The 135,000-nt window shown below is 40.1% G+C and overlaps 4 protein-coding genes across 7 annotated transcripts in view; 2 read left to right on the forward strand and 2 right to left on the reverse strand.

Annotated features, from left to right (window-relative positions):
- Window positions 1-14,809, forward strand: part of LOC115223568 (zinc finger C2HC domain-containing protein 1A) — a 58,811-nt gene extending 44,002 nt beyond the window's left edge. For both annotated transcript variants that reach the window (XM_036512654.1, XM_029794204.2), the window contains 5 exons: window positions 221-351; window positions 6,829-6,943; window positions 8,422-8,507; window positions 9,982-10,178; window positions 14,250-14,809. In XM_036512654.1, the coding sequence (XP_036368547.1) occupies window positions 221-351; window positions 6,829-6,943; window positions 8,422-8,507; window positions 9,982-10,178; window positions 14,250-14,421 (701 nt within the window). In that variant the 3' untranslated portion in view covers window positions 14,422-14,809. The remainder of the gene's footprint in view (window positions 1-220; window positions 352-6,828; window positions 6,944-8,421; window positions 8,508-9,981; window positions 10,179-14,249) is intronic.
- Window positions 14,810-22,820: 8,011 nt separating this feature from the next.
- Window positions 22,821-57,190, reverse strand: LOC115223594 (cytochrome b-c1 complex subunit 7). 2 transcript variants are annotated; one of them, XM_036512655.1, is made up of 6 exons: window positions 57,185-57,190; window positions 47,110-47,116; window positions 34,469-34,514; window positions 30,417-30,479; window positions 26,746-26,912; window positions 22,821-22,965 (listed from the first exon to the last, which is right to left on the reverse strand). In XM_036512655.1, the coding sequence occupies exons 2-6, from the start codon at window positions 47,113-47,115 to the stop codon at window positions 22,888-22,890; spliced, it is 360 nt and encodes a 119-aa protein (XP_036368548.1). In that variant the 5' UTR covers window position 47,116; window positions 57,185-57,190; the 3' UTR covers window positions 22,821-22,887. The 2 variants fall into 2 exon arrangements, with proteins under 2 accessions (XP_036368548.1, XP_029650104.1); XM_029794244.2 differs by lacking the exons at window positions 47,110-47,116; window positions 57,185-57,190 and adding an exon at window positions 35,323-35,328.
- LOC115223598 (HCLS1-binding protein 3) lies at window positions 34,709-79,502 on the forward strand. Its single transcript, XM_029794250.2, has 7 exons — window positions 34,709-34,846; window positions 60,313-60,475; window positions 67,000-67,207; window positions 68,887-68,995; window positions 73,007-73,131; window positions 76,020-76,152; window positions 78,164-79,502. Exons 1-7 carry the CDS (start codon window positions 34,821-34,823, stop codon window positions 78,369-78,371), a joined length of 972 nt encoding a protein of 323 aa, XP_029650110.1. The 5' UTR covers window positions 34,709-34,820; the 3' UTR covers window positions 78,372-79,502.
- Window positions 79,503-83,543: 4,041 nt separating this feature from the next.
- LOC115223500 (transmembrane protein 205) lies at window positions 83,544-108,372 on the reverse strand. Of its 2 annotated transcripts, none has more exons than XM_029794114.2 (4): window positions 108,223-108,372; window positions 87,420-87,586; window positions 85,448-85,611; window positions 83,544-83,947 (listed from the first exon to the last, which is right to left on the reverse strand). In XM_029794114.2, the coding sequence occupies exons 1-4, from the start codon at window positions 108,228-108,230 to the stop codon at window positions 83,663-83,665; spliced, it is 624 nt and encodes a 207-aa protein (XP_029649974.1). In that variant the 5' UTR covers window positions 108,231-108,372; the 3' UTR covers window positions 83,544-83,662. The 2 variants fall into 2 exon arrangements, with proteins under 2 accessions (XP_029649974.1, XP_029649975.1); XM_029794115.2 differs by lacking the exon at window positions 108,223-108,372 and adding an exon at window positions 99,136-99,304.
- Between the last annotated feature and the right edge of the window lie 26,628 nt (window positions 108,373-135,000).

Raw genomic sequence — 135,000 nt, forward strand, 5'->3', positions numbered from 1 at the left:
GCTGATTAAATGTTTCTGTATTTATTTATTGCTGTGACCAATGATCCCCTGGGTGTATGATGGGAGAGGCAGAGTGACTGGCTTTCAGGGACTATTACAGCCTCTGGCAAATTTCTATAAGGGAGTCAGTTTGAATGAATGGATTTTAAGAACCAAGGAAATGAGAGGAAACGAAAAGATGGAAGATGTGAAATGAGTTTACTTTTTTATTTGCTTCTAGATTATATCCAATGTGAATTTTGTGAGAGAAGGTTCAACAAGGCTGCTGCTGAAAGACACATCAATTTCTGCAGAGAACAACACCAAAGAATAAAATCTAAACCTGCTCCTAAGAATAAAATTAAATCACAGGTGAGAAAATCTCTCTATATATAAACGGCAAAATGTCTGTGTGTGTGTGTGTGTGTCCTTTATACAAATCCACAATTTTTCAGTTAGAGAGCTCACACTTTCTATGGTCATTCTAAACCATCCAAGGGTGATTGTGAAGATCTTTTCATTTCCCAGTTACCCCTGAAAGCCATTTTAAAAAAATCGATAAACTGATGACCCCTTATGTTTCAGGTAACAACAGTCTTATATCTATAAATGGCAAAATATCTGTTTTTTGATTGGACGGAGATAATTTTACACCTGACAGTTGGATGCAAGTGCGCATTTGCAGACAGTCTCTATGACTCTGCACATTTTGGTGTTTTGCGAAGACATGTCATGTATTTTGGCTTTCAAACGTGCACGCTTTTTTGATTTGAGAAATGCAGGAAATAATTAACGAGTTAGATAAAGTAGATGGCAAGAGAGAGGGATTTTCATGAAAGACCAAATATGCTGGACTAGCACTAGGCCCGACAACGCCGGGTCATAGTGCCAGTAAATAATAATCAACGACTGCCGGGTGCCAGTCATAGGATTGGTTCAAAATCGGAATCGAAATTGAACCAATCCTATGACTGGCACCCGGCAGATGCCAGGACCCCTGGACTGGAGATACGTAAAAAGCACTATCCGAATTGTGGCTGATGCCAGCGCCGCCTCAACTGGCTTCCGTGTCGGTGGCATGTAAAAAGCACCATCCGAATCGTGGCCAAAGCCAGTGCCGCCTCGACTAGCTTCCGCGCCGGTGGCACGTAAAATGCACCAATCTGACCGTGACCGATGCCAGCCTCGCCTGGCACCAGTGCAGGTGGCACGTAAAAAGCACCCACTACACTCACGGAGTGGTTGGCATTAGGAAGGGCATCCAGCTGTAGAAACATTGCCAGATAAGACCGGAGCCTGGTGTAGCCTCCTGGCTTCCCAGATCCCCGGTCGAACCGTCCAACCCATGCTAGCATGGAGAACGGACGTTAAACGATGATGATGATGATGATGATAATGATGGTTTCATGTAGCTCAATGCACTGTCAAGGTGTATTATCACCATCACCATCATTATCGTGGTCGTTGCCAGAGCGGCTAACTGGCGTTTGTGCCGGTGGCACATAAAAAGCACCATTCAAGTGGGATCGTTACCAGCGTCACCTTACTGGCGTTTGTGCTGGTGTGCAAGTGACACGTAAAAAAAAAAACACGATTTTTTTTTCCGTGGCCGTTGCCAGTACCGCATGTAAAAGCACCCACTACACTCTCGGAAGTGGTTGGCGTTAGGAAGGGCATCCAGCTGTAGAAACTCTGCCAGATCACAAAATCTCCATTTGGGTGATTCTCTGAGTCACCATCTCACTCTTTATATCCTATCTCAGTGCTTTTCAAACTTTTTGCTGGAGCGGAACCCCTGGACTGTACTGGCGGAACCCTGGTTGAAAACCATTGTTCTATCTTTTACTTGTTTCAGGCATTTGACCGGTGTCATCCTGGGGCACTGCCTTAGTTGAAGGCATCGAACTCCAGTACTTATTTTTGTTTTTGGTGCTTGTTCTATTGGTCTCTTTTGCTGAACTGCTAAGTTACAGGGACATAAACACTCCAGCACTCATTGTCAAGCAGTTGTGGGTGGGTGGGGGCAAGCACGGACACACACACACGTTCTTTCAGTTTCTGTCTACCATCTTTATATTTGCTTATCTTATTTTAAGATGGCAGTATAAGATTTTTAAGAAAATTTGGCTGCTCTTTCTAGCACTTCGAGTGACCGTATGGAGACTCTCTCATTGGCTTGTAGATGTTGGTGACCTTGTGTTAGGTTAGAAGCAGCCAATCAATGATGTTTTCTTTTCTTTTTTTAGTATGTATTCAATAAGTATCGCTTGTTGGTTGATTAGTAAGGCTTTGGTCATCAGCCTGAAGCTAAAGTAGAAGACACTTGCCCAAGGTGCCACGCAGTAGGAGTGAAACCCCGATCCATGTGATAGCCACACCCACGCCTATCTGTTGTAAGGTTAACCATTTACAGCTGAGTGGTGGCACGTAAAAAGCACCATCCGAATGTGGCCGATGCCAGCGCCACCTTGACTGGCTTCTGTGCCGGTGGCACATAAAAAGCACCATCTGAATGTGGCCGGTGCCAGGCTGCCCTGGCACCTGTGCCGGTGGCATGTAAAAAGTACCAACTGATTGTGGCTGCTTCCAGCCTCCCCAGGCACCTGTGACGGTGGCACGTAAAAAGCACCCACTACACTCATGGAGTGGTTGGCGTTAGGAAGGGCATCCAGCTGTAGAAACTCTGCCAGATCAGACTGGAGCCTGGTGCAGCCTCCTGGCTTCCCAGACCCCAGTCGAACCATCCAACCCATGCTAGCACGGAAAACGGACGTTATACGATGATGATGATGATGATGGCCTGGGGACAATGTGAAATGAAGTGTTTTGCTCAAGCACACAATGCACTACCTAGCCTGGGAATTGAAACCATGATCTTATAATTATGAGTATAACACCTCTAACCACCTGGTCATACACCTTCTGCAGTGCACTAATGATTCAGCTAATTAAGTGTCCACAAGAGAAAAAAATGGGAAATATCGATTCCTTTATGGTTTACATGGAAAATATCTCTGCAAGTAGGGAGTGGCTTTGTTTAACGCTTGTTAAGGTGACCTGCATTAGTTATGATTTCATATCGTATTTGCAAATGAATATTGATCTCTGGGCCAATAAACAATAAAACAGTGATCGGTGACAAAAATAAAACAAGTGTCCGGTAATTCCAGTTTGTTGTGTTCGAATAATAAACATGTTCTCCTGTAAGGAAGGAAGCAAGTAGTAGTGTTTCATTAAAATATTAACGACATCTCCCAGCCAGAGCTAGAAGGCATTGTCTCAAGGTAGCTATTGTCGTTCTGTCCCAGGTCTGTCCTGATTGGGAAGAGCTATGATCAAAGGCTTTCCAGCCATGACCATCATCATCATCATCATCATCCTGTTTCTTTATTAGCCACAAGGGCCCAATCACAGAGTGGGGGGGACAATACAGCCTGATTGGGGGGGGGTCAGACACACAATGATTATATGACTTTTAAAATTTTACGAAATATAATGAAATCGAATGAGATACAACAGGGACGAAATACAAACATGAGATGAAGCAGAGAGATGGCTTACGCTCCGACCCCACGAGCCCCATTCCCCTGCTGGAACCTTTATATACAGACATCTTTTGTATGTATGTATATATGGATGGATGGATAGATGAATGGATGGGTATGGTTGGATGGATGGATGGATGGATTCTTGGGTTTCATTGTCTGATTTGCTTATCTTATTTTTAAGAAGGCAGTGTGAGGTTTTTAGGAAGATTTGGCTGCTATTTCTAGCACTTCGAGTGACTACATGGAGACTCTCTCATTGGCTTGTAGATGTTGGTGACCTTGTGTTAGGTTAGAAGCAGTCAATCAATGATGTTTTCTTTTCTTCCTTTTTAGTATGTTTTCAATAAGTATCGCTTCTTGGTTCATTAGTAAGATTCATATTGATTTCTTTCTTAGTTTATTGACACCCAGGTGGGTGGGTTGTGACGATAAAATGGACAGGACATTCAGAACGTGATTTCAGTAGGGTTTGAACTTACATTTGTAAAGGCATAAATAATTCTTTCTATTCTAGGCACAAAATCTTAAAAGTTTGGTGGTGGAAGGAAGAGTCAACCACCTCAGCCCCAGTGCTCAACTGGTATTTATTTTATTGCCTTACTGGCACTCGAGCCCCGTACTAGTAGGGTATTAAGAGCACCATCCGAGCGTGATCGTTGCCAGAGTGGCTATCTGGCCTCCATGCCTGTGGCACGTAAAAGACACCATTCAACGGTGATCGTTACCAGCGTCGCCTTACTGGCATGTGTAGAAGATTCGAGCAAAGTTGTTGCCAGTACCGCCTGACTGGCCCCGTGCCAGTGGCACGTAAAGGCACCCACTACACTCTCTGAGTGGTTGGCGTTAGGAAGGGCATCCAGCTGTAGAAACTCTGCCAGATCAAGATTGAAGCCTGGTGCAGCCATCTGGTTTGCCAGCCCTCAGTCATACGTCCAATCCATGCCAGCATGGAAAGAGGACTTTAAAGAAAATGAATGAACGAATGACCCCAAAAGGATGGAAGGCAAAGTTAACCTTGGCTATACTATATATACACATATACACATAAACACACATGTACATATATATATATATATATATATATATAATGTGAAATAGAAAGATGAATAATCTTGTAGTAGATTAATCAAAAGTTTAACCGATACCTTGGTAGCAAAAATCACAGCAGTAAACAGCACGGTTGGAGGTACAACCATATGGTGTTGCAACCGTGCGTTGGTGCGGATAATTGAAATTAAAATATTATTGGTGAATTGAAGAAATGGAGCTGAACGCAGATTGAACAGAAATCGTTTTATTTCATTCTACACGTGTTTCGAAAGGCACAATTTACCAAAATCCGATTGAATAATGGGACCATATTGTGTCTTTCTCTTCAGGAAGAAAATAGGAAATCCGTTGGGAAAAACAAAAACAGAACAGAGGCGGAGCAAAACCAAATCGAACTATGCTCCTAAGAGCCCTGGCGAAACTGTTTATCAGTGTATGCTGAGAACCGGGCTGAGGAATTCTACAGGTCAGGCATCGGTCAATCATGTGGGTAAGGGTGTGTAGATGTTCTTTGTGACCGAGAATAAAGTTCTGACTATTTAAGGAATATTGGATGTTTTATAAGGGCGAGAAAAAATCTACTTAGAGACGTGTGTGTGTCTACTGTTCTATATATGTGTGTGTTGCGTAGGGGTAGAAAACATTTTTGTGTACGTGTGTGCGTTTGATCGTTCGGCTGTCAGTGGCTACTGCAGTGAGACGGTTCTCACTGCAGTAGCCACTGACAGCCGAACGATCAAACGCACACACGTACACAAAAAATGTTTTCTACCCCTACGCCAGCACACACATATATAGAACAGTAGACACACACACGTCTCTAAGTAGATTTTTTCTCGCCCCTTATAAAACATCCAATATTCCTTAAATAGTCAGAACTTTATTCTCGGTCACAAAGAACATCTACACACCCTTACCCACATGATTGACCGATGCCTGACCCGTTAAATTCTTCAGCCACCGGTTCTCAACATACACTGATAAACAGTTTCGCCATGGGCTCTTAGGAGCCTAGTTCGATTTGTTTTTGCTCCGCCTCTGTTCTGTTTTTGTTTTTTCCAACGGATTTCCTATTTTCTTCCTGAAGAGAAAGACACAATATGGTCCCATTATTCAATCGGATTTTGGTAAATTGTGCCTTTCGAAACACGTGTAGAATGAAATAAAACGATTTCTGTTCAATCTGCGTTCAGCTCCATTTCTTCAATTCACCAATAATATTTTATATATATATATATATATATATATATATAGGACAGGCTTCTTTTCTGTTTCCGTCTACCAAATCCACTCACAAGGCTTTGGTTGGCCCAAGGTTATAGTAGAAGACAGTTGCCCAAGGTGTCATGCAGTGGGAATGAACCTGGAACCATGTAGTTGGTAAGCAAGCTACTTACCATACAGTCACTCCTGTGCCTATATATATATATCTGTTTATTTTCTCTTATACCTTTCTGTTGAAGAGCATTGGCTTGAAATATAAAAGACTTTTCCATTCTTCCTGAGTGTCAAACTATTACACATACTTGTTGTTCATACACCAGTCTTTGTCTTTTGTTTTTCTGCAAATTTCAACTATATATATGTATGTATGGATGGATGGATGGATGGGTGGGTTTATGGATGGATGGATGTGTGGGTGGGTGGGTGGATGGATGGATGGGTGGGTGGGTGAGTTTATGGATGGATGGATGGATTCTTTTTATGTGGCACCTGCACTGACAGGGTCACCAAGTAACTTGCAAGACAAGGAATTTTGAGAGGAGAGGAGGCGATCTTGTGTTAGATGATGAAAGGTTAGCTGAAAGCGGCGAGCTGGCAGAACTGTTAGCATGCCGGGCGAAATGCTTAGCGGTATTTCGTCTGTCGTTATGTTCTGAGTTCAAATTCCGCCGATGTCAACTTTGCCCTTCATTCTTTCGGGGTCAAAAAATTAAGTACCAGTTACGCACTGGGGTCAATGTAATTGACTTAATCCCTTTGTCTGTCCTTGTTTGTCTCCTCTATGTTTAGCCCCCTGTGGGCAGTAAAGAAATAAGAGAGACAGTAAGGCAGAAACAGCTGTTTTGCTGAACCCGGCCAGAGAGAGAGAGCTTTTCTTTTCAGTTTCTGTCTTTGCACAAAGTGCCATGTAGTGGGACTGAACTCAAGACCACGTGGTTGGGAAGCAAACTTCTTAACCCCACACCTGCACCTATTCACTTGTTGTAATAGAATTTGATGACATGCTTCTTTTTCTCTTCAATTTCAGCATGAAATCGGTAAACCGAAGTCTAGGTTTGACTCTTCGGTGCTTAATTTCAAATCAAATTCCTCTGCTACAACTAATTCTTCAGCAAAACTAATTAATTCTAAATCACAACAAGGTAACACACGTTTTTCCTTTCAACTATATAATATGTTTTTAAACTAATCTTCCATTGAATTAACTCAATTTTGAAGCATTTTAATACTTCAGAGATATTTTGTTTTGGGATTTGGTTTGCAAGATTCTTTATTTGAGTTTGTGTGTTGAAGCATATTCTGTTGTGTCTGGGGAGAGTCATTTTCTTTTTGTGCCTTATAATGTAACACACTCCCCAGTAAAATTTCCACTTATTTCTTATTTTTATTTTCCTAAAATTTTTGTTGAGTCTTACAACATTTTCAATAGTCTTGACTTCAGAGATGTTATCCTTATGGAAAAAAAAAAACCAACCAAAAACAAAAAGTCACAAACGAATTAGTTTAGCATATTTGATGAAGTGGTCATTAAAAAAAAACGCTAATCAGAATTATGCAGAGAGAAGAAAAAAAACAAACAAATAGTAGTTATTGATTAATAAAGATGGTGGTGGTGGTGGCAGGGGGAGGAGGAGGAGGAAATAGGCATAAAAAAACTAGTTGATTGCAACCCTAGAAAACGGTATTATTAGAGACAGTTAAGATACTTTGGAAGGTTCTTGGTATCGAAGGTTATTTATTGTAGGTCAGTGTTAGGAAAATTTTTTTCCAGTAGTTTCGTCTGTTGTGTGTATGAATGAAATAATAATAATAATAATAATAATTATAATAATAATAATTCCTATCATAGTAGGTGTATTAGGTATGGTAAAAAAAAATATTCAGACAAATACATAACAAAAACACAAGGACTTACAAATATATATATAACATACCGAAAATTGCACTACTGTGCACTGCACACATCCTACGCAAAACACTTTCAATACAGTAGCCATAAGAGTATCACAGCAAACCACAGCACATACCCAAGGCACACAGAACTGCGCTCGGAAGTGCAGTGAAAGCATGCTATAAAAATAAAACTACTGAATAGTAATAATAATAATAATAATAATAATAATAATAATAATAATAATAATAATAATAATAATCCTTTCTACTATAGGCACAAGGCCTAGAATTTGGTGGAAGGGAATAGTCAGTTACATCGACCCCAGTATTCAGCTGGTACTTATTTCATCAACCTCAAAAGGATGAAAGGCAAAGTCGACCGCGGCAAAATTTGAACTTAGAATGTGAAAATGGACTACATGCCACTAAGCATTCTTACAAGTTGTGCTAATAATTCTGCCTGGTCACTGCCTTGCTACCTTATATCTATTGAGAAATATATATATATGTCTTAGGATCAAGATCATGCTACCTATGTATCAATGAGAAATACTTCATTTTAACATCTCTTGTCAATTTGATGAATTCAAGGAATGAGTTTTCTTGAAATGTCATCACCAATCTTCTAAGTTCATTTATTGAAATCAATAAACTTCTCCTCTTCCATGATCTTATATATTTCTTATAATACTTATCTCCTTAAAATATGTCTGTTCTTTCTATTCAGAGCGTTCCGGATTACGTCGTCCAGGTTTCACATCTCGTATGCCATCAGCACCGTCTAATGATTACAATGGGAAAATTATGCAACAGGTAAAAGAAAAATACCAAAATTCTTTGGCTTCTGATACTTCAGGCTTTTTTTTTTCCTTCAATTAAAAGCTGTTAATTGGCTATAAAACATTTGTAGTCATTATCAGCATCATCAGCATTATTATCATCACCATTGTATTATTATCTACCATCATCACCATCTTCTTCATCATCATCATCATCATCATCATCATCAACTGCTGAATGTCTTTTTGGTGTAAAACTTCCAGTAATGTTAAAAATAACCATCTTTAATAAGACTAGTATACACACGCACACACACACACTCTAATCACATTTAGTGTCAATTATAATTCTCCTTTTTTGTGAAACACTGCAACCTATTCATCATAATAATAATAATAATGAAATTATTGTATACAGTGCTCAGGTGCACCACAACTTGTCAGAAAGTGCATATAAAGTACATGCAGTAATGTAGAAATGTGTGGAAAGTGAACAATGTATGAGTCAGATACATGCTTGTGTGTGTATGGAGGGGAGAAAATCAAGTGTAGTGTTGGCGAATCTCAGGAAGCATGGAAGTTTTGAAGGATGCAGTGCTCCGACAACTAACAACTGATGCCGGCAGTTTGTTCCATGCTTCAGCAACTCTCAGCGTGAAAAAATGTTTCCTGAAGTCATGGGAGCTGTGCTGTTTTCTTACTTTGTAAATATGTCCACGGGTGTTAGATGGGTGGAGTTTGAAAAGGTGCTCAGAGTTATTGTTTGTACGATGGTTGATAATTTTATGGGTGTCTGCCAAGTCAGCTGCCAGACGTCCGAGTTTCAATGTGTCCATGCCCAGGGAAGTAAGGCGTTCATCATCATCATCATCATCGTTTAACGTCCGCTTTCCATGCTGGCATGTGTTGGATGATTTGACTGAAGGCTGGCGAACCAGATGGTTGCACCAGGTGCCAATCTTGATCTGGTAGAGTTTCTAAAGCTAGGTGCCCTTCCTAACGCCAATGTTTATATATATATATATATATATATATATAAAGGAAAAATTTACGAAAATAAACAAAAGACGAAGGCAGGTGGAGTACAAACAAACAAATGTATTAGTATAACGCTCAGGAATAGAAAAAGTCTTTTACGTTTCGAGCCTACGCTCTTCGACAGAAAGATACACAGAAATATATATATATATGAGAGGGTGCTAAAAAGTTCCTGGCTTTGGGTAAATGAAAATACAGGAGGATCAGTTAATTATGATTTTATTCAACATATTCCCCTCCCAGATTCACGCACTTATTGCAGCAGTCCTTCAGTTTTTCTAAGCCCTGTAAAAGAACTCGGAAAGGTTGGGTCTCCGAACGAGCTTTCGTGATACCCATATAGTCAGGAACTCTTTCGCACCCCTCATATATAATTCACTACTGTTACTGTTCTTATTTGTAACCACTACACCTTTATTCATTCCCTCAAGTTTGTTTCTGCGTCTGTCTTTTGTTAATTCTTTTCATAGAGAACTGATGAGTTGGACAGCAATGGAGTTAACTATGCTGCAACAGGACCCGCTTTAAGAACAGGACGGACTGGTAAAAATTATACAGATGCCAAACGTGACGCCAAAGCTGGAAACGGATGTATAAAGGTCATGAGTGGACTGTCAATGGGGAGATCAGCTCCTGGGCAGAGGGCATTACCGAATTCTCTGAACAGGTAATAGGCTTTTGTTGTTTGCTCCTGCAAGAATTGAACTTGTGATATGTAATTTTAAACTGTCACGGAAAATTGTACACATATTTATACACACACCACAAATACACATGCACATACATGTACACACACAACCACATATATATATATATAGACAGACGGATGGCAAAATGTTTTGCTCCGTGCCAGTGGCCGTAAAAAGCACCATCCGATCGTGGCCGTTGCCAGCCTCGCCTGGCTTCCGTGCCGGTGGCACGTAAAAAGCACCATCCGACCGTGGCCGTTGCCAGCCCCGTCTGGCACCTGTGCTGGTGGCACGTAAAAACCACCCACTACACTCACGGAGTGGTTGGCGTTAGGAAGGGCATCCAGCCGTAGAAACACTGCCAGATCAGACTGGAGCCTGGTGCAGCCTTCTGGCTTCCTAGACCCTGGTCAAACCGTCCAACCCATGCTAGCATGGAAAGCGGACGCTAAATGATGATGATGATGATGATGATGTCATCTAGAATGGTATTAATTCTGATAACAGATAAGTTCACCACAGGGAAAGTTCTCCGCCATCAATTCACCGGGAAGAAAGTTCACAGCGAGAAAAGTTTACCGAGAAAATATATCCATAGTATCTCACTATTAATAGTTAATAACAATTTTATTAGGAAAAATTACTAGAACAAAAAACCGGTGAATTGACTTAATTCCTATCATGTTCACAACTTTACTGTGATGGGGAGGCAACTCATTGATCATACGTCGGTTATCTCCCATGAATATACCAAGCGTCGTCTGTACTGTATTTTCTATTTCTTTACTACCCACAAGGGGCTAAACACAGAGAGGACAAACAAGGACAGATAAACGGATTACGTCGATTATATCGACCCCAGTGCGTAACTGGTACTTATTTAATCGACCCCGAAAGGATGAAAGGCAAAGTCGACCTTGGCAGAATTTGAACTCAGAACGTAGCGGCAGACAAAATACCTCTTTCTTTACTACCCACAAGGGGCTAACCACAGAGAGGACAAACAAGGACAGACAAACGGATTAAGTCGATTATATCGACCCTAGTCCGTAACTGGTACTTATTTAATCGACCCCGAAAGGATGAAAGGCAAAGTCGACTTTGGCGGAATTTGAACTCAGAACGTAGCGGCAGACAAAATACCTATTTCTGTACTACCCACAAGGGGCTAAACGCAGAGAGGACAAACAAGGACAGACAAACGGATTAAGTCGATTATATCTACCCCAGTGCGTAACTGTACTTATTTAATCGACCCCGAAAGGATGAAAGGCAAAGTCGAATTCGGCGGAATTTGAACTCAGAACGTAGCAGCAGACGAAATACTGCTAAGCATTTCGCCCGGCGTGCTAACGTTTCTACCAGCTCGCCGCCTTTCCCCTCTCCTATACAGTATTTTCTTTAAATAAGATGACAGAATCAATAGCACGCCGAATACAATGCTTAACATTTTGTCTGGCTTTACATTCTGAGTTCAAATTCCACCGAGGTCGATATTGCCTTTCGTGGCTTGGTTTCTATGGCTGGATGCCCTTCCTAATGCCAACCACTTTATGTGTACTGGCTGTTTTTTGTTTTCATACTATCGGCACTTGTGAGGTCAACATGCAACCCGCAAGACTATAGTCACCAACAGTAGCAGGGCCATCATCTTGATGCTAGGATCTTGTTGCTACAGTGGCTTGCAAAAGTCTACACCCTCTCTCTCTTTTTTTTCTCTTTTTACTTGTTTCAGTCATTTTGACTGCGGCCATGCTGGAGCACCGCCTTTAATCAAGCAACTCGACCCCGGGACTCATTCTTTGTAAGCCCAGTACTTATTCTATCGGTCTCTTTTGCCGAACTGTTAAGTGACGGGGACATAAACACACCAGCATCGGTTGTCAAGCAATGCTAGGGGGACAAACACAGACACACGCACATACATATATATACATATATATACGACGGGCCTCTTTCAATTTCCGTCTACCAAATCCACTCACAAGGCTTTGGTCGGCCCGAGGCTATAGTAGAAGACACTTGCCCAAGGTGCCACGCAGTGGAACTGAACCCGGAACCATGTGGTTGGTAAACAAGCTACTTACCACACAGCCACTCCTGTGCCATTTGAAAAATTATATATTTTGTATTTTTTAACAGGGAACAGCACATTTTTTCAATTCCAATGATTGTTAAATAATAAGCAGATCCATCACAGTTTTGGAGTGGCCCAGCCAGTCTCCAGACCTCAATCCTATAGAACATCTATGGCGAGATCTAATGCTGGCTGTGCACTCACGTTCCACATCCAATCCGACACAGCTCAAGACGTTCTGCCATGAAGAATGGCGAAAACTGTCAGCAAACCACTGCAGCAAGCTCCTGGAAAGCTATCCGAGGCATCGGCAGACTATAATTGACGCAGCAGGATCCTCCACAAAGTATTAGCTGAAGTCATTCCAAAGTGGGTGGTGTAGACTTTTGAAAAGACATTTTTCAAAATTATCTTTATTTAACCCTTTAGCACAGTGCTTTTCAAACTTTTTGCTGGAGTGGAACCCCAAGGAAACATTCCACTGGCTTGAGGAACCCCTGTGCAATAATTTAATTGTCTTATGCACACATATCTGCACAGGAGAATTAAAAATTACTGTCGATTTTAGCATTTTTGTAACTTCTTGCGGAACCCCTGGACTGTACTGGTGGAACCCTAAGGTTCCGCGGAACCCTGGTTGAAAACCACTGCTTTAGCATTTAAACCGGCCATATCCGGCCAAAAATATTCTACCTGTTTTATGTTCAAACTAGCCCTATCTGGTCTCTCACACCAACCCTACAATATTGTTTTAAAATTAACAGCTACCTCATCAGAATCTCATGGCTACAAGATAATGCATGATTAGTTCAAAACAATGTGGATGAAGAAGCATTAATTTTGGCAGAATAATGTGAACACTAAAGGGTTAAGAAACAGTTTAAAATTTTTCAAATGTATTTTGTGTATTAAATAAAAATGTGATAGATCTGGTTATTAAAACAAATTATTGGAGTTTAGAATATTAATTGTTCCTATCAAAATAAACAAAAACAAAAACTCCGACGTCTGGCAGCTGACTTGGCCGACACCCATAAAATTATTAGCCATCTTACAAACAATAACTCTGAGCACCTTTTCAAACTCCACCCGTCTAACACCCGTGGACATATTTACGAAGTCAGAAAACAGCACAGCTCCCATGACTTCAGGAAACATTTTTTCACGCTGAGAGTTGCTGAAGCATGGAACAAACTGCCGGCAGTTGTTAGTTGTCAGAGCACTGCATCCTTCAAAACTTCCATGCTTTCTGAGATTCGCCAACACTACACCTGATTTTCTCCCCTCCATACACACACAAGCATGTATCTGACTCATACATTGTTCGCTTTCCAGACATTTGTACATTACTGCATATACTCTGACAAGTTGTGGAGCACCTGAGCACTCTTTACTCTTTACTCTTTTACTTGTTTCAGTCACTTGACTGCGGCCATGCTGGAGCACCGCCTTTAGTCGAGTAACTCGACCCCAGGACTTATTCTTTTTGTAAGCCCAGTACTTATTCTATCGGTCTCTTTTTGCCGAACCGCTAAGTGACGGGGACGTAAACACACCAGCATCAGTTGTCAAGCAATGCTAGGGGAACAAACACAGACACACAAACACACACACATACATACATATATATATATACACATATATACGACAGGCTTCTTTCAGTTTCCGTCTACCAAATCCACTCACAAGGCATTGGTAGGCCCGGGGCTATAGCAGAAGACACTTGCCCAAGATGCCACGCAGTGGGACTGAACCCGGAAACATGTGGTTGGTTAGCAAGCTACTTACCACACAGCCACTCCTGCGCCTGTATACAATAATTTCATTATTATTATTTATTATTATTATTATTATTATTATTTAAAATACATCCAGTTTCCAAGGGTGGGGGCATAGACTTTTGCAAGGCACTGTATTTAGAATGTCTAAGAATCCAGCTAATAAAGCCATCTTTATCTTGCTTGTCTTTCAGAACTGTGACCAATCGATACTTACTGAACAAGGCCTCCGATTCCAGCAACAACACCAACTCTTCCAATATGAACAGCAGTCGATTCATGTGTCACCATTGCGACAGTGAATACCCCATAAGTACGGCCAAATATTGTTGTGAATGTGGCGTGAAAAGACTTACTCTCACTTAGTATTCCCTGCTGGGACGGACAGACAGACAGACAGAAAAGAGACAAGCGTTGTCGATTAATGAAATGGTTGTGTTTATATCCTTTAAGCCATCCGGAAACGAGAGATGGAAACTCAAAGTGGGTCCCAGAGCCAAAGACCGAAATAATTCCTGTTGTTATATCAAGAAAATGCCTCACCTCCCACCTTTTTGCTGTTTAGCAATCAGCTTTTGATATGATAATGAGATGGCATAACAAGGGAAAGAAAGAGAGGACGAAAGAATGACAGGCAGACAGACAATGAAGACTCTCAATGTATCAAGCACTCTATGTATTTTCCACTCAGTCTATTCCATTCAGGAAATATATATAGAGGAATATTTATGGTTTTATATAGTTATAGTTTATATTTGTGTATTTCTTTCTTTATTTTACACACACACACTTCCTTTCTGAACAAATAGTGAATTTCTTAATCTGTAGGCTTGTTAGGCGTTTCTCTACATAATTCATGTCATGTAGCAAAAAATGTAGGATTTCTCAGCCAAGTAGAGCATATCCTTCTGGAACCTATATAAATAAATAAATATATATATCATAAATATATATTATATTTTATTGAAAATATATATATACATATATAGATAAAACTTACTTGGAAAAGGATGCGTGGCGTTCAATCATATAATATAGATAATATATAAATATATGCATATATACATACATATATGTACATATATACATCTATATGTATATATGTATATATACATGCATATATGGGTACAGGACATAAAAAAAACGTTGAACGCAATGAGAAACGAAAACATAAAAACAAAAACATGGAAACGAACTTCTTTTTCAAACAACGAAAAAACAGAGTACGTGGAGTAGACGAAACCGGGACAACTGAAGAAGGGGAATATTCCTTGTGTTGTATGTCTTGTACTCTGTTCTTTTGTTGTTTGAAAAAAAGTTTTTTTGATGGCCTGTACCCATACATGCATGTATATATACATGTAGATGTAGGTATGTACATATACGTATGTATGTATATATGCATATATCTATATATTATTTATGTTATACTCTTTTACTTGTTTCAGTCATTTTGACAGCGGCCATGCTGGAGCACCGCCTTTAGTCGAGCAAATCGACCCCAGGACTTATTCTTTGTAAGCCCAGTACTTATTCTATCGGTCTCTTTTGCCAAACCGCTAAGTAACGGGGACATAAACACACCAGCATCGGTTGTCAAGCAATGCTAGGGGGACAAACATAGACACACAAACATACACATATATATATATATATATATACATATATACGACAGGCTTCTTTCAGTTTCCATCTACCAAATCCACTCACAAGGCATTGGTCGGCCCGGGGCTATAGCAGAAGACACTTGCCCAAGATGCCACGCAGTGGGACTGAACCCTGAACCACGTGGTTGGTTAGCAAGCTACTTACCACACAGCCACTCCTGCGCCTATATATATATATAAATACATTAAAAGGCTTCTAAATAAAGAAGCAAGTGCTACATACACAGAAAGGGGATAAATTCATGAAATGGAATGAAAATCAAAAACTTTTACCATCTCAGCTAATCCTGTACTGCAGTTTCATCTTCTTTTTAGCAAATGAATAGAATTCATCTGCCAACGCCAGAATCGTCAGCGGCAAGCCTTTGTAATCCGAGCTGTACATACCGTTGGAAGCACGTGCAAATCCAACGATCTGTATGCCCTAACTTTTCAGACAAGTGCGCAGACGCAAATTTATCCCCTTTTTGTGTATCTAGCTCCCGCTTCTTTATTTGGAAGCCTTTTAATGTATTTATATATGAATAACGTACAGTCTAATGACTAATTCGTCTTTTGTGCTAGGTCACTGGTAATAATAATTTATTTTATTACCCTATTTACTATGTTTATATATATATATATATATATATATCTTACTTTGATTACTTTGACCGAAGTAATATATATATATATATATAAACATAGTAAATAGGGTAATATATATAAGAAAAAAGGGACAGGCAACAGGTTGCTTGACCGCATACCGAAAAAGCAGTCAAGAATGCTTATTTCTATTTTCCACAAGTTCCTACCGTTAATTGGCTATATTTACATACCGAATTCTACTAGTAAATAATTGTAGTCTTTTTTTTAAAAACCATTATAGAAATTGTTTACTCTTATTATTATATTATATATATATAGATATATATATATATATATATGATAAATATATATTATTGAAATTCTGTTGCTGTCTATATGTGAGCCAGGTTGACAGGATTACAATGACATTGCACTGCCTCATAGCCAGTGCCTATGAAGACTAGTGATTATAATTATGTTAAGTTCTAATGACCAGTTGTTTGTCCTGTTTTGGCAAATCAGAATTATGAAGCCTGTTTGTGTGCGTGTGTGTGAGAGAGAGAGTCTGTATGTATGTGTGTGTATAATATATATATATATATATATATATATTATATTATATAGAGAGTACTATTATTCATAGGTACCGCACACTAGGAGGGACCTTTGCAGTCAAAACTACTAAAATAAAAAAATTTTAAATTTATATTTTTCACCGGAATATTTCAATACTGAATTTTTGTTCCGAATAGGCAAATTGTTACCGAAATGCATTGCGAATAAGCCCGCCATTTTCATAGATATGTAAAGATAAACATTCGTACATGCTACGACGAATTCTTACGGTTGACTGTCGGGTATGCTATCTTGTGTTTTTTCTTACATTCTTGAGTTCGTTGCACTGAAGAGCATAGAATGCATATTCTGCATTGATTGCGAAATCACAGTGATATGTAACTAAATTCTGTTTTTAAATGACTTGCTTTGAAGTTTTGCATTCGGTAAAATTTGTTTTTTTAGTAGTTTTGACTGCAAAGGTCCCTCCTAGCGTGCGGTACCTATGAATATAGTACCCTCATATATATAAATAAATATTTTCAAAGTGGAAAAATTTACAGATTTTTTCTCTTACGAGGTTTTTCACGCTAACTACTGATAATTTCTTATAAGAGTTTATCCTTAATTTTAAATTTATATATATATATATATATATATATATATATATATATAGTTGAGATGTTAAGAATTATTATTATTATAAAGTCACTTAATGTAACAGATACAAAATACTTATCCTGTCCAATTAAAGAAAAGAAGTAAAAAGAATCTTTAAACCTAATTCTGTGCTCTTTCCACTTTTACTTTTTACCTATGTATGTATATGAATATACACATGTATATATACACTTATGTACATACATTATGTGTGTGTGTGTATTCACGTATATTATATATATATATATATATTTATCTTTGGTTAATGAGAGATGGAAGATACGAGAATTTTTATTAATCACTACAATTGTTTTGATGCACCTGGCATCAATTCCATGAGATTACGGAGGTGCTTCAGCATGGCCACGGTCAAACAACTGAAACAAGTAAAAGATAAAAGAAATGTGTATACATATATATATATATATAAGAAATACTAAATTTCTAAATCTCTCGTAGAGACATGTACGGTGGTGGGGCGATAGAATGGTTGTATACTGTCAATCTAACACAAACGTGACAGTAGGGGGTACACCACCGCTGTATAGACCTAGGAAGCATCAACGCCTCCTGATGGCTTTGACACATTTTTCCCTGTGTCCTTATATACATTTAAATGTATATAAGGACACAGGGAAAAATGTGTCAAAGCGTCGATGCTTCCTAGGGCTATACAGCGGTGGTGTACCCCCCTACTGTCACGTTCGTGTTAGATTGACAGTATACAACCATTCTATATATATATATACCAGAGTAAACACATAAATGTGAAACAAGGTGGAAAAAAGAGTACTCAAATACCAGTGGTAGAGTAATATGCTTTATTTAAAGCAGCAGAAAATTCAACAAAACCTGTTACTCTGAGTTTCACGTTGCCGTTCGTCGGACAGTTTTTGCTAGAACCGTGAAACTCAGAGTAACAGGTTTTGTTGAATTTTCTGCTGCTTTAAATAAAGTATATATATAATATGTGTGTGTGTGCGGTGTATATATATAATATAGGTAATATATAGAGGTAATGGTGTCATTGAGACCCAAAGGTGTCAGTTAATGCTGAATTAGTGCTATAGATAGACCATAGTTTAGTTCCAGGTTCGGTGATTTTGCGAATAAGGGGTTCAACGTTGGTCATATGTCAGCGTGTGTATATAAACATTTTTTTTCATAACGTGATAAAAAAAACCAAGGCTGTGTAGATTTTAGAACATTTAAATCTACACAGCCTTGGTTTTTTTAACAAATTACGAAAAAAAAATTTATATATATATATACAATATATATATATATATATATACATATATCTATATATATATATATACATATATATATGTAAAAGCATATGTGGTATATGTATATATATGTGTATTTGTGTCTGTGTAAATATATATATATATATTTGTTTTATTCATACATATAAGCACATGGACACATAGACATACTTACAGTCTGAGGAAGCTGATCCTTGGCAAAACTTTGAAGTCCTTCTCAACTTTTTGTTTTTAAAAATAAATATTATTCTCTACTTAATATCTTAAGTGGTCTTTCAATTAATGCCTGACTTTTTTGCATGACTATACATTAAACACACACACATTTTATATATATATATATATATAATAGAAATATTAAAATTACTAAGTCTTATTTTTAAGAATGCCATATTAGTATGGCGATAACTATATATATATATATAATCAATAATAAAAGGGTAAAATTAATTGATTATTAATTAATCAATTTTACCAAGTAGTGTTCAGTATGTAAAAAGACCATTTATGGTATATCTAAAACATTACGTTATATAATTAGGGTTCAGTAAAAAAATTTACTTTACCACACACTGAACTTTTAGAAATAGCAGCCAAAAAATCTTAGCTATTTCTTCTACTATTGTTTGGGAGATTTTTCTTATAGTAGAAGAAATAGCTAAGATTTTTTGGCTGCTATTTCTAAAAGTTTGGTGTGTGGTAAAGTAAATTATTTTACTGAACCCTAATTATATACCGTATATATATATATATATATATACCCACACACATATACATGTATAATGTTGTTTGTGTGCATATGAAATCTGTATATATATGAAGAAGAGGAACACAGTTAACCCAGGCAGGACATGTTTATCAGTTGCTAATTTTTTAGCTACAAATCTCTCATGGAAGCGCCATCCAACCAAAATGCAAATATATGGGAAACTACCACCTGTGTCATCTCTTTTGAAAGGTAGGAGAGTCCAGTTTGCTGGACATTGTTGTAGAGCTGAAAAAGAGGTAATTTCTACTCTTCTCCTCTGGAAGCCATCTACTCGCAATACCAGAGGGCACACACTCTCCTACCCTGATGTAACTCTCCGGATACAGGCATCCAGCAACAGGACCTCCGTAATGCCATGATGGACCATGAAGTCTGGCGTAGCATGGTAAATTCCATTGCCTCGACCACGGTCGAACAATGAATGATGATGATGATGATTTTCAGTTGCATTTAAATTAGCTTAATGCTGAAGCGAAATAAGTAAAAATAATAGTGTCTTAGAGATAAAATAGAAAATTTCTATCTGTAAATCTCTCAACGAGACATTCAATAACAGTACTCTGGAGTAAAGATTATTTGCCAATATAATGTGGCAGTTGAATGTTACTGCTATTTAGCCCCAGGAAACATCGTCTCCTGCTGGCTATATGATACACTCTGTGTCCTTATATTTTTGAACAAGGGAGTTTAGCATCCCCACTTAGCACAAAGCAATATCTGTGTATCGCAATTTCTGAATTATTTCCCTTCATCAGCCTAGAATAACTTTGGCTAGAGGTTGTGCTCCTAAATTCTTCATCATCATCATCGTTTTGTTTGTAATATATAGTTTTCAAAGTGACACATTGTTACTGATCTGATAAAAAGAAGATTTCTCTTTGTAAAAATCTCAACGAGATACATTCAGTAACAGTACTTCAGAGTAAAGATTATTTGCCAACATAATGTGGGAGTCAAATGTTACTGTTATTTAATCCCAGGAAACATGTCTCTAGCTTGTTTGAAGTGATCACTAGTGATGGCAATGTTATGCCTCTATTCACCTTCCCACACGACCTCAGACCCATCACGGAGATCTACATCAAGTGCCTGGATGAGGTAGTGCTGTCCTGGGTCAAGAGGGTGGCTGCCAGAAGACCTGATATCTGGTAACAGGACTCTGCACCATGCCACACAAGCAGGATGTATATATATGATATGTATGTGTGTGTGTGTGTATATATATATATATATATAGTTAATCCAAACAAGAAAACACAAAAAAACACAACGCGAGGATGTGGAACAATTATAGTATTATTGGACGCTCAGGAAAGAAGGGAAGAAGGAGGGTTTAACGTTTCGAGCGGAGCTCTTCGTCGGAAACATAGGAGAAGGAAAGATCCCGAGAAGGGAAGACAAGAAAAAAAAATCGCCAACGGTACACACGAGGTCACTATATATATATATATATATATATATATATATATAGGTTGTATTGTTGGGCAATCTGAGGCTGATCTTAGCCAGCGAAAAAATGGCCAAAAATCTTCAAATTCCTCTTGCTTACTATTAATAGAATTTTAGTGCAGTTCAAAAGCCAAGGAAAAGAATCCGCAGATTCTTGTCCCAGCTGACCTGGGCCCTTGGAAAGGAAGCTCTGCTGTTTGAAGAAAATTGTGGAAAATGAACCCCGTTCCAAGGCCTCAGACATTGCAAAACAGCTAGAAGTTAGTCCAAGAACGTGTGTTACATATCTGCATAAGCTTGGGTATTATGGACGAGCAGCTAGAAGAAAACCTCTCCTCAACCAATTAATATCAAATAAAAGATTTTGAAAATTAACGGTGTCTATTTACTTCCTGCATGTCTGTGTATATAAAACAGTGCATGACCTAGTGGTTAGGGAAGTCGACTCGTGTTCATGAGATCGTGGTTTCAATTTCTAGATCAAGTGGTAAACACTTCATCTCATATTACTCTGCAGTCACTTTATGTTGCACACAGTACACTCGTTCAGATGACGTTGACTTGATGGAGAGAGCGAGCACGAACATTTGATCACTATAAACAAATCGTTTATACAAGTTGTTCAACAAAAGCTGAACGCTCATACATTGAGTCCATCGTATATATTGGGTTGTCCGGAAAGTTTGTGCCGATTTTTAAAGGAAAGAAAAAGGTCAATAAATAATTGCCATTACATATTTAATCAACCAAATATGAACCATTTTGTTGCACAATGCATCTCCATCTTTCCTTTAACTTGAAAATACCCCCTTCCCAGAATTGAGGTGGTTTCATGGCAAGACTATTCTGCAGAGATCTGAATATGTGGAAATCCGAAGGAGCAATATTTGGTGAATATGGAGGATGGAGTAACACATCTCAGCCGAGCTGCAGCAATTTTTGTCTGGTTCCCAAAGCATCAAGTGCCGAAAATGAACTTTCTTATCTTCCATTTTAAAGGGTTACAGAATTAACACGGGTCATAGGAACATAAATCTTCTTCCACGAAAAGATAGCTTAAACTGTGCTCTAAATGGAGGTGTAGTCAAATCCTATTTTATGGACTCAACCATGTTCTAAAAGCCATATGAGTTGATTTGGTAGACAGAAACTGAAAGAAGCCCTTCACATATATACATATATATAGGCACAGATGTAAATGTGTGGTAAGAAGTTTGTTTCCCAATCACATGGTTCTGGGTTGTCCCACTGCGTGGCACCTTGGGTGTCTTCTACTATAGCCTCAGTCTGACCAAAGCCTTGTGAGTAGATTTGGTAGACGGAAACTGAAAGAAGCCTGTTGTATATATATATGTATGTATGTATTTGTGTATCTGTTTGTCCCTCCACCATCGCTTGACAACATGACAACCGATGCTGGTGTGTTTACGTCCCCGAAACTCAGCGGTTTGCCAAAAGAGACCGATAGAATAAGTACTAGGCTTACAAAGAATAAGTCCTGGGGTCGATTTGTTCGACTAAAGGTGATGCTCCAGCATGGCTGCAGTCAAAATGACTGAAATACGTAAAAGAGTAAGCATGACTGGCATATATGCATTGTTGTTCATTTCCAGTCTGCCACGGAAGATATTGCCTTGCTTGGAAACAGGAGTGTTGGTGACAGGAAGGGCATCCACCTATAGAAAATCTGTCAGAACAAATTCTGCCCGACTCATACAATCATAAAATGAAAGTTAGACGAAACTGATGAGATCAACTCAATCTGAGTTAGCCTGGGGCTAAACCCACACACAAATATAATAAAAAAGAAAAAGAAGCGAATACAGGAAATAATAGTTGGTATTACTTTATTCTGTACAATTTTTCCTAAATATTCAATAGCTAGAAGTTGATGCCATTATTTACTGTTCCATAGCTGACGTTCTTTCCTCTCTTTAATCACTTCTTCAATATAGGGTTTCAAATACTGGACATCCTGTAAAGAAATAAACCTTGCCAATTAGTGAAGTTTTAAATACTTAGGATATATATATATATATATACATATATATAGAAAATAGTAAACAATGAAAAAACTACAGAAGGCTTGTTTTAAAAGGTTAAAAAATATATATTTGAGTCAATATGTCTGAAGAATATTATAAATTTTTTTCTTACAATGACATAGTTTAGAAGAAATGACCGGTTTCGCGTTCAGCTTTTCAAATTTCTTACATAAACATAACGATGTAAGAAATTTGAAAAGCTGAACGCGAAACGGTCATTTCTTCTAAACTATGTCATTGTAAGAAAAAAATTTATAATATTCTTCAGACATATTGACTCAAATATATATTTTTTAACCTTTTAAAACAAGCCTCCTGTAGTTTTTTCACTTTTTACTATTTTCTATATATTCAACCACGTGCTTTCACAAACCAACTTTCTCACACATATATATATATACATATATATATATATATATATATACATACATATATACATGCACATACATACATACATTGCATCAGCATGGCCGTAGCTCTGAGCTGAAACGAGAGAGAAAAAAGAAATACACACACACACATACATATATACACACATACATACATATACACACACATATACATACATACATACATATATATACACACACATATAATGATCTTTAACATGCTAAATGGATTCACATGCTAAAGACCATTAGTTAAAAGGGCCAATGAAACAAAACCATTTTCAAACGTGTATCCTATTTCTTTACTACCCACAAGGGGCTAAACACAGAGAGGACAAACAAGGACAGACAAACGGATTAAGTCGATTGCATCGACCTCAGTGCGTAACTGGTACTTATTTAATCGACCCCGAAAGAATGAAAGGCAAAGTCGACCTTGGCAGAATTTGAACTCAAAACGTAGCGACAGACGAAATACCTATTTCTTTACTACCCACAAGGGGCTAAACACAGAGAGGACAAACAAGGACAGACAGACGGATTAAGTCGATTGCATCGACCCCAGTGCGTAACTGGTACTTATTTAATCGACCCCGAAAGAATGAAAGGCAAAGTCGACCTCGGCGGAATTTGAACTCACAACGTAGCGGTAGACGAAATACCACAAAGCATTTCGCCTGGCGTGCTAACGTTTCTGCCAGCTCACCACGTGTATCCATTAAACTAATTGTATATGTTTGCTTATAACCTTATTTCTGTTCCATTCTAAACAAAACTGTTTGATCGAACGGGAACGTGAAACTCTGAGTAACAGTTTTTGTGATTTTTTGCTGCTTTTCAATAAAGTATATATCATCATCATCATCATCATCTAATGTCCGTTTTCCATGCTAGCATGGGTTGGACGGTTCAACTGGGGTCTGGGAAGCCAGAAGGCTGCGCCAGGCTCCAGTCTAATCTGGCAGTGTTTCTACAGCTGGATGCCCTTCCTAACGCCAACCACTCCGAGAGTGTAGTGGGTGCTTTTTATGTGCCACCTGCACAGGTGCCAGACAAGGCTGGCAAACGGCCACGATCGAATGGTGCTTTTTACGTGCCACTGGCACGGGGGCCAGACGAGGCTGGCAATGGCCACAATCGGATGGTGCTTTTTATGTGCCACCGGCACGGAGGCCAGTCGGGGCGGCGCTGGCAACGGCCACGTTTGGACGGTTCTCTTACGTGCCACCGGCTCTGGTATCTCAGCTACAATTTCCATTGATGTTGAAAGATTTCGATTTCGATTTTCACTTGCCTCAACAGGTCTTCACAAGAAGGAAAGGTATGCATAAGTGGGCTGGCTACGTCCCAGGTAGAGGCCATGGGTTATGGTCTCACTTGTCCTGCCGGGTCTTCCCACGCACAGCATACTTCCATAGGTCTCGGTCTCTGGTCATTTCCTCGGTGAGACCTAAAGTTTGAAGGTCGTTCTTCACCACCTCATCCCAGGTTTTCCTGGGTCTACCTCTTCCACAGGTTCCCTCAACTGCCAGGGTGTGGCACTTTTTCACACAACTATCTTCATCCATTCTCGCTACATGACCATACCAGCGCAAACGTCTCTCTTGCACACCACAACTGATGCTTCTTAGGTCCAACTTTTCTCTCGAGGCACTTACACTCTGTCGATCATGAACACTGACATTACACATCCATCGGTGCATACTGGCTTCATTTCTCACGAGCTTACGCATATCCTCAGCAGTCACAGTCCAAGTTTCACTGCCATGTAGCATGGCTATTCGTACACGTGTCATACAGTCTGCCTTTTATTCTGAGCGAGAGGCCTTTTGTCACCAGCAGAGGTAAGAGCTCTCTAAACTTTGCCCAGGCTATTCTTACTCTAGCAGTTACACTTTCAGCACACCCGCCCCCGCTACAGACTTGGTCACCTAGGTAACAGAAGCTATCAACTACTTCTAGTTTTTCTCCCTAGAATGTGGCAGAAGTTGGTCTCTGAGCATTTTCAGTGTCTATTGCTCCTGAGCATCTGCCACATACAAAAACTATCTTCCCAGTTAGCCTTCCTTTGACATTGCTGCACCTCTTATGTGTCCATAGCTTACACTTGGTGCATCTTATAGAGTTTCTACCTATGCCTTTTCTACGGATCGAGCAGGGCCATCTACCTGAAGGCGTTTGTGATTTGCCTGCCTTCCTACATATTAGGACTTTGGTTTTAGCTAGGTTGATTTTAAGGCCCTTCGATTCTAATCCTTGTCTCCACACTTGAAACTTTGCCTCTAGTTCTGATAGTGACTCAGCAATTAGAGCAAGGTCATCAGCATATAGGAGCTCCCAGGGGCATCCTGTCTTGAATTCCTCCGTTATTGCCTGGAGGACTATGATAAATAGGAGGGGGCTGAGGACTGAACCTTGGTGGACCCCTACCTCTACTCTGAATTCTTTAGTGTACTCGTTGCCAACCCTCACCTTACTTACAGCGTCTCTGTACATGGCTTGCACAGCTCTCACTAACCATTCATCTATCCCTATTTTCCTCATTGACCACCAGATAAGGTATCGGGGGACCCTGTCAAAGGCTTTCTCCATGTCAACGAAAGCCAGGTACAGGGGCTTATCCTTGGCTAGGTATTTCTCCTGCAGCTGTCTCACCAGAAATATGGCATCAGTGGTGCTTTTTCCTGGCACGAAACCAAACTGCATCTCATCCAAGCTGACTCTCTCCCTAATCAGTTGGGCTATGATCGTCTCCGTAACCTTCATTACCTGATCCAACAGCTTGATACCTGTGTAATTATTTGTATCTAAAGCGTCACCCTTACCTTTGTAGCAGTTTTGACTATTATGCTGCTACACCAGTCATTGGGTATGACTCCTTCGTGTATCACCTGGTTAACTATACGGGTGACTAGGCTGCTCCAACATGGCCACAGCTGCATGACTAAAAAGATATATATATATATATTAGGAAGGGCATCCAGCTGTAGAAACACTGCCAGATCTGACTGGCCTGGTGCAGCCTTCGGGCTCCCTAGACCCCAGTTGAACCGTCCAACCCATGCTAGCATGGAAAGCGGACGTTAAATGATGATGATGATATACACACACACATGACAAACTGATTTCAGTTTGCATCTACCAATTTCACTCACAAGGCTTCGGTTGGCCTGTGGCTATAGAAGAAGACATCTGCCAAAAGTGCCACTTAGTGGGATTGAACCCAGAACCATGTGGTTGGGAAGCAAACTTCTTACCACACAGCCAAACCTGCAACCTTCTGTTAAATATATCTATAGAGAAAATGTCTTCATAACTTACATCTTGAAGCTGTGTCCACTCCTCTTTCGGCAACACGATTTTCTTGTTACTAAGATTCAATGCACGAATAAGACGAAAGTTCCGTGCATCGTAGATGTCCTTGGGCAGGCGCCGGATGGCCTCCTTCACATCCTCACTTTCTCGTCGCACGTCATCTCGCATCAAACCTAAAGACGAAAAAACAATTCAGGTTGATTAAGCAACACAAATATTTTTTGAATTGAACATTTTATGTACTGCTAAACGTTAAACATTAACTAAACCCTTTAGCATTCAGGTTATTCTGTCAAAAAGGCGGCGAGCTGGTAGAAACGTCAGCACGCCGGGCGAAATGCTTAGCGGTATTTCGTCTGTCAAAAAGGCGGCGAGTTGGCTGAAGCGTTAGCACGCCAGGCGAAATGCTTAGCGGTATTTTGTCTGCCGTTACGTTCCGAGTTCAAATTCCGCCGAGGTTGACTTTACCTTTCATCCTTTCGGGGTCGATAAATTAAGTACCAGTTACGCACTGGGGTCGATGTAATCGACTTAATACCTATGTCTGTCCTTGTTTGTCTGCTCTGTGTTTAGCCCCTTGTGGGTAATAAAGAAATAGGTATTTCGTCTGCTGTTATGTTCTGAGTTCAAATTCCGCTGCGGTCAACTTTGCCTTTCATCTTTTGGGGTTGATAAATTAAGTACCTAATATTTCTTTATTACCCACAAGGGGCTAAACATAGAGGGGACAAACAAGGACAGACATAGGTATTAAGTCAATTACATCGACCCCAGTGCGTAACTGGTACTTAATTTATCGACCCCGAAAGGATGAAAGGCAAAGTCGACCTCGGCGGAATTTGAACTCACAACGTAATGCAGACGAAATACCGCTAAGCATTTCGCCCGGCGTGCTAACGTTTCGGCCAGCTTGCCGCCTTTGATAAATTAAGTACCAGTTACGCTTTGGGGTCAATCTACTCGACTTAATCCCTTTGTCCTTGTTTGTCCCCTTGTGGACAATAAAGAAATAAGATTATTCTGTCAATTACAATACATATTCATTCACATTCATCTGAATTAATCATGCATTATCCTGTAGTCTTGAAATTCCAATGACGTGATTGTTGATTTTTATGACATTGTTGAGTAGGTGTGAGAGGTCAGATATGGCCAGTTTGAACATAAAATAAGTAAAAAAATTCTGGGTTGGATATGGCTGGTTTAACCTTTTAAGCATTTAAACTGGCCATAGCTGGCCAAAATATTCTGTTTTATTATCAAACTGGCAAGATCTGGCCTCTTACACCAATCCTACAATATCATTCTAAAAGTTAACAGTTACCTCTTCAAAACCTCAAAGCTACAATGTTAATTAATTACACAATTAATTCAAAACAATGTGAGTAAATAAGGATTACATTTGAGAGAGTAATTTGAATGCTTAAGGGTTAACTCGTTAGCATTTTAAATTGGACATATCTTATCAAAAATATTCTACCTATTTTATGTTAAAGCTGACCAGATCTGGCCTGTCACACCTACCCTATGATGTCACTCTAAAAATATACAATCACATCACTGAAATCTCAAAGCTATCTGGTAATGCATGATTAATTCAAAACTATGTGAATAAATAAGCATTACTTTTGACAATATGAATGCTAAAGAGTTAAATGCTAGAAGCCAACAAACAAGCTTCTATGTAATCAATCAATTTGCCAGATATAGCAGCTAAATTCACCCAACTCATCATCATCATTTAATGTTCAATCTTTCCTGCTTACATGGGCCAGACAGAATTTGTGGTGGAAAGATTTTCTACAGCCAGATGTCTGCTCTATTGGCAACCTTCACCTCTTTCCAAGCAAGGTAATATTTCCCCAAGGCGGCGATGGCAGAATCGTTAACACTGGTGGAATGCTAAGCAGTATTTCGTCTGCCACTGTTGTGAGTTCAGCCGAGGTGACTTTGCTTTCATCCTTTTGGGTCGATTAAATAAGTACCATGCACTGGGGTCGATATAATCGACTATACCTATTTGTCCTTGTTTGCCCCTCTATGTAGCCCCTTGTGGGTAATAAAGAAATAGGTAATATTTCCCCATGGATAGACATGTTTTTTTCATGAAAGACTGAAAACAAACACTGTTGCTTGTATAACGAGGATGAGGCTTATTTACATCCATTACATGACGTCAAGACATAGGTACACACAAATATACAGACACACGTGTGTGCCATCATCATCATCATTTAGCATCTGCTTTCCATGCTGGCATAGGTTAGACGTTTGATTGAAAACTGAAGCTGGAGAGCTGCACCAGGTTCCATTTGATTTGGCATTGGTTCCTATGGTTGGATGCCTTTTCTAACACCAGCCACTCAAAGAGAATATTGGGTGTTTTTTATGTGACACTGGCATGCGTACCAGTTATGTGACACCAGCATCGGCCACAACTATGCACCCACTTGGCTTGATGAGTCTTCTCAAGCATGGCATATAGCCAAAAGTCTTGGTCACTTATTGTCTCCGTGAGGCACCATGTTACATTTGAAGGGTGTATTTTATGCGTCATTGACACCGGCATTGGCCACAACTATATATATATGTGTGAAGGCGGCGAGCTGGCAGAAACGTTAGCACACCGGGCGAAATGCGTAGCCGTATTTCAACTGCTGTTACGTTCTGGGTTCAAATTCCGCCAAGGTCGACTTTGCCTTTCATCCCTTTCGGGGTCGATAAATTAAGTACCAGTTACGCACTGGGGTCGATGTAATCGACTTAATCCCTTTGTCTGTCCTTGTTTGTCCCCTCAATGTTTAGCCCCTTGTGGGTAGTAAAGAAATATATATATATGTGTGTGTATATATTGCTGAAAGATCAAAATTAATCAAAGGGCATACTAAGTATATCTACATACTGGAAATAACAGTCAAAACTCTTATTTAAATTGCTGATGGGCTGGTAATATTTCACTGTGACAGACACGTTTCAGCAGGAGATTGGAAACAAGGGATACCATTTGAATGATGGTAACACCTGTTTACAACCACTGCACTATGCCAAGGAAGCACAAACACACACAGAATCCCACCTCCTATTTTACATGGTCAGTGGGCCTCACGGAGGCAATGACAAATGACCGTGACCTTTGGTAATATGCTGCGCTTGAATAGAAGACCCATCAAGTCAAGTGAAATCGCAGTCATAGCAGATACTGGTGTCATGTAACTGACCAAACTATATCAAATCAGACTGGAGTCAGCTTGCCAACCCTGGTCAAACCATCTAACCCATGCCAGCATGGATAATGGATGTTAAATGATGATGATGGTAATTGGTGTGATACAAGTAGTTGGAAACAGTGACTCGATGCAGCTACATTTATCATCAAGGTTTAGACATTTGTACACCGTGAAATATGTTCTCAAAACATTTATCTATACCATTTCAAATGCAGTATGGGAATGGTTCCATTCAAAATGGTATTATTCCATTTTGAATGTGAAATGGTACAGACTGGAGAACCTACAGAAATGTTTTTTCTATATCCCATACACATATATGCATAGGTGTGGCTGTGTGATAACGTCAGCGTAAATAAATTTTGGAGTAATTGGTTAAAAACGTTAGGAAAATAACAGTTTTATTGTATAGCCAACTAACTGAGTTGAATTGAAAGATAAGTGACTTACCAAGTTGGTTAAAATAAGACCGATTGTAAAACCACTGCTGGAGAACTCTATACCAGGCTGGAGCTAAAAGAGATATTTTCAAATTATCAGATGTACAGGAGATAGAAAAAAATATATGAAAAAATATCAAATTATATTCAATTAAAAATATTAATCGTTAGTCAGGGTTAACGTATAATACTAAAATCTGACTAGAAAATAATAATGATGTGGTGAGGAAGAATAACATTAGTCAATAACTATTATTAAATTATTTCAGCATGTAAAGGGGGGGGAACTTAGGACATGTTTCAGTCTTACTGTCTTTTATCAGCAAAACAAACTTTACTGTACTAACTGAAGTAGCATTAATTATTAAGCATTAAATAATAAATGCATAATAATTAATGTCTACTGGTTAGCACAGAAAAAAAAATGCGGATAATTTAGGCAAAGGAGTGGCTGTGTGGTAAGTAGCTTGCTTACCAACCACATGGTTCCGGGTTCAGTCCCACTGCGTGGCACCTTGGGCAAGTGTCTTCTGCTATAGCCTCGGGCCGACCAATGCCTTGTGAGTGGATTTAGTAGACGGAAACTGAAAGAAGCCCATCATATATATGTATATATGTGTGTGTATGTTTGTGTGTATGTGTTTGTCCCCCTAGCATTGCTTGACAACCGATGCTGGTGTGTTTACGTTCCCGTCACTTAGCGGTTCGGCAAAAGAGACCGATAGAATAAGTACTGGGCTTACAAAGAATAAGTCCCGGGGTCGATTTGCTCGACTAAAGGCGGTGCTCCAGCATGGCCGCAGTCAAATGACTGAAACAAGTAAAAGAGTAAAGTTTTAAATATCAGAACACTTCCACCTGGGCTCCATTGGTGGCACACAATTGCTAAGTTATTTTTGTTTTTTTACAATACCACCATGACTGATATCCAAACTACAGTGGAGAAGGCTAGCCACTGGATTTGGTTAAAAAGAGACGATGAGCGATGGCTAGAAGAATATTGAGCTTTATTTGATAACCAGTTGATCTAGCAAGCGGGGCCTCATATCAGTGAGGAGGACCGGTGCACATTGATGCCGTCGAGAGGTAGGCCCCGAAACGGCGCGCATTCTCTCCTGATGACCCCATACACTTGCTGGCTTCTGGTATACTCTCTCTTTTGCTCTTTTATTTGTTTCAGTCATTTGACTGCGGCCATGCTGGAGCACCGCCTTTTTTAGTCAAGCAATTTGACCCCAGGACTTATTCTTTGTAAGCCTAGTACTTATTCTATCGGTCTCTTTTGCCGAACCGCTAAGTAACGGGGACGTAAACACACCAGCATCGGTTGTCAAGCGATGTTGGGGTGGGGGTGGGGGACAAACACAGACACACAAACATACACACACATATATACGACGGGCTTCTTTCAGTTTCCGTCTATCAAATCCACTCACAAGGCTTTGGTCGGCCCGAGGCTATAGTAGAAGACACTTGCCCAAGGTGCCACGCAATGGGACTGAACCCGGAACCGTGTGGTTGGTAAGCAAGCTACTTACCACACAGCCACTCTGCGGAGTTTTTGACTGGTAGCACTTGCATGTGCAAGTTGTTTGCAAGACATCTGAAATTTTAAAATTGTAAACGGTAATTTATGGACACCCCTGTATATTTATTTGTTTCAGTCATGAGATTAGACTGCAGCCATGCTGGAGTACTTGCCTTGAATTTTAGTCAAACAAACTGACTCCAGTACTTATTTTTTTAAAGCTGGGTATTTATTCTGTGGACAGCGAGGCTCACCAATGGAGAAGTTCTTAAGCAGATAGGGCCGAAAATGTCGCTAGAAGCTGGGATCACCAAGCGTAGATTGACATATTTCGGTCATATTATGCGGAGAGAATCCCTGGAGAAGGACATCATGCTTGGAATGGTCAGTGACAAGAGAGGAAGAGGCCAACCAAGAACCTGCTGGTTTGACACCATCAGGAGTGATACCGGAATGGACATGGCCAGTCTGAAGGAAGCGGCCTAGGATAGAACTGACTGGAGGACACTGATCCAAAGAGTGACTGAGAGTTGACTTCGACTGAGCGGTTAGAGAGATATTTATTCTACTGGTTTCTTTTGCTGAACTGGTAAGTTACAAGGACATAAACACATCGACACCGGTTGACAAGCAGTAACAAGGGAAAAACATAAAGACACATACAGAGATATATATCTTCTCTCAGTTTCCTTCGATCAAATCAACTACCTCGCCCCCAAAACATCAGCCCCTCTGCCTATAGTAGAACTCTCTCTTACTCTTTTTACTCTTTTACTTGTTTTAGTCATTTGACTGTGGTCATGCTGGAGCACCGCCTTTAATTGAGCAACTTGACACCGGCACTTATTCTATCGGATCTCTTTTGCCGAACCGCTAAGTGACGGGGACATAAACACACCAGCATCGGTTGTCAAGCAATGCTAGGGGGACAAACACAGACACACACACATACATATATATATATACATACATATATATATATACATACATATATACGACAGGCTTCTTTCAGTTTCCGTCTACCAAATCCACTCACAAGGCTTTGGTCGGCCTGAGGCTAAAGTAGAAGACACTTGCCCAAGGTGCCACGCAGTGGGACTGAACCCGGAACCATGTGGTTGGAAAACAAGCTACTTACCACACAGCCACTCCTGTGCCTAAATAGATTGTAAAAAATAAAGAGTGTGTCTTCTATCCTATAAATACGATGAACAGTAGCTACTGGAAAACCTGTGTAACTCTGCCTGACTTTCCTTATAACTTTCAGAAAAATGGGTAATTTTTACTGAAATTTTCTACAAATATCTTTCAGGTGTAGATTTCGATTATATCGGAATCTCCTATGCAAAAATTTTTCGGAGGGGAAGGGGGCAGAGTTTCGACTTTGTTTCCTCCTAACTTTCAGAAAAACGGGTAGTTTTTCAAGAAAATTTGTACAAATATCTTTCAGAAGGTGTATATTACGATTATGTCGGGATTAAATGTTTAAAAAAAAAAAGGAAGGAAACGTTGGTTGCATACACATACAAATTACACACAACACATTTTGTTTTTCAATATTCCAAGTTTAACGTAGATTAAACCCAAAAGAAATTACTGGTGGAGGGGGAAAACAGTTACACACACACAAAAAAAAAAAAAACCTTAATATTTAAGTGGTTGCCAGGATATTCGATGTAGAAAGAAATTTAGAAGACAGGAGCACGTTAGTGATTATTATGTGCACTGTCATTTCTTCACAGATTTTCGATAGGTAAAAAGTTGGGGAGGACAAATTGTTTAAACTTAGGTCAGACGTGACAGAACAGACTTCTTTCCAACCACGACTGCACAGTCTTTTTTAATTTATATACAAATTGGATCATATAGTCCCAAATTATTCATCATAAAACGACAGGTGTGTGATATGAATCAAATCTGGATCTTATTTCTAACAGGTAAAAATAGAGAAGGTGAATTAACTCAGGTCGGAAGTGACCGAGTAGATCTATGATTAAAGACCTTCCAACCACGACCATAACGTTTTTCAGTTTTTTATACGTCGTGGAGCAGGTAGTTTAATGTATCCATCGCCTCGTAAGACGACAGGTGTGTGTGATTGGAAGTAAATTTCGAAGCTAGATCAAACAGATCGCGTGGACATTCCTTCGATGGTTCGCAATAACAAAGGTACAAATGCTGAGGTGTTTGTTCAAAAGGACAACTAGAAAAGACATAAGGTATATTCAGCCATATACTGGGGTCGATTTATGTTCCTTTAACATAATACTAGATGTAAAAGGAATCATAAAGAAGACCAGGTGAGACGATAAACAAAAAATTGTCCTCCAAAATATCAGAAGAGACACAGAAGGTGAATGTCCTTGGATAACATTGTTGACATAGGAAAGGGTGTTGGTCGAAGGTCAAAGAAGTGTTTGATTGTTATATAATTTTTGGGAAAAGCTGGAGGAGTATTATTTCTTGCACGGTAAAAATTAAATGAAAGAATAATTAATCAGTTAATTAAATAGAAAGGCTAATTATTTACTCACCTTCTTTGATTGCTTGACGTGCGGCCATGGTTGTTCTGACGGAGGACTTCACAAGAGGATCATGGGTATATCGCTTTCAATAACACTTATTTTTTTTTAGAAGAATTAAAAATAATCCTCTATAATATTTAGAATTCAAATACTTATATTAAACATTATGTATATCTAAAATATCAAAGTCGAAGAAAATTCCGAAAAAATTTTTCTCGGGAATTGGAAAGAGGAAAAACACAAAGAAAAAGTAGTAAACAATTTCGTAATCTCGTGGTAACGAGAACTCATGGTAAAGTGCAAGTGGATGATGATAACGTGATTCGGTAGGTGGATCAGACTATCGTCTGCTATTTCCAAGATGCTGGCAGCTACAGTTACCGTCAGGTTGGTTCCTTTTTATTTCTTAAGATTCACTGAAAAATGTTGCTCGAACCGTAAGGCATAAGGAGCGACAAAAAAAGGCGACGATTTAATGAAAAAATGTCCTGTTTCTACGTCGCCTTTTTTTTCTCTCCTCCCCACCATTCGCGCGTACTGATCGTATTTTCATTATCTTACCAACACCTTATGTGTGATACGTTGCTTCTTTGTCGCCTCTGCTTGCTTTGCTTTCCTTTTTTCTTGCTTGCTTTGCTTTGCTCTAATTTCAAGCAACAGGTTTTTAAATGTAACAGTTGTGAAATTTAAAAAAATCTCGGCCCTTTTTTTTGGGGGGGGGGCGTGGTCGATGACTAACAATGCATTGAGATGAGTGAAATAAGGTCTTAAAAGCATTCTTCATATACAGCAGAAGCCGCTTATTGTGATCTAATTAGAGGGTGATGAGCCTCTTAAACGATAATAATAATAATAATAATAACGATCGGCTGATATAACATTAGCAAGAAGACAGTATGGAGATACCCCCGATCGTGTTTGGTACCTATTGGTGTTTTATCACAGTAACCGTTTGCTAACGTTGTCTGTAATTACAATAAGCGGATTCTACCCATTGTAGTTGAAAGCATTCTTTCTTCGAATGCAGTTACAAGCTGCTTATTTTGATCAAATTAGAAATGATCCTTTTAAATGATAATAATAATAGTAATAGTGTTTCCTTTATTAGCCACATGGGCCTACGTAGAGCATACAAGGACACAAAATACAAATAATTGCACAAAACGGAGGGATTTACAGAGTAAAAATATAAAATAATAACAAAAATAATGATAATAATAATAATAATAATATTAATAATAATAATAATAATGATGATAATAATAATAATTATGATAATAATAATAATAATAGTGATAATAATAATGATAATGATAATAATAATAATAATGATAATAATAATTGGCTGATAACATTAAACGGAGTGTGACAATATCCTGAGCGTATTCGGTGCTCATCAGTATCGATCACGATATAACCCGTTCGATAACACTGTGATTATAATAAGCGGCTTCCACTGCATTTAATGTTATATATATATATATATATTTGCAAAGAAATTAGCGCTATTTTACTTTTTAAAGTCCTCGTATGTGGTTCAGATATATTTATGCCTGGGAAGAATAATAATAATAAAGAGGCATTGTGAGTGGTCTTGATGCTAAAAAAAGAACATAGCCACGTTTGATAATGTGGTTCTGGTGTCACGCTGTGGCCTTGCAGCTTAAAACGATGGGATTGCCACGACTGGAGTGTCTTTTTAATCATAGGTCTGTACGATCGAAGATAACCTGGTGGAGCTAAAAACCACGGTTAATATAACGGTTAAAACCACGACCACGGGTTTCGAAACCCCTCGCTTCATTTCTTTAATAATAATAATAATAATAATAATGATAATAATAATAACAATGATAATGATAATAATAATAATGATAATAATAATAATGATAATGATAATAATGATGATGATAATAACCACTTGTTTAGCCCCAGGTCAGCACTGACTAAGCAGACGTATGTATGATCAAAGCTATTCCAACCGTGACCATCGTACCATTCTTTTTCTTTCTTTTCTTTTATACTTTTTTTTTCAAGCATAGTATAATATCTGGACCGAGGTGCCTTTGTTTATTTATTATAAGATAGGTCTGAGGGAGATTTGGCTGTTATTTCTGTCTGATAGACCAACCACTTTCGATCTGTTCGAAGTCGATTCATTTGTCTAAAAACCATTCCTTGGCAAATATCGGTTCTCTGTGTCATCATAACGGGGAATATTTAAAAAAAAAAAAAAAAAAAAAAAAAAATAATAATAATAATAATAATAATAATAATGATAATAATAATAATAAGAAGAAGAATGTACCCTTATCAAACGGGTAGTCACGAGGGGTATATTGGGCTTCGTATATTTTACCCCAGTGTCTCTTCGATGTCATGCACTGCTCTCTCACTTAATAATGATAATAATAATAATAATAATAATAATAATAATAATAATAATAATGTACCCTTATCAGACGGGTAGCCAATAATAATAATAATGTACCCTTATCAGACGGGTAGCCAATAATAATAATAATGTACCCTTATCAGACGGGTAGTCAATAATAATAATAATGTACCCTTATCAGACGGGTAGTCATGAGGGGTATATTGGGCTTCGTATATTTTACCCCAGTGTCTCTTTGATGGCATGCACTGCTCTCTCACTCAATAATAATAATAATAATAATAACAATAATAATAATAATAATATAATAATAATGTACCCTTATCAGACGGGTAGTCATGAGGGGTATATTGGGCTTCGTATATTTTACCCCAGTGTCTCTTCGATGTCATGCACTGCTCTCTCACTTAATAATGATAATAATAATAATAATAATGATAATAATAATAGTTCTTTCTAGTTTTGGCACCAAGCCAGCAATTTTGAAGGGAAGGTGATGTCGGTTACAGAGACCCCCAGTGCACAACCGTTGCTTGTTTCATCGACCACGAAGGGACGAAAGGCTAAAGTCGACCTCGATGGAATATAATGATAATAAACCCCACAGAATGTGCTTTCCACGAATTGAGTTCGTGAAATCTATTTTCGTGACATCATGATATTATATATATATAACAACTCTGCAAAGCCAATAAAGCAGTCTCCGCCTACAAGGTTGCTCGGTCTGCTAGAAACAGCAGTCAAATCTCATTCGAATCTCTACGGTGAACATAGTGGGACACAATGAAGCATGTACTTCCTGTTATACTAAAAAAGTGAAAAAGTGAAAAAAGAGAGAATGGATGGTCACGACTAGAACGCCTTTGATTATATAGGTCTGCTCGATCAAGGTGTGACTTGGGGTTAAACAACATCTGATTGTGGATTGACACGAGTCACACGAGCACACGAGTCAACAAAGCAGCCTCCGTCTGCGCGTGTTTGCTCAACCTGCTAGAAATGATAGCCAGATATTCCTCATGTCACGTTCTTCAAATGTGACGGAACATCTCTCGTCATAGGCAGCTCGATCGAAGCTGACATGGGGGTTGAAGAACATCGACAACAATAATAAATATAGAATTGGGGTAACGTTGCTGGGATATGTTTTTTCCCCTCAATAATGTAGTCCTGTGCATTTTTCACTTAGACATATTCTATGAGTCAGAGTAAGACTCGTTTAGCCCCAGGCCTGCTCTGATCGAGCAAACCTATGATCAAAACCACTTTAGCGGTGAATATTCCGCCTTTTATTCAAACGATATGTATACTCTCTCTCTCTTTTACTCTTTTACTTGTTTCAGTCACATTTTGACTGCGGCCATGCTGGAGCACCGCCTTTAGTCGACCAAATTAAAGAATTTTAGTCAAAGAAATTGACCTCAGGACTTATTCCTTTGTAAGCCCAGTACTTATTCTATCGGTCTGTTTTGCCGAACCGCTAAGTTACGCGGACGTAAACACACCAGCATCTGTTGTCAAGCGATGTTGCGGGGACAAACACAGACACACAAACATACGAACTACACACACACACACACACGCATCACACACACGCACCACATACACACGCACCACACACACACATACACATATATACGACAGGCTTCTTTCAGTTTCCGTCTATCAAATCCACTCACAAAGCTTTGGTCGGCCCGAGGCTATAGTAGAAGACACTTGCCCAAGGTGCTACGCAGTGGGAATGAACACGGAACCATGTGGTTGGTAAGCAAGCTACTTACCCACACAGCCACTCCTGCGCCTGTATCTGTAATTATATAATAAAAAATATGTCCTTTATTTAAAAAAGATTTAGCAGCTATTTCTGACAGATTAAGCAACCACGGAGATTAGTTCGTGGCTACCTTATTAAACCCGAGGTCACCATTGACTGAGAAAAGTTGTGAATAAAATCATTCTTCCGGTGACAAAACAGTTTTTAAAATTTCTCATTTATTTCCCTGTGTATCTAGGACGATATTATTTTAATGTAACCACTTGCTTAAGAAGATTACGGGTGGTTAATCTGAGGGGAGACGTGACTGCTATTTCTTGCAGGTCAAACGACCAGAGGACTCACTTAAAGCCTGGTTGTAGATTAGTTTTGATTGTAAAACTATTATCAATGACATTCCTGTCATGACCATTCCACCTTTTCTTTTCTTGACATAGAACTTACATTATCCAATGTATTTAGAACAAAAGAAAAAAAGAGAAAGAAAAAGAAAAACACAGATAGAAACTCTTATAGGCGCAGGAGTGGCTGTGTGGTAAGTAGCTTGCTAACCAACCACATGGTTCCGAGTTCAGGCCCACTGCGTGGCATCTTGGGCAAGTGTCTTCTGCTATAGCCCCGGGCCAACCAATGCCTTGTGAGTGGATTTGGTAGACGGAAACTGAAAGAAGCCTGTCGTATATATGTATATATATATATATATGTGTATATGTGTTTGTGTGTCTGTGTTTGTCCCCCTAGCATTGCTTGACAACCGATGCTGGTGTGTTTATGTTCCCGTCACTTAGTGGTTCGGCAAAAAAGACCGATAGAATAAGTACTGGGCTTACAAAAGAATAAGTCCCAGGGTCGAGTTGCTCGACTAAAGGCGGTGCTCCAGCATGGCCGCAGTCAAATGACTGAAACAAGTAAAAAAGTAAAGAGTAAGCGTGATTTGAGGAAGATTTGGCTACTATTTTTAACAGGTCGAGTAACCACGTAGAAGTCCCTCCTACATTTGTACTGATAATAGAAACTTATTTTTGTAACTAATGGTGTTGTTATAATTCATGGTAGTTGCAGTTTGTTGATAATGTGTTGACTACAGATGTGGGTGGCAGATCTGGAGCAGAGATTATTTGGCACACAGTAGTACTAATAGGGGAAACACTGCATCATGTATCTTGATGCTGCAGGAATCTCTCTACTCTAATATATTAATGAAATCAATACGTCATGCCACAAAAAAAAAAAACAAAAAGACAGCCAAGCTTATGGAAAGCGATGAAATGGGACTGCGAAAATAAAATAAAATAAAATAAATAAATAACTACACAAAAAATTAAAAAAAAAAGCATCAATAAGTTTAGCTGTGCTGTTTAGTGAGTAACTGTGTGACACCAATCTTACTAAATGTTATTATATTTTATTGATTTCATTGTATTGAATTGTGGATGAATCATAATAACCAGCCAACAGACCAGAAAGAGAAAATCTGGTGCACTGTGTGCTGCTTTTAATATTGGGCAAATCAAACTAGAGTAAATATAGCAGAGGCTCCGTGAGTGTATATGTGTGTGTGCGTGCTTATATATATATACATATCATCATCATCATCATCATCGTTTAACGTCCGCTTTCCATGCTAGCATGGGTTGGATGGTTCAACTGGGGTCTGGGAAGCCCGAAGGCTGCACCAGGCCAGTCAGATCTGGCAGTGTTTCTACAGCTGGATGCCCTTCCTAACGCCAACCACTCCATGAGTGTAGTGGGTGCTTTTTATGTGCCACCGACACATAAATATATATAAGGCGCAGGAGTGGCTGTGTGGTAAGTAGCTTGCTAACCAACAACATGGTTCCGGGTTCAGTCCCACTGCGTGGCATCTTGGGCAAGTGTCTTCTGCTATAACTCCGGGCCAACCAATGCCTTGTGAGTGGATTTGGTAGATGGAGACTGAAAGAAGCCTGTCGTATATATGTACATATATATATATATGTGTGTGTGTGTATGTGTTTGTGTGTCTGTGTTTGTCCCCCTAGCATTGCTTGACAACCGATGCTGGTGTGTTTACGTCTCCGTAACTTAGCGGTTCGGCAAAAGAGACCGATAGAGTAAGTACTGGGCTTACAAAGAATAAGTCCCGGGGTCGATTTGCTCAACTAAAGGCGGTGCTCCAGCATGGCCACAGTCAAATGACTGAAACAAGTAAAAGACTAAAGAGAGAGTAAGAGTATATATATGTATATACCATCGTCATCATCATTTAAAGCAGTGGTTCTCAGCTGGAGCCCATATGACCCTTTGGGGTCCATATGAGATTTTTTTGCTGTTAAAGTTTAGGGGCAGTAAATTGGTTACTCTTCTACAATTTTTAAAACATATTTTAACAATATGCGCTGGAGTGGCTGTGTGGTAAGTAGCTTCCTTACTTATATATATATATATATATATATATATATATAAAACCATCTTCATGGGTTGGTCAACTTCACAGGAACTGGCAAGTTCCTGTGAGGCTGTACCAGATTCTTATAATTATCTCTTTTGGCTTGGTTTCTACAGCTAGATGCTCTTCCTAACATCAGCCTCTTTACAGAGTGCACGGGGTGCTTTTTTTGCATGACACCATCACCTGTGCTTTTTATGTGGAACCAGCACCCACACCTTGGTTTTAGGATATCAACTTTGTCGTGGCAGGCAGGTCTTCTTGAGTACAGTAATATCATCATCATCATCATTTAACATCCATGTTCCATATTGGTATGGGTTGGACTGCATTGTGTTCCTGTGTCTAACAGCATAGTTTCTACAGCTGGATGCCTTTCATGATGCCAGCCACATTACAGTGTGTACTGTGAACATTTTTTTTCATGCCAGTAGCACTAGCAAGGCTAGTCATAGAGTTAGCAAGACTATGAACACCAGGGGTGGGGGCGAGGGATAAAATCAAGGTAAGAGCATGAGAGTAGGGGCCAGAGAACGGTTTTTTTTGTAAAGGACACCTACATGACTACTGAGAAGGTGGGAGTGACTGAGTGGAGCCAGAGAGTGATGAGGGAAGTGGAGGTGTAGGAGATGACTTATTATGCTGAGGAGATGGATGAGAAAGAGGGATAATGTTTGGTAGGGTTTCAGGAGAGGGTGGGGAAGAGAGATGGTGGTGGTGGGAAAGATTAGTTATTGACTCAGTGTGTGTGTGTGTATGAGTGATTAGCAATAGTAGAGATGTGTCATCGTACTTTCCCATCACACTCTTATTCCTTCAAGTTTCATTTTATTTCTTCTGATGTTTCATTTTCTTCACTCAACCATGTCTGTTGATGCTTCAAGGAAATGCACCCAGTACACTCTGTGAAGTGGCTGGCAATGAGAGGGTGTATCCAACCATAAAAACCAACCCAAATGAAAATATAAACTCCGGATCTTTGGGAACAATAGCTCTAAGAAAGAAACAACTCAGACTTTGCTGACCCATCCAACCCGTGCCAGCATGGAAAACTGATGTAAAATGATTATTCTTTTATTCTTTTATTCGTTTCAGTCATATGACTGTGGCCATGCTGGAGCACCACCTTTAATCGAGCAAATCGATCCTAGGACTTATTCTTTGTAAGCCTAGTACTTATTCTGTTGGTCTCTTTTACTGAACTGCCAGGTTATGGGGATGTAAAAGGAAGCTTAAACTGTTTTGAAGCAAAAAGAAAGCTTGGTAGGATTCAATACTTAAAATGTTGTTCATCGTGTGCAACTGACAAAGAAGCTATTTTGCTAACCATATAAGAATATATTTTATAATGTACAGAATTTGTATTTTTTTCTGTCTAAATGATTTTGAAGACTGCAGACTAAATGATAACAAGATGGGGCAATGCCTGGAGAATATGGTGGGTAGGGCATTGTTTCCTATTCAAACTGCTCCAGCCTTTGAAATATCATCCTTGCTGTATGTAGCCTAGCATTCTCCTGTTGGAAGAACACCTTTGTCTTGTAACCAAAGATGGTCGTTTTTCTTCATGTGCTGACCCAAGCTACTCAAGCTACTCACAGTAGATCTCCTTTGTTATCATCTGGTTTGGATTTAAAAGTTCAAAGAGGACTAAACCTTTCATATCCCGCCAAACAGATAACAACACCTTACATGGATGAAGACCTTCTTTAGCCTGGGGTGCTGGTGTTTCTCCTTTCCCTACCCACTGTCTTCGGTGCTTGACATTTTTATAGAGAACCTATTTCTCATCACCAATCACTATTTAGTCCAAAAAAAGTTCATTTGTGAGATGTAACAGCAAAGAAGAGTGCACATTCACTCTGTGCCCAATTAAACTTAGAAAGTTTGTGAGGAACCTATTGACCCAATTTACTGATTTTTCTGAAGGCATGCATGTGTCAATGAATGGTTGAATGACCAAATCCAAGCTTCTCTGCTGGTTCCAGTTACTATGGGATTTTGTTCCTCCAGGGTTTGCAGGACATCCCCGTCAAGCTCTACAGATCTTCCAGAATAAGGATCATCTTCTCGGCAGTAGTTTCCAGTTCAGAATTTCTAGAACCACTGTTAACACTGGTTTACACTTATTGTCTGATCTCCATATACTGCATTAATATTCCTTGCCCTTTCTGTTGTGTTGTTGCTTTATTGAACTCGTGAAGCAAAATATACCGAATATGCTCCTTTGTCCCTTCCATTATAGCTTTGAAAGAATAACTCCTAAAATCGAACTGCACTCTTCAAAACTTGCACTAAGAATAAGGACAAGGTAAAATTACTACCTGCTTTTATAGCAAGTTGATTTTTAGTTCATGGAATTAAAAAAAAGCCACATTATTTATGGGATGACCCAATATATAACACACACACACACATATATATATATATACATACACAAAATGTAAGTCTCATGTATGGAAGTGTCAGCCCTTGAATCACTTTGTAACTTCTGCTGATTAAAAATAATAATAATAATAATAATAATCCTTTCTACTATAGGCACAAGGCCACAAATTTGTGGGGAGGGGACTGGTTGATCACATCGACCCTAGTGTTTCACTGGTACTTAATTTACCGACCCCTAAAGGATGAAAGGCAAAGTCAACGTTGGCGGAATTTGAACACAGAATGTAGCAATGGGCGAAATACTGCTAAGCATTTCATCCAGTACACTATCAATTCTACCAGATTGCTGCCTTAATAATAATAATAATATATATCTTCGAAATCGATCAACATCAATGGAAATTGCAGCTGTGATACCAGTGCCGGTGGCACGTAAGTGAACCATCCGAATGTGGCCGTTGCCAGCGCTGCCCTGACTGGCCTCGTGCCGGTAGCACGTAAAAAGCACCATCCATTCGTGGCTGTTGCCAGCCTCGCCTGGCCCCCGTGCAGGTGGCACGTGAAAAGCACCATCCGATCATGGCCGTTTGCCAGCCTCGTCTGGCACCTGTGCCGGTGGCACATAAAAAGCACCCACTACACTCACGGAGTGGTTGGCATTAGGAAGGGCATCCAGCCGTAGAAACATTGCCAGATCAGACTGGGCCTGGTGCAGCCTTCTGGCTTCCCAGACCCCAGTTGAACCGTCCAATTCATGCTAGCATGGAAAGCGGATGCTAAACGATGATGATCATGATGATGATCTATATAATATAAGCAGGGTAAAATCCAAGCAGGCTGTATCCTCTTGAAGCACATCTGCTTATTCTTCTATTACAATCTAGTATGTAGTTGTTGTTATTGTTGCACTGATGTATGGTACATATTAAGAGTTGAAAGTTCTGGAAATATTCTTTGCAGAATATCATATAAAAAAACAGGAATTTGGAAAATTTTGTTGGTATTAGTTATTCATCATTATACGTTTCATTTGCTATGTGTAATATTGAATAAATAATGCTAAAAAATTTTCCAAATTCCTGCTTTGTTGAAATGTTAAGAAAGGATCTTCAGATGTTGGGCCTCACAGAGGAGATAACAAGAGACCGAGACGTTTGGCAGTTTTCAATGCCTGAGAAGACACATCAAGTTAAATAAAATTGTGGCCATCCATACATACAAGTCTTCTATACATCCATGCCTCTCACTCCTCTCAGCTGAGAGATCCTTGCCTTGTGGGTTCATGGGTGCTAGTACCACATAAAAGCATCTGTGCCGGTACCACATAAAGGCACCAATGTCTGTGCCACATAAAAGCACCTATGTTGGTGCCGGGTAAAAGCACCCATGTTGGTGCCACATAAAAGCACCTGTGTTGGTGCCATGTGATGGCACTCATGCTGAGGTGGTACAATAGTACCCATTCCAGTGCCGTGTACAAGCATCTGTACCAGTTTCGCATAAGAGCACGGTGCCGGTGCTATGTAAAAGCCTCTAGTATACTCTGTAAGGTGGTTGGCACCCAGCCATAAAAACCATGCCAAAACAGACTATCGGAACATGGGTAGTTATTCAGCTGACCAGCTCCTGTCAAACCATCCAACCCATACATGGAAAACAGATGTTAAATAATGATTATATATCATCATCATCATCATCATCGTTTAAATGTCCGTTTTCCGTGCTAGCACGGGTTGGATGGTTCAACTGGGGTCTGGGAAGCAAGAAGGCTGCACCAGGCCCAGTCTGATCAGGCAGTGTTTCTACAGCTTGATGCCCTTCCTAACGCCAACTACTCCGCGAGTGTAGTGGGTGCTTTTTACGTGCCACCGGCACAGGTGCCAGGGGAGTCTGGCATCGGCCACAATCGGTTGGTGCTTTTAACGTGCCACCGGCACGGAAGCCAGCCAAGGCGGCGCTGGCATCGGCCACGTTCAGATGGTGCTTTTTATGTGCCACTGGCACAGAAGCCAGTCGAGGCGGTGCTGGCATCGGCCACGTTCGGATGGTGCTTTTTATGTGCCACCGGCACAGAAATATATATATATATATATATAGGCGCAGGAGTGGCTGTGTGGTAAATAGCTTGCTAACCAACCACATGGTTCCGGGTTCAGTCCCACTGCGTGGCATCTTGGGCAAGTGTCTTCTGCTATAGCCCCGGGCCGACCAATGCCTTGTGAGTGGATTTGGTAGACGGAAACTGAAAGAAGCCTGTCGTATATATGTATATATATATATATGTGTGTGTGTGTGTGTGTCTGTGTTTGTCCCCCTAGCATTGCTTGACAACCGATGCTGGTGTGTTTACGTCCCTGTTACTTAGCGGTTCGGCAAAAGAGACCGATAGATAGGCTTACAAAGAATAAGTCCCGGGGTCGATTTGCTCGACTAAAAGGCGGTGCTCCAGCATGGCCGCAGTCAAATGACTGAAACAAGTAAAAGAGTAAAGAGTATATAAATATGAGAGAGAGAGAGATTCTCATGTTTTGAATTGTATTTTTCCGTTTGTATTGAAAGACCCTATACATGTACAGACATGGCTGTGTAATAAGATAATTGTTTCTCAACAACATGGTTCCAGGTTCACTCCCACTGGTTGGAACCTTGGGCAAATATCTTCTACGATGGCCCCAGGCCAACCAAAGCCTTGTGAGTGGATTTGGCAGATGAAAACTGAAAGGTGACCATTGTATGTGTGTATGTGTGCTTTTGTGTTTGTTCCCCACCAGTCTTGGTTTGTTTACATCCCTGTAACTTGGCCGTTCAGTAAAATAGACCACTAGAATTAGTACTGGGGCTGATTTGGTTGACTAAACTCTTCAAAGACAGAAGAAAGAAACTACATGATATACATACATACGTATAAATGCAAAGATGCATATATATATCACCGTGATCACTGTGACCGACCAAGCTATCAGATGTTGCTACACATCGCTGGTCACAATGCGCTTCGTATTGTTTTAGCCTTCAAATGACGCCACCCGGCTGGCTAAGCGAGCAGGCCAACAGAAGAAAGAGTGAGAGAAAATTGTGGCGAAAGAGTACAGCAGGGATCGCCACCACCCCCTGCCAGAGCCTCAGGGAGCTTTTAGGTGTTTTTGCTTTCTCAACACTCACAACGGCCGGTCTGGGAATCGAAACCACGATCCTACAACTGCGAGTCCACTGCCCTAACCACTGGGCCATTGCGCCTCCACACACACACACATATACAGGGTGTCCCAAAAAAATGTATACACATAGTGGTTCGGCAAAAGAGAACGATAGAATAAGTACTAGGCTTACAAAGAATAACAAATTTACAATTATTTAAGGTGTGTATACATTTTTTTGGGACACTCTGTATATATATATGCATGCATGTGTGTATACTGTTGAACATGCAGAACTCAGAATAACTAAATACAATGCAAAATGAAATGTCGTTAAATTTTCTACACAAACAATAACGGTTGGGGAGGGTGTGGTGTATATATTATCATTATGACCATCATCATCATCATTCTCATTATATATGTATAAAAATATGTGTGTATGGATTTAACATTTATTTTATTTTTTTTGCTAGTATAAAATATATATTTGATGTCGGTCCCTGACTAACCAATAAAACAATATACGCACATGCTTAAGGTATCAAGGGAAAGGAGAGAAAGATTACAGTATTTTTTAGTGACCCATTTTACCATGTCCCATATGAGAAATTACAACGGTATTTTTTTTTAATGAATAAAAAAATGTGCTCCAAATTTGCATTTTATCCTGTAGCTCTAAATGTATAATTGGATTATGTTATTTATTGCTATTACATGTTAAACAAATTAAATATATAAATAAATAAATATATAAATAAATAAATAGGCGCAGGAGTGGCTGTGTGGTAAGTAGCTTGCTAACCAGCCACATGGTTCCGGGTTCAGTCCCACTGCGTGGCACCTTGGGTAAGTGTCTTCTACTATAGCCTCAGGCCGACCAAAGCCTTGTGAGTGGATTTGATAGACAGAAACTGAAAGAAGCCCGTCGTATATATGTATATATATATATATATATATATATATATGCGTGTGTGTGTTTGTGTGTCTGTGTTTGTCCCCCTAGCATTGCTTGACAACCGATGCTGGTGTGTTTATGTCCCCCGTTACTTAGCGGTTCGGCAAAAGAGACCGATAGAATAAGTACTGGGCTTACAAAAGAATAAGTCCCGGGGTCGAGTTGCTCGATTAAAGGCGGTGCTCCAGCATGGCCGCAGTCAAATGACTGAAACAAGTAAAAGAGTAAAGAATAAAGAGTATAAAAAAAAAAAAACTGAAATGAACAAATCTCACATGCTTTGTAACCATGTGGTTTTGAGTTCAATTTAGTCCCACTGCAGGGCACCTTGGGCAAGTGTCTTCTATAATAGCTGCAAGCTGACCAATACTTTGTGAGGGAATTTGGTAGATGGAGAATGTGTGGAATATATATATGAGCATATGTGTGTGTGTATGTGTGTGTGTGTGTGTGTGCTCCCCTACTGCTTGACAACCAGTGTTGGTTTGTTTATGTTCCCATAACTTAGCAGTTTGGCAAAATAAACTAATAGAATAAGTATCAGAATTTTGAAGAAAAAAAAAAGCACGGGGGGGATCAATTTGTTGGATTAAACACTTCAGGGCATTGCCCCTACATGGTTGCAGTCCAATGACTGAAACAAGGAAAATATAAAAGATACAAGAAAATGGTAGTGTGCTCTGATTTAAAAGATGGTTTAGAAGAAAAGCGAGTTTTATTATATTCAGTACTTATGCTTTAATATTTTGTCATTTTAGATAATGTAAGTGTAAAGGTTATGATAAGCCTATCGGTTGACAAAGTGTTTCAAGGGTGGAGTCCAAGTGTTTAATATAATTATGTTAATAGTTATCACTTCTGAAAGATTAACATTCTTACATATAATATATACATACATACATGCATGCATGCATACATACTTATCATTTAAGTATATATGAGCAAGTTTAGATATGCAAGCATATGAATGAGAAGGCGTATAAATCTACACGTATACATAGCTGCATATATACTAAAATACCCTGTTGTCGATGTTGAGATTCCAATGAAGGAGCCTTGGATCTAGGTTAGAAACCAGCTCTTTCTCTGTTGGCAAGAAATCTTGAAATAAAACTGAATAATGACATACTAAGCCTGAAAGAGATGAGTCTCTGATAAAGGCTAGCATAACTTTAAGTTGTATGGAACTGAGTCAAATTGATTTAAATTACACACACACACACATACACACACACACACACACACACACACACACACACCACACACACACACACATACACACACACATATCTTTCATTCCTTTTTTTTTTACTTGCATCAGTCATTTGACCAGGGCCATGATGGAGCACTGCCTTTTAGTTGAGGAAATCGACCCCCGAACTTATTCTTTGTAAGCCTGAGACCTCTTTTGCTGAACTGCTAAGTTACGGGGACATAAACACACCAGCATCGGTTGTCAAGCAATAGTGGGGGGGGGGACAGACACAGGCACACACAAACACACACACACACTCACATATATACATGATGGGCTTCTTTCAGTTTCCATCTACCAGCATCGGTTGCCATGCGATGTTGTGGGGACAAACACAGACACACAAACACACACGCGCATATATATATATACATATATACGACGGGCTTCTTTCAGTTTCCGTCTACCAAATCCACTCACAAGGCTTTGGTTGGTCCGATGCTGTAGTAGAAGACACTTGCCCAAGGTACCACGCAGTGGGACTGAACCCAGAACCATGTGGTTGGGAAGCAAGCTTCTTATCACACAGTCACGCATGTATAACGTATGTGTATGTATGTAGATTAAAAGTTTCTGCTTTAGGATAATTATCCTTTATGTAATGTGCACGTGTGTGTGTGGGGGGGTACATGAGTGTGTGAGGGTGCACACACTATTTCTTTACCTATCATCTTTCACTCACAAGACACTTCTTGACAACATATCTCCTCATTACTGTGCAATGAAATTAAAACCAAAGCTTACATAGTTGTGTAGTAAACTTCTTTACCACACAGCCAGCCTACATTAGGAATCACTATCAGTGTACTTTTTCTCATGTGACATCACTAATGAAAAAAAACAAAAAAAACAATGTCAAATATGAAATGAATGTTATGACAGTGTCATTCTGGGGAGAATTATCCAAACAAAAGTTACTAATCCACTGAGAAATAATGCTTGGGAATGATATTGTTATTACCGTATAGCCCCTAGTTAGACCCTGGCTTGGGAGACATATGATCAAAAGATAAAACAGCTAGATCATTTTACCTTTGTTTTTTTTTTTGTTTTATTTTTAAGGCATGCATTCTCTGCCCCAGATTGTATTATTCACTGTTTTTTCTTTATTTAAAAATTTCAGGCGCATGAGTGGCCGTGTCGTAAGTAGCTTGCTTACCAACCACATAGTTCCGGGTTCAGTCCCACTGCATGGCACCTTGGGCAAGTGGCTTCTTCTATAGCCTCAGGCCGACCAAAGCCTTGTGAGTGGATTTGGTAGACGGAAACTGAAAAGAAGCCCGTCATATATATATGTATATGTATATATGTGTGTGTGTGTGTTTGTCTCCCCCAACATCGCTTGACAACCGATGCTGGTGTGTTTACGTCCCTGTAACTTAACAGTTCGGCAAAAGAGACCAATAGAATAAGTACTAGGCTTACAAAGAATAAGTCTTGGGGTCAATTTACTCGACTAAAGGCGGTACTCCAGCATGGCCGCAGCCAAATGACTGAAACAAGTAAAAGAGTAAAAAAAAGGGTGTGTAATTCAGTGATTCTCAACTGGGGTTCATATAAGATTTTGTTAAAAATTTATAGGCAATAAATTGGTTATACTTCTGAAATACACAAAAAAATTAGCAATTTTTTTTAATACAATTCCTAATAATATTTAATTATAAAAATATAATAGGATTTTTTAACCATTGAATGGTTATAAGGGTCCATCTGAATAAAATAGGGATCAAAGGGGTCCATAGGTAAAAACTGGTTGAGAAACACTGGCATAATCTGAGGAAGATTTGGCTACTATATCTAGCAGGTCATACAACCTTGTACACCCCATCCTCTGCAATGTAGGTTTTCTCTAGGGCAGCTATGGACCAAAAAATCATAATCTGGTATTTGTTTATCATTGTGATCACCGTGACCGACCAGGCTATCAGATGTTGCTACACATCACTGGTCACAATGTGCTTTGCATTGTTTTAGCCTTCAAATTATGCCACCCCACTGGCTAAGCGAGCAGGCCAACAGAAGAAAGAGTGAGAGAAAGTTGTGGCGGAAGAGTACAGCAGGGATCGCCACCAACCCCCGCTGGAGCCTCGTGGAGCTTTAGGTGTTTTCACTCAATATACACTCACAACGCCTGGCCTGAGAATCGAAACCACGATCCTATGACCATGAGTCTGCTGCCCTGACCACTGGGCCATTGCGCCTCCACTTTGTTTATATCTTTCATAAGTCAAAACAACTTAACAAAACTCACTACGGTTACTGTTGGTGGGTTAAAGAGTAGAGAAAGTAAAACAAATATCTGTGTAATTTATAAATAAATGTCATTTTCTTGGTACAGTCATGCACCTGACTAATTTGTTGTTTTGCTTTCTTTGAACCAATTTGAATTAATGAAAATAGGAGTTTGACTTTGTGTGGTTCAAGATGTCATTGAAAACAAAACATTCGTTGCAGATTGTAAATAGTATGAAATAGGCTGTGGAATGGTGGAATCATAAGAGCAGTGGACAAAATGCTCTTCTCTGTGTAGTCTTTAACCCTTTTGTTACCACGTTTCTGTTGGAATACATTGCCTTTGTTTCAGGTAATGTTGAGAATAATAAAAAAGTTTAGTAAAACAGCTTTGTTGTTATTAAACTGGGGTTGGAACATAAATTGACATGAAATTTAGATGAAAAGCTTTATTTGGATTGTTTCAACATTTTTGTTACCATTTATTGGTTGAAAAAAAAAAACACTGCCTTTCCTCTTTGTCTCATTTAACACCATGATAATGTTTTTTTTTTTTTTATCAAGCAACTAGGTTGCATTGTAATCATCTCAACTGAGACCAGCAATTAGCACATGACAATGGTTCAGAGTATATTTACATCAACTATTTTAACCAGTTTGCGGCAGTGATTCATTTGGTTGCCTTTGCACTGCAACGGTAATCGCACTGATTGAGATTAGCACTCACTGTGAGATAACATTCGGCACACATTTACATCAACCGCTTTAGTGCAAATACAGTTTATCTACCCAAACTATGTCCCTGTGCAGGATGGTTATGTGGTATTATTCTTTTAAGGCGGTGAGCTGGCAGAAACGTTAGCACGCCGGGCGAAATGCGTAGCCGTATTTCATCTGTTGTTACGTTGCGAGTTCAAATTCCGCCGAGGTCGACCTTACCTTTCATCCTTTCGGGGTCGATTAAATAAGTACCAGTTACGCACTGGGGTCGATGTAATCAACTTAATACCTATGTCTGTCCTTGTTTGTCCCCTCTGTGTTTAGCCCCTTGTGGGTAATAATGAAATAGGTATTATTCTTGAATAAGGTCACTGACCGCACAAGTCAGATCAACTTCATGTATTTACAATCACGTGAATTCAAAAATTAACTTTAGTGTGGTAGAGTTCAATACAGGTGTCACACACTGTGGCATATCACATTGTGAACAATAGTATGTAGTTTGCTTACATTTCTCTTTTGCTTTACATACTGTGCGTCTCTTTGAAGCATTTGTCTTCTTGGTTGTGGGGGGAAGCAGTTGTGGAAAATATCCATGTCCCTTACTGTGCGATGAGGAGAGAGTCCGGCCTGTGGATGTCCTTATGTTCTGTACTTTGGCAGGTCTGATGTTCTATCATTTCGTGGAACAATAGATTCCTGAATGTCAATCCATCCTCCACACCGCCAAGCATCTGCCAAACCAAATGTGAGTTCATGACACACATGTCAACAATATACAAGAAAATTTTTTTGTACTATTTCACAAATTTTCTCACCAATTTGTGTGTCATTGCCATCTGATCTGAGCAATTGACCCCACCTGTCTTTTCATTGTATAAAATAACCACACTCGGTTTCATTATGTCATTATCATCCACATCTTGTTTCCTAGTGTCCTTCGTTCTTGCAGAATGTAGTGTGGATATCATGCAGACATTTTTCTTGTCACACTACACTAAAGTGAGAATGCCACTATCGGTGCATTGATACATTCCTTCTTACTTTCAAAATTTTATCTTGTGTAGATTGGGTGGCATGTTTTTCCTGTGCGTCCTCACAGTCCCACAGGCATTAGTCCTCCTCACCTGCAGCTTCAGGAAGAGTTCTGGACTGGAAAACCAGTTATTCATATAAATATTGTAGCCTTTGTCAAACAAGTTTTTATTCAGCAACAACATGACATCAGTTGATGCTAGAGTAGATGCTGGAAGATCGAATCTGTCTTGATCAGTGTAGATTTTGTAATTCCACATGTACCCACAGGCTCTGTCAGTTGACTGGCATACATTATAAACCTTGATTCCAAAGCAGATACATTTGGTTTGGTTGTGTTGTTTGAATTGGAGCCTTTCCTTGAATTTCCACAAACTCTCATCTATAAATAATATCTTGTGTGGGGACATACACTGTTCCAGAATTTTCAGTCACTTTATCAATGATAGGCCTATTTTGTGCAGCCTGTCATCCTGGTTCTCACCTGAGCTGAAATGTAGATTTCAAAGAAGCACCAAAATTCAATCACCTGGCATTGTTTCTGGAAAGAAAGGTGTCGACGTGGCTGGACCCCATATTTTGGTGACTTTGATACAGTTGGATTGATATCGGTATGCTTAATTGATACTGAAGAATATCCCTTGATTATGGATAATGTTTACCTTTGTTTTTATTTCATTTTTGTTTTTTCTCTGAAAGTACAAATGGGATGTTTCATGTGAATTCACAAATATATAATATTTGCATAATATTGTACCTAGTTCTATTTCTATTTTTTTTGCTGGTTGTCATTATTTTTTACGGTTAATAGTTTGACCATAAAATGAACTTATTTCTTTTCAGTTAGGCAAGCCTGAAGTGAGCTGACCTAAGGTGATACATTTTGTGATACAATACAACCCTAGAAAGGTTTGAACTTATGTGATCAGTAGTCAAGCTACTTAGTCTCACTTGCATCAAGTCTCACAACACCGAGATGCAAAATCTCACAATCACTGGCTACTTAATTCTTGCAATCTATTTATATATATATAGTAAAATGACCCCCTTTGGTTATGAATGACCATGGGATTGCACCTAGAAAGTTTCCCTCCAAGGCACAAATCCAGTCAAGGTCGTTTATGGAAAACCAGCAACCATCCATGCTTATCAGTCTCCCCTTTCCACACCACTGAGAAGGCAAAGGCTGATACAGCTTGGCACCAGTGAAGTAGAGCAATGTGAAATAAAGTGTCTTGCTCAAGAACACAATACACAACCCAGTTCATGAATTGAACTCACTACCTCACGATTGTAAGCCTAACACTCTAACCACTGAACCTTGTGCATTCACAGCATGCAGTCATATATGTATATATATATATATATATAGGCTTGAAACGTTAAAGACTTTTTCACTTCCCGAGCGTTATACTAATACATCTGTTTGTTGTCTACACCACCTGTCTTCGTCTTGTGTTTTTTATGAATTCTCCCTATATATATGTGTGTGTGTGTGTGTGTGTGTATAATCGTCACCATCATCATTTTAATGTTCATTTTCCATGCTTGAATGAGGCAGGCGGAATTCATTGAAATAGGTTTTCCATGACCAGATGCTCTTTATGTTCCTATCCTTCACCTGTTTCTAGGTAAGGTAACATTATTTTCACAGAAATCAAAAACAAAGGAGATCACTTTTATGATGCTGATACACATTTGAGGTTATCACAACACCATGTCGAGACATTAACACACACACACCCATTGTTTGTTCCCTCTCAAGCCATACCTGGCTCATAAGAGCCGGTTTCCTGGTTTCTTGGTGTATAGGTTCCCTAACCTGGACGGGATGCCAGTCCGTCGCAGGTGAGCTGCAAGATGCAGGAGGAAGGAGTGAGAGAAAGTTGTGGCGAAAGAGTCAGCAAGAGTTTCGCCATTACCTTCTGCCGGAGCCGCGTGGAGCTTAGGCGTTTCGCTCATAAACACACACATCGCCTGGTCTGAGATTTGAACTCGCGATCCCTCGACCGCAAGTCTGCTGCTCTAACCACTAGGCCATGTGCCTCCACACACACACACACACACCCATCCATGTATACATCTATCCATACATCCATCCATACATACATACATACATATGGTGATTGTTTAGTTCCATGAAATCCACTCGTAAGGCTTTAGTCAGCCTGGAGCTATAGTAGAAGACACTCGACCAAGGTTCTGTGCTGTGAAACTGAATCCAAGACCATTTGGTCCGCAAGCAAGTTTCTCAACTAACTACTCAGTCATTCCTAATATGAAATAGCAAATATATAAAGTAGACCGCAAAGCAGAAAATAAAACCAAACGGTCGAGAGAAACCTTGGTTGTACTGGCCTGTGGGCAGTTAGAGACAGGATAATGGGTTTAGTAATATAACACTACAGGGTAACACAATCACGGTTGAACATAGTTCACCAGAGGAAATTCCTCATCAGTAAAGTTTAACTGTGATTATGTTGTCTTCTAGGAACTCTAACATCGCTGCGAAAAAAAAAAAAAAAAAAGGAAAAAGCTGGGGCTGTAATTAAATTGTTTCTGTTGAGTCAATTACTATGTTAATCATTTGTAATTGATATAAAAATGTTGTTTGTCCACTTGACATTGTTTTTCTTCTTTATCTACTGGAATTTACAAAAAAAAAAAAGAAAGAAAGATAAAGTAAAGAAAGGATGATTAAGGCTGGTATAGCTTTGATCATAGGTCTAATCTACTCAGGATAGTGAAGGCATTTGGCTTAATGGTTAAGGTGTTCGGCTCAAGATCATAGGGCCATGAGTAAGACACTTTATTTCATGTTGCTTCTGTCCATTCAGCTAGCAAAAATGATTTGCATCTGTAATTCAAAGGGCCAACCTTATCACATTCTGTGTCACTCTGCATCTCTTTGAGAACCATGTTAAGTGTATGGGCGTCTGTGAAGTACTCAGCCACTTGCATGTTAATGTCACGAGCAGGCTGTTCTGTTGCTTGGATCAAGTGCCAGTTTTTTTAATCTTCCTAGGTTCAGGCCTTGCCCAAGGTGCCATGCAGTGGGACTGAACCTGAAACCATGGAGTTGGGAAGCAAACCTCTTAACCACACAACTATATTTGCACCTAATTATTTATTAACTTTATAGTTTCTTTTAATTACAGTTAAAGTTTTTATAAATTAAAGTTATAGTTTCTATCACTTAACAATAACAATTGTATTAATGAAAATAATTAGTTCACTTTATTTAATTAAAGTTACTGGCTCTGTGCTCATTAATGTTTTAGTTTCTATTATTTCTCTCATGAATGTCATGAACTTTCTCCAACCAACATTGCCTTCTGTTTCTATTTTTATGATAACATTCATTGATCCTTGTTTAAATACTATCGTGTCCTATTTTACTCAAAACCCTGGCCTAGTTTGAAACAACTTTCTGTCCACACTTCATTCTGTACCATCTTCCTTCAGTGAACAGATGTTACCAAATGATAGTTTAGATAACTTATCAGTTTATGATCTGAGGTACCCATTAATGGGGGATCAATATCACTGACTTTTAACGGTATTTGTTTTTTATAATAATATATATTTCTTTACTACCCACAAGGGGCTAAACACAGAGGGGACAAACAAGGACAGATAAGCGGATTAAGTCGATTACATCGACCCCAGTGCGTAACTGGTACTTAATTTATCAACCCTGAAAGGATGAAAGGCAAAGTCGACCTCGGCGGAATTTGAACTCAGAACGTAACGGCAGACGAAATACGGCTATGCATTTCACCTGGCGTGCTAACGTTTCTACCAGCTCGCCGCCTTTAAAATAATATAATAATATAGCCAAAGCAGGAAGGGTAGCAGTCTACCTGGTTTTATCTACAGGTCCTCTATGACTGACGGTGAGGACGGTAAGAAGAAATCAGGATTGAGCTGCTTGCAACAGAGTGGGCTCCACTAAAGGCAACTGTAAACTTGGAGGCTACACTAAACTGAGCACTGGTAACCTGGTATCAATAAAGCTGTTCACATTTCAACTCATCACTCATATATAAATATTTTGTTTACTGACCCAATATCTGTTACAGGTATTAGGTTACTAGAGAAGATGAAATGTGAACAGAGATTCTCATTTCACATCTTAATTAAATATTCAAATGACTTGGGTTGCATTTTAGTCTTCCTCGTTATAATGATTGTGTTTTGTTGTTATTTAAGCCCAAATCAACTCTTATCAAAGAAATCTATGAGCAAAGGTATGTTAACCATAACATTCAGTGGCTGAATTACATTATTACATCCTGTATCTTTTTTCTTTCTTACGTCAATAGGGTATAAATTGCGAAAGAGTTGCTGATATTTCTAGCTAGTTCAGAGACCACGTAGAAGTTTCCTTCGTTTTTTTCCACTCTCCAATCCACTGTTGGCATTCTCACTAATACTCACCCTTTTGTATCTTGAGATTCTTTGGCATCTTGTCACCACCATCTTTGTCTTTTTTTCAGCTACTTTCATCCCCACAATGTGGGGTAGCCATGTATATCCTCTAATACGAGACACCTGTCATCATCATTGTTCGACCGTGGACCAGACAATGGAATTTACCATGCTACGCCAGACTTCACGGTCCATCATAGCATTACGGAGGTCCTGTTGCTGGATGCCTGTATCCCTGGAGATTACATCAGGGTAGGAGAGTGTGCGCCCTCTGGTGTTGCGAGTAGATGGCTTCCAGAGGAGAAGAGTAGAAGTTGCCTCGTTTTCAGCTCTACAACAATGTCCAGCAAACTGGACTCTCCTACCTTTCACAAGAGATGACACAGGTGGTAGTTTCCCATATATTTGCATTTTGGTTGGATGACGCTTCCACGAGAGATTTTGAGCTCTCATAAGGAGGCGAGTGTAGGTTCCATCCAACCGCCTCTCAAGCTTCTTTGATAACGTCCTCTGTACTTGTCTCTTTATTATACTTTAGCCTCTCAAACATCTGGTTTAAAGCCATCTCTCCCTCTCTCAACTACCCTCCTCCATCACTCAGTCACTCGTAACTAAGGGCTTTTTTCTGTCTCTTCTCTTGCAAGCTACTTTGCAACCTCATTAGTGCTGGTGGCATGAAACAAAAAAAGCACCCACTACCCACAGACAAGTGGGTGACATTAGGAAAGGCATCCGGCTGTAGAAACCATACCCCAGAGCTGACATTGAACTCAATACAGTCTTGCAGCTTGTCAGATCTTATCAAACCATCCAACCCATATGGATGGAAGCACTCTGTCAGTTCCGACGACGAGGGTTCCGGTTGTTCCGAATCAACGGAACAGCCTGCTTGTGAAATTAACGTGTAAGTGGCTGAGCACTCCACAGACACGTGTACCCTTAACGTAGTTCTCGGGGATATTCAGCATGAAACAGAGAGTGACAAGGCCGGCCCTTTGAAATACAGGTACAACAGAAACAGGAAGAAAGAGTGAGAGAAAGTTGTGGTGAAAGCGTACAGCAGGGATCATCACCATCCCCTGCCGAAGCCTCATGGGGCTTTAGGTGTTTTCGCTCAATAAACACTCACAACGCCCGGTCTGGGAATCGAAACCGCGATCCTACGACCACGAGTCCGCTGCCCTAACCACTGGGCCATTGTGCCTCCACCCAACCCATATCAGCATGGAGAAGGAGCATTAAAAGACGATGGTGCCATTGATGATAATGAAACAATTTGAAAGAGACATTCTATTGATTCACAAAGAATTGGTAACAAGTGGTTGTTGTAGATTGCTATTCTTTCTGTCTAATTCAATACTTGCCTTTGTTCTTTCTTGTGCTCTTGTTACTACCAAACTTCTGCAATTCTTGCCGCACATTCTTATTACCCATCGAAACAATGTCAAATTCATTACAAAATCAATAATGCTCAACAGTCTAGACAAAACTATTGAGTGTTCAATGATATAAGTAATATCCGCATATTGATTTTTTTTCTGGGTTTTTTTTTTTAACACCATACACATCTGCTACATATATTGGATTGTTAGATAAATGTTTGTTTGTCGTTTTTTTTTTTCTACTTGGCACTCCATTGTTGTATGTCTGAAAAGAGGTAAAATTAATTCAAATTTTGAAAAATGATAACAAAACTTGTAGATATTTGCTGATATTTCTAGCTAGTTCAGAGACCACGTAGAAGTTTCCTTTGTTTTCTCCACTCTCCAATCTACTGTTGGCATTCTCACTAATACTCACCTTTTGTATCTTGAGATTCTTTGGCATCTTGTCACCACCATCTCTGTCTTTTTTTCAGCTACTTCCATCCCCACAAAAAGTAAATAATAAATAAAATAAATAAATAGGCACAGGCATGGCTATGCTGTAAGAAGCTTGCTTCCCAACCACATGGTTCCGGGTTCAGTCCTACTGTGTGGAACCTTGGGCAAATGTCTTCTTAATATGATCTAGGACCGACCAAAGCCTCGTGAGTGGATTTGGTAGGCGGAAACTGAAAGAAGCCTTTCTTATTGTTCTTTACCACACAGCCACACCTGTGCTTATACAGCCACTCTTGTGCCTATATAGTCATTCTTGTGTCTATATAGCTGGATTCTTTATGTGAATCCATGTGTTGAAGCAAATTTTGTTGTTCCTGGGGAGACACAATATAACAATCATACATCACTGGTTTCAATGCATTTTGCATCAACGGTTATATTTAATACTTTTTTTTGCTGTATTGTGTATTCGTTATTTTTTGCATCTGTTATTGATTATTGATCTTATATAAAAATGAAACTGTAGCCTTTAATTTGCTGTTTTTCCATACACAAACCGAGAATATATCTTGCTGAACAGTTGTTATTTTAATGAGATATATTTTGTAATCACCTGAAGAGACACATCTACACCGTCAGATACTCCTAAACCAGTTGTTAAGTATCCCACCCATGAGAGATCGATGCTAGATGTGTCGAAATAATTGTAGTGATTAATAAACATTCTCATATCCTCCAGCTTCCTTATTAGTCAAATACCTAATGAACATTGTGAAAATGAATATGCTCTACCAGTAAGCTACCAAGTGTATACCATACAATTTATTATCTAATAATAATAATAATAATAATAATAATAATAATAATAATGATTATATATATATATATATATATATATATATATTTATTTGGTAGACGCCATGATATATATATTTGAGACGCCATGATAGATCGTTAGCCACTACACACATTTTTTTCTCTCCTTGTTTTTTCTGTGTACCTTTCTGTAGAAGAGCATACGCTCGAAACGTAAAAGACTTTTTCTATTCCTGAGCGCTATACTAATACATCTGTTTGTTTTGTACACCACCTGTCTTCTTTTGTTTATTTTCATAAACTTTCCCTTTATATACATATATATATATATATATATATATATATATATATATATGTATGTATATATATATATATATGTATATATTTTTTCTTTTAAGTATTTTATTTAAAAATTTTACTTTTGTATCTATTAATTTTTCATGTATAAATATATCTTTTAGGCAACTGAAAAATCCAGAAACAGGAATTGATGTCTCTGTACCAACATATGAGGAAATTCCAGGATTACTAACTAAATCAGTGGAATACCAAGTTACTGTGGTAACAAATTTGGCAATATTCAAATCTCCAAAGCATAAAGAATCTGACATTGTTCAGTTTGTGGTAAGTTAATAAAACAGACCAAATTATCAACATAATCGATACAAATTGCACTGCTACAGCCTTCACAAAACAATTTAAATTAGAAATTAACCTGTTCAATTTCCAAGGCGGTGCTCCAGCATGGCCACAGTCAAATGATTGAAACGAGAGCATAAAGACATGAGATTTATGTCCATGCCCCTGCACACAATCTGTCTCTGACAAACCTTCTCCCTATAACCCATCTCCCTAACACCTCCCTCATCCCCCCTACTCGTGTTCACCACCTGCTGTATTTCCCTCCCCTCTGACTCTTACTCTCCTGTCACACCTTGGTGGACCTAACTGCACACAATGTGTCCCTGATGAATCTCTTCCCTGCTACATATCGTCCTAACACCCCTTCTCTCTATTTGTGTCCATTCACTACATTCCCTCCTCTACACATTACTCTCTCATTTCACATCAACATCGACTTACCCCCCCCCACACACCTTATCCAATCTTTGGTTTCTCCTTCCCTTATATGCCCTTCCTTATAACTTGAGTATAGTACCCAACCATCACATCTTCACTATCTTTCTTCCACTCTGTTTCTTTTCTCTCTCTTTCTCCTACCAAGGTAGCCATCATCATCATCATCATCGTTTAACGTCCGTTCTCCGCGCTAGCATGGGTTGGACAGTTCGACCGGGGTCTGGGAAGCCAGGAGGCTGCACCAGGCTCCAGTCTGATTTGGCAGTGTTTCTACAGCTGGATGCCCTTCCTAACGCCAACCACTTTGTGAGTGTAGTGGGTGCTTTTTACATACCACCAGCACAGGTGCCAGGGAAGTCTGGCAGCGGCCATGATCGGTTGGTGCTTTTAACGTGCCACCAGCATGGAAGCCAGTCAAGGTGGCGCTGGCATCGGCCACGTTCGGATGGTGCTTTTTACGTGCCACCGGCACAGAAGCCACTTCCCTCAATACAACACCTCCCCACCACATTCAGTCAAGGGGTCTTGTCTTGTAAGTTATTTGGTGACCTCATAAGAAGCACCCAGTGCGCTCTGCAAAGTGGCTGGTATAAGGAAGGGCATCCAACTGCAGAAACCTTGTCTAAGCAGACAGTAGAACCTGTTGCAGTCTTCTGACTTGCTGGCTCCTGTCAAACTGTCCAACCCATGCAAGCATGGAAAATGGACATTAAATAATAATAATGATGACGATGATGATGACGATCTTATATATATATATATATATATATATATATATATATGTGATGATGATGATTTTATATATATATAAAAAGAGTGGTTGGTAAGTAGCTTGCTTACCAACCACATGGTTCCGGGTTCAGTCCCACTGCGTGGCACCTTGGGCAAGTGTCTTCTGCTATAACCTCGGGCCAACCAATGCCTTGTGAGTGGATTTGGTAGATGGAAACTGAAAGAAGCCTGTCGTATATATGTGTATATATATATATGTATGTATGTGTGTGTATATGTTTGTGTGTCTGTGTTTGTCCCCCTAGCATTGCTTGACAACCGATGCTGGTGAGTTTATGTCCCCGTCGCTTAGCGGTTCGGCAAAAGAGACCGATAGAATAAGTACTGGGCTTACAAAGAATAAGTCCCGGGGTCGATTTGCTCGACTAAAGGTGGTGCTCCAGCATGGCCACAGTCATATGACTGAAATAGGTTCTACTGTCTGCTTAGACAAGGTTCCTGCAGTTGGATGCCCTTCCTTATACCAACCACTTTGCAGAGTGCGCTGGGTTCTTCTTATGAGGTCACCAAATAACTTACAAGGCAAGACCCCTTGACTGAATGTGGTGGGGAGGGGTAGTATTGAGGGAAGTGGCACGTAAAAAGCACCATCCGAACGTGACCGATGCCAGCGCTGCCTTGACTGGCTTAATATATATGCATGCATACCAACATATATACATACTCACACACAAACATTCATATACATATGTTTGCATGCATACATATGTATATGAATGTTTGTGTGTGAGTATGTATATGTTGGTATGCATGCATATATATGTATATATATATATATGTATGTATGAGAGTATGTAAGTGTTTGTATGTAAGTGTGCAGGTATGTATATATAATATATACGGCTGTGTGTGTGTGTGTGTGTGTGTGTGCACCAAAATAAAAGCAATTAAATAATGGGAACATATACTTGCTGTGTTGTCCTGGCTTAAATGTCATTAAAAGGAAGTATATTCAATCATATATATTCATATATATATGTACATGTCACACCAATGCATACATCATCATTATTCTAGCTTTGTGTCTCCAAGCTAGAATGAGTTTTGGTGGGTATGCTCCCACTAGCTGTAATCCTTCATCACCTGGTACATGCAGCGAAACCACCACCACCACCATAACTGCCAATATTTGTTGTGTATGTCATTTATTTTAGCATAGTTTTTATGACCCTGATGTTCTTCTTATCATCAGCCACTTGGCTGCATAGTCTGGGTCAATTTTATGGTACTGCTAGCACTAGAGAGGTTATCTGCAACAGCTTTAATGATTGAAAAGAATTTGTGTGTTTGTGTGTCTGCCTGTATAAACATACATTCCCTCTCTCATATATATATATATAAGCGCAGGAGTGGCTGTGTGGTAAGTAGCTTGCTAACCAACCACATGGTTCAGGGTTCAGTCCCACTGCGTGGCATCTTGGGCAAGTGTCTTCTGCTATAGCCTCGGGCCGACCAGAACCTTGTGTGTGGATTTGGTAGACGGAAACTGAAAGAATCCTGTCGTATATATGTATATATATATATGTATGTATGAGAGTATGTAAGTGTTTGTATGTAAGTGTGCAGGTATGTATATATAATATATACGGCTGTGTGTGTGTGTGTGTGTGTGTGTGCCACCAAAATAAAAGCAATTAAATAATGGGAACATATACTTGCTGTGTTGTCCTGGCTTAAATGTCATTAAAAGGAAGTATATTCAATCATATATATTCATATATATATGTACATGTCACACCAATGCATACATCATCATTATTCTAGCTTTGTGTCTCCAAGCTAGAATGAGTTTTGGTGGGTATGCTCCCACTAGCTGTAATCCTTCATCACCTGGTACATGCAGCGAAACCACCACCACCACCATAACTGCCAATATTTGTTGTGTATGTCATTTATTTTAGCATAGTTTTTATGACCCTGATGTTCTTCTTATCATCAGCCACTTGGCTGCATAGTCTGGGTCAATTTTATGGTACTGCTAGCACTAGAGAGGTTATCTGCAACAGCTTTAATGATTGAAAAGAATTTGTGTGTTGTGTGTCTGCCTGTATAAACATACATTCCCTCTCTCATATATATATATATAGGCGCAGGAGTGGCTGTGTGGTAAGTAGCTTGCTAACCAACCACATGGTTCAGGGTTCAGTCCCACTGTGTGGCATCTTGGGCAAGTGTCTTCTGCTATAGCCTCGGGCCGACCAGAACCTTGTGTGTGGATTTGGTAGACGGAAACTGAAAGAATCCTGTCGTATATATGTATATATATATGTGTTTGTGTGTCTGTGTTTGTCCCCCTAGCATTGCTTGACAACCGATGCTGGTGTGTTTACATCCCCGTCACTTAGCGGTTCGACAAAAGAGGCCGATAGAATAAGTACTGGGCTTACAAAGAATAAGTCCTGGGGTCGAGTTGCTTAACTAAAGCGGTGCTCCAGCATGGCCGCAGTCAAATGACTGAAACAAGGAAAAGAATAAGAGTATATCTATATATATAAAACTCTAGTTGTGTGAGTGTCTGTCCCCTTCGATTTAGATTCCTAACTCCTCCCACATTTTGCGGTGCAGTTTAACCAAATTCGGGTATCTTATAGTCGTGATTCATATCGAGCCCGTCTGACTATTAGCGCGCGTCAACGATGAGTCTACGATTTTAAAAATAATTTAACATCATTTTTTAATCCATTTTAATGCATAAAATGCATCGTATGTCGATGGCGGCGGAGTTGGCGTCCACGCTCACAGCTGCACCTGTTTGTTTCTCCCCCTTCCCTCCCTCGTGAAGCTGTGGGGAAGGGAGTGTAAAGAAATCGTCGTAATGCGTTGTGAAGGAAACCAGCGTTCTTTTAGAACAACGACTTCATGGCTTGAAGACACCAAAACAAAAATGGCTAAGAAAGCCCGAATTTATAAGGGAAGTAACTCTCTAAAAATGCTTATATAGTTATTTCCCTTACAAACCCGAGCAATGCCGGGCGATACTGCTAGTTATATATAAAAAAATTTTTTTGATAAGGTTCGTTATTTCAAGAACCGAAACATGTTTAATTAAAATTTGTCTAATATAGCAGCATTTTCAAACTTCATTTTTTACAAATATATATATATATATATAGGCGCAGGAGTGGCTGTGTGGTAAGTAGCTTGCTAACCAACCACATGGTTCCGGGTTCAGTCCCACTGCGTGGCATCTTGGGCAAGTGTCTTCTGCTATAGCCCCGGGCCGACCAATGCCTTGTGAGTGGATTTGGTAGACGGAAACTGAAAGAAGCCTGTCGTATATATGTGTATATATATGTATGTGTATGTTTGTTTGTGTGTCTGTGTTTGTCCCCCTAGCATTGCTTGACAACCGATGCTGGTGTGTTTATGTCCCCGTTACTTAGCGGTTCGGCAAAAGAGACCGATAGAATAAGTACTGGGCTTACAAAAAAAGAATAAGTCCCGGGGTCGAGTCGCTCGACTAAAGGCGGTGCTCCAGCATGGCCGCAGTCAAAGGACTGAAACAAGTAAAAGAGTAAAAGAGTATATATATATATTTGTATGTATGTATGTATGTATATCATTATAAAATGTGTGTGTGTGGGAGAGATAATGAGAGAGAGAGAATGTATGCTTATACATGTAAACACACACAAATTCTATTCAATCGTTAGCCCTCTTGCGGATATATATATATATTGAATTGAATTTATATTAAAGGAAAAAATCTTACAGTTTCTTTATCTAAGCATCAAAACTTTAAAAAATACTCTCACACACACACACACATACATACATACATATATACACACATGCATATATACACACATGCATATATACATATTTATGTATATTCAGGTGTGTGTGTATGTATGTATGTATGTATGCATGCATGTATGCATGTATGTATGTATGTATGTATGCCCTTGTCCTCAACCTTCACCAGTTTCCTAAGAAAGTGATATTTCCCCATCCCCATGGGGAAATATTATTTTCTTTGGAAACTGATGAAGGTTGGTGATGGGAAGGGCATCCAGTCATAAGAAATCTAAATTAATGAATTCTTTCTGTCTCATAGAAGCCATGTAGTTGCTAAAGCAAAGACAATGATGTACACACACACACATGTATATGTGTTTGTGTGTGTGCACATGTGCATGTATGTGTATATATATATATATCATCATCATCATCATCATCATTTAACGTCCGCTTTCCATGCTAGCATGGGTTGGACGGTTCAACTGGGGTCTGGGGAGCCCGAAAGCTGCACCAGTCCAGTCAGATCTGGCAGTGTTTCTACAGCTGGATGCCCTTCCTAACGCCAACCACTCCGAGAGTGTAGTGGGTGATTTTATGTGCCACCGACACAGGTGCCAGACAAGGCTGGCAAACGGCCACGCTCGGATGGTGTTTTTTATGTGCCACCGACACAGATGGTGTTTTTTATGTGCCACCGACACAGGTGCCAGACGAGGCTGGCAGACGACCACGCTTGGATGGTGTTTTTATGTTCCACCGACACAGGTGCCAGATGAGGCTGGCAAACGGCCACGATCGGATGGTGTTTGTTACGTGCCCACAGCACGGAGGCCAGTCGATGCGGTACTGGCTACGGCCACGTTCGGATGGTTTTCTTGTGTGCCACGTGCCACCGGCACTGGTACCACAAAGATACAAATTCCATTGATGTTCATCCATTTTGATTTGTTTTGATTTTCATTTGCCTCAACAGGTCTTCGGTCTTCACAAGTGTCACAAGAAGGAAGGTATGCACAGGTGGACCGACTACGTCCCAGGTAGGGGCCACAGGTTACGGCCTGACCAGTCTTGCCGGGTCTTCGGATGGTGCTTCTATGTGCCACCGACACAGGTGCCAGATGAGGCTGGCGAATGGCCACGATCGGATGGTGTTTATATATATATATATAAATCACCGCTGGCGATTTTTTTCCTCTGTCTTCCCTTCTCGTGATCTTTCCTTCTCCTATGTTTCCGACGAAGAGCTCCGCTCGAAACGTTAATCCCTCCTTCTTCCCTTCTTTCCTGAGCGTCCAATAATACTTTATTTGTTCCACGTCCTCGCGTTGTGTTGTATTTTTGTTTTTTTGTGTTTTCTTGTTTGGATTAACTTTATATATATATATATATATATATATTTATTTACTTACAATACATATCTATAATTCTTTTGTAAAGATAACTAATTTATTTTTTTACTAAATTTAAGAAGACTATATACATACATACATACATATATATACATAACAGTAATCTGATTTATCTATTTAATTAAGGTTGGAAAGAAATTTAATGAGTTTGAAGATTTGCACACGTCCCTGAATGATAAATATTCTGGTATAGCTTTCCCACCATTTCCTAAAAAGGTATTATTAACTACAGATGATGTATATAAAGAAAGACGATCCGCATTAGATAAGCTCATGAAATTCTGCAGCAAAACTGAACGCCTTTCTAAGAGTTATCTATTTTTACAGTTTCTTGGTGAGTTTCAGTTTCATTATTATTATCATTATTATTATTTCTCTTATTATATTATTATAGTTGTGGTAATTATTCCAGCCAGCATTTAATTATAATTTCTTTTCATTTTTGTATTGTAAGATTCTTGAGCTGAAGTACTCTGTTCAATATTGAAATGTATTATAGTTGTATCTTGGGAGGGTCATTATGCTAATAATAAGTACATGCATTGATTATGTTTTACTTCTTTATTTTTTATTTGTCTTCCTAATCACATGGTTTTAGGTTTAGCCTCACTGTGTGACACCTTGGGCAAGTGACTTCTACTGTAGCCTCAAGCAGACCATAGCCTTCTGAGGGGATTTGGTTGACGAGAACTGAAGGAAGCCCATAGTGTGTGTGTGTGCACGTGTGTATGTGTGTGTGTGTGTGTGTGTGTGTGTATGTGTGTGTGTGTGTTTGTCCCTCCACTACCTCTCGGTAAGGGATTGCTTTGTTTGTTCCTGCAACTTAGCAATTCAAGAAAAGAGACCGATAGAATAAGTACCAAGCTTAAAAATATTTGTTTGACTAAGCACTTCAAGGTGGTGCCCCAGCATGGCTGCAGTCTAATGACTGAAACAATTAAAAAGCATTTGGTTAAATATTTAACAAATTAACTAATTGATTGTTTAATTAATTATTTGGTCAATCAACCAATCAGCTAGGTTTGTCAAAGTCCTTTTGTCACCATCCACAACTTCATCAGTGACATGCCATAGATAGACATGCAGCAGACTCGGAGTAGAGAAAGCATGCCACTGATGAGGTTATAGAGAGCGATAAAAGGTCTATGACAAAAGTAACTGATTGATTAATAGAAATATTAAATTTCTAAATATCTCAGAGAGATATAAGCAGTAGTGGAACGATATAGCAGTTGTATACTGTCAACTTAACGTGACAATCCCATAAAGGGAACCACACCACCGCTATGTAGCCCTAGGAAGCATCAACACTTCCTGTCGGCCTTGACACATTTCCTGTGTTCTTCATCATCATCATCATCATCATCATCATCGTTTAGCGTCCGTTTTCCATGCTAGCATGGGTTGGACAGGTCAACTGGGGTCTGTGAAGCTGGAAGGCTTCGTCAGGCCCAGTCAGATCTGGCAGTGTTTCTACGGCTGGATGCCCTTCCTAACGCCAACCACTCCGCGAGTGTAGTGGGTGTTTTTTACGTGCCACCTGCACAGGTGCCAGACAGAGCTGGCGAACGGCCACGAACGGATGGTGCTTTTACGTGTCACCGGCACGGGGCCAGGCGATGCCGGCAACGGACACGAACGGATGGTGCTTTTACGTGCCACTGACACGGGGCCAGACAGAGCTGGCAACCGGCCACGAATGGACGGTGCTTTTACGTGTCACCGGCACGGGGGCCAGCCGAGGCTGGCAACGGACGCGAACGGATGGTGCTTTTACGTGCCACCGACACGGTTGCCATGTTTACAAAAGGGAGACAAGCACCCCCACCCAGCTAAGCCTGCATCCAGAGACTAGTTTCTGAGTCTCTGCTCATCATCAGTCTGGAGTAGCATGGCCTGCTAGCTGAAGATACCTGTCTAGATTTTGTAATCAACTTAGCCCCTCCCCTGAACTTGCTGGCTTTGTGCCAATATCTGAAACCAATAACTAATATGTCTCTGATTCCACTTTAGGTGCACCCCCAAGTAAACTACAGAAAATGGAAAGTCTGGTTATCAGAGAAGATGCTGACGATGATGCCGAATGTGGTCGTACGGAAAATAATAAAAAGTTCGTAAAAAGGTAATAATTATGTTGAAGTCTCACATTTATTCCCAACGTAACGTATATAATGTATTTTGTGAACAACAACACCATTGGTACAGGCTTCCAACAGACTAATATAATATAAAAATAACTGTTCCTTCTTGAGCCATGCCAGGCTCATAAGGGCCAGTTTCCCGGTTTCAGTGGCGTAGAAATTCTCCACCTGGACGGGACGCCTGTCCATCGCAGCATTACTCATTTTTGCCAGCTGAGTGGACTGGAGCAACGTGAAATGAAGTGTTTTGCTCAAGAACACAACGCATCGCCCGGTCCAGGAATCAAAACCACAACTTTACGATCATGAGTTCAACACCCTAACCACTAAGCCACACGCCCCCACTTCCAACAGACTAACTATTGGTTCACTGCATTTATGATAAGTCAGACTAACAAAGGAGTTGTTTTAGGTGGACAAATAGCACAAAGGTATTTCTGTTTAAAATCACTGGTTTATTGCTAATCTTTAATATCTTATCTTTTACTTGATTCAGTCATTAGGCTGTGGCCATGCTGGGGCACTGCCTTTAAGAATTTTTAGTCAAATGAATAAACAATTTTTGTTTTTAAGCTTAGTACTTATCATATTGCTCTTTTTTGCTGAACTGTTAAGTTATAGGAACATAAACACAACAACACTGGTTGTCAATTGGCAGTGGGGGATAAACATAGACACACACACACACACACTAACCCCTGGAACCTTCCCCTACAAGGATTATATAGAGGCTAGTTTTAGCGCCAATTTTCAGAGTGTATAGTAACTTGCAAGTCTGCTATGCACAATATCTTGCCTTTATAATAGTCATTTTCACATGTCTGTCCAGCTTCAAATTTGTTGATTTAACTGGTCAAAATGAATCTACAGTGCGTATTTTCTTCTGTCTTGACATGCTTCAATACAGAGATGAAAAATTTAAATTTACATCACTTTAAAATGGGAAATTTCTATCATAAAACCAAGGGGAGTTTCAGTTGGTTTGTTATCAGAGGGATTAAGATGGCTGGGCCTGATTTCAAGATTTGGCTATGATTTCTAGCTGGCTGATACCCCACATAGAGGTACCATTGTCAGGTCATTGAGAATGGGGTAAGAGCCCTAGACAGGAAAAAAAGCAGACTAAATACTTTGCAACAAATAAAACCTGTGTCCAGGGAAGCCACTGTCCTCGATCTGCTAGAAATAGCAACCAAATGCCCCTCGCATCACAACCTGCCATCTTAAAATAAAACAGGATAGTCACAGCAAGAATTGCATTCTGCTTAGTTAGGGTTGACCTGAGCTAAAAAATGAAAAGAGACAGAGTTGAAGGACACTAGTGTTAGGTTTGTGGGCAGCAAAAATGATTTAGTTATAGTTTCTGGCCTTGAAAGATTTTGTTTCTACTGTCATGGTATTTCTCTGAAAACATTCCAGTTAATGCTCTTCTTTTACATATTTAGAATAAGCACTGAGCAAACAGGGTTAAAGAATGTGCAGGAGGTGGGAGAAGCAATAGGAGGGGAAAGGTAGGAGACTGATGAAAACTAGGTCGCAGGGGTATCAGCTGGAGGTCAACTTCTGGGGTCATGGGCCAACAAACATATCTAATTTTTGTGATTTACAGTACAAGGGTTCTTTGAGTTCTAGCCTAGATTTGTCAGAGATCATAGGATTTTTTCTTCATTGCTGTGAGTTCAATGTAATAAAAACTAGCTTGAGGAAAATAAACATAAAATTGACGTATATGTAGGCATAGATAGCTATGTGGTTAAGAAGTTTGCTTTGCAATCAATCAACCTCTTAGTTCTGAGTTCAATTGCTCTGTGTAGTACTTTGGATATATATATCTTCTATTGGGATTGGTTAACCTGAAGCAACAGGTTAACCAATACCAATACTTTGCAAGTAGCAGACAAACTGTGCAGAATTAAGTAAAGTGTATATATATATATATATATATTTATATATATTTGATTTGGATGTATTTCTCCATTTTCTTATTTTGTATTATGAATTTGTGGTAAAACATTTTACCTTTGCCCATATAATACAATAAATGAATTGATTGCATCGCAATTCTTAACATTTATGTATTAACTTTGTTGGGTACTTCACTAGCAGTATATTGGTTATATATTATCCCATGGAGGGTTGCATTTACAACCCCTATCTCAATTTGTATATATATATATACATAAATTTTAATAAGGGTAGAAATTGATATTAATCAATTAAAACCAGTGGCCTAGCATATTAAAAAAAATCCGAAGATTAAAATATTTTTACATACAAAATTTAAAGGACTGACCACTAAAAGTGGATGGTCAACATGCTAGATATAGACGTCAAAATTGCTATTTTCCACGAAGAATATGTTCTCAAATAAAAAACTCATTTGAGAACTCTTATTTGAGAACACATTCTTTGTGGAAAATACCGATTTTGATGTCTATATCTAGCATGTTGACCGTCCACTTTTAGTGGTCAGTCCTTTCAATTTTGTATGTAAAAATATTTTAATCTTCGGATTTTTTTTAATATGCTAGGTCACTGGTTTTAATTGATTAATATCAATTTCTACCCTTATTAAATTTTATGTATATATATATATACATATATATATACACTTTACTTAATTCTGCACAGTTTGTCTGCTACTTGCAAAGTATTTGTATTGGTTAACCTGTTGCTTTCAGGTTAACCAATCCCAATAGAAGATATATATCCAAAGTGGTCAGTCCTTTAAATTTTGTATATATATACATATATATGTATGTGTGTGTGTGTTTGTGTGTAAAGGTTGAATTATATTTCATCCTTTACTTTGGAGGGTTCTAAAAGCAATTTCTACCATTGGGTCGTGACCCCAGTTGGGGTCACAAAGCAAAAATTAAATTCAAATAATTGAATTTCAGTTTATGTGTTATTTTCTCAAATGAATATTTAATACCTGGGGTCACACAAAAAAACAAAAAACCTCGTAATGAAAAACGGGGTCATGAATGAAAGAAGTTTAAGAAGCGCTGCCCTAGCAGATAAAAGGATCACTTTGACTGACTCAGTTTTGAGCTATATGGCTCATCTTCAGTGATGAGCACCTGGCTGCTTGAGCGATAGCCAGAGTCTGCTCCAGCCAGCAATATATTGTAAACAAAGTGACCATCAGTCACCGATTTGCAACAAGCAAAATAGCTAGTTGTAAAATCTCAAGAAGCAATCAGGGTAGTAACTATACCAACATGTCATACTTATTATTTATAGAATTTATCTCTCTGCATATTGCGTATCTGCAATGTTTGTATATTGCAGCGAGATGTGTGGTGCACTGTTGACAACAAGTTCATTATATATAAATTCTATGAATAAATCATGTAACTGCATCCTATAGGAAGTACTTCATTGAATGTGGTCTTCTTTGTTTATCAAGTAAGAGTGCCAGGAATATAAATGTGTGTGTGTGTATATATAATATATATATATGTATATAAATAAATATAAGAGAGTGGTCACTATATGGCTCACTCTAGCACCAGTTAATCCAAAAGGTTTCAACCACAAAGGTACATGTATATATATATATATATATATATATATATATTATATATATATATATATATGTATATATATATATATATATAATATATATATATATATATATATATATATATATATATATACACATATATAGGTGCAGGTGTGGTGTGTGGTAGGAAGTTTGCTTTCCAACCACATGGTTCCAAGTTCAGTCCCACTGTGTGGCACCTTGGGCAAGTGTCTTCTACTATAGCCTTGGGCCAACTAATGCCTTGTAGATAGAAACTGAAAGAGGTCTGTCGCGTATATATATATATATTTATATATATCTCGAATCTTTTACACATGCCATCGGCACAGGTGCCAGTAACACTCGAATGGTGTCTTTTACGTGCAACGATCAAAGTAGATATAATTAAGTAAATACTTGTTTTAAAAGGTTAAAGGAAATGATTTTTTCCATCTGTTTTCAGTCCAATGGATGAAGTTAACATTTTTGGTGAAGAGGAAGAGGAACCCCAAGAATTGTTTCCAGATATAGGAACAAATCAGAAGAAATTGGATTCAAACCTTTTTGTTGGCGATTCCAAAGCAAAATGTGAGTGTCTTCATTATGTTTCTAATTTTAGTTTGTTTTTGTATTTTGGTTGGCATGATTCTAATTTTTGTATTTCAGAAAAGGGAAAAGGCCCATTTCCCTCCCCTTATTGAATAAAAAAGCGAAAACAAATTATATTTGTATCCATTGTAGGCGGATAGTAGAGTTGGTAAAGTATTTGAAAAAAAAATACCTGTGGTATTATGTCCTTTGTTGTTTAAAGTTTCAGAGCTCACATCTCACTCAAATCCATTTCACTTTATATATATATATATATATATATATACATATATATATATACTCTTTTACTCTTTTACTTGTTTCAGTCATTTGACTGCAGCCACGCTGGAGCACTGCCTTTAATCGAGCAACTCGACCCCGGGACTTATTCTTTTGTAAGCCCAGTACTTATTTTATCGGTCTCTTTTGCCGAACCGCTAGGTGACAGGGACATAAACACACCAGCATCGGTTGTCAAGCGATGTTGGGGGGACAAACACAGACATACAAACATACACGCACACATTTATATACATATATATGACGGGCTTCTTTCAGTTTCCGTCTACCAAATCCACTTACAAGGCTTTGGTCGGCCTGAGGCTATAGTAGAAGACACTTGCCCAAGGTGCCACGCAGTGGGACTGAACCCGGAACCATGTGGTTGGTAAACAAGCTACTTACCACACAGCCACTCCTACGCCTATATATATATAAACAAATAAAAAAATAAATGTGCCCTTTTTAAAGTCTAGCCAGGCTCATGGGCCCAGTTTCCTGGTCTCTATGGCGTATGTGTTCCTCAGCTGGATGAGACGCCAGTCCATCATAGCGTTAAAAGCACTGGTGATGGTGCCTCTTAAAAAACACTGGTGATGGTGCCTCTTAAAAAGTACGGGTGCTGGTGCCATTAAAAATGCACAGGTGCTGGTGCCTCTAAGAAGCACTGGTGCTGGTACCACATAAAAGGCACCCAATACATTCTGTAAGAAAAGCACCCAGCTGTAGAAACCAACCGAAAACAGACCATGGAGCGTGGTGCGGCCCTTTATTTTGTCAGTTCCTGTCAAGCCGTCCAACCCATCCCAGCATGGAAAACGGATGCTGAATGTTAATGATGATGATATCAAGTCCTGGTGGTATCTGCTCTATTGACTTCTACCTTTATTACTCTATCTCCAGTATTTGTCTAAAGAACTACATCTCTGCTGCATTGATAAACTGTTGCATTTGTCTGTTCGTGTCCCAGGTCTTATATTGGTTATATGTATATTCCAAGGATTCTCGCTCTTAATGAAAGCTATTCAATTTAGTTGGTTTGATTTTATTCCGACAGCAGCTCTTTCCAAAGTCGATCTAAGGGAGATAAATGCATAGAACAAGGGAGATAAGTTATTGTAGTTTACTTTTAATGACCATTTTCACTTTTGAAATAGTGGACATGAATGAGATATGACAAAAGAAGTTAGAGAGATTAAGATGTATGCTCGGGTGTTGGTAGATAGAGAGATAGATTGATAGATAGAGAGAGAGAGAGAGACAGGTATATCCCAGGATAGAGAGATACAGATAGATAGATAGATAGATAGATAGATAGATAGATAGATAGAGTGAGAGAGAGAGGATCTGTATCTCTGGAGGGAGAGAAAAAGAGCGGTATATCCCAGGATAGAGAGAAAGAGATTGATAGATAGATAGATAGATAGATAGATAGAGGTATATCCCTTGATAGAGAAATAGATAGACAGAGAAAGAGAGGGGGTATATTCCTGGATAGAGAGATAGCTAGATATATAGAGAAAGAGAGAGTTATATCTCTGGATAGAGAGATAGATAGCTAGAGAAAGACACATATACCTTGATAAAGAGATAGAGAGAAAGGTATATTCCTAAATAGATAGATAGATAGAGAGAGAGAGGGGTGTTAGTGACCATATGGGTTAGTTCTGGTATGCCTTGCATGAAATAGAAAGGATATTGTTGTCTGGGTTAGTGGTTTTGGTTAGAAGTAACTGGTGGTACTTTCACCCAGTTGATGTATACGTATGTACTTCGGTGATGAATCTGGTAATCTCTCCCAAAACTATCAGATTCCATTCAACCAGGCACATTATCAAGTACACATATAAGTGTGAATGAGATTATCAATTGTGTGTTGTGTAGGGTTGGATGCAAAGTGGGCAAGAAATAATGGGGACTTTTTTGAGGTGATAGGGGCTGTTCAGAGAACCAGCATATTTGGGAAGTGGAAAGAAAGAGGGTTCTGCAAAATTAGTAAAGACCCTTTTGGTACAGAGGTGAGGACAAATAACGAAGCCTTTGCAATATGCTGTGCTTGAGAAGACTCATCAAACCAAGTGATATTGTAGTTGTGGCACATACTGGTGTCACACAACTGGCACTGTGGTTGGCATTAGGAAGGGCATCCAGCTGTAGAAACCATGCCAAATCAGACTGGAGTCTGGTGTTGTCCCTCAGCTTACCAGCCCTGGTCAAACTGTCCTACTTGTGCCAGCATGGACAATGGACGTTAAATGACGATGTTGATGATGATGATGATGATGATGTATATATTTCTTTGTGTTTGTTTATTTCCCGCATCACTTGACAACTGGTGTTGGTTCGTTTACGTTCCTGTAACTAGCAGTTTACCAAGAGAGGCCAATAGAATGAGCACAATAAGCACCAGACTTTAAAAAAGCAAGTACTTGGGGGTAATTTGTTCAACTGAACCCTTCAAGGCTGTGCCCCAGCATGGTCACAGTCCAACAACTGAAACAATTGAAAGAGATTTATACTTTATATAATCGCTTACTCTTATGTTCTTAGTCATGCCTGAATGCCGATGAATTTGGCAAAATGGCTAAAATAACTTCTTTCTCTTTCAGCTTACAAAGTGAAAATGTTTGAGGAAGAGAACTTGGAAGAAGAATCTGTTAAGAGTATACTGAGTCCCGTCACAGAAGAGAAAACATTATCTCCGGAAAACAAATCCAATTTATTTTCAGATGACCTTCTCCAGTAAGAATTTCTGTCTTTATTCTTCCCTTACTTTTTCAACTTCAGTTTTTCATCAATTTCAATTTTATTCTCTACAATTATTCTATACCATGGAGAAGGTAATTTTGACTGAATAGATTAAGCAGTGAACACCCTACTTTGTTACTCAATCAGCTGAAAAAAAATAGCTATGAAATTTCACTTATATCACACTCAGCTGTCTGATAAAAATGAAAGGACATCTGTTGGTATGGGTTACATAAGACTTATTGATATCCTTCCTGCAGGTAATCTTTATCTCTTTACCTTATGCAACCCCAGGCTGATATATATATATATATATATATATATATATATATATTATATTAAATTAGAGATAAAACCACTATTAGGCAAATCAAACAGTGAAAATCATAAACCAATACATAGAAATAAAATTAATTAATAAAAATATATAAAATATAAAATTCAAAATTTTAAATATTTAAATTAAAGTTAAAATTTAAAAAATTATTTAAATTAATAATTTATACTTATAAATTTTTAAATATATATATAATATATATATATATTTTTTTTTTTTTTAATTATTTAATTAATTAATTTATTATATATTTTTTTATATTTAAAAAATTTTTTTTTTTTTTAATATAACTATCAAAAATTATTAAAAGTTTGAAATAAGATAAAGAGTAATATATATATATGAGAGTGTTGGAGTTTGTTTGAAGCATTATAGTACAGAAATAGAAGAGGAAGAAAAGGGAAATAAAGAAAGCTTCTAACAATGTTGGAAGTTTTACAAAAAGCCCCTTTATATTTTTTGGGTGTTATGTTATGATGATGGCGACTACAACCAATATCATAACTTATACCGCCAACCCCCTCTTCCACCACCACCACCACCATAGGAAAATATGTCACAATGACCATGACCAACAGTTGGAGAGTTACTGCTGCAGCTAACCCAAATGCTAAGTTTAAAATAAAATGATGACTGCTTCCTTCTGTCATTTTCTACTTATATATGTATATGCATATATATATAATATAATAATAATAATGAAATTATTGTATGCAGTGCTCAGGTGCACCACAACTTGTCAGAAAGTGCATATAAAGTACATGCAGTAATGTAGAAATGTCTGGAAAGCGAACAATGTATGAGTCAGATACATGCTTGTGTGTGTATGAAGGGGAGAAAATCAAGTGTAGTGTTGGCGAATCTCAGGAAGCATGGAAGTTTTGAAGGATGCAGTGCTCCGACAACTAACAACTGATGCCGGAAGTTTGTTCCATGCTTCAGCGTGTGTATGGAGGGGAGAATATCAGGTGTAGTGTTGGCGAATCTCAGGAAGCATGGAAGTTTTGAAGGATGCAGTACTCCGACAACTAACAACTGATGCCAGCAGTTTGTTCCATGCTTCAGCGTGTGTATGGAGGGGAGAATATCAGGTGTAGTGTTGGCGAATCTCAGGAAGCATGGAAGTTTTGAAGGATGCAGTACTCCGACAACTAACAACTGATGCCAGCAGTTTGTTCCATGCTTCAGCGTGTGTATGGAGGGGAGAAAATGAGGTGTAGTGTTGGCGAATCTCAGGAAGCATGGAAGTTTTGAAGGATGCAGTACTCCAACAACTAACAACCGATGCCGGCAGTTTGTTCCATGCTTCAGCAACTCTCAGCGTGAAAAAATGTTTCCTGAAGTCATGGGAGCTGTGCTGTTTTCTGACTTTGTAAATATGTCCACGGGTGTTAGATGGGTGGAGTTTGAAAAGATGCTCAGAGTTATTGTTTGTACGATGGTTGATAATTTTATGGGTGTCTGCCAAATCAGCTGCCAGACGTCGGAGTTTGTGTATGTATGTGCATGCATGAGCATGGGTCTTGGTCCATGTCAATGTTTATATCAGTATAAAAAATGTTTTGAATTAGTGATGCATTATTGTTGTTGCTATTATTATTATTATTATTATTATTATTACATAAAGTTAATCAATTTGTGTTGACGGTAATTCTTTCTAATTAACAGAGTGGAAGACGACTTTTCGCAACTGCTAGCAGTGAACAAAAAACCCAGGAAGCCGGTGCCAACCCCAAGAACACACAAACCCAAAAAAGCAGCAGATGCAGCGCAGATAGCTAAGCAGCCCAGCCCTGTTTTACCAACATCCGTTGATGAATTTGCAAAATATATTGAAGAAAATACGGATAGAGAGGAGGTTGACCTTTTTTCATAACATCCATTGATCCAGTTCAATCAACTGTTTATAGACTTAGTCGCAAAATTAAAAATCGTTTAAGCTTCCTATATAGAAATCTCACGTACATATATATATACATATATATATATATATAATATATATATATATATATTATACATGTACCGGTGTGGGATCATTTATCTGGCAATATAATATTTTGAACATCTTTTAATTAGGGTTTTTAACTCAAACCTAATATCTAAAATGCAAACCAAATGATTTGTTCAGCTTTTTAATTGGTAGGTGCCTGTTGTCATTTTATCCAAAAAATAATATTTTACGATATATATATACATATATATATATATGTAATTGCTTTCATCCTTCAAAAAAACCATAAGATTAAAAGTCTGCACCTTCAAGTATTAATCTTTTTGATACCATTTGCCTGACACTGCCTGTTTGATACAACACCTTTATTTCTAAAGTGCCCATATTTTAATTACAAACTTCATCATAATTTTATTGAAGTACCTTTTCATAAGTTTATATTCCAAGTACCTGAATAATTAGTGTAGAAATATATGCAAAACTTAAGTTATTTTGCTAAATGCAACAAATTTCTTAAATCAATTTTAATCAAATCATATGACTCAATCATGATTGGATAATATCCAAAGCTTTGGTTAATGACACTTGTGGATCCAAGTGGATCGTTTGTTGATGGTTGCTTCTGATAGAACCATCTGGAAAAGTATGTCTGAGGAACTCCACTTTTATTGCCCTCACTGAAATATAAGTGGATAAAGATGGATGGAGGGATGGTCATTAATGGAGTTAAATATATAGCAGAAGTTACTTGAACATTAAGACACCCATAAAATGCTTGTAATGGGTGTGGGTCCTGTACAGTTTATGATTTAAAGCAGCACAAAAGAAAGAATTTAAAATTTTATATTAACATACTTAACAGACAAATAATTTAGAAACAGATGATGTAATTGGGTGAAGCAACATCAAAGTAGAAAATTCCCAGTTTATTGTTTTTGCCCCTTACTGTGACCAAAAACAAGTCACAATTTCTCCTTTGCAGCACATTCTATCTTAAGAAATAGAAGTCACATTGGATACTACTATCATTATGTCTGTGAAAAAAAAAAAAAAATTTTTAATAATTGATGGGATGGTCATGGTTGAAATGTCTTTGATTGTAGATCTACTCAATCTGAGCTAACCTATGACGAAAATTGTCCCAAATGTGACCATCCCAATTTTGGAATATCAGAGAGCAATATTGTCCAGTGTCTCTTTTCAACAATGTTGGATTATCGTAGCAATCTCTCTTTTTACTTATACAAAAACCATTTCGTACCAGATGACTGAAAGCACATCGTTAAGCACTAAAGATGTACAATGACAATTGTGCAGCACATTCTGTCATACTGCCCCTTATCAAGGATGATATTTCCTGTATAATGGCAACCTAGCTGTGTATCCTTGACCCAACCAGATGAATTAAGGAGTACTTTACTTATTCAGAGTAAAAGCTTAAGAATTTGGGCAGCTTTACCTTGTTTCATCATTGAACTCTTTTTCATTCATCTCCAAGAAATATATTTCAATTATCAGTACCTATAATATACTCTCATTATGAACCAAATGAGGGAGCCATTACATGGTTGCTCAGTTTGCAAGAAATAGCAGCCAAAATCTCCTTCAAATCACTCCCCGCATGCATCATCTTAAGAAAAAGAAAGAGGGAAAGACACAACCAGGCTCTAGTCTGATCTGGCAGAGTTTCTACAGCTGGATGTCCTTCCTAATGCCAACCACTCCAAGAGTGTAGTGGGTGCTTTTACGTGCCAACGGCACGAGGGCCAGTCAGGCGGTACTGGCAACGGCCACACTCAAATGGTGTTTTTTACGTGCCACCTGCACAGGAGCCAGTCCAGCGGCACTGGCAACGACCTCGCTCGAATGTTTTTTCACGTGCCATTAGCGTAAACGCTGGTAACGATCACACTCGAATGGTGCCCACATAAGGTGTCAATTATTTACAAATAAGTAATAATCCAGCATTACCATAATCCAATGGCTATGCTGAATGAAACTTTTACAGAATGGAACCATTTCTTATAGCAGAACAGACTGTCATAAGGTCTCCTTGTAAACATCATGGATTACTTAAGTGAAGTGTAAAGACAATATACATACATATATAATAACAGTTAGACTTAGTTCCATACGGCTTAACCCTTTAGTATTCAAATTCTGTCAAATTTAATGCTTATTTATTCATATTGTTTTGAATTAATCATGCATTAGCTAGTAGCGTCAAGATTTCGATGATGTGATTGCTTACTTTTAGAATGACATTTTAGTGTAGGTGTGAGAGGCTGGATCTGGCCTTGTTTTGAATTTATCATGCATTATCTCATAGCTTTGAGATTTCAATGATATGATTGCTTACTTTTAGAATGACATTGTAGGGTAGGTGTGAGAAGCTGGATCTGGCCGGCTTGAGCATAAAGCAGGTAGAATATTTGGACGGATATGGCTGGTTTCAAAAATAAAGAGCTAACCTTTAGCATTCAGGTTACTCTGTCAATTGTAATGCTTTTTGAATTAGTAATGCATTAGCTTGTAGCTTCAAGATTTTGATGATGTGATTGCTTACTTTTAGAATGACATGGTAGGGAAGGTGAGAGAGCCTTGGTCTGGCCAGTATGAACATACAACAGGTAAAATACGTGGGCTGAATATGGCTGGTTTAAATTCTAAAGGGTCAAAGTTACATGGCCATTTAAGGCACATCCTGCTTCCAAATACCTGATGAGATGATGTGTCCTACAGACCTATGACACTTTATATTATATCACATGGAGCTGAGTTAAACTGTTATTAAGTAAGTGTGACTCCAACCAAATGTATTGAGTACTACTTAATTTCATTTGTTCTCTCGCTCATGTATAAGATACTGAATTTAGCAGATAAGTTCTAGAAACTGGTAGAATATTAAATTAGAAATAGCTAAGTACTAAATATTCAGTTTTCTAAATGTGGTATTTTTTTTTACTATTTTCTACATTCTAAACTGATTAATTATAACAAAAAACAAAAAAAAAGATGGTAGTTTGTCAAACAAAATACCTTATGGTATTGATTACATTTATTTATGCTCAGGTTAGCTTAAATTGTCTTTTTCTTTGAAAGTCAATAAAATAAACAGAAATTTATAAAACACTGAGGTCAATTTACAGTCATCTAAACTCTCAAAGGAGTTGCCCCAGCATGGCCACAGTCTATTGCCTGAAAGTAGTAAAAGTATAGCCCTATCCAACAAAAGATATGTTCGAAATATGCCAAATAAATTGTCCTACGTCTCTCTATAAAAAAATGTTTATCTTTTATAAGAAAAAAAGAAAAAAACTTTGCCTGGGTTTTAAAAAATAAAGTTAATAAAGCAAAAAAAATTATTTTCTAAAAAGAATTTATTTTTTTCTTTGTATTTTACTTTTGAAATTATCATTTGGCAAAAATCATTACAGCGTCCAACAGAATATTTTCTGGTATTCATTGATGGCCCTTTTATGTTTGTTTTTTTTATATCCTGCTGAGGAAAAATTTACCCTTCGTTCTTCTGAGGTTGATGAAATAAAGTAACAGTCAAATGCTGTGGGTCTATGCTCTTACAGAAAGATCTAGATGCCATCTGTACATGGGCTGAGGATAACAACATGCAATTTAATGCAAGTAAATTCCAGGCCCTCTGCTACCAGTTAAGCACTGCTCAGGAATCATGACATCAGTACACTGGACCAAGTGGAGCAACGATCCCAGAATCAAATACGGTGCATGATCTTGGAATAGAAATTAGCAACAATGCCTCATTTCACACACATATCAACAAAATGGTAGCAGTATAGGCGCAGGAGTGGCTGTGTGGTAAGTAGCTTGCTTACCAACCACATGGTTCCGGGTTCAGTCCCGCTGCGTGGCACCTTGGGCAAATGTCTTCTACTATAGCCTCGGGCCGACCAAAGCCTTGTGAGTGGATTTGGTAGACGGAAACTGAAAGAAGCCTGTCGTATATATGTATATATATGTATGTGCATGTATGTTTGTGTGTCTGTGTTTGTCCCCCTAGCATTGCTTGACAACCGATGCTGGTGTGTTTACGTCCCCATCACTTAGCGGTTCGGCAAAAGGGACCGATAGAATAAGTACTGGGCTTACAAAGAATAAGTCCCGGGGTCGAGTTGCTCGACTAAAGGCGGTGCTCCAGCATGGCTACAGTCAAATGACAAACAAATAAAAGAATATATATATGTATATCACGTCAAGGGGATGTAGCATACCTTTAATTGATAAGGTAAAAAAAAACATATAATAACTGCACAAACAAATGGAAAATAGACACAGAAGGTGACCAACTCCTCATCAGTTATCAGCCAGAGGGTCAAACACCATTTTGCACCTTTAACAAAAATAGCTCTTTTGCCTTAATAACGGTCAATCACACAGTCATTTCCCTTTGTATAATTTTTCCGATGGCCGGATAACTGAAGAGATGGTGGTGTGGATTTCCACCTCAGCATCCGAAACTCAGAGTTTTATCATGGCTACCGAATAATTGTCACATATTACATTTACAGATAAATTCCTCTATTTACATAACATCGAGGTCTCTTCCATTCTTTTGTTGTCTTACTATTTTTATCAATATATATATATTTCTTTACTACCCACAAGGGGCTAAACACAGAGGGGATAAACAAGGACAGACAAATGGATTAAGTCGATTACATCGATCCCAGTGCGTAACTGGTACTTAATTTATCGACCCCGAAAGGATGAAAGGCAAAGTCGACCTCGGCGGAATTTGAACTCAGAACGTAACGGCAGACGAAATACCGCTAAGTATTTCGCCCAGCGTGCTAACGTTTCTGCCAGCTCGCCGCCTAATTATCAATATATATAGATATATGCATACATATGATGGGCTTCTTCCAGTTTCTGTCTATCAAACCTACTCACAAAGCTTTGGTCAGCTCTGGTTTATAGTAGAAGACACTTGCCCAAGGTGCTGTGTAGTGGGATTGAACCCAAGACCACATGGTTGGGAAGCAAGCTTTTTAACCACACAACAATACCATGCATTTCTGTATGAATGTTTTTTTTTTTTATAAAATAAAATATCAACAGAAATTATGTTTAAATCAACATTTATTTTTGCAAAAAAATTTTTAATTACAAAAACTTCAAAAAAAAAAAAAATGACAAATTACTATATAAAATTGAGAGGAAAAAAAAATGCCGGAAATCAATTAGAGGCCTCTGAAAGACAGGGAATACAGATGCGAAAAATTACCTAGCATAATGAGGAAGTTTGAGAACGTGCTTGCCATATGGTAACGGCTGAAGGTTTTATTGATGGCAGCATAGATTGGATTTTTCATGAGTTCTGAGCGATCGACACTGAAACCTACTTCATGTCCGACTCCAACTTTCTGCTCCAAGTTATGTCGTTTAAACATAGCGTCTGCGGACTGAGGGCCAAACACAAGGAAGTTTAGCAGGGAAAAGACCAGATTAGAAGAGAGCATGGCAACCTGAAAATGTAGGATAGAAAATGAATTAGTAAAAAGTTTGTAGATTATACATATATGTCAGTTAGTTGTTAGTCAGTCAGTTAGTCAGTTCTCTCCATGCCGAGTGGAGGCGCAATGGCCCAGTGGTTAGGGCAGCGGACTCGCGGTCATAGGATCACGGTTTCGATTCCCAGACCGGGCGTTGTGAGTGTTTATTGAGCGAAAACACCTAAAGCTCCACGAGGCTCCGGCAGGGGATGGTGGTGATCCCTGCTGTACTCTTTCACCACAACTTTCTCTCACTCTTACTTCCTGTTTCTGTTGTACCTGTATTTCAAAGGGCCGGCTTTGTCACTCTCTGTGTCACGCTGAATATCCCCGAGAACTACGTTAAGGGTACGCGTGTCTGTGGAGTGCTCAGCCACTTACACGTTAATTTCACGAGCAGGTTGTTCCGTTGATTCGGATCAACGGGAACCCTCGTCATCGTAACCGACGGAGTGCTTCCATCCATCCATCTCTCCATGCCAGGAGGTGCATAAGGCCACAATGCAATCTCTCCAACAAGCTCTGTTTTCTGCCACTGTTCTCTTCTCGTTTCAGCTTCTCCAGCCCTGTTGTCTCTTTTCTTTGCCAATGGTACTTCACCATGTGGTTCTAGAGCACCTTGTTGCTCAGTGCCGCTCTCTCAAAGTGGATGGAACGCATGGAAGTGGGAGACCCAGGAAGACATGAGATGAAGTACTGAAGAACGACCTCATGAAGCTGAATCTTTCAGGTGAAATGACAAAGAAAAAAGATACCTGGTGCCTGGCTGTACTCAAGAAGACCCATAACCCACAGCATGCTAACAATTCTTATTTCTTTATTGCCCACAAGGGGCTAAACATAGAGTAGACAAACAAGGACAGAAAAAGGGATTAAGTCGATTACATCGACCCCAGTGCGTAACTGGTACTTAATTTATTGACCCTGAAAGGATGAAAGGCAAAGCTGACCTGGGCGGAATTTGAACTCAGAACGTAACAGCAGATTCTCTAGAAAAACAACGACGCCGTGGTGATCTCATTCTTGCTCAAAACATCATTAGTGGAAAGTGTAACCTCTCGAAAGAGCTGTTCTTCACTCCTGCTCCAGAGCGTCGGCTGCGGGGTCACTCTGAAAAGCTCTATCTGCGATGATTTAATCTCAATCGAAGGAGAGGGGCTTTCTCCGTCCGGGTTGCAGATCCGTGGAATAAGCTGCCGGACGAGATAGTGAAGATGCCAACGACCACTTGGTTCAAAGTCTCTCTTGACCAGAAATGGCCTGAACTCTTTACATGAGCACCACCCTGTACATAACTCCATGTCCCCCTACATGGCCTTGCTTTTTGCTTTTTGAGCCCAAAAATTAACGTAACTTAACTTAAGCATTTTGCCTGGCATGCTAACGTTTCTGCCAGCTCGCCGCCTTTATAAACAATAATAATAATGATAATAATAATAATAATGATGATAATGAAAACTGCATTTCACTTACCTGAATTTTATTCTGAGTATCCCAGCTTACATATGGGTTTTTCAATACATATGTCATTAACGTGATTGATGAAGTTACGGTTCCAAGTGCGAAAAAGCAGGGGAACAGCTTGCTTTGTACCTCACCAAACTTGTGGCGAGGGAGCACCATTATCATTACAGGACCTTTCAAAAATACAATTACTCAGCTTAGTTCTTCAGTATTTAAACATTGTGTGTGCATACATATTTACTGATTCTTTTACTTGTTTAAAGTCATTTGGCTGCAGCCATGCTGGAGCACCGCCTTAAAGGGTTTTAGTCGAAGAAATCGCACCCCCACCTCCCCAGGACTTATTCTTTGCAAGCCTAGTACTTATTCTATTGGTCTCTTTTGCCAAACTGCTAGGTCACGGGGACATAAACACACCAAACGATAGTACGGGGATAAACACAGACACAAAGACACATACATAAATCATATATATATATACATATATGCATATATATATATATATTATATGTGGAGGCGCAATGGCCCAGTGGTTAGGGCAGCGGACTCGCAGTTGTGGGATCGCAGTTTCGATTCCCAGACTGGGCGTTGTGTGTGTTTATTGAGCGAAAACACCTAAAAGCTCCACGAGGCTTCGGCAGGGGGGTGGTGATCCCTGCTGTACTCTTTCTCTCTTTCTTCTGTTGGCCTGCTTGCTTAGCCAGCGGGGTGGCGTCGTTCGAAGGCTAAAACAATGCGAACCCATTGTGACCAGCGATGTGTAGCAACATCTGATGGTCTGGTCGGTCACGTGATCACGTGATATATTATATAAAATCCGTTCTGTCTGTTTGTGTGTGTGTCTTCTAGGATCTCGGGCATCCTCCATCTGATTGCGCTCAAATTTGATATGTAGATACTGACGATATCACAGCGTGTAAGAGTCTTGAAAAATTACAAAAATCGATTTTTTGTAATGTAATCGATAAAGCCGTGGGAACAGGGGGACAAGTTGACTACACTGATCCAGTACATGTCTGGTATTTTACTTTGTCAACTTCAAAGGTGGCACATGGCTTAGTGGTTAAGGTTCTGGACTCATGATCGTCAGATTGTGGTTTCAATTCCTTGACCAGGTGGCATGTTGTGTTCTTGAGCAAAACACTTCATTTTGCGTTGCTCCAGTTCACTCAGCTGGCAAAAGTGAGTAATCTCGCAATGGACTGGCGTCCTATCCAGGTGGGGAACATATATACACCACAGAAAATGGGAAACTGGTCCTAGGAGACTATACGACCCTGGAAAGACCATTATCCTATATTTTAATCCGATAAAGTAGGGGCTCTTGACCACTTTTTAACTATGGACCCTTTTGGTCCCTATTTTACTTTAGCCTGACTTGGAGCAAAATTAGAAAGCACTTGCCGAAGGTAGTGCACAATGGGACTGAACTCAGAACCCTGTGGTTGGGAAGCAAACTTCTTCTTAACCACACAGCAATTTAAATATATAAATCATATTGAAAAAAAAAGGCGTGGCTGTGTGGTAAGTAGCTTGCTAACCAACCATATGGTTCCGGGTTCAGTCCCGCTGCGTGGCATCTTGGGCAAGTGTCTTCTGCTATAGCCCCGGGCCGACCAATGCCTTGTGAGTGGATTTGGTAGACGGAAACTGAAAGAAGCCTGTCGTATATATGTATATATATATATGTGTGTGTTTGTGTGTCTGTGTTTGTCCCCCTAGCATCGCTTGACAACCGATGCTGGTGTGTTTACGTCCCTGTCACTTAGCGGTTCGGCAAAAAAGAGACCGATAGAATAAGTACTGGGCTTACAAAGAATAAGTCCCGGGGTCGAGTTGCTCGATTAAAGGCGGTGCTCCAGCATGGCCGCAGTCAAATGACTGAAACAAGTAAAAGAGAAAAGTAAAAGAGAAAGAGGTGAAAAGACAAATGCAGTAATTTTTTTTTTTGTTTTTTGGTGAATGATTTGAGAATATTTACCTGCAATGAATGAAACCCAGTGTTGTGTACCAAAGTTTAAGGCAAAGGATCCTAAATGAAGGGCATTTAGGATTGGTCGGGCACTAGGTCCATGCCAACTGGAGAATATCTTCCACAATATTCCTACACTAATTCCTGTTACACTTACAAGGTGGATGTGTGTTACGCTGAAGAAGATTAAAGAAAAACAAAAAAAAATGAATAATTAAAAAAGATTGAAAAAAAAAAGCATTTGTTATTTACTTTTTTACTCTTTTACTTGTTTCAGTCATTTGACTGCGGCCATGCTGGAGCACAAACTTTAAGCGAGCAACTCGACCCCGGGACTTATTCTTTTGTAAGCCCAGTACTTATTCTATCGGTCTCTTTTGCCGAACCGCTAAGTAACGGGGACATAAACACACCAGCATCGGTTGTCAAGCAATGCTAGGGGGGACAAACACAGACATACAAACACACACACGCATATATAGATATATACCTTTATACGATGGGCTTCTTTCAGTTTCCCTCTACCAAATCCACTCACAAGGCTTTGGTCGGCCCGAGGCTATAGTAGAAGACACTTGCCCAAGGTGCCACGCAGTGGGACTGAACCCGAAACCATATGGTTGGTAAGCAAGCTACTTATCACACCGCCACTCCTACGCCTATTATTTTATAGAAATTAACAAACACAAAATATTGATTTCAAATTTTGGCACAGGGCCAGCAGGTTTAAGTGCTGGGATGGGGCTAAATTGATTACATTGACCTCATCATCATCATCATCATTGTTCGACCGTGGTTGAGATAATGGAATTTACCATGTTGCGCCAGACTTCACGGTCCATCATAGCATTACGGAGGTCCTGTTGCTGGATGCCTGTATCCCTGGAGATTACATCAGGGTAGGAGAGTGTGCGCCCTCTGGTGTTGCGAGTAGATGGCTTCCAGAGGAGAAGAGTAGAAATTACTTCTTTTTCAGCTCTACAACAATGTCCAGCAAACTGGACTCTCCTACCCTTCACAAGAGATGACACAGGTGGTAATTTCCCATATATTTGCATTTTAGTTGGATGGCGCCTCCACGAGAGATTTTGAGCTCTCATAAGGAGGCGAGTGTAGGTTCCATCCAACCGCCTCTCAAGCTTCTTTGATAACGTCCAGGTTTCTGAGCCATATAGTAGGATTGGTTCGACTGTGGCTTTGAATATTTCAAGTTTGAAGTCTCTACTTAGATTTGATGACCAGATCTTATGCATGTCATTACATTGACCTCAGTACTCATGTGATGTAGCTCTCCGCCTTACCAGTTCCAGTCAAACTGTCCAACCCATGCCAGCATGGAAAGCAGATGCTAAATGATGAGGATGAGACACACACACGACAGTATCATCATCGTCGCTTAACGTCCGCTTTCCATGCTAGCATGGGTTGGATGATTTGACTGAGGTCTGGCGAACCAGATGGCTGCACCAGGCTCCAATCTTGATCTGGCAGAGTCTCTACAGCAGGATGCCCTTCCTAACGCCAACCACTCCGAGAGTGTAGTGGGTGCTTTTACATGCCACCGGCACGAGGGCCAGTTAGGTGGTACTGGCAGAAACGTTAGCACACCGGGCGAAATGCGTAGCCGTATTTTCGTCTGCCGTTACATTCTGAGTTCAAATTCCGCCGAGGTTGACTTTGCCTTTCATCCTTTCGGGGTCGATTAAATAAGTACCAGTTACGCACTGGGGTCGATATAATCGACTTAATCCGTGTGTCTGTCCTTGTTTGTCCTCTCTGTGTTTGGCCCCTTGTGGGTAGTAAAGAAATAGGTACTGGCAACAGCCATGCTCAAATAGCACATCTACCAAAATCCACTCACAAGGCTTTGGTCATCCTGGAGGTTTATCCTAGGTGCCAAGCAGTGGGATTGAACCTGGAACCATGTGCTTGGGAAGCAAAACTTTTTACCACATAGCCACACCTGTCCACCCACTATCAACCCTGTATGTTTTAGGCTTAAGATCTATTGACGGCTGGCTCTTATGGACCTTTCTGGGCCTTACTTATCTCAGCACATCTTGCTGTTTGTGTTTCTAGGGTTTTCTTGCCTAGCCTACCTGGTAGTTTATGTTGATCCTCAATGTCAAGTATACTATGATGATCAGGTCTGGCCAACTTGAGGCCCGCACGCTACACACTTTTATCTTGCAGCCCGCTCGATATTTTCTTGAAATGGGTTTATTTAACCCTTTAGTGTTCGCATTATTCTGCCAAAACTAATGCTTCTTTATCCACTTTGTTTTGAACTAATCATGCATTATCTTGTAGCTATGAGAATTTGATGAAGTAGCTGTTAATTTTAAAAACGATATTGTAGGGTTGGTGTGAGTTACGGGGATGTAAACACACCACCACCTGTTGTCAAGTGATGTTGGGGGGGGGAACACAGACACACACAAACACACATACATATATACATATATATGACGGGCTTCTTTCAGTTTCCGTCTACCAAATCCACTCACAAGGCTCTCATATAGATGAGAATCGGATATTCTCCGTATAGAAAACATGTAGTGCTAAAGAGGTTTAAACGTGTGGCCATGCTGGAGCACCGCCTTTAGTCGAGGAAATCGGCCCCAAGGACTTATTCTTTGTAAGCCTAGTACTTATTCTATCGGTCATTTTGGCCGAACCGCTAAGTTACGGGGACGTAAACACACCACCATCGGTTGTCAAGCGATGCTGGGGAGACAAACACAGACACACAAACATATACACACACGTACATACATATATACGACGGGCTTCTTTCAGTTTCCGTCTACCAAATCCACTCACAAGGCTTTGGTCGGCCCGAGGCTATAGTAGAAGACACTCGCCCAAGGTGCCACGTAGTGGGACTGAACCCGAAACCATGCAGTTGGTAAGCAAGCTACTTACCACACAGCCACTCCCTGCGCCTACCTGTGACAAACGACAGCTAAAATTTCATATCAACTGTTGCGGTCATATGTATACCATGTCTAAATGAAAACAGTGTGGGAAAAGCTGGTATCGTTTTTATCGGGTGACCTTGTACTAAATAGCAACACAACTACCACAAACACCAGTTGGGTAGCTTGACTAGCTAAAACTAGTAGTCAAATTTCCTGAAATCAAATAGGGCAATGTTGTAAACAGGCGCAGGAGTGGCTGTGTGGTAAGTAGCTTGCTAACCAACCACATGGTTCCGGGTTCAGTCCCACTGCGTGACATCTTGGGCAAGCGTCTTCTGCTATAGCCTCGGGCCGACCGATGCCTTGTGAGTGGATTTGGTAGACGGAAACTGAGAGAAGCCTGTCGTATATATGTATATATATATGTGTGTGTATGTGTGTGTGTGTTTGTGTGTCTGTGTTTGTCCCCCCGAGCATTGCTTGACAACCGATGCTGGTGTGTTTACGTCCCCGTCACTTAGCGGTTCGGCAAAAGAGACCAATAGAATAAGTACTGGGCTTACAAAAAGAATAAGTCCCAGGGTCGATTTTTCTCGACTAAAAGGCGGTGCTACAGCATGGCCACAGTTAAATGACTGAAACAAGTAAAAGAGTAAACGGATGAGATAGTTACAGCTGGCTGGAACACTTTCGATTAAATTTTCACTGAATCACGGATGACCTCAGATTAAATCACAGCCACGGGGACAACAACAACAACAGCAACAACAGCAGCAGCTCTTATCGTATGGGTTCTGATTAAACAACCTCGTACATATCTATTAATTAGTTTGATAACGAACCTGCTTTCTCAAGTGAAGTGGCCTCGTTGTGACATCGGTGTGCATTATTACACAAATTGTGCAGCTTGTTGTGACCTGACCTGGCTTGTACATCAACACGACAACGTATAACCTACTAAATTATCTTTTAATTGTTTCAGTCACTGGACACTGCAGCCATGCTGGAGCACTACTCTGACTGTTTGTTTTTTTCTCTCTCTCTTTTTTTAAGTAACTCCAGTACTTAATTTTTAAAAATCTGGTATTTATTCTATCAGTCTCTTTTGTTGAACTGCTATGTTACAGAGATGTAAACAAACCAACATCAGCTGGTGGGTGGTGGGACAAACACAGACACACACAAGTATGTATATATGTATATATAGATATATATATATATATATATAAATATATACATTAGCGTCGTATTTATTACGTTCGCTATTTTCCAGTAGATATCGGTGCTTCGTTGTACCATTTATTTACTTTTATATATATATATATATATATATATATATATATAGGAGCACTCCGTCGGTTGCAATGATGAGGGTCCCAGCTGATCTGATCAACGGAGCAGCTTGCCTGTGATATTAACATGCAAGTGGCTGAGCACTCCACAGGCACGTGTACCCTTAACGTAGTTCTCGGGGATATTCAGCGTAACACAGAGTGTGACAAAGCTGACCCTTTGAAATACCAGTACTACTCATTTTTGCCAGCTGAGTGGACTGGAGCATCGTGAAATAAAGTGTCAAGGACACAATGCGCCACCGGGAATTGAACTCATGACCTTACAATCATGAGCCGAATGCCCCTAACCACTAAGCCACACGCCTTCACACACACTCACACATATACACATATATGTGATTATTTGGTAAACTGTGCCGAATTTTACACTTCTGTAAATAATAATAATAACATTTATAAGCTTAAAGCTTATAAGCAATCACTGTGCATTGACTAAGGTAAATTGCAGCCAGTACACTCTGTAAAGTGGTTGGCACTAGGAAGGGCATCCTGCTGTAGAAACCATGTCAAAAGATGACACTTGAGTTTAACACACAGCCTTGCAGCTCGCTAGTTCCTTGTCAAACTGTCCTACTCATTCTAGCATGGAAAGCAGATGCTAAATTATGATGGTTATGATGATTCCTTACACTTCTCATCAACCAAATTCACTTTAAGCCCATAGTAGAAGACACTTGCCCAAGATGCCATGCAGTGGGTCTGAACTTGAAACCACATGCTTGGAAAAGTGAACTTCTCAGCCACTCAACCATGCCTCTAATTACTTACTAAATATGTCATAAGTTCAAATTCACACCTGTCTTTTGTTGTTGTCATTTAGCACCAGGTCAGCTTGGATTGCCATTCAAAAGGCATTCCACAAGTAGAAGACACTTGCCCAAGGTGCCATGCAGTGGGACTGAACTTGAGACCACATGGCACCACATGATTGGAAAAGTGAACTTCTCAGCCACCCAACCATGCCTCTAATTACTTACTAAGTATGTCATAAGTTCAAATACACACCTGTCTTTTGTTGTTGTCATTTAGCACAAGGTCAGCTTGGACTGTCATTCAAAAGGCATTCCACAGGTCATCCTCCATTTTATTAATTTTTGTTTGTTTGTATGCTACACTCCTAGCCTTTTATAAGCAAAAGGGTGTAATATGAGAGGTTCAGATACTATTTATAGCAGAGTCACTGACCGCACAAAGGACACTTATCAACGTGTTTAATCTCAGATCAATCCCAAACAAGCAGGCATTTACATTATTTACATTCGACAGATATTTGTCCTCATCTTGTTGGTTGTTAATACAACTTTCGGCTGATATTCCCCCCCCAGCCTTCATCAGGTGTCTTGGGGAAATTTCGAATCTGGGTTCTCATTCCTAAGGTATTTTTCACTGTTACTGTTGTTGTTGTTATTATTATTATTATTATTATTATTATTCAGGTCACTGCCCGGAATCGAACTCGGAATCTTGGGGTTAGTAGCCTGCGCTCTTAACCACTACGCCATATGGCCATGGGCATATGGCGTAGTGGTTAAGAGCAAATCGACTCCAGGACTTATTCTTTGTAAGCCCAGTACTTATTCTACCGGTCTCTTTTGCCCATGGGCATATGGCGTAGTGGTTAAGAGCGCGGGTTACTAACCCCAAGATTCCGAGTTCGATTCCAGGCAGTGACCTGAACACTAACAATAACAACAATAATAATAATATTAATAATAATAACATTGAAAAAGACCTTAGGAATGAGAACCCAGGGTCGAAATTTCCACGAGACACCTGAAGAAGGCTGGACGGTATATCAGCCGAAACGTCAAACAAGATGAGGACAAATATCTATCGAATGTAAATAATGTACATAACTCCTCATCTCTTAAATCATCATCATTTAGTGTCTGCTTTCCATGCTGGCATGGGTTGGACGGTTCAACTGGGGTCTGTGAAGCCAGAAGGCTGCATCAGGCCCAGTCTGATCTGGCAGTGTTTCTACGGCTGGATGCCCTTCCTAACGCCAACCACTCCGTGAGTGTAGTGGGTGCATTTTTACGTGCCACTCGCACAGGTGCCAGACGGAGCTGGCAAACAGCCACGGACGGACGGTGCTTTTTACGTGCCACCGGCACGGGGGCCAGGCGCGGCTGGCAAACGGCCACGAACGGATGGTGCTTTTACGTGCCACCGGCACAGGGGCCAGGCGAGGCTGGCAACGGCCACGATCAGATGGTGCTACGTGCCACTGGCACGGGTGCCAGGCGAGGCTGGCAACGGACAATATAGAACTGTATTAAGCAGGCATTTAGTTAAAGATATTCTGGCCAATGACCATCTTTACAGAACTGTTCTCAGTCATGGCCTATTTACTGGTCCCTACTGCATCAAACTTTCTTAACCCCTTTGCTCCCTACTGAGCATAAGCTGTCAATGAGATCTTCTTCACTATTCTCGATTCTGGGTTGTCTTTTTTGCTTTTCTCCAATCATAGGCGCAGGAGTGGCTGTGTGGTAAGTAGCTTGCTAACCAACCACATGGTCCCGGGTTCAGTCCCACTGCGTGGCATCTTGGGCAAGTGTCTTCTGCTATAGCCCCGGGCCGACCAATGCCTTGTGAGTGGATTTGGTAGACGGAAACTGAAAGAAGCCTGTCGTATATATGTATATATACATATATATGTGTGTGTGTGTGTGTTTGTCCCCCTAGCATTGCTTGACAACCGATGCTGGTGTGTTTACGCCCCCATCACTTAGCGGTTCGGCAAAAGAGACCGATAGAATAAGTACTGGGCTTACAAAGAATAAGTCCCGGGGTCGATTTGCTCGACTAAAGGCGGTGCTCCAGCATGGCCGCAGACAAATGACTGAAACAAGTAAAAGAGTAAAGAGTAAATTCCTGCTTTTTCAGTTCTGCTTTAATATCCTACCTCCATGTGTCTCCCCTGGGGGAAAGTCTTCCTCTCCCAAGTCTTGTTAATTTCAAGTCATTGATACTTTTTTTTGCAACGTAGGCATACTGGCCACATTGCATAAATCATTTTTACCTTCAGGAAGTAGCTTGCTTACGAACCACATGGTTCCGGGTTCAGTCCCACTGCATGGCACCTTGGGCAAGAGTCTTCTACTATAGCCTTGGGCCAACCAAAACCTTGTGAGTGGATCTGGTAGACGGAAACTGAAAGGAGCCTTGTCATATATATATATGTATGTGTGTGTATATGTTTGTGTGTCTGTGTTTGTCCCCCTAGCATTGCTTGACAACCGATGCTGGTGTGTTTACGTCCCCCGTAACTTACTGGTTCGGCAAAAGAATAGACCGATAGAATAAGTACTAGGCTTACAAAAGAATAAGTCCTGGGGGGTCGATTTGCTTGACTAAAGGCGGTGCTCCAGCATGGCCACAGTCAAATGACTGAAACAAGTAAAAGAGTAAACTCCTGGGAAGTCTTACAAATTTGTATGTATCTATTGTGTATGTATTTATGTATGTGTGTACGTCTACACACACACCTCAGCAGTCTAGGTTACAGCTACGTTTTTCACAGCCAGACAAAGCTGGCTTGTCCTGTGCCACCAGTTCTCTGCCGATCTCTAACTTTTACTACTGTCAAGAAAGACCTCCTCCTCACCATAATCTTCTACATTGAAATCCTACGAATGCTTGTGTGTGTGTGTGTAAGAGTTAGCACGCTTTTTGGAGACGACTAGAGAATATGCCTAAAGGTTACTGTCCTGCAGGATTTACTCACACACACACATACGCAAACATATTCTTAGGCGCAGAGGTGGCTGTGTGGTAAGTAGCTTGCTAACCAGCCACACGGTTGCGGGTTCAGTCTTCTGCTATAGCCCCGGGCCGACCAATGCCTTGTGAGTGGATTTGGTAGACGGAAACTGAAAGAAGCCTGTCGTATATATGTATATATATGTATATGTGTGTGTGTTTGTGTGTCTGTGTTTGTCCCCCTAGCATTGCTTGACAACCGATGCTGGTGTGTTTATGTCCCCGTCACTTAGCGGTTCGGCAAAAAGAGACCGATAGAATAAGTACTAAAAGGCGGTGCTCCAGCATGGTCGCAGTCAGATGACTGAAACAAGTAAAAGAGTAAAAGAGTAAAGAGTAATATTCTTCTTTAATATGTATTCTGTACAAGCATTCTTTAATATGTATTCTGTACAAGCAATGCGTAGCATTGCTTACAAATTTATGTAGTGTAAATAAATCTCTATTTAATCACAAAACAACTTATGTATTTATTAATACATACACACATCCACTACACGTGTATACACATTATATACACAAACACGTTTTAACGTGTGCCTCTTCTATAGTCAAGACGATCGATGTCTCGCACTTGTAATGTATTTATAACTCAACAACAGAACAAGGACGACTTGTAGGCGGATGCCCCTACACGGTCGTTAGACATGCTAGAAACAGCAGTTGAATATCGCTCGTAACACCACTTAAACGAAGAAGGACACTGCAAACTACTTGGCTATACTATCGTACGATGGTGGAGAGGAAACTGGATGCTTACGATCGGAATATTTTTGATCATGGGTTTGCTCGATCAGGGCTGACCAGGAAGGAGAGGGCTTATGGATTAGCAGCAGTTAATCCACAAGGATTAACAGCGGTTTAAGAAGTTAAAAGACAGTATTACTCAGAATGTGGTACAAGTTAAGCTGGAGTCCAGCCTCTTGAGATGCAATAAGTCCCAATTATATGCAGTAGCAGCGGTGATGGTAATGGTGGTGGTTGTGATAGTAACAATGCTTCCGTTATCAACCACTAGGGGTTAGCAAAGATTAATTACGGATTGATTGTACAGCGATCAGGTGTGCACAACAATTTGTCGGATAAGACTAAGAAAAGGGGACATACACACACACACGTGAGTGTATGGTGTGTGTGTGTGTGTGTACATGTAAGGATAAGCAAGTTAGGTAGGTGGATAAACGAAGAATATTTAATACACTAAATACAAAAAAAAACAAAAGTGCGTAGAAGTGGCTGTGTGGTAAGTAGCTTGCTTACCAACCACATGCTTCCGGGTTCAGTCCCGGGCAAGTGTCTTCTACCATGGCCTCGGGCTGACCAAAGCCTAGTGAGTGGATTTGGTAGACGGAAACTAAAAGAAGCCCGTCGTATATATGTATATGTGTATGTATGTTTGTGTTTGTCCCCATCAGCATCGCTTGACAACCGATGCTGGTGTGTTTACGTCCCCGTAACTTAGCGGTTCGGCAAAAATGACCGATAGAATAAGTACTAGGCTTACAAAGAATAAGTCCTGGGTGTCGATTTGCTCGACTGAAAGGCGGTGCTCCAGCATGGCCGCAGTCAAATGACTGAAACAAGTAGAAGAGTGACCCGCTAAAATTTAAACTTCTTTAGCACTAAGGTGTTTTCTACACGAAGAATATCCGATTCGCATCTATGAACTATATACGCGTGCGTGTGTGTATACACACACGTGTGTATGCGTATATGTATATGTGTATATGTACACACATACACACAAGGAAATTGACAAAATACGAGCGACCTTACGTTTTGTTGACAAAAAAACTTTAAAAATAGAATTTTTCCATGTCGCACTCAAAGTTTATGCGAAGCCTGAATGTCAAAAAGTCTCATTATATATTTTCTATAAATTATCAATAATTGTAAAGTTTTTAATTCTGAAAAACAAATATTTCACACGAAAGGAAAAATAACACAAAACAAAAAGGAAACCCCAAATTTTTCCAATAATTCTTTTTCTTAAGAAAAACAGTAAAACTTTAAAACTTATCTTCAAATGATCAGAGCAAAAATAAGAGTAAACGAATGGTTTATCTCGGCCTAGCAAATTATAAAATTGGGTTATTTTTAGTTAGCCTTGAAACGTTCGTCTGTTCCCCTCTATTCAATGTTTAACAACAATTATTGTCAGCAATAAGAGCCACCAAAATAAACAAACACGAACTTGCACGCACCAAAGTTTGAAGTGGCCTATACGTGGTTCTTTGATCGGCTAGAAATAACAGCAAAATTTCCCTAAACTCTTTACTCTTTTACTTGTTTCAGTCATTTGACTGCGGCCATGCTGGAGCACCGCCTTCAGTCGAGTAAAATCGACCCCCCAGGACTTATTCTTTGTAAGCCTAGTACTTATTCTATCGGTGTCTTTTGCCGAACCGCTAAGTTACGGGGACGTAAACACACCAGCATCGGTTGTCAAGCGATGTTGGGGGGGGGGGACAAACACAGACATACAAACATATACACACACATACATAAATATATATATATACATATATGCGACGTGCATCTTTCAGTTTCCGTCTACCAAATCCACTCACAAGGCTTTGGTCGGCCCGAGGCTATAGTAGAAGACACTTGCCCAAGGTGCCACACTGTGGGACTGAACCCAGAACCATGGGGTTGGTTGTTTATTATTATGATTATTATTATTATTATTATCATTATTATTAAAGTAAGTTCACACTGGATATTGTACTCCGTGGGAGACAGTGCGGCGTACGTCGGAGTTAGGAAGCACCAAGTTGGACTTACTCCGTTTTGACGGAGATTTTTCAGATTTTTTTTTCACGGCGCCCTTGGAAACGCTCTGGACCATCTTTTTAGCAAAAAGAATTTGCGAAAAATGGTGTTATTTTTTCTTCTGCTATAAAAATAGTCCAGAGTACTGTAAAAAAAAATTCTGAAAAATTCCCGTCAAAACAGAGAAATTCCAAATTGTTGGTGCATCCGAAGTCCGGCGCCGCCAAGGTGTGTGATTAAAGGGAGATTTGGCTGTTGTTTCTAGTATTTCCCATGAGCACCTTCCTCGTTTGTAGCATATTCTATGGCCATCTTTCTCGTTTCTAGCATGTCCCATGACTACTTCTTTGAAAAACCTCGTCAAAACGGAGAAATTCCAACTTGTGGGTGTTTCCCAAGTCCCACGTCCGCCCTAAATTCTTTAGTTACACGTACACACACACACACACACACATTTACACGCATACGTATATTTTACGTGTAGGTACTATTTAAGAAGAGTGGTCTCGGTGCGCGCACTCGCGTAAGCTAGTCGTGACTAATCGATTCTTACTTTGTGTTTTTGTGTTTTATCTACTTTGTTTTTTTAAAAAAAATATTTACTATGTGTAAAAAAAATTATTTATTTTGTGTTTTATTTATTTTGCTAGGTAGTCGTTCTAGGATCGACTAGTCACGACTAGCTAGCGCGAATGCGCGAGGACGCGAGTGCGCGCACTGGGCCCCACTCTTCTTAAATAGTACCTTACGTGTATATATGTTTATGTATATACACACACACACAGAGGCATACGAGTATCAACGGATCACCGACTCACGTCCACACACGAAGATACATAAACAAATACGAAAATAAAAACATATATATATATATATATATATATATAAACAGAAAGAAGTGCGACTTACTGAACCATTTTTGCTCGACGGTTTTGTGACAACCGGATGAACTTGATGTCAGAACGAAGAACGAATTAACGACGGGGACTCAAAATAAAAGCGGAGCTGGAATATACCCAAGTCGTATAAGGCGAAGATGTACTACAGTCTATTAATGTTTGTCAGAGGATTGCCTTGATAAACAACTGGACTATGAGCGAGCAAACGTGACCGTAAGCACGTCAATATATATATATATATATATATATATATATATATATATATATATATATGTATATTATATTGTATGTATGTATGTATGTATAGTTATCTATATATATATATACCTCCTATCAGATAATATAGTGGGATGGATTTATAGTTGAGTTTGATGGGCGGGGTTAATGTAGGTTAGAGAAAGTGTAGCGTGTGAAGGGTTAAAGTAAGTGTGTGTGTGTGTGAGAGAGAGAGAGAGAGGGAGAGAGTATTTCTTTATTCACCATAAGGTTGAGAAAAAGAGGGGACAATACGGGGGGGGGACAGACAAAACAAACGTTGGGGGTCAGGGTATCGAATGAGACGAAACGAAACGAAACGTATGAATAAACAAACAATTAAAATATATACAATTAAATGAGAATGAGTGATTAACACAGAGAGAGAGAGAGAGAGAGAGAGAGAGAGAGAGTACGGCGTGTGACGGAACGTCGTATATGAAGAAGTGTAAGGAAAAGCAATGCGTGACCGTGTGTACGTGCGTTAAGACGAGGCCAGCATGGCTGTGTGGTTAAGAGGCTCGCTTTGCAACCGCGCGGCTTCGGGTTAAGTCCCACCGCGCGGCACCTTGGGCACGGCAAGTATCTTCTACCACAGCCCCGGCCGACAAATGCCTTCTGAGCGAATTCAGTGGACGAAAACCGAGTGGGAGTCCGTCAGATGCGAATAACCTCCGACAATACAGCTTTCTACACTGCTTCGAATAAGTCTTAAGTCTTATGACTCCTAGAGATAAAGGTCGGACAGTTGTCGTGTTGGGTAAGATTAGTCTTATCTCCAGACGATAAGCTAGTCTCTTTCCTGGATCTTTCTGTTGTCGTCACAGCTTTCTATTCTCTTTTTTTTGTTTGTTTGTTTAATTTTGTTTCCGTTGTTTTCAGATTTGTTGTATTGGTGTAGTTTTGTATGCTAATTATGGAAAGGAAACTTATTTTCTTCACGAATTAACAAATAAAAAGTTAACAGCTTTTAAAGTTCGCAAATTCTGCGTAATTTCAGCCAATCGAAAGCCACAGACACATTGGTGCCTGTTTCCATGGTAACAAGTGACGCTGTAGTCTGCATAAAACTACCAACACGCATATTTTTTGTTTCACCTGTGTATTTTCTTTGACGAATGCCCATTTTCTGAATTTCAGTTTTTGTATTTTCGCTAAACACTTCGCCTTATGTTGCTCTGCGATCACTTCGACACCTGATGCGTGGCACACTGTGCACATATTCAGGTAATGTTGATTTGTTGGAGCTGGGGGCTAACGAGCGGCACAAATATTCGATCCTTATGAACATATCATTTGTTGCAGGTCGTTCGGCAAAAAACGAACACTCAGACGGGAGAGTCCATCACACACACACACACACACGTATGTTTGTGTTTGTTCCCCACACAAGTGCTTGACAACCGGGGTTGGTTTGTTTACGTCCTCGTAACTTAGCGATTCGGCAAAATAAGTATCACAATTGAAAAAGAAAAAAAAAAGAAAAATACGGTGTCGATTCGTTTGACTAAATCATTTCAAGATGGTGCCCCAGCATGGGCGCAGTCTAATGACTGAAAATAAATAAAAGATGAAAGATAAATACTGTCTCAGCCGATTTCTCAGATTTTCAAGTTAAAACGTAGCTTATGGGGGTTTGTAATTGCCAGACAACACGACTCTTTCCCTTCCCCCAGTTGTGTTAATTTTTGAGATTACTTTCATGCTTTTGGTTCAATTACCACAGTACAAAAAAAAAAATGATAGGGGATATATTGATGAATGAAATACTCGTGTTGTGTTTCTGGAAGGCTGGTTACCTACGGAGTAATCTAAAGGATCTCCCCCCCCCCCCATTTCACAAATTACAGAGTCCGCAAAAAAGAAATTTTTTTTACACACTTCAGGAAAGGAAAAAAATCTGTATGAATATTTTAATTCAGTGTTATTGCAGTTTATTCAATTTGATAAAACATCGGAAGAGGTATTTATTATTTCTTTACTGCCCACAAGGGGTTACACACAGAAGGGACAAACAAAGACAGACAAACGGATTAAGTCGATTACATCGACCCCAATGCGTAACAGGTACTTATTTAATCGACCCCGAAAGGATGAAAGGCAAAGTCGACCTCGCCATTCATCCTTTCGGGGTCGATAAATTAAGTACCAGTTACGCACTGAGGTCAATGTAATCGACTTAATCCATTTATCTGTCCTTGTTTGTCCTCTCTGTGTTTAGCCCCTTGTGGGTAGTAAAGAAATAGGTATTTCGTCTGCTGCTACGTTCTGAGTTCAAATTCCGCCGAGGTATATACTTCTCAGCTCCCTTCATCATCCCAACGCACCAATTACTGGTATTATCGTAGCACTAACCTCAGAATGAGGTATTTTTGCCTCTTGGCTGAAACAGCTGTAACATATTTTCCCAATTTCTATTCCTGTATATTATATATTTTAATAATTACTGGTATCTTTATATATTTTATATGTATAGCATAATATGTTATACATGCATGTGTATTGTTGTTATTGTCATTTTAGTAAATAAATAAACTGACATAATATAATGTTTAAAAGTTGATGAACCACCTATTGATCCCCTCCATTTTCTTATAGCTCTATATGTATGTATGTATGTATGTATGTATGTATGTATGTATGTATGTATGTATGTATGTATGTATGTATGTAGTATGTATGTATGTATGTATGTATGTATGTATATATATATATATATATATATATTATATATATATATATATATACATACATACATACATTTACACATACACACACAAAGACCTACATAGGGATGCCAACATACATATAAACATTAAAAATATAATTTAAGTCTTTAAAGCGTAGCGAAATGAAGCTAAATAAAATAAGTGAAAGACCCATAAACATACACATAAAAACGTAGGTAATTCACATTCATCGCCTTGCCACTACGCCCACCTCGACTGACATCCGTCACTATATTATTAAAGTTTACAAGGGAACCTGCTAAATGATTTATTCAGAAAAATGTTTACACCTGCCTACGGTTAACGAAGTTACCCTCTGCTTCGAGGATTTGGAATGACTCCTCTAATCAAGGTTTGCATCTCGGTTCTACCTATTTCAGTTCGTATTCTATTTTTTCTTCCCTAAGTTGCCATATTAACTTGCTAAGTGATGTCACATTTTGATTTTATGTCTAAATGATGAGATGTGGTCATAATATCGTAACTTAAATATTGTGGCACAACATTCTATGTATTTATAAGTTATGTTCTGGGTAACTACTGCACATTGATATACCAAGTTCCTTTCTAAGCAAGGTTTATTTAACACATTTCCTACCTCCTCTACAGTTACAACCGGCGCTTTTCTTCATATTGTGCTACTTTTAGTCCTTTAAATAAACCTTGCTTAGAAAGGAACGTGGTATATCATTGTGCAGTAGTTACCCAGAACATAACTTATAAATACATAGGATGTTTGGCCACGATATTTAAGTTACGATATTATAACCACATCTCATCATTTAGACATAAAAGCAAAATGTGACATCACTTAGCAAGTTAATATGGCAACTTAGGGAAGAAAAAGCAGAATACGAACTGGAATGGTCAATCCTAAGTAGAGCTAAACTTTATGAAATAGGTAGAACGAGATGCAAACCTTGATTATAGGAGTCATTCCAAATCCTCAAAGCAGTGGGTAACCTCGTTAACCGTAGGCAGGTGTAAACATTTTCTTTTTTTTTTTGAATAAATCATTTGGCAGGTTCGCTAGTAATCTTTAATAATATAGTGACAGATATCGGTCGAGGTGGGCGTAGTGGCAAGGCGATGAATGTGAATTACCTACGTTTTTATGTAATTTTTTTTATGTATATGTTTATAGGTCTTCAAATTATTCTATTCAGCTTCATTTCGCTGCGCTTTAAAGACTTAAATTACTTTACCTAAGTTATTTTTAATGTTTATATGTATGTTGGCATGTGTATGTATAAATGTAAATGTCTCTCTCTCTCTCACACACACACACACACACATATATATATATATGTGTATGTAGATATATATATATATATGTATATGTGTGTGTGTATATATATACGTGTGTGTGCATGTGGGTGGGTGTATATATATGTACATGCGTGTACAGATTTTATATATATATATATATATATATATATATATATATATATATATATATATACATACACAACCCACTTCTGTGGGTTTAAAATCTTTTTTTTTTTAAATCGAAAAATCAAAAAATAAATTTTCTACTTTAATTTATTTGTCCTATTTCATCCTTTAAAATTTTATATTTTATTTTAACTTGAATTTTCTACTTCCAACCAGTATTGGGATTATTACCCACTTGTCGTTGTATTATAATTATTACGCCAGGGTTATTGGTATTGTTACTTCTATTATTATTTTGGAAGATTATCCAGATGCAGCACTGAGTTTTGTCAGTGAACAGGTCGCGGTCTCAAAGCGACGAAAATATTTTGGCAAATTAAATTTAAATGTTGAAGTGAATCTAACGGTTTTTGTGTGTTTCTTAAATGGCTTATAAACACCTTCCAGGTTGCAATTGTTTTCGTTCCAGCACACGATCTCAGATCAGGTCACTTGCTATGCAAGTACATCTCCGTAATTCCATTGTGATTTTACTGATATTAATGGTATTGATGTTGATGTTGCAGATGCTGATGCTGTCCCCTTTACCATAATTGTTTTGCTATAACACATAACTCTGCAAGTTCACTCTAATCCTCTAAAATCTCAGCTTCAGTCTACTAAATCCACTTACAAAGCTTTGGTCGGCCCAAGGCTAAGGCAGAAAACACACGCCCATGGTGTATGGATGGAAGCACTCCGTCGGTTACGACGACGAGGGTTCCGGTTGATCCGAATCAACGGAACAGCCTGCTCGTGAAATTAACGTGTAAGTGGCTGAGCACTCCACAGACACGCGTACCCTTAATGTAGTTCTCGGGGATATTCAGCGTGACACAGAGAGTGACAAGGCCGGCCCTTTGAAACACAGGTACAACAGAAACAGGAAGTAAGAGTGAGAGAAAGTTGTGGTGAAAGAGTACAGCAGGGATCACCACTATCCCCTGCCGGAGCCTCGTGGAGCTTTTTTAGGTGTTTTTGCTCAATAAACACTCACAACGCCCGGTCTGGGAATCGAAACCGCGATCCTATGACCGCGAGTCCGCTGCCCTAACCACTGGGCCATTGCGCCTCTACGCCCATGGTGCATGCAGTGGGATTGAACTCAGAAGCATGTGGTTGGGAAGCAAACTTCTTACTGCATACCACACCTGCGCCCCACATGCTTTTTTCTTTCTCAAAATTCGCGCCTTTTCTCTGTTTTGGTTGGGATTTTTCCAATTGTTTTTGGGCGGAGGTAAAGAATACGCACACCACCCGTTTTCGGCGTAACCCTAACTCTAAACGCCGAAAACGGGTAGTGTGCGTATTCTTTACCTTTGCCTTGTTTTTTTGTGTGTATATTGTAAGCTAAGGAGTAGTGACTGGGGGAAGAGAAAGCACGTTGTAGAGTATGGGAGTGGAGGCGCAATGTCCCAGTGGTTAGGGCAGCGGACTCGCGGTCATAGGATCGCGGTTTCGATTCCCAGACCGGGCGTTGTGAGTGTTTATTGAGCGAAAACACCTAAAAGCTCCACGAGGCTCCGGCAGGGGATAGTGGTGATCCCTGCTGTACTCTTTCACCACAATTTTCTCTCACTCTTACTTCCTGTTTCTGTTGTACCCGTATTTCAAAGGGCCGGCCTTGTCACTCTCTGTGTCACGCTGAATATCCCCGAGAACTACGTTAAGGGTACACGTGTCTGTGGAGTGCTCAGCCACTTACACGTTAATTTCACGAGCAGGCTGTTCCGTTGATCGGATCAACCGGAACCCTCGCCGTCGTAACCGATGGAGTGCTTCCATCCAGCAGAGTAAGGGGAAGGGTTAACTCATTGTAAGGGTAAGGGTTAGGCTGAAGAAAGGACATACATTTTAAGGCGGGAAGAAGGGCATACACATTGTAAGGTTGGGAAAAAAATTTTATTAAATTCATTCAGTTGTTAAACATAAATGAATCTTGGAATGGAATGGGTTTTGATTTACTGTCAGGTGACTTTTGGCCAACCCTGTATAGCAGCCCAAATCACCCTTAGCTATCACCTTTCAGTCTTAAAAAGATCCCAAACAAAGGAAAAACACGGGACACTTTTTGAACAGTGTGGGTCCCGAAAAAGTTTAAAAAAAAAAAAAAAAAAAGGCGCAGGGAGTGGCTGTGTGGTAAGAAGCTTGTTTACCAACCACATGGTTCCGGGTTCAGTCCCACTGCGTGGCACCTTGGGCAAGTGTCTTCTACTATAGCCTCGGGCCGACCAAAGCCTTGTGAGTGGATTTGGTAGACGGAAACTGAAAGAAGCCTGTCGTATATATATATATATATATATATATGTGTGTGTGTATGTTTGTGTGTCTGTGTTTGTCCCCCTAGCATTGCTTGACAACCGATGCTGGTGTGTTTATGTCCCCGTTACTTAGCGGTTCGGCAAAAAAGACCGATAGAATAAGTACTGGGCTTACAAAAGAATAAGTCCCGGAGTCGAGTTGCTCGATTAAAGGCGGTGCTCCAGCATGGCCGCAGTCAAATGACTGAAACAAGTAAAAGGATAAAAGGGTAAAGGGATAGTCATGGCTGGAGTGTCTTTGATCTCAGGTGTCTGTTTGATCACGATTGACCTGGTGCTAAAGAATAACAACTGCAGCAGCAACAACAACAACAGTTTGACCTTTACTGCAGTGACTGTTTCCCAAACAAAGCCGTTATCAGCTTTTGGGTGATTTTAACGATTAATCGACACAGAGTATACACAAGCACGCGTGCATAGGAACATCCAAGTGGTTCATAGTGATGCTAGAAATAGCTGGTAAATTCCTGCAAACTACACACGACTTTCAGGGTGAAATTGTGTGATGTCCGAAATACATAAAATCACACAGGATGGTCTGACCTTTAAGCAACAACAAATTCGTATGTGTGTGTGTATGTGTGAGAGTGTGTGTACACATATACATATAGAAACAAACACACACACATATATGCATACATACACATATATATATATATACATATGTATATATACATACCCACGTATATATATATATATATATACGTATATATATATATATACGTATATACATACATGTATATATATATATATATATATATATACGTATAGACATACATACATACATACATACATATATATATATATATATATATGCACATATATGTGTGTGTATATGTATGTGTATATATATATATATATATATACATATATATATATATATATACACATGTACATGCATACACATATATAAGCATACATTTATATACACACAATACAGATAGACATGCATGCATACATACACGTACTATGTGTGTGTTTGTATTAGAGAAAGACAGACAGACAGACAGAGAATTAGATTTTTTATCAGACTGTATAAGAAAAGAATGCATTCCTTTAATAAATCGAAATCCTTCCCACACATCTTATGGCTCAATAGCAGACGTTAAAACAACGAAGAAGGGGTCTTTCGCGTAATCGTGTGACGTGTTAGACATAGCAGTCAAACCTCCCCTACGTTAAACACTGCATATCACCTTAATAAACGGGAAGGACAAATTAGGTAACACAAGCCTCGATGCATGATATCTATATAATAATAATAATAATAATAATAATAATAATAATGGTTTCAAATTTTGCCACAAGGGCAGCCATTTTGGGGGAGGGGATTTGTCGATTACATCGACCCCAGTGCATAACTGGTACTTATTTAATCGACCTCGAAAGGATGAAAAGCAAAGTCGATCTCGGCGGAATTTGAATTCCGATCGTAACGGCAGACGAAATACCTATTTTTTTACTACCCACAAGGGGCTACACACAGAGGGGACAAACAAGGACAGACATAGGTATTAAGTCGATTATATCGACCCCCAGAGCGTAATTGGTACTTATTTAATCGACCCCGAAAGGATGAAAGGCAAAGTCGACCTCAGCGGAATTTGAGCTCCGATCGTAACGGCAGATGAAATACCGCTAAGCATTTCGCCCGGCGTGCTAACGATTCTGTCAATCGGGATGGTCACGGCTGGAATAACTTTGGATACTAGTTCGGTTAGAGTCGATCATGAGCGAAACAACAACAACACGAGTTCCAATTTCAGAGGGAATTTCTTTCTCTGTTGTTGATCAAATAACTTTTGAGAAACTGTCCAAGAACATGAAGTTAGTTGTCACCGTTTAAGCCCGACTGAACTGGATGACACGTAGCCAAAAACGTTCCAGATGTGACCATCCTGTCTTTTTTTGTCATCATTCTTTTTCCTTTTAAGAAATACCACATCTAGGACCAACTAATATTTATCGATTGAATGTTTTCATTTATAAAAACTGCTCGGTGTAACTCGATGAAACTGTGACTGCTATTTCTAACAAATCGATAGACCACGTTCGCAGAAGCCGGTAATTTCTCGATCCGACTCCTTAAGCAAGGCTTGTAAAACCTGCGATCGGTTTGTTTTGGTTTCTCCAACGACCACACTTTAAGAAACAAATGTATTTCTTTCCTTATATAAATAGTTATGTAAGGTTTTATATAAGAAACGATTAGCGTTTGAGGTTAATTAAAATACACTTCGACATTATGTGAAAGAAAAAGAACAAAGCGAAGCGAAAACATTACTGATTTCAAGTTTTTGTTTAGTTTAGCAATAACGGATGGAATATAGATGCAATAACAATAATAACTATACTTACGGAACCATCTTGATCGATGTTTTTGGCAAGGAATTAGATGAGTAGGAATATGAGGAGAGAAATATGGCAGACGCCGAAGCCAAAGACTGTTGCCTCGCTTATTGCCAGCTGGTTAATAGTGAGGCACTGAGAGTTATCTCCCCTGCGTAAGTAGACGCATTTGCTGCTGTTATTGGTTGAGCGAAGCGGTCTTCGTCCCATTAGAGGGAGAAGTCCGAAACATGGTCCTTTGCTATTCGTAAGACCCCGCAGAAGAGAAAGCAGGGCGAACCTTCGATATATGTACCGGTGTTAGTACCAGAAGTACCGGATACATTTCAAAAAAGTGTTTTTTTTATATATATGGGGAGGGGGGGGTAGGGTTAGGGTTAGTGTTAGGGTTAGTGTTAGGGTTAGGGGTGGGAGAAAAGGGTTTCTTACAGAGATGTACTGGTTAAGCTAAAGCGTTACACCATTCAAAGAAACAAAAAAAAAATGTGTGTAATAGGTGTAAAACAACTTCCTCTGAACGAATATGAAAAAAAAAAAAATGCGCGCACGCGAAAGGGGAGTGGGGGAGAGTACTCGGAAAATTCACATCGGGAATTTCCGAAAGCGTCTGAGGGGCTGACCCGGGCACCAAAACAAACAAAAAAATAGTGATAAAAAGACGGAGAGAACATGTACTTGCATAGCAAGTGATTTGATCTGAGATCGTGTGCTGCAAACGAAAACAATTGCAGCGTGGAAGGTGTTTGTAAGCCATTTAAGAAACATACAAAAGCCGTTCGATTCACTTCAACATTTAAGTTTAATTTGTCAAAATATCTTCGTCGCTTTAAGACCGCGACCTGTTCCCTGACAAAAAATCTTCAGAAATGTAAACAAAGTCACGTGTGTACATATACCGAAGCATCGCCGAAAGGCAGGTCAACCCCCGACATCGAGAGCATCGACGGATGGATGAATGCGCATCCAGGGCTCGGCGGTTGCGTAGGGAGTCGGGGACAAAAAACAGGAAGAAAGAGTGAGAGAAAGTTGTAACCCAATACAAACTGCTGCATGTTCGGGCCACCACCAACTTAACAAGCAACACTACCAAGCTGGCTTGATAGGGAGAATTGTTCTGATTGGACACCCATTGTTAAAGTTCTCTCTGTTCTGTATGCACCCTATGAAATAATATTTACTTTATTCTTCATTATTTCCGAAATTAAATCTGTTTTCACAACTATTCTCCTGCGTTAGAAATATTCAAAAATTTCTAAACAGGAGAATGGTAATGAGGTGAAGACCCCCTTCGGTTATGAATGACCATGAGATTGCTCCTAGAAAGTTACCCTCCGAAGTACAAGTCCGGGTAAGGTTGTTTGTGGAAGACCAGCAGTCGCCCATGCATATCGACCTACCCTCTCCGCGCCACTGATGTTATCCAAGGGAAAGGCAAAGGCCGATACTGCTTGGCACCAGTGATGTCGCAACTCATTTCTACAGTTGAGTGAACTGGAGCAACGTGAAATAAAGTGTCTTGCTCAAAAACACAATATGCAGCCCGGACCGGGAATCGAACTCACAACCTCACGATCGTAAGCCCTACGCTCTAACCACTGAGTCAAGCGCCTTCAGTATGGTAATAAAGGGGTTAAAAAATGAGAAATGATTACACTAGGTAATATAGCCTAAAATAATCCCTAAAAAGACGAGATGGTCGCGTAAGGAAGACCTTCCATTTGATCATAGATAAGCTCAAAAGGGTTTAACAAAAGTATGACTTCATTAGATAATAACCACATAAAAGGATAGAGGGTCACATTTAGAATGCATTTGATTTGATTATGGATCTGCTCGTTTAGTCCCGACCCGGGGCTAAATAACAACAATCCTTAGTTTCTACAGGATCTGGCCTCCCTTTCCCGTCTAATTACTTTCTTTTCGTTATTTGTTAATACAGAACAGGACCCCTTATCTAGTTTCGAGAAATTCAGAATTTCCAGAAATCCGGAATTTCCAGAAATCCGGAAATAGTGTGCCGTACCATGCAGTATACTGTACTCTGTATTGAGCAAACAGACCCTGTTTTTGAAGTTGGTTAATTTTCTTACCGTGTTTAGAAATAGTTTTGTTCTTTTCCTTTTTAAGTAGATTAATAAAGATTAAAGATACTCTGCTTCAGAACTGTATTATTCTGTGCCTGCTTCGATTAAATAAAATAACGGTCTTTATTTTTCCTTCGTTTAATTTTCCGGTATCATCCTATAAACATGATACTTATTTCTTTATTGCCCACAAGGGGCTAAACACAGAGGGGACAAACAAGGACAAACAAACAGATTAAGTCGATTACATCGATCCCAGTGCGTAACTGGTACTTATTTAATCGACCCCGAAAGGATGAAAGGCAAAGTCGACCTCGGCCGAATTTGAACTCAGAACGTAACGGCAGACGAAATACCGCTAAGCATTTCGCCCGGCGTGCTAACGTTTCTGCCAGCTCGCCGCCTTTTGAGTCCAACATATTAAGCCATTAGCTATGACATGTATAGATATTACATTTTCAAAACATATTGTAATCGTACCATATGACGGACTGGTTATATTAATATTGGTTTTAACTACTCCATTCCAGAAACGTCTAACGTTAAAGTGTAGGTTTCGGTTGGAGTATAGGGAAAGCATAATTTCGTTACGCTCTAATATAAAGCAACATTGAAACTCTCACACATGCAAACACAAAACACACACACACATGTGTAATATATATATATGTGTGTAATATATATATGTGTAATATATATATATATATATATTGGCATGTATGCATATACATATTTACATATAATACAAAATATATGTATATAAATGCATATATACATACATCTTCTATATATATATATATATATATATATATGTGTGTGTGTGTGTGTGGTGTGTATATATATACACATACATACAAACATATGTATATAAATGCATATATACATACATATATATATATATATAATATATATGTGTGTGTGTGTGTGTGTGTATAATATATACACCATACATACAAAATATGTATATAAATGCATATATACATATATATGTATATATAGACTTATATATATATATACACACACACAAATATATATATGTATATATATATATATATGTGTGTGTGTGTGTGTGTGTGTGTGTGTTGTGTAGGTATATATGTATGTACGTATAAAGTGTGCGTAAGTGTATTTACTCCAAGTACGTTGTTAAAGTCAAGAGGAAAATAATTCCATTGTTTGTCTAACAACAACAACAACAACAACAAAAGAAATATAAACAAAAGATGTAAAAATAAACAAAGTCTGAATCGACTGCAAGATCCATGAAAGATCCACGGTTGCTAGGTTACAATTAATCCACCCAGGAACCACCAGTAAGAGTGAGTTTGCTATAGAATTCATTTGTAAAACTGGAAAGATTGGCTGGCTGGCTGGCTGGCTGGTTGGTCGGTCGTCGGGTTGCTGGCTGGCTGGCTGGTTGGTCGGTCGGTCGGTTGGCTGGCTGACTGGTTGGTCGGTCGGTCGGTCGGTTGGCTGGCTGGCTGGTCGGTCGGTCGGTCGGTCGGTTGGCTGGCTGGCTGGCTGGTTGGTCGGTCGGTCGGTCGCTCGGTTGGCTGGCTGGCTGGTTGGTCGGTCGGTCGGTCGGTGGCTGGCTGGTTGGCTGGTTGGTCGGTCACGGTCGGTCGGTCGCTCGGTTGGCTGGCTGGCTGGTCGGTCGGTCGGTCGGTCGGTTGGCTGGCTGGCTGGTGGCGGTCGGTCGGTCGGTTGGTGGCGCTGGTTGGTCGGTCGGTCGGTCGGTCGGTGGCGGCTGGTCGGTCGGTCGGTCGGTCGTCGGTTGGTGGCTGGATGGTCGGTCGGTCGGTCGGTTGGCTGGCTGGCTGGTTGGTTGGTCGGTCGGTCGGTGGTTGGCTGGCTGGCTGGTTGGTGGTCGGTCGGTCGCTCGGTGGGCGGGCTGGCTGTGGTCGGTCGGTCGGTCGGTTGGCTGGCTGGCTGGTTGGTCGGTCGGTCGGTTGGCTGGCTGGCTGGTGGTCGGTCGGTCGGTCGGCGGTTGGCTGGCTGGCTGGTCGGTCGGTCGGTCGGTTGGCTGGCTGGCTGGTGGTCGGTCGGTCGGTCGGTTGGCTGGCTGGCTGGTTGTCGGTCGGTCGCTCGGTTGGCCTGGCTGGCTGGTTGGTCGGTCGTCGGTCGGTTGGCTGGCTGGATGGTTGCGTCGGTCGGTCGGTTGGCTGGCTGGCTGGTTGGTCGGTCGGTCGGTCGGCTTGGCTGGCTGGCTGGTCGGTCGTCGGTCGGTCGGTCGGTTGGCTGCTGGCTGGTTGGTCGGTCGCGTCGGTCGGTTGGCTGGCTGGCTGGTGGTCGGTCGGTCGGTTGGCTGGCTGGCTGGTCGGTCGGTCGGTCGGTCGGTTTCGGTTGGCTGGCTGGCTGGTTGGTCGGTCGGCGGTTCGGTTGGCTGGCTGGCTGGTGTTGGTCGGTCGGTCGGTCGCTCGGTTGGCTGGCTGGCTGGTTGGTCGGTCGGTCGGTCGGTTGGCTGGCTGGATGGCTGGTTGGTCGGTCGTCGGTCGGTCGCTCGGTTGGCTGGCTGCTGGTCGGTCGGTCGGTCGGTCGGTCGGTTGGCTGGCTGGCTGGTTGGTCGGTCGGTCGGTTGGCTGGTGGCTGGTTGGTCGGTCGGTCGGTCGGTCGGTTGCTGGCTGGTCGGTCGGTCGGTCGGTCGGTCGGTTGGCTGGCTGGCTGGTCGGTCGGTCGGTCGGTTGGCTGGCGGTCTGGTTGGTCGGTCGGTCGGTCGGTTGGCGGGCTGGCTGGTTGGTCGGTTCGGTCGCTCGGTGGCTGGCTGGCTGGTTGGTCGGTCGGTCGGTCGGTTGGCTGGCTGGCTGGTTGGTCGGTCGGTCGGTTGGCTGGCTGGCTGGTTGGTCGGTCGGTCGGTCGGTCGGTTGGCTGGCTGGCTGGTCGGTCGGTCGGTCGGTTGGCTGGCTGGCTGGTTGGTCGGTCGGTCGGTCGGTTGGCTGGCTGGCTGGTTGGTCGGTCGGTCGCTCGGTTGGCTGGCTGGCTGGTTGGTCGGTCGGTCGGTCGGTTGGCTGGCTGGCTGGTTGGTCGGTCGGTCGGTTGGCTGGCTGGCTGGTTGGTCGGTCGGTCGGTCGGTTGGCTGGCTGGCTGGTCGGTCGGTCGGTCGGTCGGTCGGTTGGCTGGCTGGCTGGCTGGTTGGTCGGTCGGTCGGTCGGTTGGCTGGCTGGCTGGTTGGTCGGTCGGTCGGTTGGCTGGCTGGCTGGTCGGTCGGTCGGTCGGTCGGTCGGTTGGCTGGCTGGCTGGTTGGTCGGTCGGTCGGTCGGTTGGCTGGCTGGCTGGTTGGTCGGTCGGTCGGTCGGTTGCTGGCTGGCTGGCTGGTCGGTCGGTTGGCTGGCTGGTTGGCTGGTCGGTCGGTCGGTCGGTTGGCTGGCTGGTTGGCTTGTTGGTTGGAGGACATCGAAGTGTAAAATACCAGCCTTATCTGTTTGCATCTGTCCGTATGCATACAATTTAATTACACACACACACACACGTGTGTACGTGTCTATGCGTGGTGTGTGTGTGTGTGTATTTGTGTAGCCAGTTTATATGCATGCGGGAGTTATTTTCTAAATAATATAGTAGTTAGTGTACGAAGGCCCAGAAGGCTCCACCGTTCCTATGTGTCTGCATGCATATGTATGTGTGTGTATGTGTGTATGTATGTATGTATGTATGTATGTATGTATGTATGTATGTATGTATGTATGCATGTATGTGTGTATGTATGCATGTATGTATGTATGTATGTATGTGTGTGCGTATGTATATATGTATATATGTATGCATGTATATATGTATATATGTATGTATGCATTTATGCATGTATGTATGCATGTATATATGTATGTATATATATACACACACACATATATATATATATACATATATATATATATAAACTTATGTATGTATATATATGTAATATATATGTGCATATATATGTATGTTTGTATGTATCTATGTATGTATATGTCTCTGTGCATTTGTGTGTATATGTCCTGTACCTATATATGCATGTATATATAAATATATATGTAGGCATGTACATATATTGTGTATATATGCATATATATATATATATATCATGTATGTATGTATGTGTATATAAACACACAAATATCTTTACGTACACACACATAAAATTTGAAAAAAAAAGTGTTTCATTGATTATCTCCCCTACGTCAGTTTTTACCGCAGACTTGACAAAATCATTTAGAAAATATTTGTCATCACCGTGTAGTTTTAGTTAATATTGAAAAGAAAACCCCGTTGCTTTGTACATCAAGTATATTAATGTTCACTTTGTCACCCTCACTCCTACACTGGCATTTATATACATATCTATGCGTGCTTGTGTTTGTGAATGTATTCAAACCTGTGTACAGTGTGTTCGGGCTAAACTTGATGTTTTGTCTGTTTTTCAAGAACAACTTGATGGTTTGGTGAACAGTCAACGGCGTTGGAGAGCATAAAGACTGAAGCTGTAGCCTAGAAAATGTCAACTGACATGGAGCACAGGAAGCCATTTGAATATTGGGATTTTTACCTTTTGACCGACAGATTTAAAAAATAATTTTTGGTAACTAAACACTTTCAAACTTCGGGCTCTGATAGAATGTGTCATATTAAACATCTTTTATTCTTAGTATTTTTGAGAAAAAAACTTATATTTACGAAGTAATTTCCTGTTAAAGTAGTCGTATTTTGGCAATTTCAACCAATCAATGACGTGTATTCAGGTGAATAAAATTACTGCCGTTGTTTGTCAACAATAACTATCGGCGGTGTATTTTTCGTTTGTCACTGTTATTTATGACATCGTTCGTGCGTTTGTATTGGTTTTAGCTTTAAGGTTTTAGGGTTAGGGTTTTAGGATTAGGATGAAAGGCAAAGTCGACATCGGCGGAATTTGAACTCAGAACGTAGCGGCAGCCGAAATACGGTTACGCATTTCGCCCGGCGTGCTAACATTTCTGCCAGCGTCAAATTTATCCCGAACACCCTATCTACGAAAAGCTGCTTTCGGTTTCCGTCTACCAGATCCACTCACAAGGCTTTGATCGGCTCGAGAGGCTACGGCAGAAGGCACTTAACCAAGGATGTCACGCAGTAAGACTGAACCCGGGACCATATGGTTGTAAAGCAAACTTCTTACCACACAGCCACCTCTCCGCCTATGATAATGATGATGATGACACTAAAGCGGCCCTTATAAGCTAAGTGTAGGCTAATCAATAAGTTTTGATTTAGACGTTACCCATGGCAACCAACCTTGATTAGATGACATATTAAAGTGATCGCAACTCAATTATTTTAATCAATGCTCTCAGCTAAATTTAGCTGATCTCTCAATGAAATGGTCCACATTTAGCTGACCAATCAACAAACAGGTCTACATTTAACTGACCAATCAGCGCCGGAGTTCTAGAGATCGGCGTATCTTCTCTTTTTTCATCTTTTTCTCAGAGGGAATATCATCGCCACGGTCGTCACCATTATCAACGCCGCCGCCGCTGCCGCCGCCGCCGCCGCTGCCGGCCGCCGCCGCCGCTGCCGGCCGCCGCCGCCGCCGCCGCCGCCGCCGCCGCCGCCGCTGGCCGCCGCCGCCGCGCCGCCGCCGCCGCCGCCGCCGCTGCCGCCGCTGCCGCCGCGCGCCGCTACCGCCGCCGCCGCCGCCGCCGCCGCCCGCCACCAGCACCAGCAGCACCAGCATTACCACCACCACCACCATCGCCACCAACACCACCACCACCACCTCCACCATCACCATCACTGCTATCACTACCACCACCACCACCATCACCATCACTGCTATCGCCACCGCCACCATCACCACCACCATCACCGCCGCCACCACCACCACCACTGCCACCACCACCACCACCACCACCGCCGCCGCCACCACCACCGCCACAGTAATCATCATTAGCGCTGCCCGTCCGCCGCCGTTTCTATTGCTTCGTGTCTCTTTTACTCATTTGACTGCGGCCATGCTGGAGCACCACCTTTAGTCGAGCAACTCGACCCCAGGACTTATTCCTTGCAAGCCCAGTACTTATTCTACCGGTCTCTTAGCCGAACCGCTAAGTCACGGGGACGTAAACACACCAGCATCGGTTGTCAAGCAATGCTAGGGGGACAAACACAGACACACAAACATACATGCACATACATATATATACATATATACGACGGGCTTCTTTCAGTTTCCGTCTACCAAACCACTCACAAGGCTTTGGTCGGCCCGAGGCTACAGTAGAAGACACTTGCCCAAGGTGCCACGCAGTGTGACTGAACACGGAACCATGTGGTTGGTAAGCAAGCTACTTACCTCACAGCCACTCCTGCGCTATCCAGAGTAGACTTGATCAAAATCGTTCCAACCATGATCACCCAATCGAATATATTCCAGTACTACATTACCCAGAGCGTCGTTTGTTGTTATAATTGTTGTTGTGGTTGTTATTATTTAGCCCCAAGTATGACCTGATAGGGAACATGCATAATCAAAGTTGTTTACACCAGGACCACAGGGGCGAACCCAAGCGGGGGAGGGGGTACTGAGGGGCGCGTGCCCTTCCCTTCAACAAAAGAAGTGCGCATTTCTAAATAATGTTATTACACACTTTTCTCCTGGAATTATATTCCCTTCAGATCTTGTGTCCTCCTTTCGAAAAATTCCTGGGACCGCGCCTGGACCATCCTCTGTTTCTAAAGTTATCAAGGACAACACGATCTAATTCAGGGGTTCCCAACCGGGGCCCACGAGTAAAAAATTACAATTTGTGGGTCCATATATAAATTTTGTTTACTAGGGGAAGTGCTCTTTTACTCTTTTACTCTTTTACTTGTTTCAGTCATTTGACTGCGGCCATGCTGGAGCACCGTCTTTAATCGAGCAACTCGACCCCGGGACTTATTCTTTTGTAAGCCCCAGTACTTATTCTATCGGTCTCTTTTGCCGAACCGCTAAGTAACGGGGACATAAACACACCAGTATCGGTTGTCAAGCAACGCTAGGGGGACAAACACACTCACACAAACACAAACACACGCATATATATATATATATATATATATATATATATATATATATAATTATATATATATATATATATATATTATATACATATACATATATACTACGGGCTTCTTCAGTTTCCTTCTACCCAAATCACTCACAAGGCTTTGGTCGGCCCGGGGCTATAGCAGAAGGACACTGCCCAGGTGCCACGCAGTGGGACTGAACCTGGAACCATGTGGTTGTAAGCAAGCTACTTACCACACAGCCACTCCTACGCCTGTGCGTATATTTTATTGAAATTTTCAAGACTTGTATTTGGAATTTATGTTATGAATATAACGAAATTGTTTTATTGTTAGTTTTTACTAACCTACAAACAAATATATTATTTCAAAAATTTACACGTGCATATATGGGGTCCACAGATGATAAGATAGCTCTCAGGGGGTCCACAAGCAAAATAAGTTTGGGAACCCCTTATCTAAATTGTCTTTTTCTTTTCTTCAATGTATCCGAGTATGACTTAGTGGAGAGCATACGGCCTAGTGGTTAGGGTGTTGGAATTCAGATGGTTAGGTCTGAGTTCAAATTACTGACCGGATGGTGCATTTTGTCTTTGAGCTGGGCAATTCATTTCACCTTGCTGAAGACCGCTCATCAAAAAATGAGAACCTTCGACAGCTGGAATTTCATCCAGTGCCATCATTGAGGCATGGTGGGCACATGGGCAGTTGCCTAGGGACCCAATTCGGATCTATGTATGTCGTGGCTTGCTATTGATAAATAAATATTATAGGGCCCAGTGCATTGAATTTTGTGATTTTGGGACGTAAACACTCCGCCACCGGTTGTCAAGCGGTGGTGAGGAACAAAGACACAGACACACATGCATGCATATGTATGTATGTATGTATGTATGTATGTATGTATGTATGTATGTATGTATGTATGTATGTATGTATGTACGTACGTATGTATGTATATATGTATGTATGTATATATGTATATGTATGTACGTATGTATGTATATATGTATGTATGTATATATGTATGTATGTATGTATGTATATGTATGTACGTATGTATGTACGTACGTACGTATGTATGTATGTATGTATGTATGTATGTATGTATGTATGTATGTATGTATGTACGTACGTATGTATGTATATATGTATGTATGTATATATGTATATGTATGTACGTATGTATGTATATGTATGTATGTATATATGTATGTATGTATGTATGTATATGTATGTACGTATGTATGTACGTACGTACGTATGTATGTATATGTGTATGTATATATATATGTATGTATGTATGTATGTATGTATGTATGTATCTATCTATCTATCTATCTATCTATCTATCTATCTATCTATCTATCTATCTATCTATATATATATATATATATATATATATATATATATATATATACATATATATATATATATATATATATATAATATATATATATATGACAGCCTTATCCAGTTTCCGTCTACCAAATCTACTCACAAGGAGACCGCCCAGTTGAGTTGCAGGAGATTCAGAAGTCGTCAGGAGGCTGTGGTTGAAGCCAATGGCGATTTTATTGAATGAATTTACTCCTTACTATTTCATTACTACGCAATGGGACTGAACTCGGAACTGTGTGGTTGAGAAGCAAGCTTCTTCCCACACAGCCACGCTTGTGTGTGTGTGTATACACATGCATACATACATACAGATACATACATACACACACACATACATACATGCATACATACATACTTACATACATACATGCATACATACATACATACATACATACATACATACATACATACATACACATACATACATACATACATACATGCATACACACACACATACATACATGCATACATACATACTTACATACATACATACATACATACATACATACATACAAACATACATACATACACACACACATACATACATACATACATACAGATACATACATACATACATACATACATACATACATACATACATACATATTTGTACAGACGCGCGCGTACACACACACATTCAGGGAGCGATGGGTAAATTTCCGCCATTTTATATTTTTAATTTCGCATATTCACATTATGTTTGACTTTGTCAACTACACAGTATAGTAGGGTCAGTTGGGCACCGTCTGTGAGAAAAACAGCACCATGATACAATTAACTTCTTTTGTGTTTGTTCATCTTCTTTTAGATTTACTATATATATATATGTATTTCGTCTGCCGTTACGTTCTGGGTTCAAATTCCGCCAAGGTCGACTTTGCCTTTCATCCTTTCGGGGTCGATAAATTAAGTACCAGTTACGCACTGGGGTCGATGTAATCGACTTAATCCGTTTGTCTGTCCTTTATAGTCATACAGGGTGTTGTGGTGAATATATTGTCTAAATTACGTAAAAATGAAAATAACCCCCGACATCTCATTTTAACAGATATATTTACCAAAATTACATGAAAATATCTTGAAATGCTAAACAGTAAACTTATTCAATAAAATCGCCATTCGTCTCAATCATAGCCTCCAGACGACTTCGCAATCTCCTGCAACTCATCTGGACGGTCTACTTCTTTAAGTTGGTGAATGCTGCCATAATTCTTGTCTTCGGTTCATCTTTGGTGTTACAAGGAGTTTTGTTGGTCTCTCACTCAACTGCGCCTCACGTGAGTTAATTGCGTACCACGTGAGTTAATTTACGTGATACATGTAAAGTATTAGCAGACATTAAAGGAAGGAAAGAAAGATGGTTTAACGTTTCGAGCAACGCTCTTCTTCAGAAAGAACGGAAGACGGAGGAAGAAAATCGCCAACGGTCCACATGTGGTTACATTTTGAAATGACCGGAAGAGAATGGGTGAAGAAAAAGTTATTTCTAAGACAGGAGAGTGCATGTTTGTCACATATTTCAATTGCTAAAAGGCAAATACACTGCGGAGAAAAATTCTCTCTTATGGTAAAAAGGTGTGAAAACACCCAGTTCGTTCAGTGTCGCCATCTATTAGGAATCCCAGACATTGATGTTTCGAGTGTTTTTGACTCTTGTCAATGAGATGTACCTAAGAGAGGCAACTCTGAACGAACTTAATAAAGCTGTAGCTTTATATATAATTCAATCAACATAATAGAAAAGCGAAGAAACGGATAAAGAAATTAAGACATTAAAAAGCACACTAGGCCATTCAGATGCTCATATACCATGGTTTCGGGTTCTGGCCCGATGGGCCTCAACTTTCTTCAGTGTGAGTTACTGGGGCAAAAATGCTACTAAGCTACTAAGAATGCGTGTGGCAACTTGAATATCCACCCACCACATGCGATAGACTGGCGGTTGCACGGACGCGAAAGCTACGTTGCTATCCTCATTCTGTAAACGGTGGCTTTTAACGGGTGGAGAGCTGAACCATCCTGGGGTACAGAGGATTCGTAATCTAGATTAGGGTCTGAATGTTTACCACGCCATAGTGGGTTACACCATGGTTCCTCTGCTTTGTGGAAGAAGTAGGAAGAAAGAGCGAGAGAAAGTTGTGGGGAAAGAGTACAACGGGGTTCACCACCCCACCCGCCGGAGCCTCGTAGAGCTTAGATGTTTTTGCTCAATAAACACTCACAATGCCCGGTCTGGGAATCGTTCTTGCGAGTGCAAATCCGCTGCCCTAACCACTGGGCCATTGCGCCTCCACTGTTGCTGCTGCTGTCGGTGCTGCTGTAATTGGTGTTGTTGCTACTGTTGCTGTTGTCTTCGCTTCTTCAGTGGTCACCTGTCTCTGCTGGTATTCTTGCAGTTGTTGTTGTGTTGGAAGTGTCTGCGGCAGTGTAGTTTTCTCTTTTGCTTGCCCAGGGCAGAGAGCCTTCAAGTGGTTTGTTTGGCCATAAATGTGGCATCTCGGCTTTCTACTCTCTACTGCTACCAACAGTTTTGTACCTCCAGGGAGCTCAATGAGACCTGGAATCTTTGGTGCAATTGCGAAATTTGCATTCAACAAGAGTTCCATGCCTGTGCTGTACCAATTTTCTTTATTGTATCTGTGTATTTCTAGAATTTTAATTCTCTCCTCTTTGCCGTACAACACGGCCGCTGCCAACAAGGTGTCCACTCCTGATGGCACATCCTCTACCTTGATTTTAACGACCCTCCGACCGAGATATGTGAGAATCATATGCAATTCTTCAGTCTTAAGAGTTGTCGTGGCATTTTCTTTGGCCAGTTGTTCGCTTGAGAACCTCACCTCTACTGTGCCAAAGCTGTTACCATATGTGACATAACATTTTTTGTTCCATGCAGGTCTCAGGAATTTTTTGACTTGCGCCTGCGTAGATCTTTCTATTTTTCGTGTCTTCAATGATATACATCTCTTTTACTCTTTTACTTGTTTCAGTCATTTGACTGTGGTCATGCTGGAGCACCGCCTTTAGTCGAGCAAATCGGACCCAGGACTTATTCTTTGTAAGCCTAGTACATATTCTATCGGTCTCTTTTGCCGAACCGCTAAGTTACGCGGACGTAAACACACCAGCATCGGTTGTCAAGCGATGTTGGAGGGACAAACACAGACACACACACACACACACACACACAACAAACACACACACATATATATATACATATATACGACGGGTTTCTTTCAGTTTCCGTCTACCAAATCCACTTATAAGGCTTTGGTCGGCCCGAGGCTATAGTAGAAGACACTTGCCCAAGGTGCCACGCAGTGGAACGGAACCCGGAACCATGTGGTTGGTAAGCAAGCTACTTACCACACAGCCACTTCTACGCTCTGTATGTTATTGTTTTGCGTTTTATTTCTCCCTGCACCTCTTCTGGTGCGTTCAGGTGGACTGTTCTGCCAGTTCTAGTTAGATGTCAGTTTGGCTCTAGCCAACTCCACTTTTGACAATTCCACCTCCTCCATTTTCCGACACACCGTTGTGCGAACCCACAATGTGTTTGATTAGAAAAATCAACTGTTATCTGTGTTTTGCTAATTTTTTCTTTGTTTGACATGGTGGTGGTGGTGAAATCTGCAGGTGTTTAGCGTAAAAGAATATTTTTTTCTTTCTCTTCACCTTCCCGCTTATAGTTGTTGTTACTCTGGTTGGTCCACGTGATGGCGGAGGTGGTAACAGTGTTAGTGTTCTTCTCCACTCTCTACTTTATGCCTTCGTCAGTATTGATGATGGTGATGATGCTGTTGTTGCTACTGCTCTTCCTCTCCCTCTCAACCATATTAGGTGGCGGAGGGAACGAAATTTCACAGAGGTTGTTACAAGGAACGTCCACGCGCTCGATTTGAGAAGCCATGTTGCAATTTTTTTTCTTTTTGCAAAATATGGAATTCTGATTTGCTAAAAGTCAAAATTCGCCCTTTAAGGGCGAATTTTTGCCACCCCCGTTGGTCTTGCTTGTGGCAAGCCTGGTTATCAAAATTACAGTTCAAAAACAAAACAGCAAACCAACAAATATGAAGAAAAATTAACAGACCTCCGAACACGTGGCCGACAGCTCCAGACACAAATAATAATGATAATAATAATTTCTACTACAGACACAAACTCTGAAATTTGTGGGGATGGAACTAGTCGATTACATAAACCCCACTATTTCACTGGTACTTAATTTATCGACCCCTAAAGGATGAAAGACAAGACAGAAGTCAGTGGAATTTAATAATAATAATAATGGCTGCAAATTTTAATACGAGGTCAGTGATTTTGACGGGAAGGACAAGTGAAATACATTGACCCTCAACCCCAGGACTTGATTTTACTGATCCCAAAAGGATGAAAGGCAAAGCTAACGTCAGTGGAATTTGAACTCGGAACGGAAGGAGCAATATAGATGACTCATCAAATCTATTAGCTGGAAGCACAGAACCTCTTCACTGATGAAGGTAAATATACAGTTTTGGTTAGGATAATAATAATAATAATAATAATTGTGTACAGTGCTCAGGTGCACTACAACTCATCTAAAGTGTATGTATAATCAGGTGTAGTTTCGGCGGATTTCGGAAAGCATGAAGGCCTTAAAGGATGCAGTGTCATGGCAGTCAACAACTGACGCAGGCAGTTTGTTCCATGCTTCAGCAACTCTGAGCGTGAAAAAATGTTTCCGAAAGTCATGGGAGCTGTGTTGTTTTCTGACTTTGTAGGCATGTCCACGTGTGTTAGACACATGGAGATCAAAAAGGTGTTCAGTGTTGTTATTGGTGAGGTGGTTGACAACTTTGTGGGTGTTTACCAAGTCCGTCGCCAGACGCCGGAGCTGTACTACTCAACAACAGAAAAGTATAACTGCTCAAGGTTTCTTGTTGAGGGTGCTTTTCTGCTGCCTGGTAGAGACACACATGCATGCAGGCAAAGAGAGAGAGAGAGGGGGGGGATAACAATAATAATAATGATGATAATAATAATAATATAACACGAAGATGGAAGATATCGGACTTCAATCATTGATCACATTTGTTTCTGCACGGCAAACCGGTTTTAAGAAGATTATCTACATACCTATCTATCTATCTATCTGTCTGTCTGTCTATCTGCCTGCCTGTCTGTCTGTCTCTCTCTCTGCCTCTCTCTCACTCATTGTGGGTCTGTAAACCCGCATAACGTCTGAAGTTCACAACTGATTTTCTTCAAACTTGGAACATGCATTACTTATGTTCCAGAGATGGTTTTAGACTCTTTAAACTGTTCACATAATGAACAATGGGGCTTCTGGGACCAGGTCTGTCATTTTAATGAATTCTGTTTACCTTTTCGTGATGATATCTGAAAAAAAAACCCAGTAATTTTAGCAAAACATATTAAGCAACATTAATACTAAATCAAAACACATAAAAATAAACAAGCTTTTGGCGGTTTTATAGACATTTCAAAATTATGATGCTAGGTGTTTCCATTATTTTGTTCAACACTGAATATATAAATATATATTGTGTGTGGAGGCACAATGGCCCAATGGTGAGGGCAACGGACTCGCAGTTTCGATTCGCAGACCGGGCATTGTGAGTGTTTATTGAGCGAAAACATCTGTCAGGGGTTGTGGTGATCCCTGCTGTACTCCTTCACAACAACTTTCTCTCACTCTTTCTTCCTGTTTCTGTTGGCCCCGTATTTCAAAGGGCCAGCCTTGTCACACTCTGTGTCATGCTGAATCTCCCTAAGAATTACATTAAGAGTACACCTATCTGTGGAGTACTCAGCCACTTGCACGTTAATTTCACGAGCAGGCTGTTCCGTCGATCGGATCAACTGGAACCCTCGTCGTCGCAACTTCTTTTTACAGAAAAGTCATCACCACCCTTTCGAAAAATATTACTTCGCCTAAAAATAAAAGTCGGGCTCGGTGTTAATGGTGCATCAAAGAGAATGGCTATAAGTTCTATCACTGAAACTAAAGAGAAAGCCGCCAGGTGGCTAGTGGCTTTTGAGAAAGAGGGCAGTACAGTGGTTTGGGATCTTTTCGGTTTGAACGGCAGTTTTTAAAATAATTTCCACGTGCTCCAGCATGGCCGCAGTCAAATGACTGAAACAAGTAAAAGAGAGTAAACTAAACACTTTTAAACTTCGTAAACTGGTTGAATGTGTTTATAAAACATCTTTTTCTCTTGGCTTTATTGAGAAAATTCTATAGTTTGTAAGATATTTGCTTTTTTTTCTTCAATTTCTGCAATTTCAACCAATCAATGACGTCTATTGAGGTAAAAAAAAAAGAGAACATTCTGTGCCGTATGAATATATCCCTCGTTTAAGAAACAGATTGGGTTTATTTACATTTGTGAAGAAAAAAAGATACCCAACCCCCACCCCTAACCCTAAAACAGATTGAAATGCAATAGATCGATACTAGGGTCATAATTATGGGTGACAATTTCATATGACACCGCTAGATAAAAACTGCCGTTCAAACAGAAAAGATCCTTGGTTTGCTGCTATTGGGATTGTAGCCGGGACTTCGTCAAGTGGGTGAGGGAGTCTGGTGTTGAGAGACTCGAAAACCTCTGAGGCCCCAGAAACATAGGTTGACGCTACGTCTCAGAGCATCCGCAAAATGATTTATCTTGTAACAGAAATACGTATTTCATGATGCAATTTCTTTACAAGAGTTATTTCCCTTCACTTAATTATTTCCCTTACAATTCAAGAATTATCTTCCCTACAACATTTTGGAATTCACTGTGAACAGAGGTCGGCGTAGACGTCGTTGTTCTTGTTTTGGTCACCGCCCTCTTCTCCATTCAGGCCATGACTTAATAAGTCATAATTATGATTTTAATAGTTCCACTCTTGACCATTCCTTCTGTTGGTCATTATTAATGTATCTAGGATTATATTATTCCACGTGGCCTTTTTTTGTTGTTGTTGCTATTGTCGTTATTATTTAACCCCGTGTAAAGCGGCGGCGAGCTGGCAGAATCGTTAGCACGCCAGATGAAATGCGTAACCGTATTTCGTCTGCCGCTACGTTCTGAGTTCAAATTCTGCTGAGGTCGACTTTGCCTTTCATCCTTTCGGGGTCGATAAATTAAGTACCAGTTGCATACTGGATTCGATGTAATCGACTTACTCCTTCCCCGCTCAAAATTTCAGTCCTTGTGCCTATAGTAGAAAGGGTTATTTAACTCCCGTGTAAATGATGGCTGAAGCGACTTTTAACTTTTTTTTCTATGTTAGGGTAAGATTTTAAGGAGAGGATTTTAAGGTCAGAAGACTATGTAGAGCTCATATTTTTCAGTGTGGATAGGAAAAACAAAATAAAAATGTTTCACTTACTACTTGATGGGGCAAAAAATAAAACAAAACACGATGACTAAATCTTCAACACAAATGTCCCAGAGAGCCTCTGGGACATTTGAGGAAATCATTTTCCTGTGTATCTGTGGTCTTTATGGCTGCTGTACATCTTCCATATACAAACACTACTTGTTGTGGAGGCACATGGCTTAGTGGTTAGAGCAGCGGACTTGCGGTCGAGGGATCAGGGGTTTGAATCTCAGACCGGGTGATGTGTATGTTTTTTGCCACAACTTTCTCTCGCTCTTTCCTCCTATATCTTGCAGCTCAACTGCGATGGACCGGCGTCCTTTCCAGGTGGGGAAACTATATGCCACAGAAACCAGGAAACCGGCCCTTATGAGCCAGGTATGGCTTGAGAAGGAACAAACACTACTTGTTAAACTTCCTATTATTCTACTGCATCGCTTGTGTGTCCATAGCTTTCTCTGGGTACACTGAATAGAATTTCTGCCTACACCCTTCCTACATATCAATCAGAGCTATTTACTAGAAGGGTGATGGGTTCTGTTCAACTTCTTACTTACTGGGATCTTGGTCTTTACTAAGTTAACTTTAAGACCATTTCCTTCCAGGTTCTGGTCCTGGAATTTCTTTTCTAATTCTGTTACAGATTCTGCTATGAGGCCACATCATCAGCATATTGTAGTTCCCAAGGGCTTCCAGTCTTAAATTCCTCTGTTATGGTCTGGAGGAGGATGATAAATAGAAGAGGGCTGAGGACCATGCTTTGGTGAACACCTACCTGTACTCTAAATTCACTAAATACATCACTGTACCCATGGCTAACTCTTACCTTATAAACAGTACCCCCTTACTGCTTTCACAAACCATTCGTCTACCTCTAGCTTCCTCAGAGCCCACCATATCACTGAGTGAGGTGCATTGCCAAAGGCTTTCTCTAGATCAACAAATGCCAAGTACAATGGTTCGTTCTTTGCTAAATACTTCTCTTGAAGTTGCCAGACTATGAAAATAGCGTCAGTGGTGCTTCTCTCTGGAACAAAGTCACGTTATTTCATTTAGTCTAATTTTATTCCTCATTCATACAAAGAATTCTAGAAGTTTCTTATTTCTTTATTGCCTACAAGGGGCTAAATACAGAGAGGACAAACAAGGACAGACAAAGGGATTACATCGACCCCAGTGCGTAACTGGTACTTTATTTATCGACTCCGAAAGGATGAAAGGCAAAGTCGACCTTGGCAGAATTAGAACTCAGACATAGTGGCAGACAAAATACCTATTTCTTTACTATCCACAAGGGGCTAAACACAGAGAGGACAAACAAGGACAGACAAAGGGATTACATCGACCCCAGTGCGTAACTGGTACTTTATTTATCGACTCCGAAAGGATGAAAGGCAAAGTCGACCTCGGCAGAATTAGAACTCAGGCATAGTGGCAGACAAAATACCTATTTCTTTACTATCCACAAGGGGCTAAATACGAGAGGACAAACAAGGACAGACAAAGGGATTACATCGACCCCAGTGCGTAACTGGTACTTTATTTATCGACTCCGAAAGGATGAAAGGCAAAGTCGACCTCGGCAGAATTAGAACTCAGGCATAGTGGCAGACAAAATACCTATTTCTTTACTATCCACAAGGGGCTAAATACAGAGAGGACAAACAAGGACAGACAAAGGGATTACATCGACCCCAGTGCGTAACTGGTACTTTATTTATCGACTCCGAAAGGATGAAAGGCAAAGTCGACCTCGGCAGAATTAGAACTCAGGCATAGTGGCAGACAAAATACCTATTTCTTTACTATCCACAAGGGGCTAAATACAGAGAGGACAAACAAGGACAGACAAAGGGATTACATCGACCCCAGTGCGTAACTGGTACTTAATTTTATCGACTCCGAAAGGATGAAAGGCAAAGTCGACCTCGGCAGAATTAGAACTCAGACATAGTGGCAGACAAAATACCTATTATCCACAAGGGGCTAAATACAGAGAGGACAAACAAGGACAGACAAAGGGATTACATCGACCCCAGTGCGTAACTGGTACTTTATTTATCGACTCCGAAAGGATGAAAGGCAAAGTCGACCTCGGCAGAATTAGAACTCAGACATAGTGGCAGACAAAATACCTATTTCTTTACTATCCACAAGGGGCTAAACACAGAGAGGACAAACAAGGACAGACAAACAGATTAAGTTGATTACATCGACCCCAGTGTGTAAATGGTACTTATTTAATCGGCCCCAAAAGGATGAAAGGCATGCTAACCTTTCTAGAAGTTTCTACCAGTTTGGAACCAATCGCATCTTCTGATTTCCCACATTTGAATATATGTTAGTGCTGTTTTTTATCCTTGGGTCAAATCTTGATTGAGAGTAAACTATGAGCAAGAATATTCCAACTGTGACCATCCAACCTTTTTCAGTTGTCTAAGATAATATTCTTCAATGAGACATGTCTCGTTTAAAACGGTGAGAGCAGGGGTTTGATCTGAGGGGAAAATTAGCTGCTATTTTTCTGCAGATTGAACAACTACATATAAGTTTATTATTTCTCTCTCTCTTTCCTTCTGTCTCTCCCCCTCTGTTACCACTCCCCCATCTCTCTTCTTCCTCTGTTTCTGTTACTCCTTCTCTCTCCTCTCTTTCCCCCTCTCTCTCCTCTCTTTCCCCCTCTCTCTTCTCTCTTTCCCCCTCTCTCTCCTCTCTTTCCCCCTCTCTCTTCTCTCTTTCCCCCTCTCTCTTCTCTCTTTCCCCCTTTCTCTTCTCTCTTTCCCCCTCTCTCTTCTCTCTTCTCTCTTTCCCCTTCTCTCTTTCCCCCTCTCCCCCGCTCTCCTCTCTCTTGTCCCCCCTCTCCTCTCTTGTCCCCCCTCTCCTCTCTTGTCCCCCCTCTCCTCTCTTGTCCCCCCTCTCCTCTCTTGTCCCCCCTCTCCTCTCTTGTCCCCCCTCTCCTCTCTTTCCCCCCTCTCCTCTCTTTCCCCCTCTCTCTCTCTCTTTCCCCCTCTCTCCTCTCTTTCCTCCTCTCCTCTCTTTCCTCCTCTCCTCTCTTTCCCCCTCTCTCCTCTCTTTCCCCCTCTCCTCTCTTCCCCCCCCCTCTCCTCTCTTCCCCCTCTCTCCTCTCTTTCCCCCCTCTCCTCCTCTCTTCCCCCTCTCTCCTCTCTTCCCCCTCTCTCCTCTCTTCCCCCTCTCTCTCCTCTCTTTCCCCCTCTCTCCTCTCTTTCCCCCTCTCTCCTCTCTTCCCCCTCTCTCCTCTCTTTCCCCCTCTCTCCACTCTTCCCCCACCTCTCCTCTCTTTCCCCCACCTCTCCTCTCTTTCCTCCTCTCCTCTCCCCCCCTCTCCCCTCTTGTCACACACCCTCTCTCGCCCCTCCTCCTCTTCTTTCCTCTCCTCCCCCTCTCTCTGCAACCACCAATATTTAATTGGTTATTCACTTAGCTAACCAACATAGAAAAACAACAATAACAACCACCACCACCAACAACAGCAGCAGCAACAATAACTACAGCCGTCGCATCATAAACAGCAATAGTTACTTCTATTGAAGAAAGCAATATTTTGATGGGGACCTGCCACCACGCAAACAAGCCCCCCCTCCTCCCCCCAAGAAACAACAACAAAAGAACCAACCTTATTTTGTTAAATCAACTTTGGATACAATCCATCTCAGGCACTGACTATAGAAGTGTAGATTCTTTGAGAAGGGAAAGAATTATAATAAATTCCTCAGCTAGATTTCAATGTTGGCGATTCTATTTTAATTATGTAAATGATCTAATTAGCCTTTTACATATGGGATTAAGGAATTGAGAAATCGAATGACAACCAGGAAAACCTCTGGAGCAGGGTGATGGTTTCATCAATATAAAATAAATAAAAACCTCCTTCAGTCACAAATGACCATGGGATTGTACCCAGAAAGTTCCCCTCTGCGGCACATGTCTAGGCAAGGTTGCCCATAGAAGACCTGCAGTCACCCATGCATACCATCCTCCCCTTTCTACCACAATCTACCCTACAATCTACAACCATTCCCATCCAAATGAACCCAGTGTTACCCAGGAAAAATTTACATGAACAGACACTGTAGAATGGCAAGATTAGCTTAAATGTATCACGGTCCAGTGATTGCTTAGCTGGCCAGAACTTCAAAGTCACTGTCAATACTATTCTTGAAGAAGAATAATAAAGTTGTACTCTACAGTGTTTTGTTTAAGAATGCAATACACTGCCTGGTTCAGGAATTGAAAGCACCATCTTTTAATTGTGGATGCAACACTGTAACCACTTGGTCACATATCCTCACAATATATATATATATATATATATATATATATTTAAGTAGGTGAATGAATTATCCTATGTTTATCGTCAGCATGGAAAATTCGTTTAACCGAAACCTGGGTAGCAAATTCAAGTCAGAAAACACGGTTGAAGCGACCTGTCAAGGGTAGAAACTCCGGGTTCATGTGTAGAAATTTGTAGATACAAATATATATATATATACAACACACAAAAATATATATATATATATGTGTGTGTGTATGTATAGTTAGGGTTATTTTATATATATATATATATACTTGGGAGGACATCAAAGAAATGTTGAACACAATGAGAAAAGAAAACATAAAAACAAAAACATAGAAAATGAACTTTTTTTCAAACAATGAAAAAAACAGAAACGAGACATGCAACACAAGGAATATTCCCCTTCTTCCGTTGTCCCTGTTTCATCTACTCTGCATTTCGAAGGTGCTATATTTTGTACCCTATGTATGTATATATATATATATGGTATGAGAAGTATTGGTGTCAAGAAGAGCCAAAGGTGTCGGGTAATGCTGAGTAAGTGCTATGAATAGACTATAGTTAAGCTCCAGGTTCGATAATGATACAAACGAGGAGTTCAACGTAGGTCATGTATTAGCATGCATATATATATATATATAGGGAGAGTTTACGAAAAAGACAAAAGACGAAGACAGGTGGTGTACAAAACAAACAGATGTATTAGTATAACGCTCAGGATTAGAAAAAAGTCTTTTACATTTCGAGCCTACGCTCTTCTACAGAAAGGGACACAGAAAAAACAAGGAAAGAAACAAGGAGAGAAAAAAAATGTGTGTAGTGGCTAACGATCTATCATGGCGACTGATATATATATATATATATATGTAAAATTAACAGAATGTGATTGAAAAAAATCCAAGACTGTGAATAGTTTTTAGAACATTTATAAAGAGAAGGTCGGTGGACAAACACAAAGACACACACGCAACAACTGATGTTGGTTCATTTCTATCGCCGTAACTAAGCAGTTCAGCAAAAGACGCCAATAAAATAAATATCAGACTTTTAAAAAAAGAAGTATACACTCTCTTTTACTCTTTTACTTGTTTCAGTCATTTGACTGCGGCCATGCTGGGGCACCGTCTTTAGTTGAGCAAATCGACCCCGGGACTTATTCTTTGTAAGCCCAGTACTTATTCTATCAGTCTCTTTTGCTGAACCGCTAGGTGATGGGGACATAAACACAACAGCATCGGTTGTCAAGCAATGCTAGGGGGACAAACAGACACACAAACACACACACACATATATATACATATATACGACGGGCTTCTTTCAGTTTCCGTCTACCAAATCCACTCACAAGGCTTTGGTCGGCCTGAGGTTATAGTAGAAGACACTTGCCCAAGGTGCCACGCAGTGGGACTGAACCCAGGACCATGTGGTTGGTAAGCAAGCTTCTTACCACACAGTCACTCCTGCACCTATATGTACTAGTTTTGATTTGTTTGACTAAACCTTCCAAGCCAGTGGCCCCAGCATAGCTGCAGTCAATGGACTGAGACAAGGGCAGAATAAAAGATTCTACCATTCTAATAATTCGTTCCAACTGCTAAGGAATACAGCAAAAGAAGTCCAGAATGTATAAACACAGCGCCACCAGGGAACCCATGTGTTCTGTATTAATGATGTAATACCAAGTGACAGCATACTTATAACAATGGTAATGTAGAATGACTTGAGGGAAAGAAACTAACTCTATTTATAGTAAAATTCTTGTCTCAAGGTTTTGGTAGCGTCATTTCATACGAGAAAATAATTATCTTTTAATCATTAGGTTTTATTTAATTATCAGTCTTATTAATTTAATTTAGCGCCAAGACTGAAATATTGCCCTGGCGACTTGTTGGCACTAAAAGAAAGAAAAATAAAATGGTGTTAGGCTAAATTAATTTAGTTTGTGTTATTACATTTACCCTTAAAACTCTGCAAGTCTGTCTGGTTTAAGGGAGAACATATTCGTATTGGTTGCAACAGTGAAGATATATAAAGATACATTGAGGACGTACGAAGTGCCCTTGCATGGTCTCAGCCCTCGAATGGAACTGATGAAAGTATGAAAGAAAAGTGTACATATGCTCAGGAGTGGCTGTGTGGTAATAAGCTTGCTTCCCAACCACATGGGTCTGGGTTCAGTCCCACTGCGTAGCACCTTGGGCAAGTGTCTGCTACTATAGCTTAAGGCTGACTAAAGCCTTGTGAGTGGATTTGGTAGACGGAAACTGAAAGAAGCCCATGTACATGTATGTATATATATATATATATATATATATATGCATGCATTTGTGTCTGTGTTTGTCTCCCCACCATTACTTGACAACCAATGTCAGTGTGTTTACGTTCCCGTCACTTAGCAGTTCAGGAAAAGAAACCGATAGAATAAGTAACTTGGCTCACAAAGAATAAGTCCTGGGGTCAATTTGCTCAACTAAAGGCGGAGCTCCAGCATGGCCACAGTCAAATGACTGAAACAAGTAAAAGTAAAAGAGAGTATACATATACACACACACTCACGTATATTACTCTTTACTCTTTTACTTGTTTCAGTCATTTGACTGCGGCCATGCTGGAGCACCGCCTTTAATCGAGCAATTCGACCCCGGGACTTATTCTTTGTAAGCCCAGTACTTATTCTATCGGTATGTTTTGCCGAACCGCTAAGTGACGGGGACATAAACACAACAGCATCGGTTGGGCTTCTTTCAGTTTCCATTTACCAAATCCATTCACAAGGCTTTGGTCAGCCTGAGGCTGTAGTAGAAGAAAGACACTTGCCCAAGGTGCCACGCAGTGGGACTGAACCCGGAACCATGTGGTTGGTAAGCAAGCTACTTACCACACAGCCACTCCTGCACCTAGAAAAACAGATTCACATTTTAAACTTGAGAAATATCTTGCATACTTTTATTGTTCCTCTTTACAGATTGTATTTTGTATTGTGCAAGATCATTGGTTATTTTCTTTTTATGAAAACCTTAGCGTAGGAGTGGCTGTGTGGTTAGTAGCTTGCTTATGAACCACACTGTTCCAGGTTCAGTTCCACTGCATGGCACCTTGGGCAAGTGTCTTCTACTATAGCCTAGGGCTGACCAAAGCCTTGTGAGTGGATTTGGTAGATGGAAACTGAAAGAAGCAGTGTCCTGAATAATAATAATAATAACAATAATAATGATAATATTGAAAAATACCTTAGGAATGAGAACCCAGGTTCGAAATTTCCTCAAGACACCTGAAGAAGGCTGGAGGGTATATCAGGTGAAACATTGTGTTAACAACAAATAAGATGAGAACAAATATTCGTCAAATGTAAATAATGTTAGCTACAATTGTTCCCAGTTCCACTCTGACCCGGAGTAGTAGCACTTGCTAGACTCTCCACTAGGGATTAATTAGCATGTGAGCCACTAGGAGTGAAGGACCCCTAATTCTTGCTAGAACTTCTTCCAAGGAGAAGGTAAGCTCTTACAAAAAATCTCAAGGTGCCGTTGGTTTCTGACTGTCTCAATCTCGGTTGTGCTATTGGTGTTATGGCTTATTGCACCAAACAATGGGTTCAGTGTTGTGCATCAGTCGAACCAATTCTACTATATGGCTAAGAAACCTGGACGTTATCAAAGAAGCTTGAGAGGCGGTTGGATGGAACCTACACTCGCCTCCTTATGAGAGCTCAAAATCTCTCGTGGAAGCGCCATCCAACCAAAATGCAAATATATGGGAAATTACCACCTGTGTCATCTCTTGTGAAAGGTAGGAGAATCCAGTTTGCTGGACATTGTTGTAGAGCTGAAAACGCGGTAATTTGTACTCTTCTCCTCTGGAAGCCATCTACTCACAATACCAGAGGGCGCACACTCTCTTTCCCTGATGTAATTTCCAGGGATACAGGCATCCAGCAACAGGACCTCCGTAATGCCATCATGGACCGTGAAGTCTGGCGTAGCATGGTAAATTCCATTGTCTCGACCACGGTCGAACAATGATGATGTGCATCATCTTATCCATTCAATGCAAATTTGTGCACAGGAACTTCTTGGACTCTCAGAACATTTGCATGGACTCACTGAGTTTAAGGAAGTGGTCTTACTTGGTCACTAGTTGACTTCCACCATGTACACACACACACACATGTATGTATGTGCATATATATGTATGCATATATATAGAGACAAAGTGGCTGAGTGCCTTTCAAGTGTTGGGTCTCACGGAGGAGTAGGGGCCAAAACCGGACGTGGGTCCTCCTGTTGATGTCTTTAGCCACTGGATCCTATAAAGAAGCTGTTGAGGTAGCAAACCACAAAACGTGGTTGGAATTCCTCAATCCTGTAATCAAACGGACATGATGGATCAATTAGTAAGCAATTTAATTGTTCCATATCAATTATTATGTCTGGTCTATTATATTCTATCTTCTTATCTATTTGAATAGGAAAATCCCATAAAATTTTGTTCTTCTCTTATTATTATTATCATCATCATCATCACCATTATTATTATCATCATCATTATTATCATTATTATTTTTATTATTATCAGTTTTATTATTATTGT

This window comes from Octopus sinensis, linkage group LG23 (genome assembly GCF_006345805.1).
Source record: "Octopus sinensis linkage group LG23, ASM634580v1, whole genome shotgun sequence".
NCBI lineage: Eukaryota > Metazoa > Mollusca > Cephalopoda > Octopoda > Octopodidae > Octopus > Octopus sinensis.

Bases quoted from the DNA above. Each gene is read 5' to 3' on its own strand.
- LOC115223598 (XM_029794250.2), top strand. From the start codon at position 34,821: ATGCTGGCAGCTACAGTTACCGTCAG. The intron at 34,847-60,312 runs GTTGGTTCCTTT...TATATCTTTTAG, and splicing joins GCAGCTACAGTTACCGTCAG to GCAACTGAAAAATCCAGAAA. The intron at 60,476-66,999 runs GTAAGTTAATAA...TATTTAATTAAG, and splicing joins CTGACATTGTTCAGTTTGTG to GTTGGAAAGAAATTTAATGA.
- LOC115223594 (XM_036512655.1), bottom strand. The intron at 30,480-34,468 runs GTGAGTAAATAA...TATCTCTTTTAG, and splicing joins ACGTCAAGCAATCAAAGAAG to CTCCAGCCTGGTATAGAGTT. The intron at 22,966-26,745 runs GTAAGTTATGAA...ATTTCTTTACAG, and splicing joins AGTGGACACAGCTTCAAGAT to GATGTCCAGTATTTGAAACC.
- LOC115223500 (XM_029794114.2), bottom strand. The intron at 85,612-87,419 runs GTAAATATTCTC...TATTTTTGAAAG, and splicing joins CTGGGTTTCATTCATTGCAG to GTCCTGTAATGATAATGGTG. The intron at 83,948-85,447 runs GTAAGTGAAATG...CTACATTTTCAG, and splicing joins ATACTCAGAATAAAATTCAG to GTTGCCATGCTCTCTTCTAA.